The 144179-nt window shown below is 46.4% G+C and overlaps 1 protein-coding gene and 1 pseudogene across 3 annotated transcripts; one reads left to right on the top strand and one right to left on the bottom strand.

Moving 5' to 3' along the window:
* Positions 1-35451: 35451 nt before the first annotated feature.
* Positions 35452-139520, bottom strand: LOC147905380 (uncharacterized). 3 transcript variants are annotated; one of them, XM_087370947.1, is made up of 15 exons: positions 138833-139520; positions 138671-138746; positions 128541-128796; positions 127941-128316; positions 106581-106795; positions 106320-106406; positions 106012-106133; positions 105604-105741; positions 104586-105448; positions 103909-103982; positions 103283-103327; positions 103004-103108; positions 69644-69751; positions 37064-37405; positions 35452-36503 (listed from the first exon to the last, which is right to left on the bottom strand). In XM_087370947.1, exons 1-15 carry the CDS (start codon positions 138951-138953, stop codon positions 36246-36248), a joined length of 3186 nt encoding a protein of 1061 aa, XP_087227073.1. In that variant the 5' UTR covers positions 138954-139520; the 3' UTR covers positions 35452-36245. The 3 variants fall into 3 exon arrangements, with proteins under 3 accessions (XP_087227073.1, XP_087226991.1, XP_087226907.1); XM_087370865.1 differs by having other exon boundaries at positions 103271-103327; positions 103909-103976; XM_087370781.1 differs by having other exon boundaries at positions 35453-36503; positions 103271-103327.
* Positions 124196-126957, top strand: LOC147905381 (uncharacterized; annotated as a pseudogene).
* Positions 139521-144179: the final 4659 nt, after the last annotated feature.

Raw genomic sequence — 144179 nt, 5'->3', positions numbered from 1 at the left:
AAATCAGAATATGAGCAAATTCAAGAAAACCAATCCTATGGAGGAAGACGTGGTAACTTTAGATGTAGGGGGAGCCAAAGACGTCATGGTGAATGGTAGAGAGGCTAGGGTCATATGGTTAAAGACTACTATAAAAAGCAAAATGACATCATGACTGGAAAATTGCAGCAAGGCAATTATGCATCCTCTAGTAGATAGAGTGATGACAGAAATGAGCATCTGTTTATGGTGTAGCACATGACCAATTCTGTGACAAGTGCAGAAGAAAGCAATGATGTGTGGTATGTTGACTCAGGTGCGTCAAACCACATGACAAGTCATGCAAAATGGATGCAGGATGTAAGGAAAATGGAAAGACTAGGATTTGTGGAGACTGGTGATGATACTGTATACATGAACCAGAACCCACTTCTTTTGAGCAAGCCATGGGAAAAGAAAAATGGGAGAAAGCCATGGATGAAGAAATGGATTCCTTGGAAGCAATTGCTACATGGGAATTGGAGCCTTTGCCTAAAGACAAGAATGCAATTGGCTACAAGTGGGTTTATAAGGTGAAGCACAATGCAGATGGTTCTATGAACAGATACAAGGCAATATTAGTTGTCAAAGGGTATGCACAGACATATGGCATTGATTATGAAGAAACATTCAGTCCAGTTGCAAGGATGGCAACCGTAAGAGCAATCATTGCTATGCTGCATCAAAGGAATGGTCTTTACATCAAATGGATGTAAAGACTGATTTCTTGCATGGTGATTTGCAAGAAGAGGTCTATATGGACCAGCCACCAAGTCATGTTCATGTTGTTCATCCTGAGTTTGTTTGTAGGTTGAAGAAAGCCTTGTATGGCTTGAAGCACCCAGAGCATGGTCTGATAAGATAGGACAGTATCTTGTCACTATTGGCTTTCAAATTTCCAAGGCAGATTTCTCACTTTATGTGAGAAAAATAGAGAAAGGCATTATGCTACTTGTCATTTATGTTGATGATTTGATCATCATAGGTGATAGTGATGAAGATATCCTTCATGTGAAAATGCTATTGAAGCAGAAGTTTGAGATGAGGGATTTGGGAGAGCTACATTACCTCTTGGGCATTGAGGTGATTAGGTCCACAAGTGGGATATGGCTCTTGTAGAGGCAGTATGGATTAGACATGCTGTCCAAATATGGGATGACAGGCTGTAAGCCTATTTCAACAAGAAAGAGGGAATGTATCGACCAACGTGTCAAACATTCAGTGCAACTACTGCCATAAGTTTCGACACTATGAAAGACATTGTCTCAAGAAGAAATACGACCAAGGAGGTCAATTTAGCAGAGCTAGAGAAAATCATCACGGTGGACATTCATGTCAGAGTCATTTTGCAAATGAACCTGAGAATATGTTCCTTCTAAGTAAGGATATGCAGAAGACTGAAACAGTGTGTACAGGTAGTTATATCATGTGCACTCCTCTCTCTCTTAGTATACAGGTAGTTATATCATGTGCACTCCTCTCTCTCTCCCTCTCTGACTGTATAGGTAGCATGCACTTAGTGTACAAGGTAGCTATATCGTGTGCACTCCTCTCTCACTTTCGCTATCATGGTATTAGAGCCTATGGTGCTCCCACTCCCTTCATGAGTGTCAAGCCCTCCTTCCATGAGGCATCTTCCATTGAGAGAGATTTCCGTCAGAGAGAGTGAAAGCCCTTGCTTCATCAAGGCATAAGCCCCTGCTCCGTTGAGGCACAAGCCCTCTCCTTAATGCATCTTCACAACTTCTTCAGCTCTTTGTGTAGATCTCAATCTCCTCTCCATTTTGGTTTTAAAAACTCAGGAATTTGCTTCTTGGAGCTTGAGTTATAGTCTCTTGAGTGATTCCATTCATTCTTGAGGTCCATTTCAGGTGAGTTGGATTGTTCTTCTCTCAGTGAGAAAACCTTGAGAGACAGAGATAAGGCTTTGAGAGATCTCCGGGAGTTTCTCAGTTCCTAAGAGTTTCTTTCTAGGAGTCAAGAGTGAGTTTGAGGAAAAAGAAATAGCAACCCTTGAAGTTCATCCTCGGAGATTCTACAAGGTCTACAACCAGCAATTAAGCATCGTAGGCTTGCATGCAACACCCATAGCCAACTCCATAGAAGCAACGCATGTAAAAGCCCCATAACAACCCTTCAGAAAGCCGGCTTAGCAAGCCTCCACAACTAGGTGACTCAACATTGCTCCTCTATGACCCCTCAGCTCTCCTACATGGCCAAAGCCATTGTGCTCCAGCAATGCAATACGACCAGTAGCTCCAATCGGCACTCGACCTCGACGGCTACTCGGTTGATTTAGCAATGCACATAAACAATGCCATTCACGGCTGTAGATCTGCCCCAGCATCACGATTCGCCCCTGCTACACTTCCAAAGCATGCAAGGCTTCAACGGCTCCCACAACCTCAAGAAACAAGGCTTCCAGCCAAGCATGCAACTCAGCCATCGACAAATGCCTCCATTGGCAAACAACGCACGGGCCTCAACGACTTCCTCCACCACGACCTCTACATGTAAAGTATAGCTCACAACCCCCAACTTCAATGGCTACGGTGAGAAAATGGCTCCATCTGCCTTCCAATGGCTACAACAACCAGCTCCAAGCCACTAGCTCCAGGCTCTACCTATGCACAAGTCGCCTTCAACGATGACTCTACCCCTCGGCCCAATGACACATGCAATCTACACCTCCCCAACTAACTCAGCAAATGTGCTCCGCCACGCCAATGAAGTCTCCAATGGGAGCCCAACAACATATCCGTGGATGGAAACTTGTTGATTCCGTTGCAATCTTCTCAGATTCCTTAGTCCCAAATAGTGACACGTGGCAATAGATAAGGGTTCACACTAACCCAGGTGCACCATGATAGCTGACCCATCTCAGCAAAGCTGCTAGCTCACTGCCATGTCATCAAGAGGCAGTCCACGTAGGCAAACCACATGTGGCACATCACCAAATTGCTCCCTAATGCCACATCATCATCTCACAAGCCACATAAGCCCTAGTGACATGTTATCAAACACAAGACATTGCCACATCAACAATGCACAACACCTAGCCATGTCATCAGGTGCCATGTCACCTTGTACAATCATCAGTGGCCACCTCAGCATGTCAATGGAACCATCTTCTACCAACTCAACTACCTATACGACAACAATGCCACATCAGCATGTACCTACTAGGCACACCTTCCTCTCCACAGGCGCAGCCCTTCAGCTGCACGTGACACACAGTGCCACCTCACCACAGGCCACATCAATATTTTTGGGCCTTCTTGGGATCAAAATTTGGGTAATCCTTCCAAGAGCCGTATCTTTTGATCACGATGGAATTTTGTAGCGCTCCAAAAAGAAAAATCTCTTGCCAACTCATGCGCTACGCTTGAGCACTCAGATCTACCATCTGACATTTCCACAGGTTAGCATCATTAAATCCGCGTCATTGGAACCACCTCCTAATCCATTGTAGTGCATCGACCACATAAAATGAACAAACTAAAACTCATTTTGCTACGTTTTGTGATTCGACATGTAGTCTAACTTAGCATTGCCATAGAGGAGATCCAACTCCACCAAGCCAAGTAATCCATTGCCGTATTACCCGATTCGTTCGCCTGGCATTAGTCCGATCAGATCTATCATCGGTATACTTATACATTCACACACTAACACCAATTCAATTCTCTTGGCATTTGGCATTTCAGCACCTCAGTGTGACACTTGGCAGAGTGATCTTCCTCTCAGATTTAGGACTATTGCACATTCCACACACACATGCCACCCATGTACAATCACTTTTGTTGACTATTTTTGGTACCGATTCCTACACGCATACACATCAGCCTTGTATAGCCTTTTGGCTATCCCGACATGCAGTTTTCATCATTACGTTACAGGTTTGATCCTTGGCACACATACATTCTCACATGACTTGGTTTTGACCGTTTAGCATAGGCCCCCCAGTGGCAGCTCTTATTTAGTGTTCTCATGGTAGACCCTCTCATGAGTAAGCCTTTTGCACAGAGCACTAGACCGCCTCTAGCATGGAGTTATTCACATCACACAGTTGATGATACACCAGTCATGACTCCGAACGAGATCCATGAGTGGAAAGAGAAGCTTCTTTGACCATTTATTGCCATAGGGTATGTACCGATTTATGACACTGACTCGAGCCTCATTGGCCTTGAGAGATTAGATGCAGATGCTCCACTTGTTAGCATAAATGGATCAACCCACAGTTTTGACTCATGTGCATTTGTCATAAGCCCTCAGCGTGAGGCACGCTTCTCTGTAATCCCTCTACACGAGGCACATTTGACAATAAGCCCTCGGCATGAGCCACACTTCTCGGTAAGCTCTCAACACAAGGCACATTTGGCGGTAACCCCTCAGCATGAGGCACATTCAGCTCTGTAAGCCCTCAACACGAGGCATATTTGATGGTAAGTCCTCAGCACGAGGCATTCCCATCGATGTCAATTCATATTGATTTTTGTGATGCACAGCCATCACTCTCATGCATGGATCCAACTCCTATCTTACCATAGATGCAGATACTCAGCAGGAGTTTAGTGATCATGCAGTGATTTAGCAGGTAAGTACTCAATCCAAGGCACTCACATCTCCAATCGCATGCGGAGATTTATGCCACAGTGCATCCATCTCTTTAGGTGATTCCATTTTAGCATCCATCATTGATGCTTTCACCTTTGACAGAGAGCATACCCTAGACACAGTTCCCTTTAGCACTTCAGATTAGTAAATCAGTCTACAAGACATTCCAACACCGGCTCAATCATGCCGCTTTGCATCCTTGGATCCAGTTATCTTCACCACCTCTTTCGATCAGCAAATCATTCCTCACCACAAGGACACTTATGCATCAATGCGGTCCTACCCTTGTGCAATGGACATCTTCAGATTCAGCCATAGCACAACCTGGGGAGACTCAGTGTTTCATCATGCACTTATGGCTATACTATATAGCCCTTACATGATGCAGATTAGTGGTTGGATCTCGGACTATAGATTGATCCCTACATTAGTATTCAGCACCTCACATGCCTCAGGGACATCTTATGACTTTTTAGTTGTATTTCAAGCTTCTAGCCTGTTACACTATCAGCTTCTTTTCGATGAGCATACAACAGATGCTACATTCCATGCCAATGGATGTTTAGCCATGCACACATTAGACAACCTTCAGCTCATGATAGTTGAGCATACAATTTTGACATGCCACCATACCTTGTCAGCTTTATAGGCCTCTTCTTCAGTAGATGAGTGTACCATATCTGCACCTTCAGCCCTAGATTTCCAACCCTTGGATCACTCTATCCACACCAACGATGCAGTCTTCTTTGACCCTGCATTTTTCAGTTTTGGATGATATCATATGTGCCAAACAAAATCCACGAACAGGTCTTGTACATGCACCCTCTTCTTACCCACAGTGCAATTTAAGAGGGGGTGTTAAAGATAGTGTAAATTGCACTATCCATATAGGGCATAGGGGAAAACCCTAATCGTAACCCTAACCCTAGGGGTTCTCACATGTATATCTTCATGTTTCATGTTCAATACACTTAGTGTATAGGTAGCTATATCATGTGCACTCCTTTCTCTCTCACTTCTGCTATCAGTTATGCCCATACCCAGAGCATCATTGATTCACTTTACTATTTGACTTTCATCGACAACTACAATCGAGATTGTTGGGTCTACGTTTTGAAAGGGAAATTTGCAGTCTTTTCCAGATTTCAAGAATTGAAAGCCATGGTAGAAGACCAAACATGTAGAAAGATAAAAGTCATAAGATCAAACAAAGGAGGTGAATATATGTCTTCAGCATTCATGAACTTTGTAGAAGTAATGGCATTTGAAGAAAATTCACATGTACACTCCTCAACAGAATGCAAGAGCTGAAAGGAAGAAGGATACTTTAGCAGACAGTGCTAGAGCAATGCTCAATGTGAGAAGCATCTTCTGAATCCATATTGGACAGAAGCAATTTCCACTATAAACTAGTTATTTAATTGGCTTTCGACCGAACCAATCTAGGATATGACACCTTATGAAGCATTCACTAGACACAAGCCATGCATTGGGCATCTCTGCATATTTGGTTGCATAGCATATGCCCACATACATGATGATCATCGCATAGAAAATTGGATGCAAAGTCACATAAATGCATCATGGTTGGCTATAATGAAGCAAGCAAAGCATACAAGTTGTATGATCCCATCAACCGAAAGGTCATCATCTCCAGAGATGTAATATTAGAATCGGAATGGAAAACATCAAATTCTTAGGAGATCAACACACTGAATACTCAATCACCTATAGAAAAGGTTGATGAAGAAGAGAAAGAGTGCCAGAGCAACATCAACTCAGACGATCTACTAGGGAAAGTAGACCACCAGCCAGATTGACATATGCTCAAAAAGGAAAACCAATTCAAATTGAAACTACTAATTATGCTCTTACGACTACCATCATGGCATACAGTGCTATAAAGGAGGGCTAGATGCCCTAACCCTAAACCTGAGAGGGGTTTGTATATATTCTTCATTTTAAAACTAAATCTATTGTGCAGTTAGTCATTTGTGGTGTGCTCTCTAGCTATGCCCACTCTCCTCATCTCCACTCTTCTCATCTCCTCTCTTCATATTTTGTCATCACATGCATCCAAGGGGTATTAAAAAATCCTCCAACTGAAATTTCCCTCGAATAAAACTATACCTCTTTACTAATGAACTAACAAATGTTTTCCTAATGTTGCATCAAAACCCCCTCTTGTAATCATAATCTTGTTAAAATTTTCTCTAAATTTAAATTTAAAAACACTCATTTGAATGCACATGGTACACTAAATGTTTTGAGGTAATCCCCTTGACACTAAGAATTGTATCTACCATGGATTGGAGTAGATATGTGACCTAATAAAATTTACCTATTTCCATGCTTAAATGTATGGCTAGGGACTCTAGTGCATTCTAATGTGAACTTTTTTTTGTACAAAGCTTCCATTTCTTCATTCATAGCAATTTGCCATTTTGGCTTGTCAACTGCGTCTTTGAAGTACACTAGCTCTTCTGTAGTGCTATGCCCAATATTTAACACATGATGTTAAGATGGTTTCTCAACACCTTCCCTCAAGATCAACATCATGAAGTAGGCCTTCCCTCAAGATGATGATTCTGGGGAATCGAAGAAGGACTGAGTATTACATTCCATCACACCCCTTTAGGCAATGTCCTTCCTTTGCATCAAACCAAGAGCTTGTCGATGCTTCTCAAAAAGCTCTTTGCCAAGTGGTTTGTTAAAGATTTCTGCAACATTTTCTTTGCTATCACAATGCTGCAGTGTGATGTCACCAAAAGTAACACTCTTTCTTTGATGAAGTGCTCTCTAACATCAATGTGCTATGTTGTCCTGGAGTGATATATTAGAATTTTTTGCCAATGCTTGAGCTGATTAATTATCGTGGTATATTGTTTTTGGCTTTGATTCATCAAATTAATTTGTTTTTTATAATAGTCTTCTGAGCCATATAGGTTCACATGCACTTGTAGTGAAAGCTCTATATTTTGCTTCAATTGAAGACAAAGAAATAGTTGGTTGTTTGTTTGACAACCATGATATAGCACCTTTACCAAGGAAAAATGCATATCCCTATGTTGATCTCTTGGTTTCATGATCTCTGGCATAGTCATTGTCATAGTATCCATGGAGCTTTGGATGAATTCCTTTGCATTCTATTACAATCTATCTTGTACCATTGATGTATCTCAAGACTCTTTTGGCTACATTCTAGTGAGGCTGTTTTGGATTTTCCATAAATTGTGCTAGTGAACTTACTACATAACAAATATCCAGCCATGTGATAGTCATATATATAAGAGATCCGATGAGCTGCCGATAGTACCTGACATTGACAGTAGGCTTTTTTGAATCTTTTATAATTTTCAAACTCTACTCTGTGGGGGTGGTTGCAATTGTGCAATCTGCCATATCATACTTCTTCAGGAGACTATCAACATATTTTAGCTAACTCATGAAGGTGCTATCTGAGTCTCTCTAGAACTCAATACCAAGAAATAGTGCATAAGTCCAAGATCTTTCATGTTGAACTCTACAGATAAGTATTGTTTTAACTTCTTGCTAAAGCTATCATTACTTCTGATCACAATCAGATCATCTACGTACAAAAGTGCAATAGTAATGTCTTCCCCTTAAACCTTATAGTAGAGAGTATGATCATACTTGTAAATTAGCAAAATACTTGTCGATTCAAGTACTTTGTAGTAGAGAGTATGATTTGCTACAAAGTTCAACTTCATGTATCCCAAATTAGCAATATACTTGTCAATTTTGCTTTACCAACTTTTGGGTGCTTGCTTTAAGCTGTAGAGACTTTTCTTGAGATGGCAAACTTGATTCTCTTTCCCTAGCTCAACATAGCCTATTGGTTGTTGCATGTAGACTTCCTCGTCTAGGTAACCATTGAGAAAAGCATTCTTGACATATAGCTGGTACACATTCCATTTGCTGAGTGTCACTAGCTATATCAAGAACCATATGGAATCCATCTTTGCTACTGGAGCATAAGTTTCATCATGGTCTTGACCATATTGCTTTGTATCTTTCAATGCTTCCATCTGGATTGTACTTCACTTTGTAAGCCCATTTGTTTACTATGGCCTTCTTTCCTAGTGGAAGGTTGTATAATTCCCAAGTAGCTTCATGTTGCACTAAGAAGGTATTGCCCTTCAATTCCTTGCATTTGCATCTTTCCACATGATTGCAGAAGACAAATTGTTAATGGGATTTAGGACTCCATGTTTGAACTTAGGTTGAGTGGGTTACATTGTAGAGGTTCAACATTGCGTAGTGATCTTCTCACTCCACTCCGAATATGCATTTGCAATATAATCTCTCTCTCTCTCTCTCTCTCTCTCTCTCTCTCTCTCTCTCTCTCTCTCTCTCTCTCTCTCACCCCTCATCCCACCCATGCCACCTCTCAAACCCCCCACCATGCTTCAGCCCACCTCACCAACCCATAGCCCACCCTTCAGCTATCCTTGAATCTTGCCTAGCTTCCCCTCTTGGTCGTTGCTCCGTCTTGGTCATGGACCTTCTACAAACCCATTTACTAGTCAAGTTAGCTGCTGTGTGCGAGGGCACCATTCTGCTAGGCCTCAAGCCTCGTGAGCTACTTTTCCATTGTACCATGCCTCTATATGCCATTCCATGTATTGCACCTTCCCCTAGGCCCCTGTGAGCTATTGTCTCATGGGTTGCACCTACCCCCATGGCCTTGTGAGCCCTTAGCTCCCATCTAAGACCTGCAAGAAACAAAGTAGTCCAAGAAGATCAAGACCCAATCCAAGAAAAGTGCAAAAAATGTGCCATTGAAAGGGGAAAAGGAAGGAAGGACAACCATCATGCTTGAAGGCCACTCCGGGATGCAACAAACACACAATAATGTGAGAGAACAACTTCTGCACTTGAACACTTTCTGCAAAGAGAGAGCCCACCAAATAGGAACAATGGGGAATCCACAAGACTAGAAAATAAGAGGTGAAAAGAAGTGGAAGTATAGTGTCATCTGGACTAAGATGGAGAAGGTGGAGGACAAAATTATTAAGGCATGCATATTAATAGTCAAAGAGGTATGCAAAATGCAAGATGCTAAGATTGAATGCCTATAGAAGAAGCTAAGAGAAACCAAAAAATATGAGCTCTAAAGCCTACATGCCCAAATGCAGGATGACATGAAGAAATGGAAAGGGGAGATGCAAACAAAATGGGGAAACGATATGGCTCCAATTGTGGATGAGAAAACTAGTTCTCTTGGTTGGATGTATCCACATAGTAGCATTTGCAATGTTTTTAAGGCACCCTCTTGGCATAGCTTGCCAGCGAGCTATGTTAGATGCATTCATTATTTTTTTAGAATGACAAAAAATTTTCCCTCTCTTAGCATAGCTCACTGGCTAGCTATGCTAGGAGAGGGCCTATATTTTAATGAATTTAGAAACTTTCCTCCCCTCCTAGCATAGCTCACTCATGAGCTATGCTGAGAGGGGTAAAAAAATATAGCGGCCTTATTCCATAACTAGCATAAATAGTCATTATGGAGGATGTATTTTAGGCTAGTGAATTGGCACTCCCTCCCTAGCTATTCACTCTAGGTTGGAGGAGGAACGTTTGTAGCCGCTTGCACATGGAAGAGCAAGTATTCATTATAAACATTTGATCTTCTCTAGCATACCCCACCGAAAGTCTAAGTGGAAGGGGTATGGAAACAAGTATCCATTACAAAAAAATTGATCCTCCCTTGCATAGCTCGCTGATGAGCTTTGTTGGAGGACAATGGAAAAATGTATATTTTATAAAAATGTTGACCCCCCTCTGATATAGCTTGCCGGTGAGGTATGTCAGAGGGGATGGAAAAATAAGTCTACTATAGAAATTTTGACCCTCATCGACATAGCTCATGAGCTATGTCTGGTGGGGGCAAAATTTTTTAAGGAGTGGACATTTTTAAATAGTGAAAAATGTTTGGATAAGCTACACACTCAGTTGTGGGGAGGAGTAGTTCAAATTTTTTAATTTGCATTATCTTCATGTGAGCATGTTAATAGGGAGTATAGAAAGAGAGGGAGAGAGGAGGGAAGGGAAAGAGAGAGAATAAGAGAGAGGTTACTAAATTTAGAGGTCTCTTTTGCTATTCTATATGCAGTTTCTCATGCTTTAATCAAACTGGTATTACTAAGAATACTGAAAATATTTTTTTTATTTGGATGGGAGATGCTGAGGAGATGCTTCCAAATTTTGTATCTCTAATTTGATTCAAACATTAAATTAAGAGTTCTATTTGGACTATCTGAGCACTATTAAAAAGTATTTTAGAATGGTGATGACCAGATCATTATATAAGCTCACTATGGAAATGACAACAAAGCAGCAGATAAATTGCATCGTGTTGAGACCAATGATGGAGAGAAGTAGGTGCAGGAGACTAAAGATGAAGATAAAGAGGTATAGCTAGAGAATGTTACAATTGGGGTGAGTACTTCCTTCACTTGATCAATGCATATTGCTATGGCTAAAGGTTCAATAAATGTTTTGAATGTTTTTTTTTTTAATACTCTAACAAAAAATAATTTGTTGTAGCCCAATATTTCAAAAACTACATCATTTGGAGATGATGATGACCAAATTGATGATGATTTATATGATGTATGTTCAAAATAATAAGTCCCAGCTAAAGAAGATGTGAAGGGTAAGAAGGAGAGGAAAAAAAACTATGTGAGGAAGACACTTTTACTGAGATACAACTCACTTTCACGTGGAATTATTAGCACAAACTATGGATCGACTTAGGATAATGAGAAGGACTCCACCTCCCCTTATCCCTTTGTGACACATTTATATTCATGATGGTGTGAGATAGGTCGGCCCAAGATGGGTCTGCATTGAAATCCACATTCACTTCTAATGGCTATTTGGAGGAAAAAGGACCTTTGTATTATCTTTGAAGGGACCTTCTAGGACTAAAATTCCTATCATTGAAGAGAAAAATATATTTTGTATTATCTTTGGCACGACGTGAATACAAAATGTTTCTTTGCTATGATGGCAATCATAGGACTCAAGACTGGATGGAGGCTATCAAGGAGAACTACTGGTTTGATGCATCCAAGCACATTGCAGTGAGGGAGAGCTTTATATTTATTGGTCCTACGGATAAATTACCTTTGATTAGAGTATTGAATAGATTGAATATGTAATGTGGATGGGATATGTTGATTAAGCACATCCAAGTAAGTGATGATATTAGGACTTGATGATTAATAATTTGATCTTTCTTTGTGAAGATTAAATGAGGACTCGGCATTTGTCAAAATGGAGTTGAAAAATGTTTTGTACTCAGTTAGGAAATTGGGTGAAGCTAACGACTCTTTTTTTGCATCCAAATTTACTCTTGAGGAGATGGAGCAGGTAAGTTTGAAGTTTTGTGGTGTGCCTCTTGGTGTTAAGTTAAAGTTCTATGGTGTGATGATGTAATTCTATTGGAAATGCCCACTGGCATGGCGGTTGAGGGTTTTGATGGCTTGCCTAATTGGAATAAGTGGTCCATTGCTATACTTGAGGCAATACTCAGACTCAGTGTGGCCATGTTGGATGACTCAGGATGGTTGCTATTGACTTCCTCTACCACTCATAGATGGGAGACAGCAAGCTACAGATTGGGAGACATGGTTTCCATGTTCATGACCGCATACATTTGCAGGGCATGGATCCTTTTGGAAGGAGACTTGATGGGCGATAGGTGAAGCTTCCTTGTTTTGGATTACTTTTAATTTTTTAATTCTTTTAGAGGGAGTGGATCATGACACATAGAGGTGAGTCATTCTAATTTACATAATCTGACGTCATGCTTGAATTTCCAAATTTTAAGTCTTGTGTTAAGAAATGACAATGAAGTTTACTTTGCAGGTATGCAATTGGTTTGATTTTTAAATTGAATTGTTTGTGTAAAACGTGTAGTGGTGCAAGGTCAACGAGATACTTCTGCATCCACACTTCATACAGTTCTAGAGTTTGGAGAACCAATTGAGGATGTTGACTTCTAGTAAGACATAGAGGATTATTCTTTGGGATATTTTTTAATCTCCAAGAAAGGAGTTACTACAAAATGACAATTACAGTAGCAGTTTCCCTTGTTATGCAATGAACATGGCTAGGCAACACATGGAGGTTCATGGTGGGCAATATGACAAGAAGGCAAAAGAAAAGAAGAGAAGAAATCTTTGCATCTATGTGGATGACATTGCTTCAGAGAGCACTAGTAGCCATATCTATGTTTCCTTTCATTTTATATCTTTGTTGTGGAGACATGCTATTTTTGCAAATTTGTCGCATCTATGTGGATGACATTGCTTTGGAGGAGTAGCCATACTTATGTTACCTTTCATTTTATTTCTTCATTGTAGAGACATGCTATTTTTCATCATGTGGATGCCATTGCTCTAGAGGAGTAGCCATGTCTATGTTTCCTTCCATTTTATGCGGCTATGTTGTAAAGACACAATATTTTGGAATTAGATTTTGGAGTGCATTGCACTCATTTATGGGATTTCATTAATCAATTTTACACTAGCAAGTCATCGCATATATGGACTAGGGTGCCTAAATTTGGGCTTTTGTTTTCTCTTGTACAAATTTTTTAGGTGATCTTTGTGTTATGGTCATTGGGATGCCAATGATTGAATGGCTTTAGAGAAACATACTACTCTTAGCTACTCATTTCAAATGGGTTTTTCACAATTTTGTGAGATGATTGGATTGGAAGTACATATTTGTTTTGAGATTGCATCTTAAGCATAGCTAGCCACTACCTATGTTGTTTATGGTTGTATTTGTTTGAAAATTGGTACACTGCCCATGAATAATAGCTAGATGACAGCTATCCTTATGTACTCTATTTCGTGGCTCAGTTAGTATGCCACCTTAGCTAGCTGAGTTTGGTTTGAGACCCACATATAGGGTTCTTCTAATTCTTTGTACTTGAGTTCTTTTGGCTTTCACAACTAAGAAGAGGAAAACTGTTTTCAGCCTCCACCTTTGTGTGTATTCCCCCATTGTGTATGTGAGAAAGCCGCAAGTGAGACTCCTTCCTTCTCTCCCACTATCTTCACATGGTATCAGAGCCTAAGTCATGGTAAGGAGCTCAAGAAAGCAAACCAATTTCGCGGTGTCCTAGTAAGAGGACCAGTGTTGCTTTCCTTTTTCGACTTTGGGAGCAAATCTCTGTAGGTAGCACAGCCAAAAAGTGCAACAGTGCATTGTCTCAGATTGAGATGCCCTTCGTGGTGTGGCGAGAGGGCAATATATGCTATGGGAAAGGCCAAAGCCCTTGGTGACTTTATTTTTCTGATTTGAGGCCATTTCGGGGCCCGTTTTGGAGGTGGAAGTTCTCCGCAAGCACTAAGAAAAAGGCCCTGTTTTTACAGTGCAACCACTGCTCCGCAGATCGATGAAAAGTTGCTGCAGAAATTGCATCGTATGCATGTACGCAGAGATATTGGGAGTTACAGAATTATCTTTACTGCCTATTGATGTAAAATCGTCACTAGGAAGTGACTGTGTGGTTAAATACCACTTTCGTTAGTTTTGCAGATTTGCCCTTGTGAGGCAGAAGCTGTGCTTTTTGCAGTGACAGAATATTTTGCAATGTTCTGTAATGGCGTCTGATTCTCTTTCATAGATTGTCACTGAAAAGCTTGACAAGAACAACTTCCAAGCATGGAAGTTTAGAATGACGAATTTCCTTATGGGAAAAGGCTATTGGAAGTTCATTACAGGAAATGAAGAAGAACTAGTTCTTCCTAATGTTCCCAATCAACAGGAAATGCAGGCATTTAAAGGATGGCATGAGAGAACAAGAAAAGTTATGTACTAGCTGTCTATCAGTATTTCAGATTCTATGATTGTGCATATTCAGGATGCAAGTACACCAAAGGAGGCATGGGATACTTTGGCAAAAATGTACATCACAAATACTCAAGCCAGGAAAATGTAGCTCAAGCAGGAGTTGCACAATGTGCAGAGAGAAAATATGAGCATCAATGACTACCACATGAAGGTGAAGAAAATTGCAAATGCACTTGCTTCCATTGGGTCGCCAGTGGAAGATGATGATCTAGTTTCTAAGACCTTGAATGGTCTAGGAAAGGATTATGCACAGCTTCGGACATCCATTGCTGTCCGTGAAAAATTTCCTAATTTTGAGGAGTAGTTTGCTCTTCTAATTTCTGAAGAGCAGAGAAATTATGGTGCATCTTCTTCAGAAGGAACTTCAAAAGAAACTGTCTTCTACTCAAATGCTGGAAGAGGTAGAGGCAGAGGTAGAGGAGGCCGATTTGGAGGCCATGGTAGAAATCAGAATATGCAACAAACTCAAGAAAGCCAGTCCTTTTGAGGAGGATGTGGTAACTCTAGAGGCAGGGGGAGCCAAAGAGGTCATGGTGGATGGCAGAGAGGCCAAAATGCAAACAGCAATGTTGAATGCTACTATTGTGGTAAAATGGGTCATATGGCTAAAGACTGCTACAAAAAGCAGAATGACATTATGAATGGAAAACTGCAGCAACACAATTATGCATCCTCTAGTAGACAGGGTGATGACAGAAATTAGCATTTATTTATGGTGGTGCAGCACATGACCAATTCTATGACAAGTGCAGAAGACAGCAATGATGTGTGGTATGTTGACTCAGGTGCATCAAACCACATGATAGATCATGCAGAATGGATGCAAGATGCAAGGAAAATAGAAAGATCGGGATTTGTCGAGACTGGTGATGATACTACACATCCTATTATGTAGATTGGTAAAATTCCTTTATCTATGTAGGATGGGAAAAAGAAATACCTGTCTGATGTATTTCATGTCCCGAACATCACCAAGAACCTGGTTTCTATTGGTCAAATGGTTGAGCAGGGCTTGCAGGTCAGAATTAATCCTCATGGATGCTTTGTTGAGGATATGAAAAATAATAGTCGCTTGACAGCAAAAGGAAAGAAGAAGGGCAGGATGTTCACATTGGATGCGAACATGCCTAAATTGAGTGCAGCAATGTTTGCACATTGGACCAATGTAGTTGCAGATATTGATATCTGGCATAAACGCATTGGTCATGTTAATGTACAGCGACTTAAATCAATGCACGCCCAAAACATTGTTGCATGATTGCCTAAATTCAAGGTTGTAGAAATGCATAAGGTATGTGAAGCCTGTCAATTTGGAAAACGGGCAAGGAAACCTTTTCCTAGACATGTTCAAGAGAGTAAGAAGCCATTGGAATTAATCCACTCTAATGTGTGGACTACTAAAGCTGCATCTATTGGAGGCTATCATTATTTTGTCACTTTTATTGATGACTACAGCAGAAAAGTTTGGGTGTATTTTATGCAAAAGAAAAGTGAAGTGTTTGGGCATTTCAAAGCTTTTAAAGCTATGGTTGAAAAAGAAATAGGCCTGCAAATAAAATGCCTAAGGTCAGATGGAGGGGGAGAGTACCTCTCAAATGAGGTTGCAAGGTTCTCGCAAGAGCATGGCATAAAGCAGCAATATTCATGCATTCATACCCTACAGCAAAATGGAATTGCAGAAAGGAAAAATAGGCATATTGGAGAGGTATCTCGGGCCATGCTAAATGAAAAAGACCTACCAGATTATTATTGGGCTGAAGCAGTTGCTATAGTAGTTTACATAATGAATAGGACTCCCAGTGCAGCAATACATGGCATGACGCTAGAGGAGATGTATACTAGTAGGAAACCTATTTTTTTCTCATTTGAAAATTTTTGGTTGCATTGCCTATGTTCATGTGCCAAATGAGTTGAGGTCTAAGTTGGATCCAAAAGCTGAGAAGTACATCTTTATTGGTTATTCTCTGCAGCAAAAAGGGTATAGATGCTATAACCCTTCTACTCGTAAGTTTACAGTGAGTAGAGATGTTGTTTTTTATGAGATGAGCAACTGGTATAAACCAGTAAATGTGATTGGTAATGTAGATGCACAAAATGGTAATGCTGCACAGAATTCACCACAACAATCACAAAATATTAGTGGACCTGCAGTGTCCTCTAGCAGTGGTTCACATACTTAGCCATGGACAAGCAGATTGAGGTCGGGAGAATCTCCTCAAAGCAACGCAGATAATGGTATGCAGGTATCATGAAAAGGAAAAGAGAAGGTAGATCAGCCCATGTTTGATGTGAATGCAGGTCACTCTTATGTGGATGGTGAATCCAGTGGCTCAGAACAGAGCATTGATGATGAGTTGGGTATTCCTTCTATTGTTACACCTGGAGTAAGGAAGACCAGGGATGTTTTAAGAGCACCTAGAACTGAGCCTATTTTGCACAGGTCTACCAGAGCTAGGTATCCTGTGGATAGGCTGAAATATGATGGATTTACAGCCATTCACTATGCCTATATGGTCAAAGTGATACAGGAACCAGAACCCACCTCTTTTGAGCAAGCCATGGGAAAAGAAAAATGGGAGAAAGCCATGGATGAAGAAATGGATGCCTTGGAAGCAAATGCTACATGGGAATTGGTGCCTTTGCCTAAAGACAAGAATGCAATTGGTTGTAAGTGGGTTCATAAGGTGAAGCACAATGCAAATGGTTCTGTGAACAGATACAAGGCAAGATTAGTTGTCAAGGGGTATGCACAGACATATGGCATTGATTATGAAGAAACATTCAGTCCGCTTGCAAGGATGGCAATCATAAGAGCAGTCATTGCTATGGCTGCATCAAAGGGATGGTCTTTACATCAGATGGATGTAAAGAATGCCTTCTTGCATGGTGATTTGCAAGAAGAGGTCTTTATGGAGCAGCCACCAGGTTATGTTCATGCTGTTCATCCTGAGTTTGTTTGTAGGTTGAAGAAAGCCTTGTATGGCTTGAAGCAAGCACCTAGAGCATGGTCTAACAAGATAGGACAGTATCTTGTCACTATTGGCTTTCAGATTTCCAAGGCAGATTTCTCACTTTATGAGAGAAAAACAGAGAAAGGTATTATGTTGCTTGTCATTTATGTTCATGATTTCATCATCACAGGTGATAGTGGTGAAGATATCCTTCATGTGAAAATGCTATTGAAGCAGAAGTTTGAGATGAAGGATTTGGGAGAGCTGCATTATTTCTTGGGCATTGAGGTGATTAGATCACCAAGTGGGATACGGCTCTTGCAGAGGCAGTATCGATTGGACATGCTGGCCAAATATGGGATGACAGGCTGTAAGCCTATTTCAGTTCCTTTGGAGCAGAATTTGAACTGAGCATAGATGCAAGTGAGCTTCTGGAAGACCCTACTATGTACAGACGCATAGTAGGAAGTTTGATTTATATGACTATTACTAGGCTAGACTTGAGCTATGCTATTGGATTGGTAAGTCAGTTTATGCAGGCTCCAAGGAAACCACATTTGGATGCGGCTAGATGCATACTCAGGTATGTGAATTCCACATTGCAGTATGGACTATTTTATGAGGCTGGGGTTCAGATACAATTGCATGGATACACTGATGCTGATTGGGCTAGTAGTATTTCTGATAAACGATCTACCAGTGGATATGTGTTCTCTTTTGGGAGTGCTACAGTCACTTGGACCAGCAAGAAATAGCCTATAGTTGCCTTGTCGAGCACAGAGGCTAGTACAGGGGTGCAGCAATGGCTGCATGTGAGGTAGCTTGGTTGCATAAGCTACTTTATGATATGCATCAGTCTATAGATGGGCCAGTTATCATTTATTGTGACAACATGAGTAGTATACACTTGGCAAATAACCCAGTCTATCATGCTAGAACAAAGCACATTGAGGTGCATTATCACTATGTGTGGGAGAAGGTTTTACTAGGTCTTATTGATCTAGTTTATGTCAGCATAGAGGATCAGGTAGCTAACATATTCACGAAGGCATTGGGCACAGAGAAGTTGCACAAGTTCAGAGACCTGCTTGGTGTGCAAGAATTGGGATTGAGCTCGAGGGGGAGTGTTGAGATATCAAGCTCCACTCGTGATATGCTAGGGTGACCATTGTGCATTTATGTCACCGACTTGTTAGCTGCAAATGCGGTTGGTACACTGCCCATGAATAATAGCTGGATGATAGCTATCTTTATGTACTCTAGTTCGTGGCTTAGTTAGTATCACCTTAGTTAGCTGAGTTTGGTTTGAGACCCACATATAGGGTTCTTCTATTTCTTTGTACTTGAGTTCTTTTGGCTTTCACAACTAAGAAGAGGAAAATTGTTTTCAGCCTCCACCTTTGTGTGTATTCCCCCATTGTGTATGTGAGAAAGCCGCAAGTGAGACTCCTTCCTTCTCTCCCACTATCTTCACATGGGCATACATAGATCTCGTAATTGCATCACTGCCACTACTTGCACCCCACAAGTCTCAATTTTCTAATTTTAATGTCTAGGAAAGATGAAAGTGGAGACACTTTGAGGCCTTTTTTTAAATAATCTTGGGAGTATTCCATCCAAGCTTTGAATAATAGAAGCTAGCATCTCTAATGCATTGTTGTTTCTAATGGCATCTCTAGTTTCAGTTATTCCTTTGGTTCTGATTATTTCTCTGCTAAATGTTGTGTGCTATGACCATTATCTTGCTCCCCTCTTCATCTGTTAATTACCTTAGCAAATTCAATTTCCATTCATTTCACTCTAATGTTCCCTTCTCACTCTTTTCACTTCTCCTTGTGTTGCCATACCAGTCCCCTCTTTAATCCCTTCCCTTACCTTCTTGCTCTCTTTTCTACCCCTATTCTATTTGATTCTATCATATATAATCCATTTTCTAAGTGTTTAAGTATGGTCATGACTCGATATTCTCTCATCATGACACAATTCTACTATGATAGCTAGCCTCGAACTCCTAGTGTTTTATATATTGGCACTTGTTCTGTACCCAAGCAACCTTAGGCTTGTAAGAGTGAACATCTTCACCAAGCACAGCACCTGGTTTGATTGTAAACCGAGCACTTTTGAGTTAATCAGGTGATGGAGCCGTAGCATCAACATTTTGGCAATCATGCTAAGGAAAGGTCGAGCTAGCAAGAGAGAATATACCATTCTAATCATGTTTATTTCATTCACTCTTGTAAAACAACATCATCAAGATAGAGAGAAGTAAGGAGATTGAATCCTCACATTCTAAGATAGAGGAAAAAAGCAAAGGGAATCCTCACTTCCTATGTATATTTGGTTCATAAGTTAGCTTAGCTTCTCTTGCTTCACAGCATAGAGACGGAATACTAATATCATATGCACAATTGTTTCATGAGTTAGTTTAGCCTTGTCTTGGTTTACATTATCCTTATAGTGTTAATGTTGATTTGCCCATATCCACATGTTCCCATGCTCATCGTATTATCTATGTCTTCTTTTCCTAGAACCCTTCTCATAAGAAGCTTTGTACTTATGAAAGGAAGACTTTAATACCACATGTATTGTATATTATGCTTTTCACATATAGTATCTTTACAAATAATTCTCTCCAAAAAATGCATTGTATATCATGCTTTTCACTTTTAGTTTCTTCACATAATAGAATAGTCATACCCTGTTCTTTCCTTTTCCTTCCTTCTTCTGTGAATCTTGTAGCATATCATATAAATATAATGTAGAGATTATGCCTCATAGAAGTAGTCCAACAACATTTGAGGGACAATGATGTAGAGATTATGCCTCTAACAACATCAAAACTATAAGGATAATAATGCAGAGACTACCTCATTGAAGTACTCTAACAAGGTCAACACTATAAGGACAATAATGTAGAGATTATTCCTCATAAAGATAGTCTAACAACATCAAAACCATAAGGACAATAATGTAGAAATTATGCCTCATAGAGGTAGTCTAACAAAATTTTAGGGAGATAGGAACAATCAACACATTTTGGCAAGAGTTTATAAGTAAAAATGTAATTTTTATGAAGTAAACATCATACTATCAAGATTAGGCACAAACACATTTCACACTCTACACTTAGTAGACTCTAGAGAATAGTTTTCAAGCAAGCATCAATCTGCAAATGTAGCTCATTCCTAGAAAATGGCATTTGTACATCAACAACCATATTGGTACAAGATCATAGAATGTTTTTAAGGAAAAGGGAAAAGAACATTCTTGTATGAATGATGTCCAAATTTGTGCCACTCTTAGAGGAAAAATCTTGTTGTTGATCTAGCAAATATGTGTTCATGCTGAAATAGATCAAGTAAAGACATGCATAACCTTGGAGGCAAAAGTCATGTTGTGAACCTAGCAAGTATGTGTGTGCATTATTCATGATAAAATGGACCATGTAAAGACATGTATACCTCAACTATAGCCCATATTAAAATCTTGATGATTTGCATTATGTACTTCCAATTAAGTTAGTCGATGGACATAAAAAGCATGGATATGGTCTTTTGCAATGGGATATTGGGCTTTTTATCCAGTTTCATAGTGGGTTCACTTGCAAAATGCATGAGGCACTTAAAGCTTCTAGATAAGGATGTTAAAGGAGATATTGATTATGAAGAGGGTCTAGAACAATCTATTTTGGTTGTTTTCTATTAAGGGATGCATATGATATTCATCAAAAGTTGCAAAACAAAAGAAGAGAGAAGAGGAAACAGTAGTGTATCCACAAATGTGAAATATTTTCTTCAGCTCAAAGAAATATTATAAGTACACATGTAGAGGGTTATTCAATGGCCAAAGTTACAAATATACCTACAAGTCTTCAAGGACCCTCTCTACCACAAGCTCATAATGCAACCATGAATGTGAAATGTCCTAGTTGACTAAAAAGGCGATGCTTTAATGCCCTGCCAAGAGTTTTGTTCTTGCAACTTGACAATTGTGTTCCATAAATTAAAACCCATATGCCTTTAAATTTCTCTCCCTTCTCACAGCATGGGGCCTATTTGAGATTGTGCATCTTGGATTCTTAGTGGTTGACCAAATACAAGGATTTTGACAAATGTTTAGTAGGCTTTTAGAAAGGCTTTGATCATATAGTATGTTTTATTTTTGCTAGCTATTGATGGATGCCTTCATTGTTGAGAGTGTACAGTCTTGATGCAATAGATACCAAAATTCTAAGGTTTTAGTAAAGGGTACATATGTGATGGGATAGATGGATTGGTTATTCATAAGAAACCTCTACAATTTTGTTTTTGGTTAGAGATGGCATTCCTATCATGCAATATATGATGAATACCACAATGAAGGCATGGAAACCACAAGAAGGGATATGAATATGGAAGCAACACTTTGATGCTCATCCTATGGTACCAAAAGGATATCGATGTATGTACCACTCCTTGAGTGGACGTAGTGTGATTTTACCTTTGGTGATGATTGGTCCTCTACTTTCATTTATATTAACCACTTCCATCCTGTGATCCCCCATATCAATCCATTATTATCAATATTGCAACTTGCTTAACTACTTCTAAACCACTAATGGCACAATTTATTTGGCACAACCTCCACTATGTAGGGGCCCTTCTATGTTCCTATCCTTCTTAGCCGAGTTCCACTTTCCATAGTTCACCACTTCCACCACATACAACAAGTTGTCTTCTCCCCAATCCTTGATGCCAAAATCATCTTCAATTCCTTGGTCCTCCTCTTCTTGGTCATGCTCCTCATCCTTGATTGCCACATCTATGCTAAGTGGTTTTGTCATTCCTTCTTCTTGCCATTGTTCAGTGAGAGGAAAGAAACTTCAAAGAATCATCATACACTTGAACATATTTTTGTTCTTTCCCTCATCAATGTGGTATCTTGGAGTTATGCCTAAAGCTTCATGGGATCACTATGGCATGAGTGAAAGTAGATTTGTGTAAGCCTATTTTTAGATCCATAGAGTCGTGTTTGTAGTATTTTGATTCTTCAAATTGTAAATTTATAGTGCGTACAAATTTTTGTTTGCATCCTATCCATGTGCTCCCCCCTTCTCTTTCCTTTAGAACTCAGGTGGATACACTTTAATTACTTTAGTAATAGAGCAAGACAGATAATACACTTCAAATTTCAAAGGACTTGTACAAAAAATTCCTCATTGAATCTTAACCAAGCTTGTGTTATGTGTAGCCAGCCTTCTCCTCCATTCTATATGCATGCGGCTCTCCCTACCTCAATCCTCAGCTGAAGTGATGAGACTCGCAACTTTTCAATGGAGATACTCATTGCATGTGAGACTCTCCTATTCTTGAAATATTGAGGTCTACTGACAAGACCATACTCCAAGACCCTCAAGAAGTGGTCGTGGTAGAACTAGATCTTGGTGGGGAACTCTTGGTCTCCCCCCCAATCCCGAGATGCATAAAGCTAGCGGAAGTCCAACTATAGAGAATCGCACCAATGTTGTTGGAGTTGCATGGAGACTAGATGGAAAGAGCAAGATGATGAAAAGGGAGTGAGTTTATTCATGAGAGATATGCTCAATATATAGGGACAAGTTACATCTAGTAGTGACATCATATGTGATCTTGGTAGAGCATCTAGATCCACAAATCTCTCAATCAGGTCCATGATTCTCTCAATCACCCACCACACAACTAGATTCACTCAATCACACCTATTGACACCTAACCAAGCACACCATGTGTTCACACACTCACAACTATAGGCCTTAGGACCCTAGGTATGATCCCATTACATCAACTTGTCCTTCATTCCCACCCACAAATTGATGACCTCAACCCTAGAAGTAGTCCATGGGAAACTTCATGGCTTGCCCACCTCTAGTGGCAACACACATGATCCACAACCTAGTACTCATTCTAGTTGCATCAGCAGCAGTAGACTCATTTGGGCATCTTCATCCCAACATGATCTCACTCTGACTTTGGTCTTTTGGTTTACAATTGGGAGATGGACAATGACTATGCATGGGAATACCCTTAGATCCAGCAAGGTAAAACATAAGACTAACAAACATTTGAGGATGGACTATCCATGGCAGAGAACCATTATTGACCACACACATAAAAATCTAAATTGAAGATGTGTGGAAATATCCCCCTTTGATGGCATATCTTGTCCTTTTCCTCCTCTTCCAAGCTACCATAGTGTGAGCTACATTGTCATTGAAGAGGTTCTTGGTGTAGCTCTTTTTGTAACTCCTTTGCTCTTTGTCCTTCTTCACACTCTTTAATGTATCTTGTCCATATTCTACAATACAAGATCCTTGTAGTCCTTTACCTTCTCCGAGTGTCCAAGCCTTAAAAAAATTTTGTGAATCATATAGACTAAAGAGGGTCTTACCACTTGTCATGCAAGGGCAGTGTCTACTCTTGTACAAGAGGTGGTCATGATTGTATGGCAAAGTGTAGTCAATCAAATACAAGTTCATTTCATACATCATGAAAGATGTTGAAACCATAACTATGGAATCTTGAAAGTACAATAACTTCAATCCTCAATATAAAGGATCAAAAATGCATTCAACCTTCCAATGCTGATAGTCAGATCAGTTTGACTGAGATTCAATCAACACATATAGTCAAACTTAATCAAATATGCTAAAAATGGTCAAGCTTCATACAGTGATCTTGGAGGCCAAAATTGAGATGATGGAGAGCAGATCTTTGAGGGAATTGGGTGCACAATAAAAGGTCTATTGATAGGGAAGACCTAGTGGGCAAAGAAATGCATCAGGTCGCCATAGCCAGAAGCTTCAATTTCAACAGGTTTTTTCGTCAGTAGGACTCAATTAGTGGACATTTGCATTTAAAATTCATCAACACCTGACTAATAAGTTCACCCAGAAGCAACTCAGAGCATTTGAGGAATGATGGCTCTAGCAGGTGCAATTTGTAGAAATGGTGCGTGCCAAAGAAGGAGGCGGCACGGGATGTAGAAGCTCTATTTTCAAAATTCCTCCCAGGTGGAAGTGCGCCCTAACAAGGAGAAATAGAAAGTGGTGGCTTGTAGGTGGAGAACAAGCTTAAGGCATTTCAGGAAGGAAGGTAGAAGAGAAACCTCCATTTGTTGAAGATGAGGAATCTTGAGGAATCTAGGAGAATCTAGGGTTCTAGAGGTAGAGTTCTAAACTAGACTCATGGAGGCTTGTAAGCTGGCTCTGATACCATATGTTGGAGTTGCATAGAGATCAAATGGAGAGAGAAAGATGATGAAAAGGGAGTGAGTTTATTCATGAGAGATATGCCCAATATATAGGCACAAGTTACATCCAGTATTGACATCATATGTGAGCTCAGTAGAGCATCTAGATCCACAAATCTCTCAATCAAGTCCATGATTCTCTCAATCACACACCACACACCTAGATTCACTCAATCACACCCATTGACACCTAACCAAGCACACCATGTGTTCACACACTCACAACCATAGACCTTAGGACCCTAGGTATGATCCCATTACATCAATTTGTCCTTCAATTTTAATCTCACATAATGGACCATAGGAATTAAACCATAGGTCCATATGAGGAAATATTTTAGGCTTTTATAGTTTTTGCAGCTCAACCTTTGAATTTTTATTCATTGGAATAACAAGTAAAGTAGTATTTAGATATAAAACCCCACTATTTAGTTTGTTGAGCTACATTTTACTACTGGTTGAGTGGTACTTATAACCTCCAACAAGGTAAAAAATCCACTCCACTTGAGGAACACCCTCCTAACTACCTTGCTAAAGGTAGATTGCCTTTCTTTAATCTCACTCTTAAAGAACTTCCAAGTAAGCTACTATTTGAAAGACTTGAAATCATTGCATGGTTTGCTGCATGGAAGTTCTACACTTGTTAGGCCAATACAGTAGGATGAAGTTTGAAACTAAGCTTAATGATAGATATTGGTACTTTAATTCTCTATTCACATTTTATATTAGTGTAGAAGAAAGGTGAGGTTCTTGTGGATACCATTAAACTAAGGTAGCACCTAAGAAATTTTTCAAGATCTTTGTTCTTTTAAATCTCTTAATAAGCTTTGTGCGAGAAAGTCATTATTATTCTTAGTAAGAACTTCAATTTCAACTATTTTTTTGGCAACAAGTCCATCATGTAGGAAATATAGATATGAACAAAACTGAACTTCCGTAAAAGTGCACAAAACTACATTAACTTTTACTAAAGTAGGGAAATTAAAAAAACAAAGCCTCAAACTATAGACCATCTAATATATCTTTGATGAAGACAAGATTGCTTTAGAAAATATTTTAAGCTCTAATAATATTTATCATGGGTCTTTTATCACGACAAAATCAATGCCAAACAAATAGTGTCTGCAAACCCTCATCGCCTAATTCACAACAAGAAACCATTGCTGAGAAAATAGTGTCTCCAAACCCTAATTGCCTGATTCACAACAAGCAACTCTTATTCATAAATATTATAGTTGACATTCCAAATTATGCTTTCAAAATCTACTACATGATCGTCCTGGTCCAAGGAAATTGCAACACAAACACCACATACATTAGTTCAAACCAAAAGTGCTAACATGTGTACAATGCTACCATCTGTTGTCATCTTTTGGCATTTACCATCCGATTATTGTTAGATTCTTGTCACAATTGTGTTTTAGGTAAGATCATGAATGCGACTGTTGTTGCCCACTAGATGTAGCTCGTTGAATAGCCTTGGATACTGTTCTTCACTGTGAAGTTTAGGCTACCATGCACAGCTTGTTTGCCACTCAAGTCCATTGAGAAATCTATTGTTGCATAGTCTATGGTCTCTCACATGGAGTTGTATGTCTCTTTGATCATCTCAACCACTTATTTATCTTGTAGTACAAGAAAAACATCAAAATTAATGACTAACTATATCATTCATAAGCCCTACCTAATATGTAAAATCACAAAAAGGGAAGTTGGCTAAAATGTCGAGAAGCAGCTACTATCAAATGAGATGTGAGTCATTCTGGTGAGACCTACAAAGAGGTATCAGCAATAACCATACTGAGCTCTCATTAGTTTTCCCAAGAAATATTCTCTAAAAATAATACCCAAAAATAATATTAGGTTTTTAATTGAACCATCGCTAAGTCCTACCCTAAAGAGCAGGACAAAAAAAAATATTTGTTGCACGTTCTAGAGCTCTCATCTAACTCCTCTAGCCAATCAGCTTACTTCTCAAATCTATATAATATCATAATTTTTGTCTTTTTATTTTGAGAGAAAATAACTTTCTATTAATTCTTGCATAATCAAACTATACAAATTAGCAATCCATGTAGTGTTGAGCATGGGAGAATCAAAAGAGAAAAACTTACAATCAACTAGCTTGCTTTTAGAGAATCCAACACCGTAGCTAAGGAATCTCTCAAACTATGGCCAAGATCTAGGGTGGGGGACTAAACATTGAGCAAATACCTCAATACATGGTGCATAGGGTGCAGATGATGTCTTGCCAAGTGAAAAAAATGGCACTACCGAGGGGACTCGGTGGCCTTCTATCATCAAGCTATAGTAGGCAACCTAAATATTTCCAGTAATGATGATGAACACCATTTCCCAAGCACTGTGCTCTAGGGAAGAAATAGGACATGTCGAGGAGGGGGAACCGCAACCTATGCCTCGATTTGGAAGACATTGTACCCGTGGATATTCTGAGCTAGAGTGACCATGTTAATGGTATCCTTGGATCCTTGGATCTTGTAAGCTTGTATCCTTGGATCTTGTAAGCTAGAGTGACCATGTTAATGTAGAAGGTGTGGCCTCCCTCCATCAACTAGGTTATGCCTTATCTAGGTAAAGTCTGGCACTACATCCTTTGCATCCTAGCCACTATCTAGAGTTTATCTCTAGCATTTAAATTCCTTCCCCTCTCATGTGGGAGGGGGCTCTCACTCATGCCTCTTTCTCAGTGGGAGGGTGACTCTAAGCTCTAAAAGAATTGGTCAGGCCATTGTCCCACTACATGAAAGTAAACATGCATCCAGTGTCCCAACATGACGCCACTCAAATTCCTCTCAGCATCAAGGTCTAGTGTGAATGAGTCCTCCTAAAAGCTAGTGCCACATCCTTGCCCCACCACACAAAAGCAAATATGCATCTATTGTCCCAACATGAGGCCACCCAAACTCCTTGGGCTAGCTTTAATGAGTCCTTCTAAAAGCTGCTAACACATCCTATGTAGAGTCCCCATCGAGGATGATCCCTTCCCAGCGAGGGGGGCTTATGACCAAATCCACTAATGAGACTGCTTCCATTGACCATCTGTGGGACGATCCCTTCCCAATGAGGGGGGCTTCTAAGAAAATCCACTAGTGAGACTACTACCACTGACCACCCATGTGATGAGTATTTTTGAAAAGGCCTCGCTAAAGCAAGAGCTTCCAAAGGCTCTAAACTGGGAGTGAGTCCACAAACTAGTGGCTTGCCCAAAAGGCTCTGTTGTTTTGCATCTCTGCATCAATAATGCCAAGTCCTCCCTCTACCTAGGAAGAATCACCATCTACCAACAAGTAGCTCGCGGGCTCTAGTGTTCCTTGTGCCATCTAATCCTACCCATAAGAAATGGTGCACCAAGCGCCTAAGATGTCTCATGCATCCTCTTTGAAACACCAACACGAATATATGTACCAAGCCATGGCCAAGACAACCTAGTTGGCCACAAGGACCCATCCCACTAGGGAGAGTTTGTTTCATAATTTTTCCATTTGTAAGAAACAGCACATATTTATGGGCACTTGAACTCTTATACAACTTCCATTTCTTAACTAGCAAATAGTTTAAGAAATGTGTGTGGCCCAATCATCAAGGTTATCCTTACTTTTTCCCCCTCAATTTTTCCATCTACTATCATCAAGTCATGAGGATCAAAAGTGGGATGCCACATTGTCGATGATAGGCCACACATATGGGTGTTATCGTCTTCATAAACCTCTACTTTTGTGTATTTTTCACTACTTTTAAGTGGCAATACTTGCAACATGTGCTTGTTTTTGTATTTGATGCAAGAGCCACAATGGATGGTGGGCCTTATGTAGTAAGGGGGAAGTTTAAGAAGACCATGCTCTAATACCAATTCAGCAAACACAATGAAGTCTTATCTCTTTTTCACCACCCAACCCATTTTCTTCAAGATCCCTCCTATGCCTTTATGCATGTACCTAGCTTGAAGTTTCTTCCATCTTCCTCAAAAATTTGACTTCTGTCTAGGACCCTGCCTCCAATCCCAATGTTTATGCATTGTTCAATCTTATGGCACCATGTGTCATACAGATTAGCCTTCTCATGGGCCTACCTATTCACCCTTTCATTAGTGCCTAGACATAGGGGTACTCTTAGGTCTTCGATCTTATTTGTACAAGCACTCTCAAGCCCTCTTGGTTTCCACCTTGTACTATGGTTTTGGTGCCATAGCTAACATAACACAATGGAACCCTCTTTTAGGGTTGTACATCTTTGTAGCAATGGGGTAATTATCCAGGGCAAGTTAGTTCTAGATCCTTGTGAAAAAATGGGATGCCGCATGTGTCAACTTTGTAGAAACTAAGCCGTACACCTATGAAGGGCTAGACTGAGACAATCAAGTTGTGCCTATGTCGAGTGGCCCATGCCAAAACAAGTGCTACGGCACTACAGAGGGGTGCGAGGGCACTAGAGAGGGTGGGTGGGAGGGAGCAAGACGTTTTGTGGCAGCAAGGGGGAGGACTACATGTGAAGGAGGAGTACTAGAGGGGATGAGGAAATGGGATGTACACATATGGTAGGTGAACACTGATGAAGTAAACATGTGCATAGCACCATCATGTGATCATATATGCATAGCACTAACCCAATAGAGTGCTATACAGGAAAGGTTTAGATCCCCTAACCCTAACCCTAAATGGGTTTGTATATATTCTATTTTTTCAACTAAATCTAGTGTACAGTTAGTCATTTGTGGTGTGCTCTCTAGCTGTGCCCTCTCTCCTCATCTCCACTCTTCTCCTACAACGGCAGGTAATCACTTATGACGAGGAAAGGCAAAGGGTAGGTGATCACCAACAAAGGGAAAAGGTGGACCCCCCCTTTCTTCCTAGCCCTCCTACTACTCTCATCCACATGGATCCTCCTCATTTGCCCCTAGATCCTCCCTCCATTTCTTCCCCACTCCCAACCATTCCTTCTCCACCCCACCCCTAACCATTCCTTCTCCACCTCCTACCTCCCCTCTCTTCTCCACCCATCCACCTTTCCCTTGCCCCTGGTTGCTCCCTTCATGCATCCTCCCTCTCATATGACCTAGCCCTAGGAAGCCATCTATGAATCTAGGGCCTTGTCTCAAGCGGGTCTGCCAGAAGGTCAAAGAAGATCTCTCCCTCAGGTATCTGGAAACGTGTCTCTATCTATTTCCCCTAGGAAGGGAGAGATGGTGGAGGTTATGTACTTGTCAATTGTTCATGGTGGGCATGATGTCTACCATTCTTTGTAGCCCTCTTGCTTGGCTTCTTCCTATCCACCCTAATCAAGGTCCCTCGGAAGGCTCCACTTAGGGGGTCTAGGACTTTTGTTGTTGTCTAATTGGTCCTTTGTTTCTCTCCACTTGAGTCTCACATCACACTGGTCCAAGCCAGCCTGTGGGTCGGGAACCCAGCCTACACCCCGAGGGAAATCCCTTGCCAAGTGTCCTATCTGCCTGCAATGTAAGCATTGACTAGGGAGGCCAAAAATCTCAACTCTTTGCCAAATCTCTCCCTCATCTAGTATCTCAAGGAATATCTCCTCCAATAAGGCCTCTAAGCACTCTACAATCACATTGAGTTGCAAAACCCCATCATTTATGAGAACCAGATTGTTGTGGTAGGTGGGGACTCAAGCACTGCTCCACCAATGGAGGACAAGATGGACCGATATCATTCACGAGCCCTGCTCAAGCAATGGACTCAAGCATTGCTCCACCAATGGAGGACAAGATGTACCAATATCATTCAAGAGCCCTGAGAAACAAAGTGTCAATGGTAATCATGGCACGTGGTGTGTTGTCTCCATGTCGTCAATCTTGAACCTATGACAGCACGGTATGGACACTAGGTGCGGGCCAAGAAAAATGGGACTTTGCTCCACCAAGGCTTGAGTGGTGATGGGGAAGCTCAACTTGAGAAGAAAACTCTTATCCCCCCAATAGATGTTGAGGTCTTGGATGTGGTCACTCTCTAATGCCAAGAAAACCTAGCTCCTTGTAGGCATGAAGCCAACAATTTGGCCCACCAGTGCTCTATCCTAGAAGGGCTGGAGGATCTAAAATCTGATTACTATAAAATTGATACAAAAGATGGCACTGCCTCCTAGCCGTGCGCTCCTATGTGAGAAGCTTCGATGACGTGCTAGAAACAGTAGAGGACGGAGGCTGGATGCTAAGGAATAAGGGTTCCTGTAGCTAGTGATGAATATGGGCTTCACGGGCTTGCTCTTATATAGCCATCAGTTGTAGTCGGTTAGCCTCAATTGGGAGACCGACCCAGTCGACCCAAAATGACCGACTGGAGGTCGGGCCACCAACCACATGATACAATCATGGTGCAGAATAGAGCAACTAACCTACGGTCTCCATTCGGCCCACCATATTCGGCCCACCATCTGGGATCATTTGGGGCTCCAAACGGGCCTCGCAACCTGAGAGTGGGGGCTGCCCTAGGAAATGCTCCCCCACACTTGCATGTAGCCTAGTTGGCAGTGTGCCAACTCTATCTAAAGCCGTCCAGCCATCAGGCCACACATGGCCCCCATCTGGTGTCCAAACCAGGACCTACTAGATAACTGAGCTACTCAAATGCCTTCTCCTCATATAGGGGGCTTACAAGTAGAGCTAGCTGGTTCCCACATAGTTACACGAGAGTGGAGCATTGATATCTAACACCCCCCCTAAATGTCCACCTACAAGTGAACTTACCTTTTGGCCCAATGCCAAGTCGATGAAGATGCCTCTCCAGCAAGTCTCTTCCAAGAGCCTTCGTGAAGATGTCCACAGCATTCTCTGTAGTCAAACAATACACCACGTCAACCTCTCCATCCATGATGAGCTTGCATACAAAGCGATATTGAATCTCAATGTGTTTTGTGCGAGCGTGGAACACAAGGTTCTTTGCAATTTCCATGCAACTCTGATTGTCACATGATAACTGCGTAGGCTTGTTCTGCACTGCATCCATGTCCCCTAAAATCCTCCTCAACCACACTACCTCACAAGAAGCAAAACATGCTGATTTATACTCAGCCTCAGGAGAAGAAAGAGCAATTGTAGGTTGCTTCTTACTGGACATAGCTCCAGATCCAAGTGAGAAACAGTAATCTATCACTGATCTCCTGCTGTCCACGTCTCCTGCCCAATCTGAGTCACAGAATCCAGTCAAGATGTTGCCCTTGGTATAGGTGATGCCATAATCAAGTGTGCCTTTGATGTATTTCAACACTTGCATCCCTGCCCTCCAATGGTTCTCCCGGGGCTTATTGGAAAACCTGCTTAGTACACTAGTCGAAAAAGTGATGTCTGGCCACGTGTTACAAGTAAATCAAACTACCCACAAGCCTTCTGTACTTTGCCTCGTCCACCAGTGGTGATGAATCCTCGTTTGAGAGCTTCACGTCAACCTCCATAGGGATGCCAACTGTCTTGCACTCAGCCATGCCAAATGCCTTCAGTATCTCTCCATCATACTTTAGCTGTGAGATGAAGATCTATTTTGGCTCTTGCCAAACTTCAATCCCCAAATAGAAATGCATCAGTCCGAGGTCTGTCATTTCAATCTTTTCCTATTGTTTGTACTTGGGGAAAGAGTAGTCCAAACGGCTATGGGAGGGAAGGAGTTGCCATGAGATCCGCTCTAGACAAACCAAAAGAATGGTCACCACCAAGATGGCGGTCCCTACTAGAATCAAAACAAAAGAGTTGCTTCTTGAAGGAAGGAAGTGTTGACAAGGGGGGATGGAAGAAGGAGAAAACCGGTGGAAAATGGAAAAATGACGGCAAGGGGGATTTGCAAAGTGTAGCCTCCCCATGAAACAGGCTCGAGAACTACAACCTCAGTTCCTATGAGCCTGGCAGCAAGCAAGGGGTTATGGAAAAACCTATAGCCAACAACATACAAAGCAACATTAGGAGCAATAGAAAGCACGTCAATAAGCAGGGGGAGGGGATAAAACCCCTGTGAGCTACAACACCAACAGCCTCAACAAAGGCACGACAAAATAGGACATTGTTGTTCCATGAAAAGCAGTAGATGGAAAATGTGGAGGTGCACACAAGCACACGACAAGTGGAGGGGAGCAAAGCACCAAGGGTAGGAAGAGGGGAAGGAAGGGGGGTTTAGGAGGCATAGAGGGATCTAACAAGAGGGAGAGCAGCAAGAAGATCTAATGAGTAAATGGAGAAATTCCTTATATATCAAAATACTTACCAAACTAACTACTAAAGAAGTAGTCTTTATCTAAATAAAGGAGTTGCTTTATCTAAATAAAGTAGTCTTTATCAAAATACTTAACAAACTAACTAATAAAGGAGTAATCTTTATCTACATAACTAATAAAGGAGTAGTCTTTATCTAAATAAAGGTAGAATAATAGAACAAGATGGATTTCAAAACTTAGATGAACCTTGAATGATCTAATACCAAATGATGGATATACAGAATCTTCTATAGGCAACAAACAAAGCAAGGACTACCATAATAGGATCACACACAGTAAGAAAAGACTCAATATATCCATTAACTCTCACACACAAGAAGATGGCCCTATATAGGACTAAGGGGCATTTTGATTTAGTAAAAAGCATGGATTTCTCTAATAATCTCTTGCTCTATAACTCATCTTTTTTCACTTCAGCTTCTCATCATCCTTTAAATACTATAATCTTCTTTGTCACTTTTTTTCTTTGTGTCTTTAGTCTCGTACTTTTCATTTGACCACTATCATTACCATAATTCCTCCCTCTAACTTTAGTAGTTTCATTCCTTACTACAATTTCACTCAAATCTCTCTTTCATGTAATTAATCCTATGAAAATTTTACTCCAATACTAGCAATTTTCTCAAACAAAACGAATTGGGAAATCAGATTGACGGCAAAGCAAGAGACACGATAGACTTGCCAATGAGTGGAGCCACAGATCAAACTTGGGGATCTTCCCTCCATGCTCACTAGATCGACAGAGGCATGGCCGACGGGGGTGACACTGGCACATGAATGACATACTACCATGGCTGGGAGACTACAACAAACCACACACACAGACCGTCTCCAATGCTCTATCATAGTTTTAATGACATCTCGCAGCATCATACACCACAGAGTTCTCTCTTAGGTTCAACCCTTTGCCAGCTTCTTGATGGTCATTACATTAATGCCATGCCACAGCTTCCATCCTCTCCATGGGCTCTCTTTTTATGTATTGGTGTTTCTATGATAACGGGGCAAAGTTGTATCCATACTAGGTGATGATGCCGAATTGGAGGCTCCACTCTTTCAGCCCATTTTATCAAGTTTTTTAGTCTCACAAACCCAGCAAAGACTTTTAATGAGCTTTCTTTATCATCATAACATAGTCTTCCTAACCACAATAAACTTAATATTGATTGTTTAAGTTCATTTGAAATTTCAAGGCAATCGTGCGCATTCCTTCCTAATAGTGATGCAAAAGTTCATTTTTGTGAAAGTAAACCCCATTGGAAAAGCTGTGTTTTATTTTATTTTCCTCATAGTAGTGCAAAAAGGGGACTCAGTGTATTGTTGTTCTCACATGTTAGGTCAACAAATGAGACTGTATCTCAAGTCTATGGATCACAATCCTAACATTTCAATTGGGCAGAGGAGCTTTGAGCATTGTAAACCATGGTACGTCAGGAAACTCAAAGACAAGAATGTTTATTATTGTAAAACACAGAGTTTGACATGACCCGGCAAGCTATGAATGACTTGAGATATTATTAATAGCACCCAACACCTCTTTATAATTAAAGAATAGTGCAAAAGTTTCCGAGCAATATTCACGATACATGTGGCCTAGCTACAAAGGCATGCTTAGCTCAACTACGATTCTAACCTCCAATGAGAAGTAACACATGATTTTATAACAAGATATCACGAAACTACATAACATGACTACAAGAGTATCAATTTTTTTGAACCAACCAAGATAGGCAGGTTTAATGTAGAAGAGCTCGCTGTTGCACACACATTTTGCTTCATGTATCCGGCTCCTATTTACAAATATTGAACCCTTTTTTTTAAACTCTGTAGCTTAATTTATTTCAAGCTCCTTCATTGCTTCCTTTCATTTCAAACTGCACCATAGCAAAGTCACAAGAAATCTAGAACCGGGTTTCGAGGCTTCAAATAGAAACATTTCAGAATCTTACATGATTTTTGCCTAGAAATGCACATCATTGATTTATGTAAAATATAGAATATAACAACACATATAATTTAAAACACTAAAGTCGAATACACATGTGAGGACTCCAACATGCAATCCAAATATTTTATTGTCCGCATGGGATCACGTCTAGTGTCTACAAATAGTCTTCCCACAATGTTTGCAAGGTTGAAACTTGCCCATTTGAGTTTTTATGGCATAGGCTCCTCTCTCTGATTGCTTTTTGCACTCCTTGGGAGCTGCCATGTGCCCTCCCTAAAGCAGATGTACTAGAGGATTTCCTGTTGTCCCATGGACCTTTTGGTCTCCAGTGGACGTTAATAGATTTTCTTTCTCTCTCTAGCCAAACATGTTACATGTATATAAAATATGAAAAATGTAATGTTGACAGGGAAATCATCAATCTTGAAATAACAAGTTTGAAGTCACAAAGTACAAACGACAAGTAGCTTGTGAGTCATTCACGACTCATGAATAAAGCATGATGACAAGTCATATAAATGAAACAAACTATAGTTTACAATGTACAATGTACACTCCAGCTAACCGATCTGTCGCAAGCATTCGCTCCTCAGCCTATAGTTTACAATGTACAATGTACACTCCAGCTAACCGATCTGTCGCAAGCATTCGCTCCTTGCCAGAAGCCCTAATTTCGACCCAAAACCCTAATTTTAAGCTCCCCAAATGAAGCTCCGCAAATTTTATGCACGAAAACTCCAAATTTAAAACGTGAAACATCCAAATTGTGTGTGAGAGAACACCGAAAGAGGAAACACCTTATTGAGTGCAACTCTGATATTGCAAATAATATACATGTGACATGTGTGCTCACAGCACAACTCACCTGTGAACTATCAACTCAAAACTGATTTATCTCACTGCCTTTTGATAAATATGGGCTATCCAATGCTGTAAATGATAGCTTTTCTAGGATCCTTTAAAAAAACAAAGTCAAAATTCCCTCTGAGGCAGGGTTGGATACCATCGTCCTTGTGTCTTGCTTGTCCTTACCAATTCTGTTCAGACCATAGTCCTATGGCAAGGAACAATTGAAGAGATCCTCATCAAGGGGAGGAGTCAGGACTCAGTGAAAAACTGACCTGGTGATATTATTGGAATCTGTGCGGCTGCTTTCTGCCAATGAATGCTGGTATGGTACATACACGATGTGATATAGATGCTTTTATTGGTCGAAGAGCAGACTATTGCCGATGACCACTCTTGAAAAGATAAGTCATGTAAACAGAACACCTGTTGATGGTATAATTTTGTTGTAAAGCCGAGTAGATTATTCACAAGCATGGTTTAAAATGTTTTGGGAGGTCTTGTGGACTGCACTGTTGCCCATAGTTCAGGTTAAGCTTCCAAGCAGTTTCTTGCACCTGAATTGCAGTGGTCGCAAATGGATGGAGAATACAAGCAAGTAGTTCTGCACCATTTACCATCCTGGGCCCTGGACAGTCGAAACAGGAATGCTCACAGATATACACTTGGCCAGCCTCAACTGCAGGAATGGACCAAAAGCCATGAAGTCTAGCCAGCAATTCAACCTGAATCAAAACAAACACCATAAGTTTCCACACAAGTTTTTCCTTTTGTGAGAATGTATACTGCTCAGCTATATCAAAGCTTCATATACACGAAACACCAGTGTACTTTAAGCCAACAGTAACAAGTTTGTGGATGCATTGAATTTGAACTACTACATGCATATCGCTTATGTTGTTTTAACTTCAACAATCCTCCATTCTCTTAAGCATGCCCTCCAGAATTCAAAGCAAAATGATTCCATAATTTATTCAGAAAGTTGGTATTTTGTAATGTGTACTTGCCCTGATGACAAAGAGAAGACTGTTCTAATATTCATAGTCAACCAACCTACTGTACTGCTCTGCTTCTGAAGAGTCCACTATAGGCAAGCTGTGAAGCATTTCTTTGATAGCCCTTGCTGCTTCCTTCTTATTGGAAAATTAAAATTTTTATTTTTCAACTATCTTGTATAGACCAATTGCTCGAATACATGATTCGGGAGCTTAAAAATATCATCAGGTAAGTATTAAGAGACAAATTGCCCTTGACACAAACTTTAACAGAAGAAAAAAACCATCACCTCAGATAACGTTTGTTTTATGCTGAATTTGCATGGACTCAGAACCAGAACCTCCGGAGCATAAGAAATAATGCGCTGCCAATGTAACATCTCCACCCCACACCCTGGCTTCTGCAAACCATCAAATCCTCCAGCCAGACTCTCAACTTCAGATATCCAGTGCCCACCTAAGAAAAGAGGATTTAGACCTTGGAGAAGCAGAATGCGCGGACGTCTCTGAAGTGCCACAGAAGCTGCAACTCTCCGCAGCCGTGTTCGCAGGTGGTCTACGAGTGTGCATGCTTCTAGATAAAGACCTACTGCATCGCCCAACTCCAAAATTGAATCAAATACCTCTGACACCTGAAACCAAAAGCAAAGACATTGCAAGAAATACAATTTTCCCCTCAGTATAAATTGATGAAATGTTTACTTATCACTTCTGGTGCTACTATGACAAAACAGATACAAAGGCAAAATAGAAATGAGAGAGATGAAACTAAATAAAATTCTCAGTAAATGTCAAGTTGAAAGCCATCAAAATTACAGGACAAAAAAAAATTAAAAACCGCACTAAAAAACTGCTTTTCTAGGAAATATGTTTATCCTTATATGCCTACCATAAGGGATACAACATGTTAATAATTCTGAATCATTCTCCTGCAATTTAAGCATACTTTGATGTGGCTCACATTCTTTTCACAGCGCAACCATGGTTGCATGGCAGGTTGACAAGCTAATCTGAAGCCTAACTCATGAATGGCCATCCGTGGTATGGGATATGGTGTCTACTGAGCAAGAGTCAACCCATGGGCCGGACGTCTATGTGCTTGAGGGTAAGCTCTATCTGCTTCTTAGCATGTGATCTCAGTCTTTGGAGCTACAATTGGGGTTGAACCCAAGGTGAAGGGTCATTGTAAACGAAGCATGCCACCCTGAAAAAATATGAGGCATCCGATATGCCTCAAGACGATAGGATAAACTGATGACGAAAACCCGACCGCGGAAGATCTAATACTTTTTCTGGATGATAGCACATGGTGGTCTTCCTGTTGGCCCTTGGTTGGAGCAGAGGCGGGTGGATGGTAGCTGCCATAGATGCATGATTGGGATTTGGAGACGATCCCCCACTGCCTTTGGAGCTGCCCAGTAGCACAGAGGATATGGCAAGGAGCGCTTCGGATCGTGGCGAGGCTTCAGGGCACGCAGAGGGACTTCACGTGGGGCATGACTGCTTGGTTGTCAGAGGGTGGCCATGCCTTTCCCATTGACGTGGTCTCTCCAGCATATAGGATTCAAGGCCTGTGCATTCACAGCATTGAGTTTCATGGGGCGACCCCTCCCACTAGTCATCAACCTCTTCCTTCAGCGGAGGACAGCGTGTGGGACACAGTAGCCAGCATCACGACATGGAACATATGGGTTGCTCGCTGCAGTTGGGTTATGGGCCAACACCATGTTCCACCGTCGGCCACCTTGGTAGCCATCTGGCAGGACATCATCTTCACGCTTCATGCGATTTGGGAGCGAGGCTCTCCGGGTTCTTGAGCTACCATCGCACAGCATGAACGTTTCTGCAAGGCTTGGCCTGCAGGTGTTTTCTACGACTTCACCCCGAGAGGGATCAGATGGTTGTATAGTCCGCCACCCTAGTTGTTAGCCCCTCCTACATAGATTCCTTAGGCAGTGAGCTGGGATATCTGGCAGCGGGAGTGTCTTTCTGACAGCCAGCATTTACTTTTTGTTGATTTTCACAGTTAGCATCTTTATGGTATTTGCCAACTTGTATGGTCGTTTTTTTTTCAAGCATTAATAGAAGTTCTTTTCTCTGGAAAAAAAAAACTGATGACAAAACCTATTATGGTCAGAGGTGCTTCCCAAAGAGAAGATGAGCCTGCAATGGTGCACAAGCTAGTTATGCATGTACCTTGGGTCACTGATTTCTTAAGTATTTTCTCTTGAGGATTCTCTCCTCATGATGGTCCAATGAATGAACAAAAATGAAAATAGAAGAGGGACTACTGAGGGTTGAGCAGAGGCTAGGGATAGTTGAGAGCGAGTTAGTATGAATCAAATATGTTTAGGCTCAGTGGAGACGTTTGAAAAGAGACTTGTGTCTCAGCTCTCTTCGTGATCGCTTTGGCAGTGAAGAGGTTTATCATTCCTCATATCTGGTCAACTAAAACATCAAAGCAAGCATGGGACGCCTTAGAGACCATGTTCCAGGCCAAAAATGAGGCTAGGGTCTCTCATTTAAAGAGAGCATTGATGACATTAAGATGCAGGAAGGGGATTCAATGTCGGAACACATTAAGAAGATCAGGGATCTTCATGAGCAGTTGCTCAATATGATTCCAGATAATCAATTCATTTCCACCACTTTAAACTCTTTACCGAAGTCATACTCACCTTTTCACACAACACTCAAATCATATATGAGGGGTACCCACTCACATTCCAAGAACTAAATGGGATGTTTTTTTGCAGGAAGAGAAGACAAAAAAATATGGCAGCTGGCTCGCGTCGAGTGGATCAGCCCTTAAAGGCAAGGGGGAACTTTATGCAAGCCATTATCAGTCCAGGACAGATTCAGCTCAGCCATCAAGTAATATTTCAAACAAGGCACACATGCCCAAGAAGAAGGGAAAACACCACTACTGCAAGAAGCCAGGGCACTTCAACACTGAATGCAGGAAAATAATTGCAAAGAAGAAGGGAGAGTCTGACACTTTGGTACTGAAACCGGCCTTCAATAAATTAAAGGGCAATAGAACTAACAAATAGCCAGCCAACACTGTTATATCAACAATTCAGCAAAAGTATAACTAGCAGATTGGGAGCTAGAGTGCCCTTGCACCAAAGACAAAGACTCAGATTGGCCCCAAACCTTGGCTCCCCTTTCGGTATTTCTTTAGAAATCCAAGCTACATAAAGGATACATTCTTTCTTACATATGGGGCATTCCACATCCCATTAGGCATCCACATACCCTGTATAGCCTTTACTGTTCACCGCTCTCACCACTCCTGGCAGTAGGTCTCTATCCCTAATCCAAGAAAGCTTGCACACAGCCCGGAACTGTCACTAGCAACCCCGCTTGGCCACACAGTTCCCCATAGCTGTCATAGTGCCCAAATTAACCACCTATCTGCTCCAAGCAGAAAAAGAAAGCATACAAGAGCTTTCTCCACTGTCCAAGACTACCACAACCTATAGTCTCTCACCCTATTGGTGGCATACATCCTGAGACATCAATCTATTTTCCATAAGAGAACTTGCATCTTTGCACAACAAACACTGGCAGTCACACTTGTTCTTGTTAGAAACATGGTGTGAGAAGAGAGAGATTTTAGAGAGTGAAGAAGTGATACTCAAATGAAGATATAATGAGGCTTTCATTCATTCATCAAGTATGACAAGACAAGTGAAGTACTATATAGGCTACACACTCACGCACTAGTACCTAGTGCATATGGGATAAGTCCCATAATGACACGTGGAACTCACACATGAACTAGTACTAGATCACCTAGTACTACACACCAACACATCACCCAACACACTCTTTGGCTATGATATCTCCAACACCCCCCTTCAGAGCAAAGAGTGTGAGACCTAACACGCAAACAGTAGACCGATCCCTCCTCCACCGCAACACTGCAAAGAGCAAGTCCGACTATCAAACACCTCCCGTGTGATAGCAACTTCTCAGTCAGCTTGTGACCGGCAAAAGCAAACCATCACTCATCACCCCCCTTAACTCTGAACTGGGTGATCAATACCATGAAACCAAAGTAAAAGACAACACATTCATTTGTATGGGACAACCCAGGGCAGAGTACCTCTTATTGACTTCAAATACATTCAGTTTAGAGGGACAACTCAAGGCTGAGAACCTTTACTAGGGACCTGGAACGCCCATCCCTGGTCAAAAGGATCCTCATCCTCAAGAGAGAGGCCATGAACCTCTGCTATAGCTACATGTATCTCCTTCAGGGACTCTTCAGGTTCAACTTGTTCTTTAGCCACAAGATTGGCGTGATGCTTCTCTTGTTCCTATTCCTTCTTCTTGAAGCAATGGGCTTCAATGTGTCCTTTCCTCTTGCAAAACCTACAAATAATGTTCTTGTTGGTCTTCCATTTGCTTGTGGAAGCAAATGTGATCACCAAGAGAGGCAAGAGCAGCTTCCTTATTGTGAAGGTTCTTCTCAATGAGGAGTGCCACCATATCATCAAATGTAGTCGTGGCACGGCGAAGGACTTTAGCAATGTGCTCAAAGCGAGAAATTCCATGCATACTCTTCATAAGGACAACCATCTTATCTTCATCATTAGGTGGGCTCTTCAAACTTTAAAGTTATTGAGCAAGAGATTGAAACCGAGTGAGATGATCACTCAACTCATCGCTCTCTTCCATTTTCAATGTTGGGGTAAAGGCACATTGCCACCCCTTTATTAAAGATATGACACCTATGATTGTCTTAAGACACAGTCATAGGGTGAAAAACCTAATCCTAATAAAACCTATGAGTTTGTGGTGTGGCTCATCACTTCACACCCGCATCTTTTGAGTCACATCTCTCTCACTCTCTCCCTGTTGTACTTCTCCCTCATTCTTTCCCTCTCAACTGGTATCAGAGCCTTCATCTCTCTCTCCCCACTCTTGCCTACCTCTCCCTCTACCCCTCCTTATCCCCTCGGGACTCGTGCCCTCAGCAGCGTGCAGGCAGCGTGGGCGGAGCTGGGCATTGCACAGGCAGCGCGGGCCTCGAACAGGGTAGCGCGGGCGGCAGCGCGAGGGGCAGCGCGGGACAGCGCGCGTGCGGGCAGAACAAGGCGGCGCGGAGCAGCGCCAGCAGCTGCAACAGCAGCAGCTAGCTGCTGCTAGCTACTACCCGCTACCAAGCGGGCGCAGCCAGTGCGCAGCACCGGTGCGCACCCAAGCAGCCTCAGGGCCTCGAACAGGGCGGCGCACAGGCGCGCGCGCGCAGGGAGCTCGTGTACGGACGTACGGACACCGTACAGGCGTCCGTACTGTACGGACGCCGCCGTACGAACTGCGTCAAGGAGCTGCGTCAGGGAAGTGCATTTTTGAAAATTTTTTTTGGATCTGTACCCTGCACAGGTACAGTGGTACCTTGCACAAGTACACAAATACAGAAAGTACAGCAGTTTTTCTTTGGGGAAAGAAGAAAAAGAGAGAGGACTAGTACCACAGTGTGTGGTGGTTGCACAGTTATCTTGTTTCGGGAAGGTAATGCCTTGATTTTGCAGAGGGCTTTTATGCTTTTGCTGAGTGCAAATCTCAGCTTTTGGGTGACTTTTTCAAAGGGCTTTTGCCTGGAAGCTTATGCAGTGTATGCCTTGAGGCAGTGTGGAGCCACGGAGCCCACATTGGTCTTGTTTCCGCAGTGTATTCAGTGACATTTCTGCAGGTCACATTTTGTGTACGACACCTTGGAAAATCTCAGTTGAGCCACGCTTGGCCAGGGCGCATCGAGTTTACTCGGTCCCTAACTGTCCATCGTTGACAGTGCTCAAAAGATTTTCTCTTCAGTGTTTGTACGTTGGGATCTGTGTTGTTATTGTGTACACAGGGCTGTTTATGCATTGCATTGTCAGGTGAAAGTGCCAGGAGAGCGCTATATTTTGTATGCTACCTCAGTGTTGAGGTGTTTTTCACTTGGTACAGGTGTCAAATCAAGGGGCTTTTGCCCAGATTTTGCTTGAGAGTACTTGGGTTACTGTTTGAGACCTTCAGATGCCTTTTATCCCCTTGGCAGAAGGGTGATTGCTTGGGATTTGTCCCATTTTCTGTTGCAGGTTTGTGACAGGCTGAAGTGTCTGGAGCCTCTTTTCAGTGAACAAAACAGTGTATGACAAGTGGTTTATGCATATAAAATCAGTGCAATACCTCATCTGCGGTGGGAGAAGTGATCAGGACAGCAGTGTTTTGTGCTTCGTCAGCTGATGATGCACTGTTAAAGCACTTGTGGAACAGCTGCAGCATTCTGAAATTACTGTTTTATGCCTATTTGAGCACGGTACAGTGTGTCAGAAGGTACAGTAACTGGAGGGAAATTTTTCTGTTTTGCTGCAGATTTTTTTTTGACAGTAAAAACAGCACTATTGTGAGTGCTCCTGGCTCTTGATAGAGCAGGTTTTTTCTTGAGAAATCAGAATTTTATTCAGTCTTTTTTGACTTACAGGGAGTCACGTACTTTCCTTATCTGATATGGCATCAAGGGGAAGTGAATCTTCAATTCTGAACATAAAGAAATTGGAAGGGGCACACAATTATGCATTATGGGCAGAACAGTGTTTGAATGTACTTCTGCTTAAGAAGATTTCTAAGCCCATAAGGGTGAAGGGTGTCAAGCCATTTGGGATGTCAGATGATGAGTGGGAGGAGCTAGATTTGTCCGCGAGGGCTGCTATCATGCTTACTCTCAGTGATTCTCTTGTGTTCAATGTTCACGCTGAAAAGACCTCTTATGGCCTATGGCAGAGGCTAGCAGAATCGTATGCCCAAAAGAGTTGAGCCAGTAAGGTTTATTGGTTGAAGAAGCTGGTTGATCTTCGCATGAAGAAAGGTACAGCTATGACCTCACACTTGAGTGAGTTCAATGCCATCTTTACACAGCTGATTGCACAGGGGTTGAACCTTGATGAGGAGTTCAAGGCTACTTTCTTGTTGTGTACTCTCCCTGAGAGTTGGGACACTTTCAAGACCACCCTGTCTAATTCAAATGTCACTCTTATATATGCTGATGTAGAGAGCTCTCTCCTTATGGAGGAGATGAGCAGGAAGAATAATGCGGGCAGCAAGTCTTCAAATGCTTTGCAGGTACAGGAAAGAGGCAGGACTCAGCAGAAGGGGAGATCTGCTAGTAAGTCCAAATCCCGCAGTCAGTCCCGTGGCAAAAAGGATATTGAATGCTTTTATTATGGCAAGAAGGGACATGTGAAGTCTAAGTGCTTCAAGTTTATACGGGATCAGAAAGCCAAGAAGGCTGAGGCAAAGGATGCAGGCAGTGGAAGCAAAGGCAAAGGCAAGGCCAAGGTAGATAGATGACTTGGATGCAGTGAATGTTGCAGCAGAGACAGTGACAGTGACAGACATGATGTTTTATGCTCTTCTGCTGTAATTGCACATACTTTGGTTATTGATGGTCATGACATGCACACCTGGCTCTTGGATTCAGGTGCTTCTTTTCATGTTACTCCTCATAGGGAGTGGTTTACTTCCTACACAGGTACTCATGGAGTTGTTCACCTTGGGAACAACAATGCATGTCAGATTGCAGGGATTGGCAGTATACAGATAGTATTCCCTGATGGACGCATATTTATGCTTGATGGTGTTCGCCATGTGCCGCAAATCAAGAAAAATCTGATTAGCACAGCCTTGTTGGATGACAGTGGTTACCACACCACATTTCGGGATTCCAAATGGGTGATTACTGATGGCCAGGTTGTAGTGGCTGAGGGTTATAAGAGTGATACCTTGTACCCTCTTTATGTTTCCAGTGTAGGTAATCATGTTGTTGCCATAACCGAGCTGCCAAAGGTTTCATTGTGGCATAGCCGGTTGGGACACATGTCCGTTAAAGGAATGCAAGAACTGTCACGTTTAGGTTATCTGCCGTCTCTTTCATTTTCAGATTTGCCTACTTGTGATCATTGCATATTTCGCAAGCATTCTATGACTCCTCATAAGAGGAGAACTCCCCAAAATAGAGCACCGCTTGATCTAGTGCACACTGATTTGTGTGAGATGCCACAGCTATCACTAGGGGGTGCAAAGTATTTCATTACTATTATTGATGATGCCACACGCAAAGTGTGGGTCTATTTCTTGAAGCATAAGAGCGATGCCTTAGATGCTTTCAAGAAGTTTGTCGCTCAGGTTGAGAATCGAACAGGTCGCAAGCTGAAATGCCTCAGATCCGATAATGGGGGTGAGTATGTGTCACATGCTTTTGTACAGTTTTGCGAAGCTAAGGGCATTAAACAGGAACTCACAGCCCCTCATAATGCATCTCAAAATGGTGTGAGTGAGCGGATGAATCGAACTATTTAGGAGAAGGTTCGATGTATGTTGTCTTATGCTGCATTGCCCCATGGCTTTTGGGCAGAAGCCGTGCAAACAGCAGTTCACATAATTAACACGTCGCCGAACAAGGCTTTGGAGTTGAAAGTGCCAGAGGAGGTGTGGTCTGGCAAGCCACCTTCATATAAGCACTTACGTGTGTTTGGCTGCGAGTGCTTTGCTCATACACGCAAAGAACTGCGCACCAAACTGGAGCCAAAGTCTTCCAAATGCATCTTTATGGGTTATGGTGACGAAGGTGAAATGGGGTACAGGTTATGGGATCCCATTAAACGGAAGATTATACGCAGCAATGATGCCATCTTTAAAGAGGATAGTGTACACAAAGAACCCGTGCAACCTGTGGAATACAGGAGGGTTATTTATGATGATGTCGGACAGCAAAGAATGCCCATTTATGTGCAGCAGCCTGTTCAAGAGGGTATATAGGCTGAAAATCAGCCAGATAATTTTGCCAATGATGCACCACTGAATATGCCAGCAAATGGGGCTGTAGAACAGCCAGATATGGTGGTACAGCCACCCGTCATGCATGACGAACAGGCTAGACAGCAGCCTAATCCGGAACATTTTGTTAGGAGGAGCACCCGTGTACAACGGCCTCCTGACAGGTTTGTTCCAGGAGCCAATAATGTGGCTGATTTTATTATGCTGACAGATTGTGGTGAGCCTTCCAGCTTCAAGGAAGCTATGGGAAGAACAGAGAAAAGGAAGTGGGAGAAAGCCATGCAGTCAGAAATGGACTCCTTACTTCAAAATGATACATGGGACTTGGTGCAGCTACCTGCAAGCAGAAAGGTTTTGCCATGCAAGTGGGTTTACAAAGTCAAAGTGGATTCAAATGCTTTACCGAGGTATAAAGCCAGATTGGTTGCCAAGGGATTTAAGCAGGAGAAGGGCATTGACTTTGATGAGATTTTTTCCCCTGTAGTCAAGATGACTACTTTGAGAGCAGTGTTAGCTCTTGTTGCTCATGAGGACATGGATTTATGTCAGATGGATGTGAAAACTGCTTTTCTTCACGGAGATCTCCATGATGAGATCTATATGAGTCAGCCAGAGGGATATGCTGTTAAAGGGAAAGAGCAGCTTGTGTGTAAGCTCAAGAGAAGCTTGTATGGACTCAAGCAGGCACCAAGAGAATGGTACAAGAAGTTTGATGCCTTCATGCAGTCCCAAGGGTATCATAGGTGTGAGACCGATCATTGCTTGTACACCAAACGGGCAAAGGATGGCAGTTTGATGCTACTCATTCTATATGTGGATGACATGCTAATTGCCAGTAAATCTCAGCATGAGATTAGTGCTTTGAAGAAACAACTGCATAAGTCTTTTGACATGAAAGACTTGGGTGATGCAAACCATATTCTTGGCATGCGGATTACTCGTGACAGGTCCAAGGGACTTTTGTTTCTGTCACAGGAGTAGTACATTGACAAAATACTGCAGAGGTTTAAAATGGAGGGGGGGAAGTCTATTAGTACCCCGTTGCCTCCACATTTAAAACTCAACAGTAAGGACAGCCCCAGATCAAATGATGATAAGGCTGAAATGGCCAAGGTTCCGTATGCATCTGCAGTTGGTTCTTTGATGTATGCCATGGTTGCCACTCGTCCGGATATTGCTTTTGCGGTGGGAGTCATCAGTAGGTATATGGCAAATCCAGGCAAGCGGCACTGGGAAGCAGTGAAAGGTGTCTTGAGGTATCTCAAAGGTACCAAAGACTTGTGCATATGCTATGGTAGGCAAGATGCATTGGTGCATGGTTTTACAGATTCAGACTATGCAGGGAATGCAGATAACCGGAAGTCTACTACCGGTTATATTTTCACATTTGCAGGAGGTGCTATATCATGGGTGTCTCGGTTGCAGAAATGCGTTGCACTGTCAACTACTGAAGCTGAATATGTTGCAGCCACTGAGGCTTGCAAGGAAGCAATATGGCTTACTCGGCTGGTGGGAGATTTGGGCATTACAGGAGATATGCCAGTTTTGCATTGTGATAGTCAGAGTGCTATCATGTTGGCAAAGAATCCGGTCTTTCATCAAAAGACCAAGCACATAGATGTGAAATACCATTTCATCAGGGAGGTACTGGAAGACAAGCGACTTGAGCTTGTGAAGGTGCATACTGATGATAATCCTGCAGATTTGCTCACTAAGAGCTTACCTACAGAGCGGTTTGCACATTGCCGCCACATCATGGGATTAGGATGAGACCATTCTTATTTTATGGTCTTGTATACAGTAACTGTATATTGCTGTAATTTTTATTCTTTTCTCCCCTTTAGGCACATTGGCCTTTAGGTGGGAGGTTGTTGGGGTAAAGGCACATTGCCACCCCTTTATTAAAGATATGACACCTATGACTGTCTTAAGACAGTCATAGGGTGAAAAACCTAATCCTAATAAAACCTATGAGTTTGTGGTGTGGCTCATCACTTCACACCCGCATCTTTTGTGTCACATCTCTCTCTCACTCTCTCCCTGTTGTACTTCTCCCTCATTCTTTCCCTCTCATTCAAATCATAAAACTTGAGCTTCAGAAAGACTTTAGAGTTGGTGATTTTATTACCAAACAAGGTCTCGAGGCGATTCCAAATCTGCTTAGCTATCGACTTGAAATCCACATGATGGATGAGAGTGTCGGCTAAGCAAAGACCAATGAGGGCAATGGCCTTAGCTTTCTGTTGTTTCCAAATCCTTTGGGTCATCCTCAACAACACCCCAAACTCCTTCACGCATAAGGAGTAGTTGCACTTTGGTTTGCAATGTGGGAAAACCCTACCCCTTAAACTTCTCCACGAGCAAGTAGAAGACAATGAAGTCATGATGGCAAAGACTTGCGTGAAGGCGGGCAGCAAGCTAAGATGAAGAAGCAGCAGAAGCAGCAAAGAAATGGGCTGGTCATGGCTTCAAAAGAGAAGAGCAATCTCCTTGTGTGCAAAAGAACAGATGCATGCCTAGTGATGCTCCAAATGTGAATCCAAATCTGAGAGCATCAAAGATACACCTCGAAATGTCGAACTGAGTGCTGCAACAGGTCCAAACCCCTCAAAACGGCTCACAAGAGCACTTCGAACTGCAAAAACAGGTTGCCTATGTGAAAGGTGGTTAATGTAGAGATGCTGGAAGCCCAAAAACTGCTCCAAAATGCCTTCAAAGGCCTCGAAGTACTGCAAATAATGCTGTCAAGTGGCCGAGTACACAGCAACAGCAATAAAAGGCTGTTCTTGGCATTGAAAACCTCCAAGATTGCTCTGTTGAAGGTGGCTATGCGACAACAGCCCAAAAACCCTAAATTCGATGATGGAGAGCTCCACAACAACCTTGGAAACCACACCTTGCTGACCAGCAAGCAATAAAGGCCGTGAAGCAGCACCCAAAGCTCCAAAAGGTCTCGTATGAAGGCAGCAATGGAGGCGGGCTGTGGACAGGCAGAAATGGAAGCATATGGCTGAGGGAAGAAGGCAGCTAGAGGTGGAAATGAGGCAGCTGCAAGGAGGAGGAAGCTGAACGGAATAAGGGTTAGTAATTAGGGTTAGGGCTAGGGTGATGTGGCAGCTATGGAAGGTCGCTCTGATACCATGTTAGAAACATGGTGTGAGTGAGAGAAAGAGAGAGGCTAGAGAGTGAAGTAGTGATACTCAAATAAAGACATAATGAAGGCTTTCAGTTCTGTCTCTCTCTAGAGTCCAGTCATACCTTCCAATCTCAAGCATGGATTCCCGACCCCTGTCTATTCAGCCCACGAGGCTGTACCAATCATGTGCCCTCTGCCTAGAAACCACTGCCTATATATACACTCTCTCTTGGGGAAACCATTGGATAATCACTATTGAAATTGTCCTCATCAAGCATAGCAAAAGAGCATCCATTTCAGTTCCAAAAGGATTACACTCAGCCTAGGACAGTTTCTAGCAGCCAAGACTTGGTCACACAATCCACCTCAAGTGCCCACTTGTATACCCACCTGCTCACTGCAGTGAGAAAAGTCATATCTAATCAGCCAGCATCGTCCCCACGTGACAAGAGCTCCAATGGGATCAGCTAGCCCTTCTCTATCAATTCGCAGTTAAAGGCAAAGTCCCTATATGACCATCCAGCTCACCCAGAGCAGCTCATGATCATTTGACAAAAACATTGACGAAGCCTTGGAAACAGCTCGTGAGCATTTGATGGAAACAATCCGTACATCTCAGCATAGTCTGTACAAGCCCTGCTCACAGCCCCGTACTCTGCCCGTAAAAAGACCTCCAGGAGCCCATACTCAAGTCTCAGCCATACGATTGCAGTTCGTACACAATCGTACCAACCGTCCGTATACACACCTACACATGCACATGATCGTCCGTACATCCGTACTGCATCCCCATGAACACCCTACACGGACCAATCGCAGCCTTTCAGCAGCCCATACTAAGGCCGTATATGCACATATGCAATCCGTACAACAGCGTATGAGCCTCCGTACACAAGTGTATAGCCAAGCCCTACACAGTCCATACACAGCCAATTGACCAGCCTGTGTCCACGCCCGCGTGATGACCAGCAGCTCGCCCAATAGCTCCCAGGCGGAAATCCCCTTCCAGCCCCTAGCTCACGTTGCCCTCCGTACGAGCGTCGGCCAACCAGATCCTTCCAAAGTCTTTCTTGCCAAATTGACCCAAGGCATGGGGACATGCCACGTGGCATCCCCACCTCCACGTGGCATCCCCACCTCATTTGCCCCCATTGCCCCTTCTAGTGGGCGAATTTTAAAGGCCAACGAATGACCTACTTAAAGTTCTAAGGTTCTTTGCCCCTCTCTTGAGGGCGAAAACCAAAATTCACCCCGAGAGAGAATTTCCTGGGGGAAACTTTGCTTACCCACATCCCAAAGCCCTGCCCACTCAGTTTTCCAAGGTCCAGCTCCACGCACGTACAAAACTCATGCCCTCCTAACATACCTCTCTTTATGCATGATGGCAAGTGTCCTCGACTGCATCTGGATGTTACTAGGAAATACAATAACTAAAATACATGTGAATATACCACCATTAAAGCATGTATTACAAACTCACATAGCCTTAGCATATATGATCGTTCAAAGCCTAGGGCGGCAATCCATATACACTGCAAAAACCTCTTTTTTTTTTGCGCAAAAAGTAGTGCTAGTTATATTACTTGAAAGCGAGAGTACAAGAAGGCCTGAAGGCCAGCAGGCTGTAATCACAAAACGGATTCAGCCTGAGAAGTCAAAATGCTAAATACAAGCCTCCTAGGGCATAATCATCGAAGAGTGGACAAACAACCACGTTGGAGGAGGACCTGGTTGACCACAAGGGCCCTGCCTGCAAAGGAAAGCCGAGCCGTGCTCCAGAAAGCAAGCTTCCGTCGTATGGAGGCTAGGACCGGCAAGAACTGCTGAGCCGGTGTGATGTCCAGGCCTACCTGGAATCCCAGGTAACGTGTCGTCTGTCCTCTAGGGATCCAGCGAAAATACCCCACTGTGAGCTGGCTCCCGGATCTGTAAGAAAACCAACTGACTTATGCCAGTTGATTTTCGCCCCAGCTGCAAGGCAAAAAATCTCTAGGGATAGTCTCACTCGCTCCAGTGACTCGACATCATCCTGCACATATAGGACTGTGTCGTCTGCATACTCGGAGTCCAACAGCTCGGCATCCTCTCGAATAGGGAGACACATCCCGCGAAGACCAGTGGTACGAGATCGAAGGAAGTGTGTCATGGCCTCCGCAAAAAATAGGAAGAGGTAAGGCGCTAATGGACAGCCCTGACGCACCGAGCGCTCAAGTGTGAATCTCTCCCCCATCCTGTCGCTAATGATAACCCAAATGGAGGCCGATCTGTAAGGGCTAGCAATACCTCTGATCCACTCCTCCGGGAAACCGAACCGAGCGAGTGTACCTTCCAAGAAGGACCAGTCTACCCTGTCGTATGCCTTCTCAAAGTCGAGAAGGAGTATGGCAAGGTGCTGGCCACTGTGTTGGGTCCATTCCGTCGCCTCTGAGAGAGTGAAGATGTTGTCCAAGATGCTGCGATCTTGGACAAAACCAGTCTGGGTGTCATGAATCAAGTCGTGTAGCAGGGGGCGGATGCGACTGCTGATCATCTTGGCGAGGATTTTGTAGGCGGTCGGGAGGAGGGTGATTGGGCGCCACTGTCTGATCTCCTGGCGGTCCCCCCCTTTGGGGATGAGGCAAATCAAGCCTGTCGCAAGGCTCTCTGGCATCTGCCCACTGGAGAAGATGTGCTGGAAGGCTGCGAGCAAGGGTCGGTGGATCTGCTCCCAAAAGGTGGTGAAGAAAGCTCTAGAGAGGCCATCCTCACCTGGGCATTTCTGCCCATCAATAGCACTCACCGCATCCTGCATCTCCGCAACAGTGAAAGGTGCGAGAAGGGTGTCGCTCGTGCTGGGCTGCACGAGTCTCGGTGTAGATCTCCACCTCCTCCCTACAAATGCGGCCACGAGGATCTGGGGGCTCCTGCTGGAATAATGATCTGTAGAAGTCTGTCGCCAAGTCCCGGACCTCATCTGGTCTGTCCTGACACTACCATCCTGCGTCCTAAGAGAACGGAGCTGCTCCCCTGCTGACCTCTGTCCATGAGTCCTGAAGAACTCTCTGCACATCCTGTGGTCTTTCCTAGCCCAGAAGGACTTGGAAGCATGAAATAAAAACTCTGAGCGACGCTGGGTAATCTCCTCTAGCATGGCTCGAGCCCGAACCTCCGGCTGTCTGAGCTCCTCAGAGCCTGGAGAAGACTGCTACATCCTCTGAATCGAGGCGAGATCACGTCTGAGACCCCTCTCCCGTGCCCAACACCGCTGTCTGACCTGAATCGCCTCCTACTGGCAAATGTGACTAGACTCAGCAAGCGCCTGAGCTACCTGTGCTGCCATATCCCTGGTGGGGTCCCACTCCTGCTCCCAAAGGTCCACTATCCTGCTGTGAACCGCTGCTCTAGTGTAGATGGAATCTGGGATCCGGCATGAACGTGGAGGTGAGGACTGAGAGGCCGAGTCCAGGACTAGGATGACTGGGGCATGGTCTGAAAGTGTCGTCCCTAGAACCACTCCTGACTCTCCTCCTCTGCCAAGCGCCCAATCACTAACATAGAAACGGTCCAGCCGCTCCAGGAGTCTGCCTCCCTCCCTCCTGTAGCCCCAAGAGAAGTCCAGACTCCCAAGCCATCTGCGAAAGGACGGCTCCCTCCAGCTGTCCCGACCTCCCACTGCAAAGAGGAGTCCCAATCTGCCTGCTCTGCCTGAGCTATACCGAGGAACGCTGAGCCCCTTCCCTGCTGATCCTCTAAGGTCTCAAGGTTGTTGAAGTCCCCTCCTACAATCCAAGAGTCCATCTCTGGCAACAGGTCTGTCAAGGATCTCCAAAAAACGGATCTACGTCTGAGATCAGTCGGTGCGTAGATATTGAGGATACCGCTGCGGGATCCCTCAATATGCAGGCCCACCCAAAGCGCACGTCCTGGGATCAAAGTGCCAAAACCAAACACATGCTGAACTAGAGAAGCATCGATGGAGATGCAGACACCCCCGCTTCTCCCCTGCTCGCCAATCGAAGGTTCCCAGTAGGTGTGGGAGCGTCCTGTGAGGACCTTCCCACAAATACTAGTCTGTGACGCCGAAAGCTTGTATTCTTGTAGTAGGAGCACATCTACCTTTCCCACCAAAGCTGGCTGGAGCTCCTGTCTGAGCACCATCTTCCTGGGGCCACGGGTGCCTGATGAGTGGAACCCGTTAACATTTCAAGAGATAATGCGTAAACTCATGAGGAGGGAAGGTGGGCTACAAACAGCTGTCTGCTTGCGGTCGAAGTCGAAGTGGTCGGAGGATGTCATGTGTGGAGACGAAGGCGCTTCTATGAAGGTTTCGAAGGAGAGGTCGGATCATCGGACCCATCCTCTAAAACCTTCAGCAGAGGGGGAAGGCCCTTCGTTTCGTGGTGATAAGCTCTCTCTAACCAGCTCGACGCCTCTGCCAAGGAAATGCCGTAGAAGCCCGCAACCTCTGAAGTCCTCCAGCGGCGAAGCTCTTCCGCGTAGGCCCACTCCAGCGGTGGCCTAATAATGACCAAGAGTCGAAAACGTTTGGCGCTATGGCGCCAACGCAGACGAACATCACCCTCCTGCCACTGCTACTGAAGAAGCTCCGCTGCTCTGCTACCACTCCAGTCCTGCACCTGCTCCTAGGTCTAGTCACGTATCGTCTCCCAAACATTTTCATTTGTCCATTGCTCACTCCCTTCACTGGAGATAGTGAAGGAATAGCTAGGACCATCGTGCGGAGCCAGAATGGACACCTTACCCTCCGCCCCCTTGCGGAGGAAGAAGATGCTGATGTCTAGGCATGCGGGAAAGGAGCCAATACCCGCTGCATCCAAGTAGTCCCAAGGACCTGCTCGATAGAACTCCAATAGAAGAGCTCTAGGAGCAGCCCTTGGGCTTGGGGACGAAGATGAGGAGTCTGAACCGGAGGGAGGGGTGCTGGCCACCTGTGGGGAAGGGCCTATCCCCGCCGTCGGGCCCGGAGGGATGGACGAGGGTGAGGTGTGTGCTAGCTTCGGGGCTGCAGGTGGTGCAGGTGGAGGAGGGGGGATTCCTTCTGTATCATGCTCGAGGAAGAGAGTGGCGCGGAAACCACTGGTGCAAGGGGGGAACCTGGAGGGGGTGGGGGTCGGAGAATCGAGGAGGAGGGGGGAGGGGAGGGAGGGCGGGATGAGGGCTGAGGGGGAGGCTGGCTGACCTTCTCCTTTCCTTTCTCCTTCCCCTTACCGGGCTGCTGATGAGTAGGGATCATCTGAGGAGGCTCTTGCTGTGGCTGGGAAGGTTTTTTGGGGCCTGCTTTGTTGCCCTTCCGTTTTCGTTTGACTTCCGTCCAGCCTTCCCCTTCGGGAGGGGATGTTGCTGACTGGAGCGGAGTATCCTGAGCTGCCTGACTGGGGGTCTTCTGAGGTTCCGTACCCGTGAAGCGAGGACATGAGCGAGCCTGGTGCCCGAAGCCGTGGCATCTCAGACATTGGTTTGGGCGACCAGTGACCAGAATGCGCTGCGTCACCACACCTGTATCTGTCTCTATCTCGAACTCCGAGGGGATGCTCTGTGGATCAAGGACTGCCACTTTGACATGTGGCACCCCTTGGACTGCCGCCGCATCAATGTAGGTGTCCTGCATAGGCCAACCAAAGTGCGCCCCCAGGTCCTTGATGATCGGGCAAAGCTCGGTTATGAGACCTGGGAAGATAAGGGTAACTGGGTGTCGAGGAATACGAAAGCGGGCGTCGAAGTCTGCTACACTGAAGCCCCTGTACCAAGGGACCATGAGAATGATCTTCCCACCCACAGAAGTAGGGGATCGTCTGACCATGTCGCTCGCAGCCTGTGCTGAGGAGAGCTTAAGCCAGAAAATGCCACGTCCCATGAGTGCAACCTCCTCAATGTGACTATCCTCGAGGTAAAGGGTGGACTGCAACCAGTCCCTGATGTCTGCTCGTGAAGGGGAGTAGCCAATGACCCTCCCATAAACTGATGTCTGGGAGAAGTCCGTGGCAGCCTGCTTCACCAAGGAGACCTGGTGCTCTGTCAATGTGACGCGATAGGCTGATGGAGGGGGGGGGTCCGTCTGGGCCACCGGTTCCGGGCACGTAGCCGCCATATCGCTTGACTAACTGCGAACTCCCAAGGTGGGGAACGAAAAGGAAAAGGAAGGGGGGAGGAATGGGAAGCGAAGCGAAAAAAAAAAAAAAGCGCGATCGGGTGAGGTGAGGTGAGGTGAGGTGAGGCGAGGCGAGGGTAGGGTGAGGTGAGTGGAGTGGAGATCGGGTGAGGTGAGTGGAGAGGGGGTGAGGTGAGCGGAGAGGGTGGGGACGTGGAGCGGAGCGGGTGAGGCAGGTGGGTTAGGTGAGCGGAGCGGTGGTGAGGTGAGCGAGCGGGCGGGTGGCGAGGCACGAGGAGCGGAGCGGGATAAGGCGGGGAGGGGTGGGTGAGCGGAGCGGAGTGGCAAGGAGTGAGGCAGGGGGGGTGAAGGAGCATGGCGAGGAGAGGGGGGGAGCGACGAGCGGAGGAGCGATGAGGAGAGGGGGAGGGGGACCGTGGCGGAGAGGAGGAGGAGCGTGGCAGAGAGGGGGGGGCTGGCTGCGCGGCAGCAGCTAGCGGAGGGAGAGGGAGGGGCCGCGCAGAAAGCGAGGGGGGGTAGACGGGGCACGACGGGGAGGGAGGGAGCTCGCTGGGCACTCACTTGAACCGGATACAATCTTTGTTGAAGCACTGCAAAAACCTCATAGTGACTAGTACACTAATCATAGAAGTCCAAAGGCCAATGTACTATCAGAAGGCAGTACCTGTCACGGGGACATGATGGCAAAGTGATTAAACTAACCGCCACTGAATTTGGCCTAGGGGTGCTAGGCTAGGAGCATTAATTAATGTCCAAAGGGTACCTATAATTGAATGTGCAACAAGAATGCTTCACGACATTCTTCATGACAAAATGCTTCCTTTTCATTGTCTAAGGCCATATTCTTGATCGCCTATCTCCTGGCGCCTGTCTGGTGCTATGCGCACTGAATTATGAGGTTGCTGTGAGCTGGAATCCTCACTTTGGTGGACGAATTCATGGCGGATTTCTTGCTGATTGCTGGACGACTTCTTTTGTGACTTTTCCGGTCAGTCAAGGACAGCTCCCTCCTACCAGAGTCTGCTATCTACTGGTCAACCATCTTTTGAGGCTGTTTCGAGCTGAAACAGGCTCCATTTGCTGGCCGAACTCTTGTCTTCTTCTTCTACTTTGTGCAACTGCTACTCTTGCTGAGTTTTGGATGGTTGGATGCCCTACCATTGGCCCGGAAGAGGATTGGGGAACTGGTTGTGATACTCTCTTCCTGGGGAAGCAGTGGCAAGCCTTGGACTCAATGATGGCTTTGATTTGTGTGGATGCATTGCTTGGTATGATGTTGGGTTATTCCGCTTGTGATATGCTTGGCTACTGAAGGGAACCAAGAGGATAGCACTAGGAGTTGGTCACTTACACAGCCACGGGTTGGCATTGTAGTGGGTTGCACCTGCGGGTGAGTTCAGGCAAGGAGTCCCTTGTAATTGAACTAACCAGTGAATAAATAAATACCGCAAGGGGCACCAAGTGTTGGGGCCAACAGGTGTCACTGTGTATGCTTATTGAGTAGGGGCATTCTAGCCTCCCTTGTTTTTGTGATTCACTAATGCTATGCTGAGGAATTGTATGATCTGAGTATTGTGTTTGGGCAATGGCAATGGAACATGGTGATTGTATTTTAATGTTGTGAGAAATTAGAGTAATATTTACTGCCCTTTGACAGTGAAAGGCCAGTTATAGTACCTCAGGTGAAACACACAATGTCACAAAGCAACTTCTACATATCAAAGAGATGGAGGTACTGAGAGGGAAAGAGAGAGGGAGAAGTACAATGGGGAGAGAGTGACAGAGAGGGGTGACACAAAAGATGTGGGTGTGAAGTGATGAGCCACACCACAAACTCATAGGTTTTATTAGGATTAGGTTTTTCACCCTATGACTGTCTTAAGACAGTCATAGGTGTCATATCTTTAATAAAGGGGTGGCAATGTGCCTTTACCCCAACAACCTCCCACCTAAAGGCCAATGTGCCTAAAGGGGAGAAAAGAATAAAAATTACAGCAATATACAGTTACTGTATACAAGACCATAAAATAAGAATGGTCTCATCCTAATCCCATGATGTGGCGGCAATGTGCAAACCGCTCTGTAGGCAAGCTCTTAGTGAGCAAATCTGCAGGATTATCATCAGTATGCACCTTCACAAGCTCAAGTCGCTTGTCTTCCAGTACCTCCCTGATGAAATGGTATTTCACATCTATGTGCTTGGTCTTTTGATGAAAGACCGGATTCTATGCCAACATGATAGCACTCTGACTATCACAATGCAAAACTGGCATATCTCCTGTAATGCCCAAATCTCCCTCCAGCCGAGTAAGCCATATTGCTTCCTTGCAAGCCTCAGTGGCTGCAACATATTCAGCTTCAGTGGTTGACAGTGCAACGCATTTCTGCAACCGAGACACCCATGATATAGCACCTCCTGCAAATGTGAAAATATAACCGGTAGTAGACTTCCGGTTATCTGCATTCCCTGCATAGTTTGAATCTGTAAAACCATGCACCAATGTATCCTGCCTACCATAGCATATGCACAAGTCTTTGGTACCCTTGAGATACCTCAAGACACCTTTCACTGCTTCCCAGTGCCGCTTGCCTGGATTTGCCATATACCTGCTGATGACTCCCACCGCAAAAACAATATCAGGACGAGTGGCAACCATGGCATACATCAAAGAACCAACTGCAGATGCATACGGAACCTTGGCCATTTCAGCCTTATCATCATCTGATCTGGGGCTGTCCTTACTGCTGAGTTTTAAATGTGGAGGCAACGGGGTACTAATAGACTTCCCCCCCTCCATTTTAAACCTCTGCAGTACTTTGTCAATGAACTCCTTCTGTGACAGAAACAAAAGTCCCTTGGACCTGTCACGAGTAATCCGCATGCCAAGAATATGGTTTGCATCACCCAAGTCTTTCATGTCAAAAGACTTATGCAGTTGTTTCTTTAAAGCACTAATCTCATGCTGAGATTTACTGGCAATCAGCATGTCATCCACATATAGAATGAGTAGCATCAAACTGCCATCCTTTGCCCGTTTGGTGTACAAGCAATGATCGGTCTCACACCTATGATACCCTTGGGACTGCATGAAGGCATCAAACTTCTTGTACCATTCTCTTGGCACCTGCTTGAGTCCATACAAGCTCCTCTTGAGCTTACACACAAGCTGCTCTTTCCCTTTAACAGCATATCCCTTTGGCTGACTCGTATAGATCTCATCATGGAGATCTCCGTGAAGAAAAGCAGTCTTCACATCCATCCGACATAAATCCATGTCCTCATGAGCAACAAGAGCTAACACTGCTCTCAAAGTAGTCATCTTGACTACAGGGGAAAAGATCTCATCAAAGTCAATGCCCTTCTCCTAGTTAAATCCCTTGGCAACCAATCTGACCTTATACCTCGGTAAAGCATTTGAATCCACTTTGACTTTGTAAACCCACTTGCATGGCAAAACCTTTCTGCCTGCAGGTAGCTGCACCAAGTCCCATGTATCATTTTGAAGTAGGGAGTCCATTTCAGATTGCATGGCTTTCTCCCACTTCCTTTTCTCTGTTCTTCCCATAGCTTCCTTGAAGCTGGAAGGCTCACCACAATCTGTCAGCATGATAAAATCAGCCACATTATTGGCTCCTGGAACAAACCTGTCAGGAGGCCGTTGTACACGGGTGCTCCTCCTAACAAAATGTTCCGGATTAGGCTGCTGTCTAGCCTGTTCGTCATGCATGACGGGTGGCTGTACCACCATATTTGGCTGTTCTACAGCCCCATTTGCTGGCATATCCAGTGGTGCATCATTGGCAAAATTATCTGGCTGATTTTCAGCCTGTATACCCTCTTGAACAGGGTTATCTGCAGCAGCCTGCTGCTGCATATAAATGGGCATTCTTTGCTGTCCGACATCATAAATAACCCTCCTGTATTCCACAAGTTGCACGGGTTCTTTGTGTACACTATCCTCTTTAAAGATGACATCATTGCTGCGTATAATCTTCCGTTTAACGGGATCCCATAACCTGTACCCCATTTCACCTTCGTCACCATAACCCATAAAGATGCATTTGGAAGACTTTGGCTCCAGTTTGGTGCGCAGTTCTTTGCGTATATGAGCAAAGCACTCGCAGCCAAACACACGTAAGTGCTTATATGAAGGTGGCTTGCCAGACCACACCTCCTCTGGCACTTTCAACTCCAAAGCCTTGTTCGGCGACCTGTTAATTATGTGAACTGCTGTTTGCACGGCTTCTGCCCAAAAGCCATGGGGCAATGCAGCATAAGACAACATACATCGAACCTTCTCCTGAATAGTTCGATTCATCCGCTCACTCACACCATTTTGAGATGCATTATGAGGGGCTGTGAGTTCCTGTTTAATGCCCTTAGCTTCGCAAAACTGTACAAAAGCATGTGACACATACTCACCCCCATTATCGGATCTGAGGCATTTCAGCCTGCGACCTGTCCGATTCTCAACCTGAGCGACAAACTTCTTGAAAGCATCTAAGGCATCGCTCTTATGCTTCAAGAAATAGACCCACACTTTGCGTGTGGCATCATCAATAAAAGTAATGAAATACTTTGCACCCCCTAGTGATAGCTGTGGCATCTCACACAAATCAGTGTGCACTAGATCAAGCGGTGCTCTATTCTGGGGAGTTCTCCTCTTATGAGGAGTCATAGAATGCTTTCCGAAAATGCAATGATCACAAGTAGGCAAATCTGAAAATGAAAGAGACGGCAGATAACCCAAACGTGACAGTTCTTGCATTCCTTTAACGAACATGTGTCCCAACCGGCTATGCCACAATGAAACCTTCGGCAGCTCGGTTATGGCAACAACATGATTACCTACACTGGAAACATAAAGAGGGTACAAGGTATCACTCTTATAACCCTCAGCCACTACAACCTGGCCATCAGTAATCACCCATTTGGAATCCCCAAATGTGGTGTGGTAACCACTGTCATCCAACAAGCCAGTGCTAATCAGATTTTTCTTGATTTGCGGCACATGGCGAACACCATCAAGCATAAATATGCGTCCATCAGAGAATACTATCTGTATACTGCCAATCCCTACAATCTGACATGCATAGTTGTTCCCAAGGTGAACAACTCCATGAGTACCTGTGTAGGAAGTAAACCACTCCCTATGAGGAGTAACATGAAAAGAAGCACCTGAATCCAAGAGCCAGGTGTGCATGTCATGGCCATCAACAACCAATGTATGTGCAATAACAGCAGAAGAGCATAAAACATCATGTCTGTCACTGTCACTGTCCTCTGCTGCAACATTCACTGCATCCAAGTCATCTACCTTGGCCTTGCCTTTTCCTTTGCTTCCACTGCCTGCATCTTTTGCCTCAGCCTTCTTGGCTTTCTGATCCCGTATAAACTTGAAGCACTTAGACTTCACATGTCCCTTCTTGCCACAATAAAAGCATTCAATATCCTTTTTGCCACGGGACTGACTGCGGGATTTGGACTTACTAGCAGATCTCCCCTTCTGCTGAGTCCTGCCTCTTTCTTGTACCTGCAAAGCATTTGAAGACTTGCTGCCCGCATTATTCTTCCTGCTCATCTCCTCCATAAGGAGAGAGCTCTCTACATCAGCATATATAAGAGTGACATTTGAATTGGACAGGGTGGTCTTGAAAGTGTCCCAACTCTCAGGGAGGGTACACAACAAGAAAGTAGCCTTGAACTCCTCATCAAGGTTCAACCCCTGTGCAATCAGCTGTGTAAAGATGGCATTGAACTCACTCAAGTGTGAGGTCATAGCTGTACCTTCCTTCATGCGAAGATCAACCAGCTTCTTCAACCAATAAACCTTACTGGCTGAGCTCTGTAGCTCCCTCAAACAAAGATTGCCCATCTTGAGAGGACTATTGTCCCATATCCCAATCCTCGTCACTGTGTGACATACTTGCTGAATTCTCTTTGCTGCAATTGAATAAAGCAAGCAATACTTGCACCAAAGACAACCATAGGCTCACCTCCTTAAAGAAGATGGTGATGTCCCGGCAACGGAACCATGAAACCAGTCTTCAATAAATTAAAGGGCAGTAGAACTAACAAATAACCAGCCAACACCGTTATATCGACAATTCAGCAAAAGTATAGCTAGCAGATTGGGAGCTAGAGTGCCCCTGCACCAAGACAAACACACAAGTTGGCCCCAAACCTTGGCCAATCTGTAACTTTGTCTTGGTGTAGGGACACTCTAGCTCCCCCCAATCTGCTGCCAACGACATAGATGTTGCCGTCAATGCCCTGCCGTGAATATTCGATCCAAATGCATTGACGGCAGGCAAGCGATGGATCAAAATGACCTTGTCGGCATTCCGAGTGATGTTGGAAGACCCGATAGCACACGACTATGTCTTGCATTTCAGCAGCTCCGTAGGCCCTCAAGGAGAACATTTGCTATGGAAGACCACGAGGTGTTGTACAACTTCACCGAGATAATGGGCTAAAGAATGATCTCGCCCAAACGCGCTGCGAACACTGCCCTGTCGTGATGAGAACTCATCGACCTCAAATGCCTCCTGCAACAATTCAACAAACATTAAAAGACCAACAAAACAAGTTATACCAAAAGACCATCAAAACACAAAACATTGTTCGAACTTACCAATGCAGCGTCGCCAGCTTCTATCCTTCCTCTCTTGCAATGTTAATAGATCCATGTGATGTATACTGTTCCATCTAAGAGGTGGAAGCTTTCTCCTATTATGTCTTGGAAGTGGAAGCTTCTACATCTGAGGACTACACATCATATATTGACATGTCTGGATCCCTCAATGTAACCAGCGCCGTCAACAGAAAGTCTTCCATTGTCTGGTCTTCTGAACCTAAAAAACCCACAATCTTTGACATCGTTTTTCATAGAAGTTGATGCAAGTGGCTTCTTTGTAGGAACAGCTCCCCTCCAAGAGGGGAGGCCCGTAGCCTTTGAAAGCAAGAAGCTTTCTCCCTCTCAACGAAATTGGCCAACTCATGAATTAGAGTTGTGTACGATGTTATCCATGCTTTGAAAACATGGAGGCACTATTTGTATGGTTCAGAGTTTTATGTAGATGTAGATCATGATGCTCTAAAACATTTCTATAACAACCTGACTTAAGAGGCCGCCAAGCTAGGTGGGCAAAACTAAGGCAGGAGTTTCACATGACAATTCGTTACCGAAGAGGGAAGGAAAATAAAGGTGTTGATGCATTATTTCGCATTGTGCATAATATGAGTTTCACGGTTTAGAGAGTGCTCTAATGACAGAGATTAGAGAAACTTCAGAAAGTGGATAAGTTCATCCTGAGCCTTTGGTCTAAGGCTTATGTGCTTAAACCCCGGGAAAAGTATGACCTGGCATCCAGAAAAGGCCAAACCTATGCAAGCTATACCATAGCATACGGTACGCTAAAATGAAATGGCAAGGTAGTAGTACCTAATCAAAATTATCTTAGGCAGAGGGTCGTTCAACAATGCCATGATAGCCCGTCTGCGAGACATTCATGTGTCGAAAAGACATATGATCCCATGAAGCGAGATTTCATTTGGCCAAAAATAAAAAAACAAGCTTGCTGCCTGAAGGACTTCAGGCTGTTCACCTATCATGAGGGGGACGGCTGGAGGATACTGGTACCTAGAGAGCTCGTGTTCAGAGGCGGGTTCGTGACTAAAGGTGGAGGTGCCATCAGGTGCTACTAACTATGGCACCTGTGTATCAGACTGGTGTGCGAAAGCGGAACCGAACATGGCGGAGTAGGAGCCATTAGTTGAAAAGCCAATATAAGACTATGACGACACCAGACTATTCTAGAGGGCTACGATGCGGGAGCTACTGGAGCATCTTCATCGACGGATTTGGATCTGGCCAATGTGGGTCGGTGATAGGGGGTGTTGGAATAGGATTGGTCACCTCCCCACCTGTGAGCCCTCATATGAGGATTCATCGGGGGGGATGAGCCACAGGATAGGTATAGGCGTGGGGCTGCCACATGGGCAGCACATGGGCTGTCATGCGGGCTCAGAGATCTAGAGGTGCCCGGCATATAGTAGAAGAACCAGGGCAGTAAGGTACGGGAATCACGGATAAAGAGTCTACCGCAGCGTTAGAAGATGAAATCCCACCAGAGGGTATCCCGCAGCGGAAGACTGATAGATAGCCCAGAAATGACACATGAAAGTGTTTCACTATGGAACCAAGCTTCATCAACATGTGTGTACAAGCCAGCAAATGGACAGTGCTCAGAGGCAAATATAGAAGCAACACTTGTATATTTCTGTTCGTCCAAAAGCTGGACAAGATATAATACCAAATTCCTCAACCCCCAATTGACCTCTTGGATGTAGAACCCAATGGTGTTGCTCTGCTGTTCCTTTCTGCTCCCTAAAGTGCTGCTCTGGTGGATATCAAGTGGGGCCCCAAGGCCCCCTTTATATAGGGCTGAAATCCCCTTACACCAGCCGATTAGGTAGGGGGGTTTGCGTCGGCAACCCAACTTGGTAGTATAAAATTTCCCCCTTCCTAGGGGCACATTCTTTGAGGGTTGGCTGGCCCTGCCTGGACACATGGCAGGCCTGCCCATACCCTGCACAGATCAGTCTTCTCCAATCGTGTTCCTTTCTGCTCCCTAAAGTGCTGCTCTGGTGGATATCAAGTGGGGCCCCAAGGCCCCCTTTATATAGGGCTGAAATCCCCTTACACCAGCCGATTAGGTAGGGGGGTTTGCGTCGGCAACCCAACTTGGTAGTATAAAATTTCCCCCTTCCTAGGGGCACATTCTTTGAGGGTTGGCTGGCCCTGCCTGGACACATGGCAGGCCTGCCCATACCCTGCACAGATCAGTCTTCTCCAATCGTGGACAGCCACGTGGCATAGTCGCCCCAGATCTGCCCTCCATGGTGGCTCCCAACTGCTAGGCACTCTTTCTTTTGTGCTGCCCACATGGCCACCTGTTTGCTGTCCTTGTGACAGGCCCATATCTTCTTTGTTTTCCTCTATGGTTCACCCCCGATGCACTCCTCATTTGGGGGCTCACAGATGGGGAGGTGACCAGCCCTATTTCAACATATAGCACCGACCAGCTGGACTTACGGAGAAGACGGACGCGAGGACCCAAGCCAAAGATACGATAGACTCACCAACGGACTGAGGCACAAATCGTATTAGGGGACCTTCCCTCCATGGTTACTAGACTGGAGACACGACCCATAGGGGTGACAGTGGCGCTTGTTCGCCGCAAGGCCATAGCCTGGAGAGCATAGTGGGCCACACATGCTGACAACCGCCAACGCTAAATCACAGGTTTACGCCACCACAACAGCCTCGAACAGTGACACCCCCTTCTCAAGATTGATACTTCGCCCTCAAAGAGCTTTTCTTTTTATGTATTGGCGCCATTCTGATCATGACTATGGACTTTTATTTTTGTACTCATCATGGGTGTTGAAGCCCGCTTAGCGGCTCCACCCCTTAAATCACTCTATCAAGTGTCTTTTAGTCTCATAGACCCTTTGGTCTCCCAAAGACTTTTAATAAACTTTATTTCTTTTCTCTGCTACGGTTTGAGACAAGATGAGCAGAGGGTATCGCATGCGAGAGACGGATTTACACTTTATGTGATATGCAGAGTGAGACGGAGGATCGCCATGCTTTCAAATGCCCGTTATACTATGAGGTCCATGGATGGCACCAATGTCTTTTCAATACTGGTTTCGGCCCAGTTAGACATTCTTGTCGATATTTAGATCAGCGGTGGGTGCCTACTTTCCTTCTTGGTGCCTAGAGACACAAATCAGCTCATACTAGTAGAGAGGAGAGCATGTCACCCATTTGTGATTCTCCTACGAAATAAAGAGAGAACTTTATTAGATTGACTTCACTCAAAGGAAGTCGACTTTGGCTAAATAGAATAAGTTTTATTTACTTTGTTTTGCATAGGTAAAAGAGAACCGTGGGGATGCCCACAAAGGACTGGGATTAGGCCGAGAACGAGAATACATTCATTTTGCTAACCTCTAATGGGTCAAAGTATTGGATATTGTTTGTGCAAGGTCAGGACTTCGAAAAGTGCTTATATCCCCTACTTTTTTAGGGGAAAAACACAAGACAAGTGGCATCTCATGGAATGAAGGGCCCCGTTGAGCCGAAAGCATAAAAGTGCCTCCCCTTTATGGATAACGCACTTTCTCTAAATCCCCCACTTTTTTAGGGGAAAAGTTCTAGACAAGTGAAGGGCCCACTTGAGTTGAAAGTATAAAAGCGCCTCCCCTTAATGGATAACACAATTGCTTTAGAGAAAGCCTAGCTTTCTAGAGAAAATATTCTAGGCAAGAAAAGCAGGCCCAGCTTTTGGAAAGCACAAGCTTCTAGTTGGCTGGCCTAGTCTATTAAGGGCCTCTAGGCTCGCAGTTGTATTTGTTCCCTTTGTGAGCCAGTTGTACAAAGTAATTCTATTGCAATAAAGTCCTGCAATTTGTTTTCAGCCACCTATTCCAAAGGATTTGAGTTGCGAATTAACTAGAGGGGCTGTGGTTTGCTTATTGGAAGCTGCATTTGAGGTTCAGTTACGGTCTCAGCACATGAGGGACCAGCCAGCACGATCATGGATTTTTTTTGTTGATCCGAGCCAGGGACAGCAGGGGTTCAGACGCAAGAGAGATCTACAGGACACAACTCACCAGATCCGACCCCGAGTGGACAGTCACATGAGGGCCACAAACATATCCTCTCTCTTCGAGTGGGGAGACAGGCCACTAAGGGCCACATCACGGAGACTACAGAGGAGGGATGGACCCAGACAGGCCGAGCAATAGCAGCATTAAATCACAAATTTTCTCTCTCAATGCCAGCCCTCGCCAGATCTGGAGCCACTGTCAAACGAGCTCCTCTTGTCTCTCCTCAGTCGTCCTCCAACAGACAGCATACACAGGTCCAGCCACTCAAGGAAAGTTGACCGATTGATAGACAACCGAAGGATTCTCCTTGGTGTTTGCGCCCCCTTTGTGGGTTTCCCTTGCAGCGTTAGCACGATACACTACTTTTATTTCTCGTTACAGGCACCAGCCTTGGGTAGGGGTACCCATTTTAGTGGCCCCACCCTTAGGCTTCATTGTATTAGTTTCTTTTCAGCCTCATAGACCCTTTGGTCTTTCGTAGAGGTTAATAAACTCTAGCCCCCATCCTAGCAACGTTGTTCAATGAAGCTGTCTGCCACGGATTCCCCAGAGCCTGGACCCTGAACACTATCACACCCATCCACAAAGCAGGAGATCCCATGGATCCAGGGAATTACAAGACCATCATGATTGGACATGTTATGTCCAAGATCTATGCATCAGTGTTAGATGGTGAGGTCAGCACTCGCGCAGAGATACGAGGCCTCAGGGCATCTGGACAGGCCGGTTTCACGACGGATCACTCGACTTACGATCACATTTTCACACTTCGAGGAATCATTGAGGAGGCCAGACACAGGAGACAGAGGATATACTGTTGCTTTGTGGATTTCCGCAAGGCATTCGACACTGTTCCTCGGGCCCGCCTTGTCAAATGCTTGCAAGAGTTAAGTTACGACTCGGAGGTTATATGGGTGGTAGTAGCTCTCTATGAGAGGGTGACGGGCCGGGTCAGGATTGGTACCAGCTGGACCATAGAGATCACGAGCACTATAGGGGTCAAACAAGGATGTCCCTTGTCACCGACTCTATTTTGCCTCTACATCGACGAGCTCGAGACCACCATCAGGACACTTGGAGGTGCAAGCTGCTCTCTTGCGGAGGCTGTCATCCAGATTCTCTTATACACAGACGATGTAGTACTACTATCCTCCTTTGCTTCTGGTCTTCAGCGACACCTGGATGGACTTCAGATCTTCTGTGATACCCACGACTTGAAGGTCAACCATGGGAAAACCAAGATCATGACCTTCAACACCTCCCGACCCGCTATGCACCGAGAGCAGTTCCTCTTCGCCAACGACCCTGTTGAGATAGTCGACTCTTATACATACCTGGGCGTTAAATTCTCAGGCCCAATCTTCACGATGCGCCCGGCCATGCAGGCCAGGATCAGCCGAGGCTATGCCGCTCTTGCCAAACTGGAGCGACAGTGTTACCACTCTCACTTTTAGGACCCGCGGACCAAGTCTCTTCTTTTTGATTCCTTGGTCCGCCCAGCAGGTATGTACGACAGCCCATGGTGGGGGGTCGACCTTTCAAACACAGAGTGGGCACGCGTTGAGCGCCTACAGATACTAATGTTTGCTCGGATGATCTGCAGCAAACCATCGGTACCTCATCAGATCATCTTAGCAGAATTCGGCGCCTCACCAGTACAGCTTGATGCGGCCTTCTAGGCTATCACTTATCTACACAGGGTCAGGGACTTCAGCTCCTCTTCCGACGGTCGCTTCCGCCTACCCTGGCTAGCCCTATCCTCCTCTATGGCCTTATCCGCTGATGGGGACCAGCGATGTTGGTATAGACGCCTTTCCTGTTGGTTCACCCGACTGGGCCTCGACATGGACCGGTTGCCTCCTTTTCAGTATAACCTCGGCGCTCCACCATCCCCTTTCTCCCCCACTGACCAGGAGGTCAAGCAGATCATCCGAGAGGACCTGCTCCAGCTTCACACCTGGAGGACTTGGTTTCTTCATCCCGAGCTTCCTGTGAAGCTCGATTGCTATCGCCGACACTGCCTCCAAATCTCACATGAGGGTTTCATCACGCCCCCGGGCTATACACAGATTCATCTACCGCATGCGCTCCGGATTTCACTCGGCCAGTTTAGGGTTTCGTCACACCGATTACAGATCGAGAGTGGACGCACAGAGGGTATCCCACGAGAGGACCGCATTTGCCCACTTTGCGACCTGCAGGAGATCGAGTCGGAGGAGCACTTTGCTTACCACTGCCTATTCCGCGACAGATTCGGCCCCCTCACACGCATGCTGCAGTTTCCGGACCAGCGGTGCCTAGCCGCTTTCTTACATGAGATCACCCGCCACCGAGATGCGTCCCTCTAGGCACGACAGCATGCGCAGCCCACACAGCATGAGGACACTCAGCGACCCATCACTGATTTCTTCCAGTCACAGGATACCTCTCCTCAGTCTAGCCGACGACGCGGACGTGAGCGAGAGCCAGAGCCACGACAGCTACGCCAGCGGACAGACTCACACATCCGGGTCCATGACATCCCTTCTATGCTCTCAGCACGCCCTACCGAGGTCACCGTCGCTCTCGTTCTTCAACATAGGGCCTCCCGCCGCCCCCGACAACCGAGCTCGACTAGGCAGTGTGACGTCAAAGGCCAATCATCCATCGCAGGGTTTTTCGACCTCCCATTTGACGGGCCCTCTATGATTGGCCTCTGACGATCACCACAGGCATATATATATATTTGTATCTCCCCCCTTCTGCTCCATTTTTTTGTGCCATTTTTTTGTATCATCTGGAGATAGATACACATTTTTTGCACCACGACTAGACACACCGTCCATAACTTTTTTGAAGAAACGGTTGGCCGGACCATTTTGAGACCGCCACCGTTATGCTCATTGTACTAGTTATCTTTAGTCTCATAGACCTTCACGGTCTCCCGAAGACTTTAATAAAATTTCTTTCTTTCTTTCTTTCTCACACACTTTTTTTGGTGAAACCACTGAATTTATAAAGAATAGCCTGGAAAATAGACTATTCTGAAAAATCAAAAGCAGTGGGAAAACACCTCTGAAGAAGACACATCTAAGTCATTCTCATGACAAGCATCATACAGAGATTGCCGTAATGATGCTCTAAAAAACTCATACAGTTGAAGCAATGGATTGCCTAAGAAGACCTGATTCCTCTGCTTCCAAATAGTCCAAAACGCCCAAAATCTGACCCAATGAAGAAAGAGAGAATATTGGGCCTGTGCCGGAGTCAATCTGCCAAATAACCAGAAAAACTTCCCAAATCGATGACCTGGGAATCTCAAGCAAAGACAGTGGGAAATGCCTTTGGTTTTGTCCTCTCTCTCTCTCTCTCACACACACACACAAACACACATACACAGAGACACCCCACAGCGTGAAGTACATCAAGTTGAGTAGGTTATCCTTCAGGCCACATGGTTAAGGCCCAAGGCGTGTGTTCTCTCCAAGGTCTTTTAGCCTAGTCTATTGTTAATCTTATTGTTAATCTGCATGCAACATCAGTTAAGTACATTGAAAAAAGAATTGATCCATACTTGGTCATCATACAGCTGATTGACATTGCATATGTGTCCAAAAGTTCCCATTCTACTTTCCGCCTGAATGAGCCTCAGTAGTCCAACAAGCAGCCCATTAAAAAGCGTACTGCTCACAGGCTTTGACTATTCTTCTCAGAACAGTCAACTTCTAACTAGGACTTCAAGCTTAAAATTGTTCTGAAAAGTGGGAGGGGTGCACTACAGATTCAGACACACACGAGTCATTATTTGAGGACATGGAACAAAGGTGACCTCATTGACCATGGCACACAATGTGGGCTTGAGCTATTATTTTTTTGAACAGCAGCTTACGCAAAGGCATTTCCCTCTAAGCTCTTCACAAAATGGCAGGATCTTTTCATGGAAAAGGAAAATATATAGAAGTATTAAGACTGTCTGTGATTAGGCTCAAAATACATCCTGCAACCTGGAACTCCAATTAAGAAATTCAACAAGAGAGCAGAAAGAAAAACTATCGGTGGAGGCAAGAAGGCAATTGAACACAGAGCCCTGAAATTTGCACTGCACTAAATCGTTTTCATAAGAAATCAGTACTTACTGTGCGTGGACTAAAGACTTGAACCCTTATGTTCTTTCCTGAATGAAGTCCTGCTTGTGATAACGCTGTCATCAAAGTACCATTATCATGGCCTTCTTCATTGCTGCCCTGAAGCCAAGGGAACTTTGCTCAATAATAGCACATAAAACAAACTGACTGTTACAAAACTAAGAAATTTATCAGAAATTATCAATGCTAACAAAAAACTGAATTGACTTAGCAATATTGTATTACAAAGTCTACATAAGTTGCTGAGAATATATATTATATTCATTGCTTCAAGGTGCAATATAACATCCGCTAGCCGTTTGACTCAATTAACCTCTCCATTTCCTTTGTTTCATAGTCGTTTGACTCCATTAAGCTCTCCATTTACTTTACATGTCAGGATTGTATCACTTTAGGTCTTGAGCACCAGTTGATGCAAAAAAGGCTCAAATCTTTCCACATCCAAATCCATAGACCCAGACCTTTGTGCTGCAGTATGGTTCACAAGATATGATCTAAAGACATTCTTGTTTTTCAACTCTGTGGTCCACAATTAATAAAAAACTATTCCTTGAAACTTGTTAAGCTGAACCTAAGGAATTTTCATTTTAAAGAATGAAGTATAAAATGATAGGTCATGACCATAGAGCTTTGTGAGTGACAGGGCTATCTTCTTAAAATGAAATCATCCATGTCGATCAGTCACTTCAACTTGACACTATCACCAGCTAATCATTGTGATCGAGCTTCCAACTGCTATACCTGGAGGGAAGCAGCATCACGAGTGGCTACATGGTCCTGCTCCACGCTCCCTCACCCCACTCTCCCAAACTTCCTATTGTAAAACCTTGCTCTTCAGTTAGGTGGCAGGGCCCATAACCACAGCAAGCCTCTTGCTTTGCAACTGCTACTGCTGAGGACAAGGAGGGGCTTACCTTCCTTGATTTTCATATAAATTGTGAATCATCCTATTATGAGAAATTCCATTGACATCATCACTGGGTACATATCACTGCATAATCGCAAGCCTACGTATACTTTTATTTTTCTAAAACAATACCAGGGGATCTTGGTATAAGATTTGGGTGTTTCCTTTCATGCTTTATCTCATGCAAGATTTTCTGTTTCAAAAAAACAAAGGGAAATTGTTATACCCCAACCAACTAACGTTAGTTTGTACCTAGCTAGGTCAACATGAAAGGTCCAGGATAGGTTTCGTATAGACTGAAGTTCATAGACACAAAGATATGAACAGAGTTCAATTGGCACCTAAGTTAGGGTTCATTTTTCAATCATGCTAAATATACCCAAGGACTGAATTATGTCCCTCACAAGTACGATGATGATCATTGAGCCTAAATGAGACTCTGTGAGCCCTGAAGAAGAACATCTCAGGTACCTCAGATGCAGCATGCTGTCCTACAAATAGATAAATCATGACCCTTTTTGGTACCCATATGGAGCCTTTGTGTTTGACCATACGACCATACGGCTGCTGGAGTGGTGTTCCTTTCGTCCCAGATGTGCCCATGTAGCATCTTTCTCTCATGCTCACATGACAGCTCCTATGAACCCCCAATCCTATGCAGGCTTCATGTCCTTGTGCTTTCCTCAATCAAGGGCTTACAAGTGGAACAATTGGCGATCTACCCCAACAGTTTGTGTGTTATTGAGCTTGGAATATCGAGGTTGGTTTTGGTGTCACCCTTGGTTGCAAACACTCCTCATTGAGTGACCCTTCGACTTTTCAAAATGGTCTAGGCTTCCTCCCCAAATGTCCGCTTGTTCATTGGCCCTTGTCCTATGCACAGGTAAGGTAGAGTGTTTGGGCCTCAATTACTGCTTTACTCTCTGCATTCTTAAGGATGAAGCTAAGGTTGGCCTTTGTGGGATTGGCTTGCAGAGTTTGTCAACGGACTTGATGTTACGCTCTAGCCGAGGTAGCATGACCTCGAAAGAATCAGTCGACATTTCCCTTAAAGGATCTATCTTTGTAATATATTTGTTTGCGCTTCATGTAAATGATCGGGAGGGAATAAATGTCAAGGTCCTGGGTGAGGGTTGATAGCACCAGACTAGGTGGATCTAAGGCTAAGGGCCTAATGCAAAGAATGTGCCTAGGGGCAAAGGATTTAATGCATCCCAAGAGAGGGGTGAAATGTTGCATTAGGAAGGCCCTATATGGATGACATGTGGCATCTAGATCCATCTAGGGAGATGGGGCTTGTTGAGGCTAGAGAGAGAAGAGAAGTTGGATTTTCACGTAGCTTTTTTTATCGGAATTCTCTGTCTGCTCGTTAGCTTCAGCAAGGTTGGCTGGGAGGATATCCATGGTGCTGCTCCTGTGATCTGCAGTAGGAATAGTTAGTGTGTTACATTTGGTATCAGAGCCTAAGGCTACGAATTGGAGGGGACTGCACGACGACGACGGACGATTTTGAGAGGTGGTCATCCCGCACTGTCACCACGAAGCTAGACGAACGGGATGAGTAGGGCAGCGTGAGCTCGAGTTGCAGGCCTGGACCGCCCTAGTGACTGACAACGCGAGGTTGATTCCCTGACGGGATCGACGCTGATTGACGACGAACTGTAGCGTGGAGCGTAGGTGCTGAGGGGTGGCTGTTGGCTGCCCGTAACGACAGACAGCAGGTGTGAAACTCAGGTTGGATGGACGTATAGCTGTTGGCGCTCTCGTAACTACGACGGAAAGGGGGCTGTTGGCGCTCCCGTAACTACAACGGAAGGGGGGGCATAATAGGAACTCGGGAATTAGGGAGACCCTCGACGTTGATAGTCTGTGACTGACGCAGATCAACGGAAAGCCCAAGGGAAGGTGCTATGAGCGTGGGGCATTCGGCTACTGCTGACCTGCGATAGATGGACGTACGGTGGTGATTCGTGAACGTGGAGGCCTATAACGCGGAGCGTGATCGTCGAGTTCTGAGGCGGACGACAGGTTAGGAGCGCAGAGGCGACGCAGAATAGCGTGGAGCACTAGTCGACGGACAGCTGTCCACGTACTCCGAATTTGGACAACAAGCACGTAAGCTGTGACTGCAGACTTCTGTTGGCGGGATCTGCATGGAACCAAGCAGGCTGTGACAAAACCGTTGATGACCAGGGAGCTCTCTTTGAACTCCATCAGTTTCGTGTTTTTTTTTTCTTCTCGATTTAGTCGGTTGATGATCTACTTTCATAGACAGTGTAAGAAATCCTAGATTTACTATATTTAGAACTGTGCTAAGGAACAGAAAAGAGACTGAGATAGCAGAGAGCAAGGAATAATTATATTGCTTGAATGTCTGTAGGGTGGATGTGATTGTCATCCCTACAATTTGGCCTCTCTTATATAGAGAGTGAAGAGTCACACATGAAAAGGTGTGTACTCCAAAGGATATGTGCATGAAGAGGTGTGTACCCCTTGTGAAGGGTGTGACCCTTGATGAGAGGGTACATTACAATAGGAATGTCTCTTCATTAGAATGTCTCTTGTGAAAGGTTATGCCTCATTAGGAAGTGTCCCGTCGAAAGGGCAAGTGTCCCGTCGAAAGGGCATACCCTTCCACAAGTGTCCATTCATTAAACCATCCATAAGTCTAGAAATAGAGAAAGGAATACGTCACAGATCGTGACATCCCCTCCCACTCAAAAGAAGACCCTGGTGGAGATAATGAACTGATGTAGAAAATATCATGGTAGATTCTGAAAATACTGCTGTAAAAGATCAGGGTACTGCTGTAAGTCTTCATCAGACTGCCAAGTAGCGTCGGAGTCGTCCAGATCTCGCCAAAGAACAAGGAATTCCGTGATAAGTCGATGTCGAGTCTCTCGCTGTCGATGGTCCAGAATACGCTCAGGAATAAGGAGAACATAATCGTCTTCAATTTCTGGGACATAATCACCTGCAGGAGGAACTGCTTCATCGCCTGGAATGTACGTCTTTAGCCAAGAAATATGAAATGTTGGATGGATTTTACCCCATGATGGTGGTAATTCCAATTTGTAACTTAAAGGTGAATTTTTCTTGATGATCCGGAAAGGTCCATAGTATCTTGGTCGCAACTTAGGAAACACAGACTTAACCGTCTTATAGCGATGAGGGGCTACAAATAATAGCACCATGTCACCAGTGTTAAATTCCAGGTGACGTCTATGTTTGTTGGCAGACCGTTGATACCGCTCTTGCGCTTGAAAGCATATGATCCCTGACTTGCAGTAGAATGTCTTGCATTTCTTGAACCAGTTGATCAGCTAGGGCCACTCGATGTTGAAGTACAAAATTTGTTGGTACAATCGGAGTGTGTCCATAAGCTGCTTGGAATGGAGTCATGCTGATGGCGCTATGGAAAGAGTTATTATAAGCAAACTCAAGGAGTGGTAGATACTCTTCCCAGGCTGCGAGGCGTGACTGAACATAATGTCGAAGCATTTCTTCCAGAACTTGGTTGCCTCTTTCAGTCTGGCCATCTGATTCTGGGTGGTAAGCTGAACTGAACAGTAGAGTAGTACCCAAAGATTCGAACAGTGAAATCCAGAAGTGACTGGTAAACTTAGGATCTCGGTCGGATATGATATTCTTGGGTAATCCATGGTGTCGGAAGATGTGTTGTATCAAGAGTTTGGCTATGTTCGGGGCCTGTGCACTGCTTTTGCAAGCAACAAAGTGTGCCATTTTGGACAAGCGATCAACAATTACCATAATCTGAGTGTTACCTCGGGAAGATCGTGGTAGTGTTGTAATGAAATCCATGGAAATACTTTCCCACCTTTCAGTTGGAACTGGAAGAGGCTGAAGAAGTCCTGTTGGAAGTCGTCGACTTGCTTTCATTTGTTGACAAGATAAGCAAGATGTAACCATTTTGATGACATCTCTTTTCATCTGAGGCCAGTAGTATGTTGCATTGAGTAACCGATAAGTCTTATTGATGCCTGGATGGGCAGCATAAGAAACTACATGATGCTCTTTTAACAAAAGACGTCGAACATCCTTGTCATGTGGTACACAGACGCGATCTTGATAATACAGAAGGTCGTCTGTATAAGCATAGGATGAGAAAATCTTCTGTTCGGAAGTCGAAGGTTGATCTTTTGAAAGAACCTGTACTGCTGTGCCGAAGTCTTTATCATTGAAATACTTTCCTTTGAATGAATTCGGAACATCCACAGATAATGTAGAGATTACCATGGCTGATGCTAGAGGTAACCTGCTGAGAGCATCTGCAACTACATTGCGTAGTCCTGGAATGTACTCAATGGTCATGTGAAAGTTGGCCAAAAACTCAACCCAGCGTGCTTGTCGAGCGTTCATGACTGGCTGAGTAAAGATGTACTTTAAAGAGTGATGGTCTGTTTTGACCACAGAGTCGGCACCCATGAGATAATGTTTCCAAGAGCGATAAGCATGTACAACAGCAAGAAACTCCTTATCATAGACTGGATATCGGGTTTGGATATCAGAATGTGTATGGCTGTCAAAAGCAATAACTCTGCCTTCTTGCATCAAGACTGCTCCTGTAGCGATGTCGGAAGCGTCGGTCATGACCTCAAATGGAAGGTTGGGGTCAGCAATAGCCATAACTGGTGTGGTAGTGAGTGCTTGCTTGAGTTGTTGGAAACTATACTCTGTTTCGGGAAGCCACTGAAAAATTGATGTGCTTTTCAATAATTCGGACATAGGAGCTGCGATTTCGGAAAACTGATAGACCTTTGTATGGTAAAAGTTTGCCAATCCGAGAAAAGAGCGGACATCATGAACATTCTTAGGAGTAGGCCAGTTTCAGATTACCTCGACCTTCTTGGGATCCACAGAGATACCTTGAGCTGAAATAACATGTCCCAAATATTCCAATTGGGTCTTGAAGAACTCACTCTTCTCAATGTTGATGTAGAGAGAATTTGCACGGAGAACTTCAAAAACTTGGTGAAGATGTTGTTTGTGCTCAAGTAGGGATCTGCTGAAAACGAGGATGTCATCGAGGTAAACGATGACGAACTTATCGAGGAAAGGCCTGAAGATGTCGTTCATTAATGTCATGAATGTGGCCGGGGCATTGTTTAACCCAAAAGGCATGACCAAACATTCATAGTGTCCATACTTTGTTCGAAAAGCTGTCTTGTACTCATCGCCTTCTCGTATACGGATTTGATGATAACCTGAACGAAGATCAATCTTGGAGAAGTGTGTTGCATGTAGAAGTTGATCGAAGAGGTCATCAATGCGAGGCAATGGATACTTGTTTTTTATAGTGAGCTTGTTGAGGGCTCGATAGTCGATGCAAAGGCGCATTGACTTGTTCTTTTTTTCCACAAGTAGTACAGGAGATCCGAAAGGGCTGCGACTGGGCCGAATGTGACCTTTGTCGAGTAGCTCGGTGACCTGTCTTTGGATTTCTTCATTTTGAGTGTAAGAAACCCGATAAGGAGGTTTCGATGGTGGATTATTGCCGGGAATAAGTTCGATTGGGTGATCCACTGGTCGTCGAGGTGGTAACTGCTTTGGCAATTCCTGAGGAAAAAGATCCATGTAAGGCTGGAAAAAAGGTTGGTTGAGGTACTCAAGAGGATCCTTTGTTGGTGTCTCCTCTATTGCCGTAACCAACAGAAGTGAAGTCTTTGCTTGGCGTTTACGAACCCACTTCTTTACTTGTAGGGCAGAGGCAACTGTGGTTGAAGGAGAGTCCCTAGAACCAGTTAGCTCAATAAGTTTTCCCTGGTGGACAAACTGGATAGTATGGCTGCGAAAACTGATTGATGGATCATAGTCGTAGAGCCACTGTTGTCCGAGTATGACATCGTACCGAGAAAGAGGCATAATGTCGAAGTTCAACTTGTCCGTATAATGTTGGATGCGAAAAGACAAGTTTTTGATCCTGGTATTGCACAAGAAAGTCGTTCCATTTGCGAGTTCAATCTGATAGTCCATGAGACTAGGACTGGTGGTCAACCGAAGTTTATCGACCACAGAACTGGCTAGGAAATTATGAGAACAGCCACTGTCGATGAGGATGGTGACCGTTGTTCCACGAATCGATCCTTGAACACAAAGTACTTGAGTGGCCAGGGAAGGTTCGGGGTTGCTGGCAAGGCTCAGGTGGATGGTATTCGCCATTCGAACAGCTTTGCCTTTCTTGTCTTGTGCTGAGGTAGCATCTTCTTTTGGGGAAGTGCTAGGTTCCATATTAGAATTTTGCTTTGGTCACTTGGGACAATCGAACCATCTATGGTCGCCTGTACACATGGTACAAAGTCCTTTTGTGCTGGAGCTGTTCTTCTTGTCAGTGGCCGCACCTTTATGTTGGGGATGTCGGTAATGACTTTGTGAAGAAGAAGAAGCGCGATCCTTGGAGGAGTGCTTTTGTTGGAATCCAGCAAATGATTTCTGGGGCTTCTGGGGATCTTGAGACTGTCGCTGACCTTGATTACCGAAGTTTTTTCGAAACCTGCTGTTATCTTGAGGGCGAACACCTTTGGCCATAGGAGAGTTCTGTGTGCGATTAGCACTCTGCTTCCCTGTGTTTAGGAAATCTGTAATGCGCTCTGCGTAAGCAATAGCGCCATCTGTGGTGGTGATGTTTGCTTTAAGAACATCAATGCGTAACGAGGGATTTAGACCTGAGATGAAAGCATGAAGGCGATCATCCTCAGTTAAACCATCAATCTCCAGCACCAATGTGGTGAACTGAGAGATGTAGGAAGACAGGGAACCCGTTTGCTCCAACTGTCGAAGTTTTGATCGTGCTTGGAAGTCCGCATTGGCAGGTACAAACTGCTTACGGAGCACGTGTTCAAAACGTTCCCAAGTTAACACACTTTTTCCGTCCTTTAAGCGTCTTTGCCACCATAGAAATGCTGTATCCTTCAGGAGGGAGGCTGCCAAGGCGATCTTTTTGCCTTCCGTGAGGTCAACAGTGTCAAAATACATGCGCATTTTAGCGAGCCATTGGTCAACTGTTCGGCGATTACGTTGACCAGTGTAGGCTTCCGGAAGTTTGACGTCAAGTCGTTTAGTTTTGGAAGCTTGAAGTAATCGGTAGAGAGTACGCAGTTCAGTGTTTTCTACCTCTGGTGGGAAAGAGTCCGCATCGTCGTCTGGTTGCGTCACGTCGTCCTCTGTATGTGCTGGACTTCGAGAATCTTGGAGTTGTTGAACTTTTTGAACCAGGTCGGAGATGCTGTCCTGAAGCTGAGATATTTAAAGTTGCAATAGAGATTCACTTTGGATGTTGCCTTCAGGGGTCTTTTTGGGACTTGATTCTTTAATCTCGGGAGAGGCTTCACGCGAGCGGTGCGACATGTCGAAAATCCCTGTGAGAAAGGCGCGAACTTGCGCTCTAGTTTGTACCATCCCTGAAAGAGGATTCGGGCTGCTCCCTGAGGTTGCTCATATTGGAGGGGGCAGGCGAGGCAGGATGGAACCACCCGTGGAAATCTGGTAAGGGAGGTCCTGTCGGAGGTAACACTGGAGATTCTGAAAAAGGTGTTACTGCTCGTGATAAGACAGGGGTAGGTAGCAGAGTCCACGGATCTGAAAAAGGGTAAGGAGCTGCTGTCGGAAGAGAAGGATATCCAGGAGAGGGAGTGCCTTCACGATGTAAATACTGACTTGGAGAAGGTACACCCTGTAGAGGAGGATATCGGGGAGCTGAAGGAGGTGGAGAGTACCCTGGGGATGCCGAAGGTGAAGGGTAAAACTCTCTCCAAAAATGAACAGCAAACTCCTGAGGAATATCGTGTTCCGGATATCTTCGTGTCTCGTGGAACACAACCTGTACTATGCTGAGGAAATAATGTAACTGAGGTGCCTCACGCAGAAGGTAGAGGATGTGATCCAAGTCACTCGGAGGGCACGTGACACAGAAGACCCAAGATGCAAAGGCTCCAAAATGGGCTGGCTGTGCAATTTGAACACGATATTGTGTAGTACCAGGTGCCTGAGGTGTCCTTGAATGGCCGGGTGAATTACCAGGGGTGTCCATGCTTTAATGTGGATTCTTTCATTTGCTGTAATTTGTTAAAGAGAATCCGTAAAAAGCAGATTGGAAAGACTCCACCTTGCAATACTTTAGTCTGCCAAGTTATTGCGTAGAAGAAGGCTGCAAATCGTTGTCCGGAGGTCCATGTTGCAGTGTTTTGCGAGGAGTGCTCGAGGCTTGTCTGGTCCGGGCTGTCAACGGGCTGTCTTCATCGCGCGAAATGTGGCAACTCGTGCTGAATTGGCAGGGTGAAAATGGCGAAACAAGGAGAGGGCAGCAGACTATCAGGAAAAGTGGTATCCAGGGCTGCAAATAGGGAGTGGACTGTCAGCGAAAATGGCAAGGCAAGGGCTGGCAGGAATCAGGAACTGGCAGCGCAAATGACGAAGCAGGGCCTGGCAGCGCAGGCTGATAAAGATCTGCGCTGACCGTACGGCTTGTACGGTGCAGGCTGGCTGACCGTACAGCTGTACGGTACAGGCTGTACGGCCTGTACGGCTGGCTGGCGAAAAGACGTACAGAATGTACGGAATTCCTGCGCAGGAAAGTACAGAAGAGGCGCAGGGCTGTACGGCTGGCTGCGCAAGTGGGTACCGAAGGATGGCGCAAGGCTGTATGGCTGCTGCGCAGGCTGTACGGCTGGCTGCGCAGAAGGGTACGGAAGAGATGGCGCAGGAGGGTACGGAAGTCCGTACAGTTTTTGTCTTGCGTTGAAAGAGAAGGTGCGACTTTTCGCTAAGGCTGCCAAAAGGGTTAGTTGCCCCAAAAATTTAAATGGGGGTTTAGTTTAACCCTAGGGTAGTTAGGGTAAACCTAGGGGTAGGGGATGGGTTTAATTTTTGTCCCTTTTTACCCCTCTAGGTACCCTTTTGTAGGTACTTGGGGCCTAGGAGGTGTGCCTATTCGAAGGGGTGTGACCCTTGGAATAGGTGCACCTGTTCATGAGGGGATGTGTCCTTTTTGTTAAAAAGGGTGTGACCCTGCATGAATAGGTATGTCCCTTTGCCCACGATGGGGTATGTCCCAAGAGTGAGGAGTCGAGACTCGTCACCAAAAGGTGTGTCCCATGGTGGAAAAGGTGTGTCCCTTGGTTTCGGGACAGCCCAAGCACCTGAAAGGACACAATTTTGGTCATGTCCATTCACATCAACTTGTGATGTGAGGGAGATGGAGAGGCCAGGATGACTTTAGGCCGGGTAGGCGTTTAAAAATTTTACGCTCATCCTCTCCATCTCTTCCATGCACAATGTGCACGGATGTCCTTCTAGCGGCAAAAATGTATCAGATCAGCGCTAGAAGGTGGGGGGCATTTCCTACAGGCAGGAGCGAATTTTGCTCTGATACCACTGTAAGAAATCCTAGATTTACTATATTTAGAACTGTGCTAAGGAACAGAAAAGAGACTGAGATAGCAGAGAGCAAGGAATAATTATATTGCTTGAATGTCTGTAGGGTGGATGTGATTGTCATCCCTACAATTTGGCCTCTCTTATATAGAGAGTGAAGAGTCACACATGAAAAGGTGTGTACTCCAAAGGGTATGTGCATGAAGAGGTGTGTACCCCTTGTGAAGGGTGTGACCCTTGATGAGAGGGTACATTACAATAGGAATGTCTCTTCATTAGAATGTCTCTTGTAAAAGGTTATGCCTCATTAGGAAGTGTCCCGTCGAAAGGGCATACCCTTCCACAAGTGTCCATTCATTAAACCATCCATAAGTCTAGAAATAGAGAAAGGAATACGTCACAGATCGTGACAGACAGGATCTCGTGAGTGATCAGCCTGCATGAGGCTTTGATGCTGTAGCAGAGACAGATTATGCTTGAGGTTATGCCTATGTGCTACAGTCTGAGTTTGTTTGCAGGAGCTTCCCTAGGATAGGGAAAAAGCGCAGTTTGAGATATATGCCTATGTTAAATGCCTGGTCAGTGTGCATGTGGGATTGCAGGTATTCCCTAGTATAGGGAATTGTGTCTAGTATAGGGAATTGTGTCGGAGTGTCAGTACACTGAATTGTGTCAGCTTGTAAATACAGTTTTCTAGCGGTGTTTTTTTTTTCTTTTTAATAAATAAAGAAACCAAAACAGAACAAAACACTCATTGAACTGAATGGAAGCAGAAGAAGGAGCTTCCAGGAGGGACCCTGGTGAATCAGAAGTCCGGCCGACCCAGCAGGTGTCTTCTCAGCCGAGTGGTCAAGCCAAGCAGGCAAAACCAGCTGAGACTCCTAAATCAAGTACCACCATTGGAGTGAAAAGGAAAGTAACCCCAATGGCAGCCTGGGCTTGGTCTAAATCTCCCTTAAACCCAGAACAAAGAAAAAAAGTGAGGAGAGAAGGCTTATGTTTTGGTTGCCTTCAGCCTCGTCAGTGGAAGGATTGTTCACGTAACAAAGATCGTCGGATGGCTGAGATGGTGGTCTTAGAATGCAACGTGGAGATGGAGGGAAGTCCCAGAGCGGAAGAGATGCAGATTCAGCTAGCGGGATCTTCTAAGAGGTTAGTACCTTGTTTGTTATGTGTGTCTGTTGCTAAGCTAGTGACGAGTGCACCTGATAACATCCTATCTAAGCCCGCAGCAACGGGGTATACAGCCTTTAATGACACGGAGTTAATTAAAATGAAAGAGCAAGTGGCCAATCATGATGTCATTGTGTTGTTTGACTCGACATCAACTCACAATGTGATTAACTCCAAGCTCGTGAAGAGGCTGAAATTAAAAACGAGTCCATCTGACTATGCGTACACAGTCAGGATGGCAGATGGAAGTTCAACTGAAGTATGGGACCAAAGGGTTACCCAGTTGGAGCTTCGTATTCAGGACTATGCTGAGAAGCTTGATTTTGAAATGACCAAGCTTGCTTATGCAGACATAGCCCTGGGTATGGCGTGGCATTCTAGGAAGAATCCAGCCATTAATTGAAAAAAGCACGTATATCAATTCAAGATGAATGATGTGCTTTATGTCTTGCGAGGTGAAAAAGATATACCTCAGGGACCGTTGGTTTCCATGATGGAAATCCGAAAAGCTCAAGAAGGGTTTTTATTCCTTTGCACAGCATCGATAGAGCCGGTTGATGATTCTTCGGCTAGCATTGATGTTACGCAAAGTGGTGAGATGGCCAAGCTGGCTAATCTTATAACAGAGGAGTTCTCTGAATGTTTTAGGGATGAACTACCTTATGGGTTACCTCCAGAGCGGAATGTTCAGCATAAGATTGAACTGATTATGGGAGCAGAACCTGTAAATAGACCTCCCTATAGAATGAGTTTTACTGAAGAGGCGGAGGTGCGTAGACAACTGGAAGAATACCTCAAGTTGGGGCAGATTCAACCAAGTTTCTCACCTTTTGCTTCGCCAGTGATATTAAAGAAGAAAAAGGATGATACGTTTCGCCTCTGTATAGATTATAGAGCATTGAATAATATCACTGTTAAGCACAGGTATCCGATGGCTCGGATTGATGATTTGCTAGATGCATTACATGGAGCCGTGATTTTCAGCAAGATAGATCTTAAGTGTAGCTACCATCAGATCCGGATTAGAGCCGAGGATGGGTGGCTGATGTGTTGTCTCGCATTATGCACAACCTGAGTTTCACGGTATTAGAGAGTGCTCTAATGACCGAGATCAGAGAAACTCAAAAGGTGGACGAGTTTGTCCAGAGCTTATGGCCTAAGGCTCATGTGTTAAAACCCAGGGAAAATGAAAAGGATGACCTGGCATCCAAAAAAGGCCAAACATATGCAAGATATACCATAAGGGATGGTATGCTAGAAAGAAATGGCAAGGTTGTAGTACCTAGTCAGAATGATCTCAGGCAGAGAGTCATTCGACAGTGCCATGATAGCCCGTGTGCGGGACATCCAGGAGTCGAGAAGACATATGATCTCGTGAAGCGAGATTTTTTTTTGCCAAAGATGAAAAAGCATATGACACGGTGTTTCTCGTGTCAGGTAAGCAAGGCCGAGCGGGTAAAGCCACCCGGACTTTTACAGCCCTTGGAAATACCACTAAGTAAGTGGGAGAGCATTTCCATGGACTTTATTGTAGGGCTGCCTACGACACAGGGAGGGTATGATTCTATCCTTGTGGTGGTTGATCGTCTAACCAAGATGGCTCACTTCATTCCGACTAGGGAGTTTGTTAGTGCCCCGCAAGTGGCGGATTTGTTTATTAGACATATATTTCGTCTGCATGGATTACCTAGATCCATAGTGTCAGGCAGAGATGTCAGATTTACCGGTCATTTTTGGACAGCGGTATTTGAGACACTAAGGACTGAGTTGAGAATGAGTAGTGGGGATCATTCTGAGACGGATGGTCAAACGGAGAGAGTCAACCAGACTTTAGAGGATATGCTGAGGGCATATGTGTCATTGAGGGAACATACATGGGACAAGTGGTTGCCATTGTTGGAGTTTGCCTACAATGATAGAAAACATTCCTCTATAGGGTTCAGTCCATTTGAGCTGAACTACGGTTATAGACCAGCCAATCCAACTATAGTTGGGGTACCTCAGATAGTGCCTAGTGCCGCGAACTTTGTAGTTCAAATGCGGGAGATGCTAGCACTTGCGAGAGCTAATATCCGCCAGGCTATGGATAGAGCCAAGGTGTATGCGGATGAAAACCGGTCTATAAGAGTATTTAAGGAAGGAGAAAAAGTCTTTCTCAGAGTTCCTTCGCACTCGAAGTCGTTGACTTCAGGAGAGTGTGCTAAGTTATCACCTCGATACTGTGGGCCGTGGCTAATTCTAAAGAGAATAGGCAAGGTAGCCTATAAATTAGAATTGCCACAGGGCTGTAAGGTGCACCCAGTTTTTCATGTTTCGCGCTTAAAGAAATTTTTGCATACAGGTGACTCACTAATCGAAGGTGTGGTTTTGTTTCAGGAGATAGAGGATAATGCGAGGCGCAAACCAACAAGAATCCTAGACCGAGAAACAATGCAAATACGAAATCGGAAGATACCCACGGTGTTGGTTGCATGGCATGGTCAGCCTCTATCCGAAGCTACCTGGGAATCCGTATATCAGTTGCAGAGAGTGTTCCCAGACTTTATCATCGAGGACGCTGATGTCTGAAGAGGGAAGGAATGTTACACTCTAGCCGAGGTAGCATGACCTCGGAAGAATCAGTCGACATTTCCCTTAAAGGATCTATCTTTGTAATATATTTGTTTGCGCTTCATGTAAATGATCGGGAGGGAATTAATGTCAAGGTCCTGGGTGAGGGAGGGAATTAATGTCAAGGTCCTCGGTGAGGGTTGATAGCACCAGACTAGGTGGATCTAAGGCTAAGGGCCTAATGCAAAGAATGTGCCTAGGGGCAAAGGATTTAATGCATCCCAAGAGAGGGGTGAAATGTTGCGTTAGGAAGGCCCTATATGGATGACATGTGGCATCTAGATCCATCTAGGGAGATGGGGCTTGTTGAGGCTAGAGAGAAGAGAAGTTGGATTTTCACGTAGTTTTTTTTATCGGAATTCTCTGTCTGCTCGTTAGCTTCAGCAAGGTTGGCTGGGAGGATATCCATGGTGCTGCTCCCGTGATCTACAGTAGGAATAGTTAGTGTGTTACACTTGACTTCTTGGTTGCCATACATACTTTGCTATTCTGAAAAATGCAAAACACCTTGCTTGATAGAGAATCTATTAAAGTACAGTTTTTTGGTGGCCAAAGGGATGGTTCAAGGCTTTCACAAAAAAGTGTGGAGTCGTAGCTTCAAGTCTCGCAGCACCAACTATAGTGATAGCAATTGTGCACACGTTGTGGGGCTTGGGCTAGACTGAGCATTTATTCTAGGTCATGAGCCGTCTACGCTCTTAGAGGTGTGACATGGTGGTCACCGAAGAAATTCCAAAGGTACTCGCAATTGCACGGGAAAGCGGGCTCCTTAATTGCTCCACCAATTTGGGGAGTTTCCCTTATGCTTTTGAGATGCTCAGAGGTCTAATGTTCTTCTAGATATTCCACAAGACTTCTGTGTATTCTATTTTGATTTTGCCACCTGGGACCTGGTTACGCATTACATAAGTTGAGACTAAGAAGATTTTACTCCATCGAATCCAACCACAAATTAGGTCATCAGCGCCATTGGTCCACTCTTACAAATTCCAATAAATTGTGGGTTGATTTGAGTAGGGGTGTGTCCAGTATCCAACTCCCACTGGTTGAGGTCAAGGTGGGCAATATTTTCACCTTACACAACGTTGAGCTTATTCTTTCTAATTAAATATGACTCCAAGGTCTCCAAAGGATGATAAGGATGAGAACCGGGATGAGCCCAGCAACAAATCTCTCGATCTTCAATACTTCGGGTGGAGCTTCAAGATGCAAAGAAGTCCTCCATTCCTGCCACAACTCAGCAAAGCGGTTAGGTAGTAGTCCACTTCCTGATTAGGTGCTTGCTAGTGGTTACACAACTCCTACCAAATATGATTGGGCTCCCTTTTACATGCACATTGTACCAAAAAGAAGCTCTTACCTCCTGGTATTCAACATCCCGCTTTTGTGTTTGCAACACATCGAACAAAATTCTGAAACCATATCCTCACTTCACCTCACAGAAAATAGCGTAGGATTTGCAATAGAAATCATGGTATGTTTGCCTTTCAGTAGGACTGTGAACTCCACGTCTTCAATGAATTGAGAACAATCCTCATTAAGTAAACCATGAAACTTAGGAAAACCTTGAGCCATCACCCTCTTGCAAAAACAGCTATATACGCAACGTGAGTACTTCCTATCACTAATAGTTCAAAATTGGGGTCCTATAAATCTGCCTATCAACGTGGATTGTACGGTCTATTGCAAGCGTGGCAGCGTGGAGAAGATGCTCTTCTGCTGGTATGCATTAGCTCGAGAATGAGCTTGGTTTTGTGGCTTCGGGCTGGTTAAGAGTTCACACATGACTTTCAGAGATGGCTCTTAACAGTGAGCTGCTTTGGAGAGCCACTACAGGCAGGGAGATGCACAGTTGTTGCTGTCAGAGAGAGATGCAGGGTCTCAAGGTTGTAGGCTGGTTTTAAATGCTATCAATTATTCCTTTGGTCACGTCAGTGGTCCAGTGGGCATCTAAGATTGGCAAGAGAGTTGTGTGATCCCGTTTGGATTGCTAGTAACAACTCTAGGCTTCATGCTAGTACTGGGAACTGATCTGTGTTAGAATTATTATTATATTCTAGGTAGTGGCCAATGTATTGTAATAAGTAGGTTAGGGGCACTTTTCCCTATTCCTCATGATGGGATGTGTGTCTCTCTCATCCTGAGTCTGAGAGGAAAACCGTGAGAGGTATACATTGATTTGGGCCAAGCTTTGATAATCACTACATAGATGGGAAAGATGGAAGCCTAGTGTGGGCATTCATGAAAGTTCATCTTGTGCTTGAAATCAAATCATTGCCTGGGCAGGGAGTGTGGCAATGAATTTTGTAAGTGAAGAAGTTTTTCCCCCTAACCACAATCCAATCCCTAACTACAATTAGTGTATAGGATAGGGTTTTTTCACTTAGACAAAACCCCTCACTCTCATTTTGTACTAGCTCATTCTATTCAGTTATTCAGTACACTTACGTTTTCTCTCACTCTTGCTCATTGCTCATCTTTGTCTCACATTTGGTATCAGAGCAGGTTGTCCCTACGAGTGCTCCTACTACCCAACTGCCCGTCCTCCTGCTCCAGCTCACCATTCCGTTCTAACCTCCATTCCGTACAATCCCGTACGACTGTAGGGATTCTATACCAGCTGCACGTGCCATTCCATACAGTCCCGTCATCGTCCCTACAAACATACGGACTCCATATCTCAGAGCACCGCCGTCCGTACTGCTGTTAGGTCCGTACGCCTGCAGCGCTGCCTTCCATACAGCATTTTGTACTGAAACAGCCATACAAGTCTCCGTACCTGCTTCCGTACATGCGTTCCGTACATTGGCTGTCAGAGCGCCGTATTGCACCACGTGTGAACTGCCGTATAGTCATCGGCACATTTTCTACTTCCGTCGTCCGTACAGTTTCCGTCATCTGCACCATACAGGTGTACGAAAGATAAGACGACAAACAAATGAGCTCAGTATGGCTCAATTATGACCTTAGAGTACGTCAATAAATAGTCCAAGCTGTTAGGAACCCGTGGGTGCGATCAGAATTTGAAATTTTAGGATTTTTGGGAGTGACACGTGGCAGACTGCCACATGGAATCTGAGCTGGCAGGTCAGTCCACCTGTCCCACACATGTGGCAGCATGCATGGCAAGTGGCAGGGCATGCAGGCCAAGTGTCTGGCCCCAAATCTGGTAGATTTGGGGCAGGTTGTGGGCTGTCCTCTTTGGGACTGCAGCCCACCAAAAATCTGGGACAAGTGTCCACCTTCCACTCTAAGCCTGGGGGGGGGGGCTGAGCCTATAAAAGAAGGCCTCTCCCCTTCATTCCCTACATGAAAAATTTGTCACTTTTCTTCTCTCTCCTTTTGGTTGATGCAGCAGAACCTCTCCAGCTCCTTGGGTGCGGCCAGCTTCTCCCCAGGCCATTCTCTCACCTCAGCAACACATTCTCTCTCTACAACAGCACATTCTCTCTCTACAGTTCCAGCCCTTCCTCTTCAGAAATCTGCCCTCTCTTAGCTCTTCTGGAACAGCAGCAGCATCCTCTCTCCTTCTCCTAGCCTGGAGCAGCCACAGCCCCTTTCTCTCTCCTACTGCAATCTTTCTCTCAAAATTTCTCTCTCTACTGTTCCAGCCCATTCCCCTTGCGGAAATCTACCTTTCTATGCACCTCTGGAACAGCAGCAGCTCCTCTCTTACATCCCCTCCCTTGGGATCAGCATTGGCACTCTCTCTCTACAGCTATCACTCCATAAAGGCTTTCTCTCTCTAGCCTACACGCTGTTTTTCTAAGCTGTTCTCATTCCAGCCCCATTTCCACACTCTCCTCACCCAAGGTACCTTCAGAGGCATCAAGGACTTCATCTACAAAAGAGTCAAATCACGAAGGGAGCCTGTATTGTCAAGTTTATCTCATTTACAGCACTATTTCATGTTGTTTCTACTATCTTTCTAGAAACTAGTGCTTGCCTCTAATGTTGGATGTAAGTGGTGATTGTTGCAGGCTTCTTCCTTGTGGATTGGGCAAGCCAAGAGTTGAAACCTGAGCTTAGAGTCCTCCTTTTTGTTGTCTACCTTGCACATATGCTCTTGAGTCTTGTATCTAGGTCCTAGGTTTTCACTGAGTTCATCAGTTTGGAAGGTGCATTGCACCTTGGTCTTGTATCTCCATTTTCAAGAATAAAGTGAGCCTGGATAGGGGGGGAGGGCCGTCTTGGCCCCTCAATCATATTGCAATTTCCAATGATGTCACTTTGTGTTTAAGCTGTATAAGTCTTAATTCCAGCTTAATTGCAAACTCTTAAGTTCAAGTATATGTGTTTGGCAACTCGCAATCATTTCATTCAAACGCCTCTGCAAAATCCGTTGTCTAAATTGATAGAAAGCACCGAGTAGTTTACAAGATTCAAAGATGATTACCACCACTCTGAATTCCCTTCCCGAGTCCTATCTTGGTTTCAACAACTCGTTGAATTTGTCATTGAGGGGGGGCAGCAATCCTCTCTCTTTTCACGAGTTGGTAGGACTTCTGTTACAGGTAGAGCAGACAAGAAGAAATATGGCAACACGGGCTGGCGAGCATGCCATGCTTTCTAAGTTTAAGCCCAAAGGAAAAGGGCAGCAAAAGCAACATGCCAATCAGCCCGCACATCAGCATAAAGATGATTCAGGACAGCCCTCTTATAAGGCTAAAGGTGATGCCGATAAGTCGAAAAAGAAGGGCATTTTTCATTACTGTAAGAAGCCAAGTCATGACATTGGTGAATGCAAGAAGCGCATAGCTAAAGAAAAGAAAAGGGATTCAGGTATGGCTGTGTCAGATGCATCAGCTCCTAATGCACATGATGGAGGGGATGTTACAGCCAACTTTGTGGAAGAGCACTATGACTTTTTGTCTTGCATTTCAGATTTTTCAGTGTTCAGATACTACAGCCACTATTGAGGATGACCCATATGTTTTCTTGACTTGCAGTTATGACCCTTCAAAGGATGCATGCTCTCTCAGTGTCAATGAGACATTGAACACTTGGTATTTTGATAGTGGTGCTTCTAAGCACATCACTTCTAAGAAGAGCCTTTTTGCATCTCTGCATCCACCACCTACTAAAAAGAAGGTGATAGGTGCAAATAATTCTTCTTATTCAATGTGCGGAGTGGAGGACATCATCCTCACAGCCACGGATGGCACAGATTTCAGAATTACAGAAGTTCTTTATGTGCCAGGTATAAAGAAGAATTTGCTTTCAGTGCCCTCTCTTAATAGAGGAGGATTTCAGGTTATATTCGATGATGCTAAGTGAGCAGTCCGAGACAAAGAGAATGACTATGATGTTGTGGGCATCTGTATCAGGATCTTTTTCAGCTTAACATATATGAGAAAAGATCCGATCTTGCACTTTCAGTGAGCACTTCCACTGCTGCGATGCAGAATGCGGAGTTATGGCATGCCACGTATGGGCACATAAGCTATGACAGCTTAATGACACTTCAAAAGCATGCTATGGTTCATGCATTGCCTCCTTTGGAGTCACCTCCTCCTCATCCATGTGAGGGATGCATCCTTGGCAAGATGCATAGATTTCCTTTTAAGAAGGATGGTGCAGTAAGAGCTACTCGAAAATTACAGCTCATACACAATGGTGTCTACGGTCCCATGAGGACACCTGCTTTTGGTGGTTATCTCTATTATGTTGTATTCATAGATGACTTCACCAATTATACTTGGGTCTATGGTCTTAAGGCAAAATTAGAAGCGTTTATGCATTTCAAACACTTCGTCGCTATGGTTGAGAATGAGACAGGACTCAAGGTGCAGACACTACGCACATATAGAGGGGGGGAGTATATGTCTCATGAGTTTGAGGCATTTTTGAAGGAGAAAGGCATCACGCATTAGCTTACAGTGAGGCTTACACCTCAACAAAATGGCAAAGCTGAGCACAAGAATCGCACTCTTATGAAGATGGATAGATGAATGCTCACTAGTAAGAAGTTGCCTCACACGTTTTGGCTCGAAGGCCTCATGTGTGCAAATTATGTTTTGAATCGGGCCCCCACAAAGGCTTTGAAGACAATCACTCCCTATGAGGCATGGCATGGGAGAAAGCCTTCACTGGATCACTTCAGAGTTTTTGGTTATGTTGCATATTTTGCCGAAAAAACAGTGCTAATTATATTACTTCGAGAACAAGATACAAAAGGTCAGCTTGTAGCTGACGGGCTGCGTTCACAAATCGGACACAGTCCTAAAAGGTAACAGAATAAATCATACTCTCACGGAGGGATAAGACGAGTGTGAATGAACAGCCATCGGGGTGGTGAGTAGTGCCACCGAAGGCCCTGCGAAGTCTGCTCGAAGAATAGGCCCTGTGTGTCCCAAGCCCGGAGGAAGTGTCTCCGCTTCTCCTGACCGGCCCGGGAATCTCCCTGAATCTGGTCCCACTGGCCTCTGAGGGTATGAATAATCTCACTCCAAATCTCCGTCATGATCTGGGCAGTCGATAAGGAGGTGCCACCGAGGATCTGCGCGCAGCGCGAGGTCCAGATGTGCCACCCTGCAATGCTGCTAATAATCTCCCAGACTAGCTGCCTCTCCCGAACTCCTGTATCAGCCTCTGCTAGGCGCTGCGGGATACCCTCGAGCGGCCCCCACGTCCCCTGTGTGATAAGGAAAGTGGGGTCCTGCTGGCATGCCTCGAATAAGTGATGAAGACCAGGTGCGGTGCTGCACCAACAGAACGCGCCCCAAGTGATCAATCCTAGCTCTGGTGTTGCGCGAGTAAGAATCCCGAAAGTCCACCTCCACACTTCCTGGGCGCGAGTGCAGCTCCACAGGCAGTGTTTTGGTGACTCCTCATCCTCATGGCAAATCTGGCAGCATCCGTCCTGGCCTATCTGCCGCAACCAGCTCCCCACTGGAAGACCTTTGTGGGCAAGAAGCCACAGGAAGTATGAGATCTTTCGCGGCCGCCAGCTCTCCCACAAGGCCTTCCAGAATGCCTGCAAAAAGAACCTGGAAATACCCTGTGCATACCAGCTGGGCCGCTGGGTGGGGGGGCGGCTCTGCATCCTCCCAAGAACTCGCCTGCCCAGAGTCGTGCTGTAGGCGAAGAAGGAGGTCGGCCCCTGTCCTGTCACAATCTCTGGCCACCACCACTCTCCTGGGTCCCAATCAAGCTCTGACAAGGCCCGCCCCTCCCAGAGCCAGAGACGCCAAAGGTGCATCCAGTCCTGCTCGATGCTAGGATCGGTACGCCAGACCTTCCCCAAAAGGCCTACGACCCGAACCCTCTGCCATGGGAGTAGGTGGTCGATGAGCGCATCCTCTCTCCTGAGTCGTCCATCCCCAAAAACCGCGAAGAAGGAGATAGAGGAGTCATCCATACGTCCTGCGATCACCAGTGGGATGCCACGGGGGGTGAACTGTCCCAGCCAGCGGGCGTCACCAGGCATGAGGACCTGAGGCTCAGGTGGAACCAACCAATCAGCTGGGATGGCGCCGTCGATCTCCGTGCGTCTCGCTTGGGCTCCACGTGCACCTCCAGCTGCGTCTGCAAGATCAACCGTCTCCAGATGTCTGTACGTATCCCTCCAAACTCGAAGGGACCGGGCTGGCCCCCTCATCCAGCCATCCCACCTGATATGTGATCTCTCCCCCAACTGAAGGCCCTCGGCATCTCTGACCTGACCGTTCCAGATAAGCGGCTGGCGATCGATCTCCTCCTGACAGCTAGGAGGGGACTGAATGAGACTGAGGCGGAGCCGCCTCCAAACCATGAGGAGGCTACGAACGAGTGGGGAACAGGGCTGAGTGAGCGGGGCGGAAGTGAAGATCCACCTGAGGGACGGTAGCCACTCTCCACCTCGGCGCGGGACACAAGAACCGACTCCCTGCTGAAGTAACATCTTCCACGTCTGCCCCCCCGGGGTCAAACCGCGGATGACAAGCTTGCCTAACAAGGCCTGACTCTGAAGCTCTGGATCGATGACCCCCAGGCCACCCTCAGCCTGCGGAAGAATGACTGTCTGCCAAGCAACCCTGGCTCTGGTATCTCTGAGACCATCCTCCCCGGACCAAAGGAAGTTCCGAACAAGCCTCCTGAGCTGTGCCACGCTGGATCTCGAGAAACACCAGTAGGAAGCCACATACCAAGCCGTGGCTAGGAGGACCTGGTTAACTACCAGGGCACGACCTGCAAGGGAAAGCTTAGCAGTGCTCCAGAAAGCCAGCTTCCGTCGGATGGAGTCTAGCACCGGGAGAAACTGCTGAGCTGGCGTGATGTCTAGGCCAACCTGAAAACCAAGGTATCTAGCTGTCTGTCCCCGTGGGATCCATCTGAAACCCAAAAACCTCCCCCACTGAGAACACGCCCCGGGGTCTGTGAGAAAACCAACTGATTTGTTCCAGTTGATTTTCGCACCAGCGGCCGAGCAGAAGACCTCCAGGGCCATCCGCACCCTCTCTAGCATCCTCTCATCGTCCTGGACATACAGGGCTGTATCATCTGCGTACTCCGAGTCTAAAAGCTCCGTCCAAAAGCTCCGTGTCCTCCCGGAGTGGAAGGCGAACACCCCTGATCCCTGTAGACCTCGCCCGAAGGTAGTAAGTCATAGCCTCGGCGAAGAAGAGAAACAGGTAAGGAGCAAGGGGGCAGCCCTAACGCACTGATCTCTCCAAGCTAAAGCGCTCACCCATCCTGCCTCCAATGATGACCCTGCTAGAAGCTGTCCTGTACAAAGCTGAGATACCCTGAATCCAACCTGCAGGGAAACCTAGCCGCTCCAGAGTCCCCTCCAAAAAGGACCAGTCCACTCGATCGTAGGCCTTCTCAAAGTCGAGAAGTAGAATGGCAAGGTGTGATCCGCTGTGCTGAGCCCACTCCGCCGCCTCTGAAAAGGTGAAGACATTATCCAGGATACTACGATCCTGGACAAATCCTGTCTGAGTGTCATGGATGAGGTCTGGGAGTAGAGGCCGAACTCTGGCGCTGATCATCTTGGCGAGGGATTTTGTAGGCAGTGGTAAGGAGAGTGATCGGGCGCCACTGACGGATCTCCTGTCTATCTCCTCCCTTCAAGATGAGGCAAATCAGTCCCGAGGAAAAGCTCTCTGGCATCTGACCGCTGCTGAAAATCCTCTGCAGAGCTGCAAGGAGGGGCTGATGGATCTGGTCCCAGAAGGAGGTGAAGAATGCCCGGGATAGCCCATCCTCACCTGGGCAATTCTGTCCGTCGATGGCCATCAAGGCCTCCAACATCTCATCCATGGTGAACGGTGCCAACAACGTCGCCTGCATGCTAGGCTGGACCAGGGATGGAGTGTGCCTCCACACCTCCTCACGGGCATGTCGAGTACGAGGGGGGCAAGCGGCTCCTGCTGGAAGAGGGTCCTGTAGAAGTCAGTGGCCAACCCCAAGACCTCCCCCGGATCCGTAATGATGTGACCATCCGCTGTCCTGAGACTCTGAAGCTGATCACCTGCAGCTCTCTGGCCATGCGTCCTGAAGAACTCCCTGCACATCCGGTCACCCTTCCGGGCCCAGAAGGAGAGAGAGGCGTGATAGGAAAACTCTGAGCGACGCTGGAGTGTCTCCTCCAGAAGGGCTCTGGCTCGAAGGGCCTGGATCCGAAGCTCCTCCAAGCCCGGGGAAGCCTGCTGGAGTCGCTGAATGGAGGCGAGGTCCCTCCGAAGAGCTCTCTCTCTGCCCCACCAATCCTGTCGAACCTGTAGGGTTGCGAGCTGGCAGATCTGGCTGGACTCCTGCAAAGCCTGCACCACCGAGCCAACCAGATCCACGCACTCGCCCCAGTCTCTGTCCCAAAGACTGCAAATACTGCTGCGCACATCCTCCCTCGAGAAAATGGAGTCAGGAATCCGGCATGAGCGGGGGAGAAGGGACTGAGCTGCCGAATCTAATGATAAGAACACACGCGCATGGTCGGACAGTGTCGTCCCTGGAACTATACCCGCCTGACCGCCTCTGCCGATGGCCCAATCACTAACATAAAATCTATCCAGCCTCTCCAGGAGTCTACCTCCTTCCCTGCGGAAGCCCCACGAAAAGTCCAAGCTCCCGTGCCAGCGTCGCAAGGACGGGTCTCGCCAACTGTCCCTTCCTCCTGTCGCAAAGATAAAAGAGTCCCAAGCTGACTGCTCTGCCTGAGACATACCTGTAAACTCCGGTCCTCTGCCCTGCTGGTCCTCCAAGGTCTCCAGATTGTTGAAGTCACCTCCAACAATCCAAGAATCCATGTCTGGGAGAATCCCTGTAAGTGTCCTCCAGAAGGTGGCTCTACAACGGAGATCTGTGGGAGCATAAATGTTGAGGACTCCAACTCTGGATCCCTCCAGTTCCAGGCCTACCCAAAGGGCACGGCCTGGTATCAGCGTGCCATGACCGAAAACTCCCTGGGCTAGCTGCTCGCCCACGGAGGTACAAACACCACCACTCCTCCCCAGTGCGCCGATCGAGGGCTCCCAATAAGTGTGAGAACGTCCAGGGAGAATCTTCCCGCATCTGCAGGAGTGAGCCGCACAAAGCTTGTGCTCCTGGAGTAGAAGTACATCCAAACGACCTATCACTGCTGGCTGAAGTTCCTGTCTCAAAATGAGCTTCCTAGGACCGCGGGTTCCAGAAGAGTGAAACCCGTTCACATTCCAGGAAACGAGGTGTAGGCTCATGGTGAGGGCTGGGAGGCTGCGAACAGCTGTCTGCTCGCGGTCGAAGTCGAAGAAGAAGCTGACATCTCGGAGTGGAGGCGCTGACGCTTATGGGAAGGTTTGGAGGGGGAGGCGGGGTCATCCTGCCCGTCCTTCAACACCTTCAGCAAAGGCGAGAGGCCTTTGGTACCATGAACGAAAGCTTTCTCGAGCCAACTCCAGATCTCTGAGGTGGTCATGCCGTAGAAAGCGCGGAGTTTCTGAGGGGTCCAGGCTTGAGGATCACAATCAGTCTGAAGCGTTTGGCGGCGCAACGCCACCGCAGGCGCACGTCACCCTCGGACCACTGAGTCTCGAGAAGCTGCCCACCGGACGGGCCTATCCAGGAGCAAACCTAAGCATGTGTCTGCTCCCTGAGAGCCTCCCAGACCGAGTCGTCTGTCCAGGTCTCGGTGCCGTCGCTAAGGAACGTGAAAGCAAAGCTAGGGCCATCCCTGGGGGCCAAGGCGGCTATCTTCCCATCCGCCCCTTTGCGGAGCAAGAAGATACTGATGTCGAGGCAAGTAGGGAAAGTCCCGAGGTCGGCCACATCCAAGTAGTCCCAGGGGCCAGATCTGTAAAAGTCGCGAGGGAGCTCTCTCTCCTGAAGCTGAGGCCCGTCGGAGTCTGCTACTGAGGGGCTAGCGGACAGAGAAGCCTGCTCCGGTGAAGGTGCAGACTCAGGGTGTCCTGCCAGCGGAGGGGGAGGGGGAGGAGGCTGGGGAATAGGCAACACAGACTCCTCAGGGGCGACTAGTGGAGGAGGAGGAGGGGGAGCGGGGGCTGCCCTCGGCTGAGGAACCGTCGGTGCAACTAGCTCTGCGGGAGAGCTGAAAGAGGCGGGGGGGGGGGGAGGGATGGGGATGCATCTGGAACTGGGGCTGAGAAGGAGGGGGAGAAGACTGAGGAGGACGAGGAGGGAGCTGAAGCTGCGGGTCGGGAGAAATGGGGTGCAGATGGGGGATGGCCTGGGGCTGAATGGGAAGAGGCTGGGGAGAGGAGGAGAGGGGGACCTGAGTCTGTGGAGGGCGGGCTACCGTCGAAGAAGATGCTCTCCCAGATCCCTGGGGAGGCTGCCTGTCAGGTCTCTGAGGTGCAGCTGTAGGTTGGGTAACCTCAGCCTCTTTGCCTTTATCAGAAATCTTCTTGTTCTTTCCGCTTTTCCTTCTAACCTCAGTCCAGCCGCCAGCTAACTCTGGTCCAGGCTCCGGCCGGCTGCCTCTGCTTCTCCTGGCGTGGCTGCCCGGAGGGGGGGGAGGGGGCGGAGAGGGGGGGCGGGGGGAGTCGAGAAGAGCTGGCTAAGCGTGGACAAACAGCCGCCAGGTGCCCGAAGCCGTGACACCTCAAACACTGCCCTGGCTGTCCGGTGACTACCATGCTCTGGGTGATGCTGCCGGCATCTGTCACGAAATCCGATCACTGTCGGGAGAGTCGCAGGATCCGCCACAGCCACACGGACTCGGGGGGCTCCTGCCGTAGTCACCGCATCAGCGAAGGTATCGTGCATAACCCAGCCAAAGTGGGAGCCCAGGTCCCTGACAATCGGCCGTAGCTCAGCAGCAAGACCTGGAAAAACTAGCGTCACTGGATGACGAGGTATACGGAACCGAGCATCAAAATCCGCTGCGCTAAATCCGCGGTACCACGGGACTATCATGACAATCTTTCCATCCACAGTCGTGGGGGAGCCAGCAATCAGGTTGCTCGCCGCTTTCGCATTGGAGAGTTTGAGCCAGAAGATGCCCCTTCCCATAAGGGCCGCCTCCTCAATATGGCCGTCCTCTAGCATGAGGGTGGACTGGAGCCAGTCCCTGATGGCTGATCTGGAGGGGGAATGTCCAATGACTCTGCCATAAACAGAGGTAAGGGCAAAGTCATTGGCAACCTCCTGAACCCGAGATGATTGTTGCTCTGTCAGAATGACGCGGTAGGCATCTGGAGAGGGAGGGTCCGTCTAGGCCTCCGGTTCCGGGCAAGGGGCCGCCATACCGCCAAGACAAACTGCGAGGCTTCCGATGAGGAAAAGGCTGCCACCCAAAAAAGGGGGGGGGGGGGGGGGGGTAGATGCGGGAGGGTGGAGCCTGGGTGTGGCGGGAAGGATGGAGGGCGGGGGGCGGAGGAAGCGGGATGGGGGGGGCAAGAAGCGGAGATGGCGCGGGGTGGAGGAGTGGGGGCGGGGATCGGGGGCGGTGGAGAGGAGGCGGGAACGGAAGCGGGGGCGGGGGAGAGGCGGAGTGGGGCGAGAGGCGGACGGGGGGCGGAGGGAAGGGTAAAAAAAAAGTGGAGCGAAGGGGCGGGGGGGCAGGGGGCGGAGAGCGGGAAGGGGAGACGGGGGTGAAATGGAGGGGGGGCGGTGAGGCGAAAGGGGGCGAGGGCGGGGGGCGAGGGGTGGGTGGGCGGAGCGGGAGGCGGGGGGGTGTGAGTGGAGCGGAAGCGGGGAGGGGTGGAGCGGAGGGGCAAGGGGGAGAGACGGAGCTGGGGGGGGGTGAGCGTGGCGAGGGGGGCGGAGCGAGGCGGGGAGGGTGAGGCGGGGTGAGGGGGTGTGAGTGGAGCGGAAGCGGGGAGGGGTGGAGCGGAGGGGCAAGGGGGAGAGACGGAGCGGGGGGGGGGGGGGGTGAGCGTGGCGAGGGTGAGCGGAGGTGCAAGGGGGGGTGAGGCGGAGGTGAGCGGGGATGGCGAGGGAGGGCGCAGCGGCAGCGGGTGGGGGGGAGGTGAAGCCGAGGCGAGGAGGAGAAGGGCTAGGGGAGGTAGAGGTACGGAGGGGGAGGGGGAAGCTCGCAAGAGCTTACGGGTTCTGGTTATGTTGCATATGCCCACGTGCCTATGGAGTTTCAGCATAAGTTGTCAGATAAGGCACTTAAATGCATTTTTGTTGAGTATAGTGCACAAAGCAAAGGCTATCGTATCTACAATCCTGCTTCTCACAAGATTTTTGTAAGTAGAGATGTTATATTTTCAGACAATTCAGCACATACAAATGCTGAATTTACTATTCCAACTTCTTCAGATGATGTTTTTGAGGGGATGCTTCCTATAGCATTCGGTTCCCCAGCTGAGGCTCATGCTGAAAATCAGAGTTTACAGCAACCTCCTCTGGATCCACATGCCCCAATTCAGCCACATGCTGCTTTTGTACCTCCACAATGTGTGGATGAAGTTGTCAGGCAAGAGATTCAACAGATACACGCAGCCAAAACAGTTCCGAATTGGTTGCTACAGACTCTGTGAGAGAGTAGGCACCTTTGCTTGGCAGGACTCGTAGTGCAGCAAGGCACATAGGGGGGGCTCTTTCTATTGAGACAACTTATGCAGATACTCTTCTTGATGAAGAAGAACCCGACTCTTTTGAAGAAGCCAAGGATAATGTGCATTGGATGCATGCCATGCACAATTAATTGCAATCCATTGAGAAAAATCAGACTTGGGATGTTGTGGATTTGCCACGAGGGAAGCATGCCATCGATACCAAATGGGTTTTCAAAGTAAAAAGGAAGCCAAATGGGCCCATTGATAAGTACAAGGCAAGGCTGGTTGCCAAAGGCTATGCACAGAAGAAGGGCATAGATTATGAGGAGACATTTGCTCCTACATCCCGGATAACCAGCATCAGGTCAATTATTGCCATGGCTGCAAATTTTGTTTGGAATGTCCATCAGTTGGACATAAAAACAGCTTTCCTTAACGGGGACTTGCAGGAAGAGGTTTATGTCAAACAACCTCTTGGATTTGAACTTTCTGGCAATGCAGTTCAAGTTTGCAAGCTGAAAAAAGCTTTATAAGGGCTGAAACAAGCCCCACGTGCATGGTATGTCAAGATTGATGCATTCCTGGCAAGTAAGGGGTTACATAATAGTCTCACGAAAAGCACCCTCTACATCAAGAAGGATGGGGGGGGGAATATTTTGGTCATCATTCTTTATGTAGATGACATGCTGCTCACAGGGTCAAATGAGGAAATAATTGCACATTTCAAAGCTGAGTTGAAAGCTGAATTTGACATGACAGATTTAGGCATGTTAAATTTTTATTTGGGAATCCAGTTTATACAAGACAAGAGTAGCATCGTTATGTCTCAATCCAAGTATGTGCAAAAGCTCTTGGATAGGTTCAACATGCATGATTGTAAGCCTGTAGCCACTCCCATGGAGCTGGGGCTGAAGCTTACTATGTATGATGCAGGTGAATCAGTGGATGTCACACTTTACAGCCAGGCTGTTGGATGCATCATCTATTTGTGCAATACTAGGCCCGATATTCAGTATGCAATATCTCAGGTGAGCATATATATGCACAGCCCAAAGACTACACATTGGCAGGCTGTAAAACGCATCTTCCGTTATTTGCAAGGCACAAAGTCTTATGGCTTGATGTTTCCCAGGGGGGGTGACTTGCAAATGCATGCTTACAGTGATTCAGATTGGGTTGGAGACTATGATACCACGCAGTCCACTAGTGGTAATTGTTTCTTTTTGGGACAAGCTTGCATTTCTTGGCTGAGCAAGAAGCAATCTAGAGTGGCTACTTCCTCATGTGAAGCTGAGTACAAGGCAGCTTTCGCAACGACAGTTGAATGTGTTTGGCTGCGTTGTTTGTTCGCTGATCTTCGTCTCTTATTAGAGGGTCCTTCTCCAATTCTCACTGATTGCAAAGTGCTATTGCAATGGCAAAGAATCTTGTGTTTCATGCTCGCACGAAGCACGTTGAGGTTCACTATCATTATGTCAGAGAGAAGTTGCATGCAGGGGAGATCAGTATGATCTATGTGTCAACACATGACAATGTTGCAGACATCTTCACCAAAGCACTTCCACATGAGAAGTTTGAGGCATTTCACAGTGCCCTAAACTTATCTCCTTTTGGTGATTAATCACGACCTTGTACACCACATTGGCACAGCAGGGGGATGTTAGAATTATTATTGTATTCTAGGCAGTGGCCAATGTATTGTAATAAGTAGGTTAGGGGCACTTTTCCCTCATTGAGGTTTTTTCCCCTAACCACAGTGCAATCCCTAACTACGGTTAGTAGATAGGATAGGATTTTGTCACTTAGACAAAACCCCTCACTCTCATTTTGTACTAGCTCATTCTATTCAGTTATTCAGTACACTTACGTTTGCTCTCACGCTTACTCATTGCTTATCTTTGTCTCACAACTAGACGCCTATTAGAATGTATGGTGTAAGCAAAGCCCAGCAGGGTTGTTGCCAATGATGCCTACTGAGAGTTGGGATGTGCATTGAATGCAAGTGTGGTTGAATCCACTATGTATCTTATTTACAAGGTTCTCAATTAATAAAGAAACACCGAAAGGGACGCCAAGGTTTGAGGACAGTTTGTGTCTGTAACTCCTCAATTGTTAAGACCTTCGAAAGATCAGTGTTCTTTCCACATGGGGGAGGCTCTAGCGTTGTTGATTACATCATGGGATCCCCTACCTTCACATCTTGCATCACTGATTTTACTGTAGCACCTCTTCCTCAAGCTGATCATACCTACTTATTCTTTAGTATTTCCACTTCCCGTCGCACAGCACCTTCCACCCCACTGAATCCTTACTCCACCTATCATGACATACGCTTCACCTATTTACTCAAGCCGTCTGTACATACTTCTCGCTTATATTGACTTCATACCCCTATTAGAGGACTGCGATGCCTTGATCACCCGCTCACTACACGAGGCTGCCCTTCACGCTTTCCCTCACACCACTCGCTCCACCCGCCCACCACCACCCAGGACCGTACCTTGTAATAGTTGGTACGATGATGAGTGCAAGGCTTGACACCGTCAGCTTAGATTCGAAACCAAAAACAATCTTTCGAGCGAACCAGAGACACTACGCGAGTATCGTCAACTGGTACGTAGAAAGAACTAGATTTCATTCGCCGGAACAAGAAGAAACTACTGAACATTTTGTTTAGTAACAACTCTAAGGACTTTTGGCAAAGATTTCTAGAGGGACGGTCCCCCTCACCACTCACTGACACTCAGCTCTGGTATAACTATGCACACACACTATATGACATCCCAAATCAGCCAGTCCCTCACCTCTCACATATGCCACACCCCACATCCTGCATTGAGTTCATTGCAGATGGGATTAACCTCCTAGCCGTGATCTTAGCAAAGCTCTTTAATGAAGCTGTTTGTTTGGGGTTTCCACGCACCTCGACCGTTAACACACTCTCACCCATCCACAAGATAGGGGATCCCATGACCCCGAAGAATTACAAGACCATTATGATTGGACATGTCATGTCCAAGATTTATTTATCAATGCTTGATTCCGATGTCAATCGATTTGCACAGTGTCCAAGACTTAGAGCAACAAAATAGGCTGGATTCCAGCGGGATCATGGAACCATGGATCACATTCTCACGCTCAGGTTTATCATCGAGGAGGCGAGGGCACGAAAACAGAGGGTTTACTGTTGCTTTGTGATTTCTGCAAAGCATTTGATACGGTCACAAGAGCCCGCCTCCTCCGACGTCTACACGATTTGGGTTATGACCACGAGATAATTTGGGTTGTCATGGCAGGTAATCCGTGAGGATCTCTTACAGCTACATACATTCCGGACCTAGTTGGGACCGAGCGAACTCCTAGTGAAGCTCAGCTTCTACAGAGGTCACTGCTTGCATATCACAGAGGGTTTCATTGACCCACCAAGATACACGCAGATCCACTTACCCCAATCACTGAGGATCTCTATTGGGCAGTTTCGAGTCTCTTCACATAGACTTCGTATCGAGAGCGGCAGAGCAGAGGACCTACCCAGGGAGAGGCGCATATGCACATTATGTGACATCCACGAGGTTGAGACGGAGGAGCACTTCATCTTCAGGGGCCCTGTTTACTATGGATCCGAGGGCGTTTCTACTACCTCTTCAGAGATAGCTCTGGGGTTTTGTCCCGATTCCTCTCCTATCCATACCAGAGATGTTTGGCGTGCTTCATTCATGAGGTAGTTAGGCACTGCGAGAGGATACTTCAATCACGGAGACAGGAGCAGAGTTCTTCCTTGGCAGATTCCTCTCAGAGCTCTTTCACGGAGTTCTTCCTACCAGATCACATGGGCCCCCACGAGATGAGGCCTCGACATGATCATGACCCAGAGCCAGTGACCCGACAGCTCAGACAGAGGGTTGACGCGCAAATTACACTTGGCGATATCCCCTCTCTGTTCAAAGTCGGAGCTCAGCCGAAGGGGTTACTGTGGCTCTTGTTAGGCGCAGAGCTATGACCAGGAGACGTCACAGGGCTGCACCTGTGAGCAGCCGACAACACTCTATCGCCGATTTCATGCCTCCATTGCCCCATCCACCTTGATGTCCTGATGTTGATGATGATGATAATGATGAGATTGATATGTAGTCGACCACTGACATGACTATGTTGTACTTAGTACTATCATTTTGCATTTTTGCATTTTGCATTGGTGTGGATGCTCATTTAGTAGCTCCACCCTCACAGCTCGTTTTGTACCAAGTTTTTCACAGTCTCATAGACCCATCGGTCTTCCAAAGACTTAAAGAAACTTTCCTTCTTTCTTTCTCTCTCTCACACAAAGCACAAGGGCCCAATACAATCGTCCAGCTGGACCCCCCCGAAGGTCTTTATTCATATAATGAAAACTGAGTACAAATTACAAATCAGCTCATGGGCTGCTTAATACAAAAACATATGTCAGTCCAACAGTGGGTGTGGACCATAGTATAAACATATGCTCTCACACATACAAATCCACACACCCACACATACTTGAGCATCCATTTATACAAAGTCTTCGTATTGAGTTTCTGTCGGCACTCAGGAGGTGAAGGGCAGACTCAGCCATGATGAAGGCTAGCACTAAAGGAGAAGGCTAATCAAAAGGTAGTCCAAATCTCTTCATTCAAGATATAATTGCTTGTGAAGACTAAACAATTTCATTTTAGTCTCTCCCACACGAGCATCTAAATCTAGCTAATAGAGCAACGCACCACTTCAGATCAAAAGAATTATCGCAAAACCAGCAGGCCGCACCGCAACATGGACGAAAACTTCACAAGGTGAAATTTGCATGTTCGCTAAAATGACAGAAGCATATACCTAGATGAGTCCAGGAACATGCCCAAACTCATCCTCTAAAAACACAATGTACCTTGTTTACAAATTTTGGACCAAAAATACAAAAGTCAATTTTTGAAACTTTTGGTCTTTTTCTGTTCTGTTTCAAAACGTTTTGAAGCATTTCACATGTTTTACGTGACTATGATACATATGTGTGTGCCTGCCTCCATACACTAGAGGAAGTACAGAGAGACACAAGTGTGCATACAAACTCTATGCATAGCAGGGACAAGCTGCTACAGCATCCCAGCCCATTTCATTGGCACCAAACACAAGGTGAAAAACAAGCAGCATAAGCATATGCTCTATGACAGGCATGCATTTACATAACCCTGCTTGCAAACAGCTTCAATATGAAGGAGCTGAGTTCCATGAAAGGGTAGCCAGTATGAATACAATTTACATGCTCTGACATTAAAGAGGCCTCCAAAAGATTACGTGCTCTGAAGTCAATGAGGCCCTGAAGTGGTGCAATGTTACCTCAGTCACTATGAGGTCAGGTTTGACTTTGCCAAGCCACGAAACATCTAATTTCAACTTGCAACCCTTCCAGGTGAGACATCCAAGATTAGGTTTCCAGTCCCCCTGCAAAGATTTCAAGAGTACCAAATCGTAATTTTAAGCCAAGCATGGTAGCAAGCCAAAGATGAATTATAAAACTTTTGCTGGTTGCAAAATTATGAGCCAAATTTGCCAAGTCTTTGTGCAGACAGCAAAAAAGCATTTAAATTCCAGTTCAGGCCTTACTGCATGTTCAACCTTTTTATTGGACATAGCTGCAGCGTCAAGCCTACTTCGTCCAACCTAAATGTGAAACAAAATGAAAGGAAATCAAACATCAGTTTTGCAGAAACGATTGGATGCATACAATCATCTGATTAAGAATGGGTTGTAGGAAGGGGATGTGATTTAAAAATGAGAGCCCAAATTACAAGCACGAAGCGCAATCTTTTGCAACAATGAAAATTGATAGAATTGAATACAACCTATATGTGAAAAAGATCAGATCTTCATCAAACATTTAAGCATAGTCAAATAGACCGTGCCAGATTTTGCTGGTTTTCAATAAGCTGGGATGAAGGCAGTTGATTGAAACGGGTACCATCATTACAGACAGAGAAGAAAACCAAGAAAACAGTTGAAAAATGAAAAGGCAAAGATATTGAACATAAACGGTTTATCTCAAAGCAATTCTACTCATTCTGCATGACAGGCTAAGCACTTTTTATGGTACTCTGTAATGACAGAGACTTGAAGAGAATTCACAGTTCGTTTCATGCGAGAATTCTCTGTTTGCTTGTACATCGAGAATTAAGCTCCACAAATGTTCCATTCTCAATTTGAACATAAACTGACATTTCAATAAAAGACAAGATGTGACTTACAATATGACGTCCTCGCTGAACGCCAGAAGGTCTGTCACAGGAGTCAGTAATAGCAATTAAGCGGCTCCCTGCACCTGTTCACTATTCACAATTGAGATAACGCATACTTCCAAGACAATATCCTTCTCTGTAAACAACAGCACAAGTCACTGCCCTCTTTTTGAAGTATATAGCATTCTCTTATACAACTAAATCTAAGCTTCTTTCAAACTTAATACTGATCCTAAGCTAAAGACACCACTAAGCATTCTCTGAATGAGCATCAGTAAAGACTCTCTAAAATTTTAAAGTTTTTTTGGTTGTCTTTCAAGAGAATAAGATCATCTGAAAGTAGATCTATACAGCAGAAAAGGCTTACATGTTGCCATTACAACTACTGTTCCTCATTGCTGTTCTCAGAGTTGTGACTATTTTCATGCCTACAATATGGCATTAAAATCCTATGTCCTTGCTTCGTTTCTGTTTTCAAATAAGGTCCTTTTCATAATGTCATTAGTAACCAGCTAGCAGCAATGTATCTTTTGCTTTATTACTTGTTTTTAGTCTCAATTGCAGTTTTGTTACACAGCAACTCAGGATTGGAGAATTGCGAAAAAATCTCTTGTTCTTTTAAACTATTGAAATGAGTGCAAAACTGAACAATCCATAAGCCTATCATAATCTAAGAAGCAGCTTACCAAGTTCAATGAGAATTTCTGTCGTGGATGGAAGCAGGGACACTATTTTCTTTGGAAATGTTTCTCTCTGCCCAGACCGCGGAGATCTGAATGACACAGATATATTCTGAGGAACTTGATTCAGTGCTGTAATCCCATTGCACTCCCACCTATTTAGTTTACTTACTGTAGACAAAAGTTGTTCTGCTTGATGCCCTGATGACTGATTAGCCCTATCATAATGCTTATCCCTGGTAGAGCTCATGCAATTTACATCCCTGAAATCAGCACTGTTAGACTTCACTCTACTTCGCTTTGATTCACTCTTCTGAATCAAAGAGTTTCCATCATGCAAATTATCCACGACAGTATTACTATGACAGTGGAAATTGTTCAAGCCTCTAGAACGACTCTCTGATCTTGTGGCTCCATCCCAGATTTCTGATTCAGACCTTGAGAACTTACAATAGGCCTCAATGCCAGTTGTTCTCCTTAATTGATGTAAATCAAAAGACTCTGTACGCCGCAGAGTATCTTCCTCCCGAAAAGAGACACCAGACCTCCAGTGTGTGTCAACCTGATTTTCATCAAATCCCCCCACTGGTGAATGTTGAGCTTTTTCCAAGGTTTTCCAGTCGTCTCCTTGCTTGAAAGGTAAGGTGAGACGAGTACTGCCCATTCTATTGATAGTCTGATATGGAAGATCCTTCATATTGAAAGCCATGCCTATGCTGGAATATGGCACAATTTCTCCACACTCACCCAAGGCAGCAGCAACAGCTTCAGCAGCTGCAGCACCTGCCGCAGCAGCAGCTGCAGGGCCTGCTCCAGCCACAGCTGATGCTGAAGCCGCAGCAACAGCTGCTGCTTTTGTCCGATCCATCCTGCATCCACCAATGTATCCATTTGCTTATTCCAACTGAGAAAAGATAAAAACAAGCACTTTCTCTCTCAAGCATAGATCATTATTACCATGCAGCATCGGCAAGTAATCATGTCCCATAAGTTCCAGAAGTGCTAGCTTAAAGAGGCAACCAACCTACAACGCTCCACCAAAGCATATGCCACGCTTGGATTGCTACCAAAGTGAAGATGCACCAAACTGCTCATAGCATTCCCTTGCATGTATCCCTCCCATTCCATATGTGCTCTGCCTTGATCAGTATTTATAATGAACCTGACCACGTATACAGAAAATTCAGCCTGCTGAATGCCCTAAGGTATTGTACAAAACATTGAAAGCCAAGATGACTCTCTCTTAACCAACAGCATGGTCCACTGTTTATATAATGATATGCTCAACTTTCCTGACAATAATCAGAGAGTACATGCAAGGCTAGAAGGACACTCTGCAGGATTAGTAAATAATTGACCATCATGATGTCTTAATGCTGTTTGCAAAATAATAAAATACAATCCGGCTGTGCAATTCTTGGTATTACATTACCCTTTGCAGCATGTGTCAATAGAAGTTCCATCTGGGAAGAAAATCTCACTAGAAGAGTACATAAAGCCTCGAATCTCTCCTATTTCAGCTGGGAAAATCACGCAATTATCTCGAGGCGTCACCTGTTTCCATTGTCATAAGGAAAATGAGATCACAAGACGAGAAAAAATATGGAAAATGCACAGAAGCATGAGATCAACAGATGCAATGCCAAACAGAAACCATATAGCACATAATAACTTTCGCAGTATTAGGATAAATGAAGATCTAAAATAATTTAGACGCCAGCACCTCAAAACAACCAATACCTTCACATAACCAGTTCTTATTGATTCTCCAAATCGAGTCCAAAATGGGAAGACCCCTGACATTGGAAATGACTGCATATCTTGACCCTGTTTACAGACAGAAGATAGGATTGCTTCATTGCTCAAAGAATTCCCCACACAGCTGCAATACAAGTCAATCGACGGACAACGTTAATGGAGAAAAGATCCTAATTCCATTTGGTCGGTATTTTATGTAAGCATGCATAACAAAGAAAAGAGGTATATAGCCCATCAAAGCACCTCAACTCCTTGTGATAGGTACATCAGACCACCTGATTCACCATACACGATACCTCCAGCATCGGCAAATGCACGGACAGCATACAAAAGCTGCTTGTTGGCTGATAGGCGGTCCAGATAAAGGCCAAGGTAGCCACCTCCAAAGAAAATAGCATCAAGACTAGAGGGTAGGGAATCCTTCAGCGGTGAAAAGTAAACGAGCTCTGCACCAGCATCTGTCAGGAAATGATACAACTTCGTATTAGATACATTGTATCAGGCCACACCATTTGTCAAAAAAAAGTAATCTATCAAATGTCTGCATGAGACAGGAAGAGACTCTGACATCTCGAGCATAAAAATACAGTTCTTTTATCATAAAATCACGTAGGCAACAGGCTGTGAGCTCATTCACACCTAATATGTTGCTTTGTAGGATAAAATCCTAATGGTTATAATGGCATGCAGGACCGTGTGTACTTTACCGTCCATATCTCACTAGGCCCTAATCATATTTTTCTTACGTATTCAGTTAAGCACCTCAACCACATATGCTCTATGAACTGGTGAGGTCTCCTAGATTTTAGGTGCCAAATCATTAGGGTTAGTTCCAGGGTTTCATACTTATGTTGTACTTTCACACTTTTGCGTGTGTTGTTGAATCTATTGCTTTGAGCTTCCTCCCACTCCTTGCTTTCATATTTGGTATCAGAGCACACCTTCCACTTGCAACTATGAATCTTCAAAGCTTGAGGCAGTCTTGCATGAAGGGTGTGAGAGAGGCATGCATTAAGAGGGAGGAAGCTGGAAAGAAAGCTCTCCGGCAATGAGACTGGTCAAATAACCAGGGTAACCTGCCACAGCAGAGAAGAACAAGCCAACAAACAGTTTCGTAGACTTGCAGCACCAAGGCATGAGCAGGCAGGATGACACAGCAAGGAAGGCCCGCACATAGCGGCGGCGGCAAGGAAGGCCGCAATTGCCTAAGGAAGCAACTGCAGGCCAGAACCCAACTGGGAAAACCAGAAGTGGGGACCGAGCTTGAAAACGCGACTGCATGCAACAGAAAGTGCTGCTTTGCAACTGCCGGCAGAGCAGATGGCCGAACAGGAAGAAATCGTCACAACAGGCAGTTGGAAGTGTTCTGTTGTGGAAAATCATGCCCAAGAGGTTGGATTTTGGAGCATCCCAGGGAAGGACTTCTTAGGAAAATTTCCCATAGGCTATAACGGGTGTCATAACGGGGTAGCATGTTCAATGCTCGGACTGAAGCACGAGAGGGAAGGTAGCCTTTTCTTCAACTTTTTGGTGTTTTTGGGTTTTCCTTGTGCGACACGCAGATCCAAGCAACCCACGTAGCAAAGCCTTGGTGCCTAGTTTGGGAGGAAAAATCATCATCTTATTGCATCTGCCAGATGCATGCTCAAGGATATAAATGTGCCAAATGTATTTTGGGCAGAAGCACCTAAAGAGCAAGATGTCCTTTTTTAAGAGAATGAATCGTTTCCGAACAAACAGTATGCCACAATCTTCTAAAGCAGTGGACAGCTCATCCAAGTCCGATGATGATGCCAATAATGATGGTACATAAACGCTGCAACCAGTTGTAAATCAGCAGCAAAAATCATACATCTTATCTTTCTTTGAACTTCAAGCTAAATCCATTGACCCGTTCGATAGGCATCTGCTAGCCAAGCTCCCTCAGATCATAAGATCCATTTGCATAAGCTTTTAAGATAACAAATGGGCCTTCCCATCTGACTAAAAACTTCTTGTCTAAATGATGGTCCAGTCTACTATCATATTTCAGAACTAGATCTCCTTCTGTTATCCATTCTCGCTTTCATAGCCCTTTGAGACACTTCATTGGCCATAAGCGCCTCTCGCCTTTGCTCATGCAACCTTTCAATTGGCAAAACTGCTTCTGTCCCATACACCAAGTGAAATGGAGAGTACCTTGTAGCCACCTTATATGTAATACAATAGGCCCACAAAGCAGCCACTTTTCCCATTCAGATCTGGTCCTCTAGATCATCTTAGCAATAACTTCACACAGTGTTCCATTAGTCTATTCTGCAAGACCGTTGCACAAAGGGTAGTAGGCAGACGAAATCCTGTGCTTCACTGATGGACATGCTGCTCCATACAGCCCTAAAGGGACTGGCCCGCCCTACCCATAGGCCAACTCAACAGACCCCCACACTGCCCTCCATAGTGCGCAGCAGAGGACCCACAACCCTAGGCGCCTCCAAGAGCTTCCACGCAGCACATAGGCAGACCTAGGGAGCCTGTCCCCTGCCTGGAAACAATGCACCTGCAAATGGTGGCAAGCCATCATCATGTCTGAGATTGGTTGATGCAATGGCTCGCGTAAACTTTCTGTGTCTCGTTAGAGCTCCTGCGAGCTTCCCCTCCCCCCCTCGCCGTTAGCCCCTACCTCCCCCCTCGCTCCCCCCCCCCCCCTCGCCGCGACCACCTCCACCCCTCCCGTCCGCCCTCGACCCCCGTCCCCTCTCCTCCCCCCCCGCCGGCACCCCGCTACCCCTCGCCTCACCTCCGCTCCAGCCGCCCCTCGCTCCATCCCGCCCCCTCGCTCCATCCCGCCCCCTCGCTCCATCCCGCCCCCTTGCCTCCGCTCCATCCCGCCCTCTCGCTCCAACCCGCCCCTCGCCCCCTCGCTCCAACCCGCCCCCTCGCTCCAACCCGCCCCCTCGCTCCAACCCGCCCCTCGCTCCAACCCGCCCCTCGTCCCTCGCCCCCTCGCTCCAACCCGCCCCCTCGCTCCATCCCGCCCCCTTACCTCCGCTCCATCCCGCCCCCTCGCTCCAACCCGCCCCTCGCCCCCGCTCCAACCCCCCCTCGCCGCCGCTCCAACCGCCCCCTCCGCTCCATCCCGCCTCGCCTCGCCTCGTCCTTTTTTTTTTTTTTTTTTTAAGCCCGCCTCGCCCTCGCCCCGCCTCCGCTCCATTCCGCCCCTCGCTGCTCCCTCGCCATCCACCCCGCTCCAACCCGCCCCCTCGCTGCTCCTTCACCCCCTCGCTTCACCCGCCTCCGCCTCATTCCGCTCCCCTCGCCCCCCCGCTTCACCCCTCCACCCCCGCCATTCCAACTTCACCCCCCCCCCGCCCTCTCGCCCCCTTCCGTACTCCCCGCATCCCGCAGCCTTCGCCCCGCCCTCCGCTTCGACCCCTCCGACCCTTCATTTCGCCTCGCCCGCCTCACCTCCAGGCTCCACCGCCGCTTCATCCCCTTCTTGGGTGGCAGCCTGTTTTTCTTCATCGGAAGCTTGCAGTTAGTCTTGGCGGTATGGCGGCCCCCAGCCCGGATCCGGAGGCCCAGTCGGACCCTCCCTCTCCAGATGCCTACCGCGTTATCCTGACAGAGCAACAATCATCCCGTGTTCAGGCGGTAGCCAGTGACTTTGCTCGTACCTCTGTTTACGGTAGAGTCATTGGACACTCCCCCTCCAGGTCTACCATCAGGGACTGGCTCCAGTCCACTCTCTTGCTAGAGGATGGCCACATTGAGGAGGTGGCCCTTATGGGAAGGGGCATCTTCTGGCTCAAACTCTCCAGTGAGAAAGCTGCGAGCAATCTGATTGCCAGTTCCCCCACATCGGTGGATGGGAAGATCATCATGATAGTCCCGTGGTACCGTGGTTTCAGCGCAGCGGATTTCGATACTCGGTTCCGTATACCTCGCCACCCAGTGACACTAGTTTTTCCAGGGCTTGCTACTGAGCTGCGGCCGATTGTCAGGGACTTGGGCTCCCATTTTGGCTGGGTTATGCACGACACCTTTGCCGACGCGGTGACCACGGCAGGAGCTCCCCGAGTCCGTGTGGCTGTGGCGGATCCTGCGACTCTCCCTGCAGTGATCGAGATCGTGACAGGTGCCGGCAGTATCACCCAGAGCATGATAGTCACCGGACAGCCAGGTCAGTGCCTGCGGTGCCATGGCTTTGGGCACTTGGCGGCTGCTTGTCCACGCTTTGCCAGCTCGTCTCGACCCTCCCCGCCCCCGCCCCCTCCGCCCCCACCTCCCCCCCCCGGACAGCCACGTCAGGAGGAGCCGAGGCAGTCGGAGCCTGGGCCAGAGGTAGTGGGCGGTTGGACCGAGGTTCGAAGGAAAAGAGGAAAGAATAAGAAGATTTCGGATAAAGGCAAGGAGGCAGAGGTCACCCTTCCTGCAGCAGTACTCCAGAGACCTGACAGGCAGATGCCCCAGGGACCTGGGAGAGCTTCTTCTTTGACGGCAGCCCGCCCTCCACAGCCTCAGATCCTCCTCTCTCCCACCCCCCCGCCTTCTCCCCAGTTTCCCCCCCCCCCTTCGCCCGCCCCGCAGTTTCAGCCCCCGCCTCCTTTCCCTCAGTCCCCTCCCCCTCCCCCTCCCCCTCAGCCCCAGTTCCAGATGCATCCCCATCCCCCTCCCCCCCCTGCTCCCCTCGCCCCTCCTACAGAGTTAGCTGCACCGTCGCCTTCCCAGCCGAGTGCAGCCTCCGTTCCACCTCCTCCACCTTCTCCGCCAGTCGCCTCCGTGGAGCCCGAGTCGCCTATCCCGCAGCCTCCTCCCCCTCCCCCCCCGCTTGTAAGACACCCGGAGTCTGTACCACCAGTGGAGCAGGTTTCCCTTCCCGCTAGCCCCTCAGTGGCAGACTCAGCTGGGTCTCAGCTCCAGGAGAGAGAGCTCCCTCGAGACTTTTACAGATCTGGCCCCTGGGACTACCTGGATGTGGCCGACCTTGGGACCTTCCCGGCTTGTCTCGACATTAGTATCTTCATGCTCCGCAAAGGGGCGGATGGGAAGCTTGCTGCCTTGGCTCCCAGGGATGGCCCTAGCTTCGCCTTCACGTTCCTCAGCGATGGCACCGAGACCTGGACAGACGACTCGGTGTGGGAGGCTCTCAGAGAGCAGACACACGCCCAGATTTGCTCCTGGATAGGCCCGTCCGGTGGGCAGCTCCTCGAGACTCAGTGGTCCGAGGGCGATGTGCGCTTGCGGTGGCGTTGCGCTGCCAAACGTTTCCGATTGATCGTGATCCTCAGACCCCCCCTGGCATGGCCTCTTCCCCAGGATGTCAGAGCTTGGTCCCAACAGAAACTCCGAACCTTCTACGGGATGACCACTTCAGAGATCTCGAGCTGGCTCGAGAAAGCATTTGCTCATGGCACTAGAGGCCTCTCGCCATTGCTGAAGGTGTTGAAGAACGGGCAGGACGACCCCGTCTCCCCCTCCAAACCTTCTCACAAGCGGCAGCGCCTCCACTCCGATATGTCTGATTCTTCTTCGACTTCGACTGCGAGCAGACAGCTGTTCGCAGCCCCCCATCCCTCTCCATGAGCCTACACCTCGTATCCTGGAATGTGAACGGGTTTCACTCTTCGAGCACCCGTGGTCCCAGGAAGCTCATTTTGCGTCAGGAACTTCAGCCTGCAGTGATTGGTCGATTGGATGTACTGCTGCTCCAGGAGCACAAGCTTTCTGCGGCTCATGCCCGCAGCTGCGGGAAGGTTCTCCCTGGACGCTCCTACACTTATTGGGAGCCTTCGATCGGCGCACAGGGGAGGAGCGGGGGGGTCTATACCTCCGTGTGCGAGCAGTTAGCTCAGATAGTTTTCGGTCACGGCACGTTGATCCCAGGCCGAGCCCTTTGGGTAGGCCTGAATTTGGAGGGATCCAAGATAGGAATCCTCAACATTTATGCTCCCACAGACCTCCGTTGCAGAGCCACCTTCTGGAGGACACTTACAGGGATTCTTCCAGACATGGATTCCTGGATTGTTGGAGGAGACTTCAACAACCTGGAGACCTTGGAGGACCAGCAGGGTAGAGATCCGGAGTTCACAGGTATGGCTCAGACAGAGCAGTCAGCTTGGGACTCTTTCATCTTCGCGACAGGAGGGAGGGACAGTTGGAGAGACCCGTCCTTCCGGCGTTGGCACGGGAGCCTGGACTTCTCTTGGGGCTTCCGCAGGGAAGGAGGCAGACTCCTGGAGCGGCTTGATAGGTTTTATGTCAGTGATTGGGCCATCAGCAGAGGTGGCCAGGCGGGCATTGTTCCAGGGACGACACTCTCCGACCATGCGCCTGTGCTCCTTTCATTAGATTCGGCAGCCCAGACTCTCCCCCCCCGATCATGCAGGATTCCCGATTCCATCTTCTCGAGGGTGGACGTCCGTAGCAGCATTTGCAGTCTTTGGGACAGAGACTGGGGGGAGGGCGTGGATCTGGTAGACTCGGTCGCGCAGGCTCTGCAGGAGTCCAGCCAGATCTGCCAGCTCGCAGCCCTACAGGTTCGACAGGATTGGTGGGGCAGAGAGAGAGCTCTTCGGAGGGACCTCGCCTCCATTCAGCGACTTCAGCAGTCTTCCCCGAGCTCGGAGGAGCTTCGGATCCAGGCCCTTCGAGCCAGAGCCCTCTTGGAGGAGACCCTCCAGCGTCGCTCCGAGTTCTCCTATCACGCCTCTCTCTCCTTCTGGGCCCGGAAGGGTGACCGGATGTGCAGGGAGTTCTTCAGGACACACGGCCAGAGAGCTGCAGGGGATCAGCTACGGAGTCTCAGGACAGCGGATGGTCACATTGTTACGGACCCGGGGGAGGTCCTGGGGTTGGCCACTGACTTCTACAGGACCCTCTTCCAGCAGGAGCCACTTGCCCCTCGTGCTAGTCGTGACCGTGAGGAGGTGTGGAGGCACATTCCATCCCTTGTCCAGCCTAGCATGCAGGCGACGTTGTTGGCGCCGTTCACCTCGGATGAGATGTTGGAGGCCTTGATGGCCATTGATGGGCAGAAATGCCCAGGTGAGGATGGGCTATCCCGAGCTTTCTTCACCTCCTTCTGGGACCAGATCCATCAGCCCCTCCTTGCAGCTCTGCAGGGGATTTTCAGCAGCGGTCAGATGCCAGAGAGCCTTTCCTCGGGACTGATTTGCCTCATCCCGAAGGGAGGAGATAGACAGGAGATCCGCCAGTGGCGTCCGATCACTCTCCTTACCACTGCCTACAAAATCCTCGCCAAGATGATCAGTGCCAGAGTTCGACCTCTACTTCCAGACCTCGTCCATGACACTCAGACAGGCTTTGTCCAGGATCGCAGTATCCTGGATAATGTCTTCACCTTTTCAGAGGCGGCGGAGTGGGCTCAGTACAGCGGATCACACCTTGCCATTTTACTTCTCGACTTCGAGAAGGCCTACGATCGCGTGGATTGGTCCTTTTTGGAGGGGACTCTGGAGCGGCTAGGTTTCCCGGCAGGCTGGATTCAGGGTATCTCAGCTTTGTACAGGACAGCGTCCAGCAGAGTCATCATTGGAGGCAGGATGGGTGAGCGATTCAGCTTGGAGAGATCAGTACGTCAGGGCTGTCCCCTGGCTCCTTATCTGTTTCTCTTCTTCGCCGAGGCCATGACTTACTACCTTCGGGCGAGGTCCACAGGGCTCAGGGGTGTTCGCCTTCCACTCCGGGAGGACACGGCGCTTCTGGACTCAGAGTACGCAGATGATACAGCCCTTTATGTCCAGGACGATGAGAGGATGCTAGAGAGGGTGCGGATGGCCCTGGAGGTTTTCTGCTCGGCCGCTGGTGCGAAAATCAACTGGAACAAATCAGTTGGTTTTCTCACAGACCCGGGGGCGTGTTCTCAGTGGGGGCGATTTCTGGGCTTCAGATGGATTCCACGTGGACAGACAGCTAGATACCTTGGCTTCCAGGTTGGCCTAGACATTACGCCAGCTCAGCAGTTTCTCCCGGTGCTAGATTCCATCCGACGGAAGCTGGCTTTCTGGAGCACTGCTAAGCTTTCCCTTGCAGGTCGTGCTTTGGTAGTTAACCAGGTCCTTCTAGCCACGGCTTGGTATGTGGCTTCCTGTTGGTGCTTCTCGAGATCCAGCGTGGCACAGCTCAGGAGGTTGGTTCGGAACTTTCTTTGGTCTGGGGAGGATGGGCATAGAGATACCAGAGCCAGGGTTGCTTGGCAGACAGTCATTCTTCCGCAGGCTGAGGGTGGTCTGGGGGTCATTGATCCAGAGCTTCAGAGTCAGGCCTTGTTAGGCAAGCTTATCATCCGCGGTTTGACCCCAGGGGGGCAGACGTGGAAGATGTTACTTCAGCAGGGAGTCGGCTCTTGTGTCCCACGCCGAGGTGGAGAGTGGCTACCGTCCTTCAGGTGGATCTTCACTTCCGCCCCGCTCACTCAGCCCCGCTCCCCACTCGTTCGTAGCCTCCTCATGGTTTGGAGGCGGCTCCGTCTCAGTCTCATTCAGTCCCAGCCCAGCTGTCAGGAGGAGATCGATCGCCAGCCGCTCGTCTGGAATGGGCAGGTCAGAGACGCCGAGGGCCTTCAGTTGGGGGAGAGATCACATATCAGGTGGGACGGCTGGATGAGGGGGCCAGCCCGGTCCCTTCGAGTTTGGAGGGATACGTACAGACATCTGGAGATGGCCGATCTTGCAGACGCAGCTGGAGGTGCACGCGGAGTCCAGGCGAGACGCACGGAGATCGACGGTGCGATCCCAGCCGCTTGGTTGGCTCCACCTGAGCCTCAGGTCCTCATGCCTGGAGACACCCACTGGCTGGGACAGTTCACCCCCCGTGGCATCCCACTGGTGGTCGCAGGACGTTTGGATGACTCCTCTATCGCCTTCTTCGCGGTTTCAGGGGATGGACGACTCAGGAGAGAGGATGCGCTCATCGACCCCCTACTCCCGTGGCAGAGGGTTAGGGTCGTAGGCCTTCTGGGGAAGGTCTGGCATACCGACCCTAGTATCGAGCAGGACCAGTTGCAGCTTTGGCGTCTTTGGCTTTGGGAGGGGCGGGCCTTGTCAGAACTTGAGTGGGACCCAGGAGAGTGGTGGTGGCCAGAGATTGTGACAGGACAGGGGCCGACTTCCTTCTTCACTTACAGCACGACTCTGGGCAGGCGAGTTCTCGGGAGGATGCAGAGCCGCCCCCCCACCCAGCGTCCTAGCTGGTACGCACAGGGTATTTCCAGGTTCTTTTTGCAGGCATTCTGGAAGGCCTTGTGGGAGAGCTGGCGGCCGCGGAAGATCTCATACTTCCTGTGGCTCCTTACCCACAAAGGTCTTCCAGTGGGGAGCTGGTTGAGGCAGATAGGCCAGGACGGTTGCTGTCAGATTTGCCATGCGGATGAGGAGTCACCAAAACACTGCCTGTGGAGCTGCACGCGCGCCCAGGAAGTGTGGAGGTGGCTTTCGGGCTTCTTGCTCATGCAGCACCAGAGCTAGGAGTGATCACTTGGGGCGCGTTCTGTTGGTGCAGCACCGCACCTGGTCTTCATCACTTGTTCGAGGCATGCCAGCAGGACCCCACTTTCCTTATCACACAGGGGACGTGGGGGCCGCTCGAGGGTATCCCACAGCACCTAGCAGAGGCTGATACAGGAGTTCGGGAGAGGCAGCCAGTCTGGGAGATTATCAGCAGCATTACAGGATGGCACATCTGGACCTCGCGCTGCGCGCAGATCCTCGGTGGCACCTCCTTATCGACTGCCCAGATCATGGCGGAGATTTGGAGTGAGATTATTCATACCCTCAGAGGCCAGTGGGACCAGATTCAGGGAGACTCCCGGGCCGGTCAGGAGAAGCGGAGACGCTTCCTCCAGGCTTGGGACACACAGAGCCTCTTCTTCGAGCAGACTACGCAGGGCCTTCGGTGGCACTACTCACCACCCCGATGGCTGTTCATTCACACTCAGCATATCCCTCCGTGAGAGTATGATCTATTATGCTACCTTTTGGGCTGCGTCCGGTTTGTGAACGCAACCCGTCAGCTATAAGCTGACCTCTTGTATCTTGTTCTCGAAGTAATATAATTAGCACTGTTTTTTCAAAAAAAAAAAAAAGGGGGGGAGAAATGTCACGGGGGCATGAAGTTATGAACTGCGATTAACTTTGGCTTAGGGACTAGCCCAAGGGAAGCGACACTTCCCAAAAGTCCCTAGGTGCACACACTAGGCCTACTTGCTAGGGGCAAGACAAGGTTTAGAGGGGTCTTAAAGTTAGGCCCAAGGAAACCAATGTTTCATTGGTTAGAAGGGGTTAGGATTTTAATGTGAGGGGCAAACCAATGTTTCATTGGTTTGCAAGGGTTAGAGCATTAATGAGGGGGCCATGTGGCAGCCCCTCATGCACACCTACCCTCTTCCTCTCCTTTCAAGGAAAAAAGCCAGATTTTGGACATTGGTTTTCTCTCTCTTCTTTCACGCATCCCAAGGTGAAGGGGGCACGCCGGACAAAGTCCCAGGAAGCCTTGACTCCTTGCATTTTTGGCCTGCACGCATCTCGAGGCAGTCCGTACGGCTGTATAGACTGCAAGAACTGCATTTAAGGTGTCCGTACCTGCTGTACAGTGCTTTCAACGCTGCTGTACGGATTGCTAGCCTGCTGTACGAACAGAACTTTTGATTGGCACGTGAGCCAAGGTGGCTGAATTGCATTAATTGATGGCTGTACGGAAGAGGTACGCACCCCAAGGCTGATTGTATGGAGCATTCATATACCTAGATGAATCCAGGAACATTCCCAAACTCATCCCCTAAAAACACAACATAGTGCAGTTTCAATCTCACGATAGTCACTCATAAGATTGAAAACCATAAACTCCATCACGCATAGCAGGGACTAGCTACTATGACATCCCCACTGATGTCATCAGCGCCCAACAGTGGGTGTAGACCATAGTATAAAAGTATGCTCTCACACATACAAATCCACACACCCACACATACTTGAGCATCCATTTATACAAAGTTTTCGTACTGCGTTTTTGTCGGCACTCCGGAGGTGAAGGGCAAACTCAGCCATGAGAAAGGCTAGCACTAAAGGAGAAGGCTAATCAAAAAGTAGTCCAAATCTCTTCATTCAAGCTACAACAACTTGTGAAGTCTAAACGAATTCATTTTCGTCTATCCCAAACGAGCATCTAAATCTAAATCTAGCTGATAGGGCAACACACCATTTAAGATAGAAAGAATTATCGCAATACCAACAGGCCACAACTTGGACGAAAACTTCACAAGGTGAAATTTGCATGTCCGCTAATACGGCAGAAGCATATACCTAGATGAATCCAGGAACATTCCCAAACTCATCCTCTAAAAACACAACATAGTGCAGTTTCAATCTCACGATAGTCACTCATAAGATTGAAAACCATAAACTCCATCACGCATAGCAGGGACTAGCTACTATGACATCCCCTTAATCTAAATTGGGTAAGGCTCACACAAGAAACAAAAAAGATAGAAGGACACAGGGGGACTACCGAGGGCACAGTATGGAGCATTCATCGCTGCTGTATGGAACGGGCCTGCTGTACGGATCAGCTAGCACGCATCCCAAGGTGTGGTTATTGCTGTACGGACTGTTTTCACACAGCCCAAGGCTGTTTTGGCTGTTTGTACGGCCCATTTAGACTGCCCAACGCTCTTTGCTAGCTGCTCACCTTCTCTCTTCTGCCCGTGATCCTCCTGCTCTTTCTCTCCCTCTGATTCCAGCCCGTTATCTCTCTCTTCCTTCCCTTCTCCTAGCTGCCTGTTCCTCCTGCTGGCCTCAACACTGGATGTGTTGCTTCTGGAGGTGTTTCAGAGCTAGATCGAAGACAGTTGAAGCTGGTTTGAGTTCTCTTGTCGCTATCCCTTTCATGTGATTGCATTTGGTGGTTTTTGGAAGCTTGTTGTTGCTCCATTTGTTGTTTGGAGCTTCCTCTGGACCTTACAAGCTTAAGCAGACAATCAGTTACAAAGGGTGTGCCTAGGAGAGTGCTAGAGGGGCAGTGTATTGCATTTGGAATCCTTGAGGCTGCTTGAGCATATCGGGAAGTGTCTGGATGCCTTGTCAGTAACACTTGGTTACAGTCTTTGTGAAATGCTTGGATACCTTTACAATTGGTCATGGACAAATGATGAATGCCTTAGCTTTGCCTTGGCACTTGGGTACTAAGTGTGTGCACTAGGATGGAATGCAGGTTATAGCCAAGGTTTGGCTTGGACACTGGAATAGCCCGTGGGGCAGAGCACAAGGGTGAGCCCTTGTTGTATGTCCCAATTTCATTCCTAAAGAAATAAATAAATACTAGAAGGGGCGCCAAGTGTTTGGGGCCAGTGTGGTGTCTTGTACTTGGTTTCATTGAGCAAGGTCACACTAGCCTCCATCCAGTTATTTCTCAAGTTGTTTCTAAGTGGTATTGTTTAAAGTTAAGTGGTTGGAAATGATGCAATGTCGCTGTGAATAACGAATATGCAATGCAAGTTATGGTCTACTGCCCTTTAGGAAACTAAAGGCCGGTTACAAAAATGTCAAATGTAAAAATTTCTAAAGTAAGGGTCACCCCAAGTCTGAAAATAGAAGAAATGTCGGTGAGTGTGATCTGTGTCTGTCCTCTGTCAAGTGCGCCGCATCTCAATCTCACCATCTCTGCCTCTCCTACTATCTGTAGTTGGGGGGCAACCTGCGCTGCTTGGAAGAATTCTGTGATCATACTCTGGGACGGGCCAAGCAAGGCCCCCTCCCCTGTCTCCGCGATCTGATGAGACGCTCTCCATATCGGACCACCTTGTGGATGAAAGCTGCCGCGCATCTCTGATCTGGGAGCGAGAGGAGTCTGGAGAGACCCTCGAATCCGTCTCTGAAAAGGCAGTGGTATCATCCACGAATCTCATCGTAGACTGGGCAACGGAAGATAAAGTGCTCCTCTGACTCCACCTCATAGCGCTCACATAATGTGCAGATACGACTCTCTTTGGGTATTCCTCTCTGCTCGTCCGCTCTCGATACGGAGTCGGTGCGATGACACAAAATTATCCAATGGCAATCCTGAGTGAATGCGGTAGGTGGATCTGGGTGTACCCTCGTGGGACCCTCCTTGGACATGTGTAGACAGTGGTCCCGATAGAATTGAGCTCACAGGAAGCTCTGTCTGTGCTATCCAGGTCCTAAATGTGTGTAGCAGTAGGAGATCCTCCAGGATGATAGAGTTGAACTCGTTGCACCAAAATGGGACAAACGGAGCATCAATGTTGTACTGGAAGGGTGGCAACATGTCTATATGGAAGCCCAATCTCTCGAACCATCCGCATGTGTGCGCGTACCAATGTCATAGAAGACACTAATGCCAACCAAGGTAGCCTGCATCGCCCAGTGGTGCAAGAGCCGTAAGCACGCACACGGTAGAGGTAAGTGACAGTCTAGAATGCCGCATCCAACTTTAGTGGGGATGCCCCGAACTCAGCCTGAATGATCTGATGAGAAACAGATGGCTTGCTGCCTATCATCCATGATAGCAAGAGAACCTGTAATCTCCCCACTCAAGTCCACTCTGTGTCGGAAAGGTCTAGTCCCAAACAAGTGCTACCATACATGTCCACAGGTCTCGGACCAAGGAGTCGAAAAGGAGAACCTTGGTCTGCAGGTCATGAAAATGCGAGTGGAAGCACTGTCTCTGTAGTCGGGCCAAGAAGGCGTAAACTCTACTCAAGCAGGCATGCATCGCCGATCTCATCGTGAAGATAGGTTCAGAGAACAAAACTCCCAGGTAGGTGTATGATGAAACTGGTGCCCCGTCAAACGTAAACTGCTCTCTGTGTGCAACTGCTCTGGGTGTTGAAGATCATAACCTTGGTTTCACCCAGGTTGACCTCCAAGTCATGGGACTCGCAAAAAGCCAATAGTGCATCTAGATGTCTCTCGAGCCCCTCAGCGGACGAGGATAAGAGTACCACATCATTGGCATACAAAAGAATCTCGAGCAAGTAGCCAGCGAGAGAACAACGAGCTCCTCCTAGGGTCCTCATAAAAGACTCAAGCTCGTCTATGTAGAGGCCAAACAAGGTCGGTGAGAGTGGACAACCCTGTTTGATCCCAATGGTGCTCATGATCTACTCTCTCCACCCACCCCTTGCCCGAACTCTGCAGAAAACCCTCTCATAGAGTGCCATAACAACCCAAACTATCTCCGGCCCATAGCCCAGCTCCTGTAACCACTTGATGAGACGAGCTCGAGGTACTGTGTCGAAGGCTTTGCAGAAGTCCACAAAGCAGCAATAGACCCTCTGTCTCCATGCCCTGGCCTCCTCTATGACACCCCTAAGTGTCAGTATATGGTCCATGGTCCCATGGTCACATCGAATGTCTGCCCGTCCATCTACTTTGAGTCCTTGCATCTCCGCATAGCGAAACTGACCTCCATATCTAGTATTGAAGCATATATCTTGGACAGGGTTGCCTACGTTTGACATAAGCACGACACCTACCACGACATACACTTTGATCACAGCCTCTCACCGGCCTACTTTGGACGCCTAAACAGACTCCTAACCTACATCGATCACATACCACTCATAGAGGACCGTGCTGCCCTGATTAGTCGTACGCTCCACGAGGCTGCCCTCCAAATCTTTCCCATCACACGGTCCACTAGACCACCACCTCTTGGTTCTGTACCCTGCAACAATTGGTACGATGCGGAGTGCAAGGCTTATCGCCAACAACTCCGACTTGAAACCAGATGTCACCTCCCGAACACACCAGACATGGTACGCAAGTACCGACGTCTCGTACGTCAGAAGAAGCAGGCTTTTCTTCGTCAAAACGGGAGGAGCTGTTGCACATCTTATACAGCAACAACTCTAAGGATTTTTGGTGGAGATTCCTTGAGCGTAGGTCCCCATCACCCCTCACCGACACGAGAGTCTAGCACATGTATGCACACCATCTATATGATGTCCCATACCAGCCCACTCTAGACCTCATACACACACCTCGTCCCACCACTTGCACGTTGTTCACCAGAGGGGGAGTCAAGGACGCGACATTGAAACTACACAATGGCCGAGCTAAGGATCACGAGGGGCTATGCACTGAGTTTATCGCATATGAGATCGACACGTTAGCCCCGATCCTAGCAAAGCTATTCAATGATGTTGTTTGCCTTGGCTTCCCCCGCACTTGGACACTCAACACCATCACCCCCATCCACAAGGTAGGGGATCCCATGGACCCGAGTAACTACAGGACTATCATGATTGGACATGTGATGTCCAAGGTCTATGTAGCTGTATTGGATGCATCAGTCAACCTGTTCGCAGAGATGAGAGGGCTCAGAGCAGAGGGTCAGGCCGGTTTCAGGCGAGACCATGGGACTATGGATCACATACTCACACTCGGAGTGTCATTGAGGAGGCCAGATCACGGAAGGAGAGGGTATACTGTTGCTTTGTGGATTTCCGCAAAGCCTTTGACACAGTACCTCGAGCTCGTCTTATCACACGCCTACAGACACTGGGATTTGATCAGGAGATCATCTGGGCAGTCATGGCACTGTATGAGAGTCTCAGGCCGAGTTCGTACAGGCCCAGGTTGGACAGATGAGATCCTGAGTACCATAGGGGTCAAACAGGGTTGTCCATTATCACCGACCCTGTTTGGCCCTACATCGATGAGCTTGAGACTTTCATGGGGACGTTCCGAGAGACCGGTTGCTCACTTGCCGGGATCATCCACACCCGAGGGGCTCCAGCGACACCTGGATGCACTGTAGGCTTTTTGTTTATCCCATGATTTGGAGGTCAATCTTGGCAAGACCAAGGTCATGATCTTTAACACCTCTCGAGCAAACATGCAACGGAAGCAGTTTACTTTTACTTTGGGTGGGTCACCAGTTGAGATCATATCCTCATACACTTACTTGGGCGTCATCTTCTCCGGCCTGATCTTCACGATGAGACCAGCGATACAGGCCAGACTGAGCAGGGGATACGCCTCACTGGCTCGGCTAGAGAGATAGTGCTTTCACTCCCACTTCCAGGACCCTTGGACCAAGGCTCTTCTCTTCGACTCCTTGGTCTGACCAACCGGTATGTATGGCAGTCCATTTTGGGGGCCTGACATGTCAGAGATAAAGTGGGCACGGGTGGAGCGCTTGCAGATCCTCATGCTCTCACGGATGATCCGGGGGAAACCGTCTGTACCACATCACATCATTCAGGCCGAGTTTGGTGCTTCTCCACTCCAGCTAGATGCAGCCTTTCAAACCATCACATATCTACACCGGGTTAGATCATATGGGGACTGCAAATCAGGGAGACAGAGGTTGCCATGGTTGGCTCTCGATTCCTCCATGAGGTTGGCAGCAGAGAGAGACGAGCGATGCTGGTATGCACGGACTCACAGATAGTTTGTGAGACTAGGGTTCCACATCGATAGGATACCTCCTTTTCAGTACAGTTTAGATGCCCCTCCGGTACTCCCACCCACCATCCCGATTGGGCCACATACCAACCAGGTCATTCGAGAGGATCTCCTGCAGCTACACACCTTTAGGACCTGGTTGGAGCCGAGGGGGCTTCCAGTGAAGCTGAGTTTCTACAGAGATTACTGTCTTCGCATTTCGGAGGAGGGATTCATCACACCACCGGGGTACACTGAGCTTCATATGCCTCACTCACTACGGATCTCCATCGGACAATTTCGGGTATCATCACACCGCCTCCGCATAGAGAGCAACAGAGCAAAGGGGATTCCTAGGGAGCATCGCTTATGCATATTGTGCGACTGTCAAGAGGTGGAATCGGAGGAGCATTTTATTTTCAGGTGCCCAGTGTACTACGAGATCCGAGGTCGCTACCACTGCCTCTTCAGAGACGGCTCCGGGCTCCTTTTCAAATTCCTCGCCTACCCAGACCAAAGATGCCTCGCAGCCTTCATTCACGAGGGAGTCCGACATAGAGAGTACTTACTCAGGCAACGGGGCTTCACCACATCATCAGACACCTCTCAGAGCAGGATCACAGAGTTCTTCCCATCGAGTGACATTGATCGTCCAGTCTCTAGCCGCCGACGTGACAGAGACCCCAACCTAACGATCGTAGCACGACACACAAGACATCGAGGGGACACACAGATCACTTTGGGAGACCTCCCGTCATTGTTTAGACCCGAGATACGTCCCACGAGAGTCACGGTGGCTCTGGTCTTGCATCGAGCCTCGTCCAGGAGACCGAGATGCATGGCACCCCTTGACAGGCACCAGCGTCCCATCACCGGCTATGCACCAACCAGGGGGACATGACGTACGGAGGATTCCACTCCGCTCCAGTCCTTTTCTTTTCATTGTTACATCCAGATGTATTTGATTATGTATGATCAGACTTAGGATTCAGCACGGGTGATGATGCTCGTTTCAGTAGCTCCACCCTCACTGTGATTTGTATCAAGGTTTCTTTCAATCTCATAGACCCATCGGTCTTCCAAAGACTAATAAAATTTCTTTCTTTTCTTTATTTCTTTCTTTCTCCCTCTCCATGAAGCTCCCCCTCCATCTCCATCTCCCTCTCCCTCTCCATCAAGCTTCTCTCCATCTCCCTTGTGCCTCTCCATCTGTCTCTCTCTCCCTCTCCATCAAGCTCCTCTCCATCTCCCTTGGGCCTCTCCATCAAGCTCCCTCTCCATCTCCATCTTCCTCCCTCTCCATCAAGCTTCTCTCCATCTCCATCTCTCTCCTTCTCCATCTCCATCTCCATCTCTCTCCCTTTCTCCAAGCATCAAGATTCAAGCCTCTTCGTCCTTCTCCCTCCTCATCTCTCTCTCTCTCTCTCTCTCTCTCTCTCTCTCTCTCTCCCAGCAATGCCTCCAACTATTCATGAGGCCTTTTCCTTGCATTGTGCTTACTTTAAGAGAGTGAAAGAGAAGTCCAATGTTTGCAAGTGGAGTTGCAAGTATTGCCGCAAGGCCCAAACTAGTAGTGTGACCCACCTTCTTATCCATTTGTGTAAGTTGGGTGGGCAATGCGGACCATGCACGGGGATTCCCAATGACATTTTTCAAAATTGTTGTCAAAAGTACTTACTCGTGAAGCAAAGGAAGAAGGCCTCTATGGCACGAGAGGAGATGGTGTGCCCGGATGAATCCTCATCCGAATCGGAGGATGAGGCCTCTCAATCCGTCTCTGTTGCCTCCGTTGGGGCTACTATGTCCTCCAATACGACATCAAAAAGAACGAAGACAAGTGATGCACCAAGAAGGAGGCAAGCTACTCTTGCCCAAGCCACGGGTAGCCTCTCCGGTCCATTGTCATTCTTGAAGGAGCGGCAAAGACAAGCTGAAATAGAGATTGCCCGCACCATCATTGAGTGCAATCTCTCTTTCCATGTGCTTCGATGTGACCGGTGGCCAAGAATGGTGAAAGCCATAGCCTCGGTTGGTGGTCCATGTGAAGGGTGGGATGGAGTTAGCTACAACGACATGCGTACCAAGAAGCTAGATGAAGAGAGGGAGAGAATCAACAAGTCTCTCAAGCCCGTGTGTGCCGGGTGGGCTAAGTATGGATGCTCCATTCTCTCCGACGGATGGTGTGATAGAAAGAGAGGCATCATCAACATTCTAGTCTCTTGCCCTCTTGGCACATACTTCTTGCGGGCTATGGATGCGGGAGAGAAGGGAAGAAAAACCACCGCCTCCTTTATCTATCGTCACATTCGGGATGCTATACTTGAGGTAAGTTGAGACTCGAGAGTCATGTAGCAGCTAGCTTCTTTATATTTTTTTATCTCCATAAGCAAATCTGCTTCTTCTTCTTGAATCTTACAAGCTGAAACTTGTCATGTACGTCGGTCCCCCAAATGTGGTGCAAATCGTAACGGACAATGCCTCCAATTGTAGGTCCATGGGTCGCATGCTTGAAGGGGAGTTTCCCTCAATAGTGTGGACTCCATGTGCTAGTCATTGCCTTGACCTTCTCATGGAGGACATTGGTAAATTGCCATGGGTGAAAACCATTGTGAGTGACGCTTGCTCCATTGTGAGCTTCATCAACTCCAAAAACAAGCTTCTTGCCATCTTTCGTATCTACTCTGACTTGGAGCTCAAGAAGCCATCAAAGACACGATTTGCTGCTATGTGGCTACTTCTTGAGCGGCTCTATGATGTTCAAAACAAGCTCCAAAAGACGGTCATGTCCGATGAATATAAAGAATGGCTTGAAGGAGAGTCGAATGCAACCCAACAAGATGCCAAAGACATTCAACGGCTTTGCTTAAGAGAGTCTTTTTGGCAAGGGATGACGGCCATTGTCATTGCCATTACACCCTTGTACAAGGTATTACGCATGTCGGACATGGAGGGGCTACTTTGGGGCTTCTCCGTCACTTCATGAAAAAAGCCATTGCAGAGATTAGCACCTCCACCGTTCTAGATACGGATATTAGTCCGTCATGGTAGCTTATAAACCTACAATCCTAATATCGAATCTTGTTTCTTTGATTTTGAATGTTAATTAATAATCTCTTGAGTCTAGACTCTAACTTATCGCTGCCCTCATGCATCCCGCTTTCAAGGCCCCCTCTCTCTTTATGGACTTGGAGTTGGCCTCTAATAGAGATGCATATCTTTCTAAAGCCTTGCATGAGGACAAGCATGGCGCATTTCTTCAAGAAACTTATTAACTACAATGACCAAAGGGGAATCGCATTTGCTTCCACTGTGTGTTGGAAGAGAGACTCCTTGGTCAAACCTCTTTTTTGGTGGGAGTCTTTTGGGTACCAATTGCCCCATCTACAAAAAGTAGCTATGAGGGTTCTTGCACAGGTAATTAGATATCTAAAGCTAGAACAGATTACACTATACTCTAATATTTCAATTCATACCTCTAGGCTCTTCAATCTTGAAATCGTTTACTTCACATTAATGTTTGAATCTTGATGTACATTAGGATTGCTCCTCTGGTGCGTGTGAGAGGAATTGGTCTACCTACTCTCTCATTCACACAAAGATATAGAACAAGCTTAGCACAAAACAATTGGAGCGGCTTATTTATTGTCACTCTAACTTACATATGTTGCGCAATATGCATGAGATGCCTATGGCTAGACAGGTAGACTTTTCAACTTCCTATATTGTAAACTCATATTTGCTCTCCATACTAGGAAGTTCTAACTACAGTCCACATGTCAAATTTTCAGGTAAATGTGGATGAGTGCAAGCTATCGTCAGATAAGCTTAAAAGTGTTACCAGAGAGCGCGATCTAGAGCAGGACCACATTTGCAGGGACCTCCACTTGGAGCTGGAGGAGATAGATCGACGAGTGTCACGCACTCGCATTGGGAGAAGGGTCACCATTCCAGTTGGTGGCACTCGTGGTAGCAGAGCATCCACACCCCGTATCAGGACATCTGTGCCATCGACTCCCCAAACCTAAGTGAGGCGCGGCTCCGGGAGCATATCAACCACATCCGTTGCTGAGGACACCCCAGTGGCTAGAGAGCCGGAGTATGATGAGGAGGGCAATGTTCTTAGTGAGGGTGACTATGGTGAGGGGTCTCATGGATCCTCATCATCCTCTAGTGAGAGTGATCATAGTCTTGGATTTGACAGTGATGGGAGTACCTAGAGGCTAGGACCTAGGGCCTAGGTCCTAGGCTCTTTCCTGTAGTAGTAAAGCTTTTTGATTCCATCTATATTAGACCTTGGTCCCCCTTTTTGTACTCACTACTTTATGTCACGAATCATGATATATCTTCGGTCCTTTTAAGTCTTGCAAATTGCACCTATGCAACATGTAGATTCTAGAATGTTTGTGTTTCAACTTTCAAGAATCAAGTCATGGACATGTTTGTGTTTTAACTTACTCTAAAACTCTAAAATATCCCTCTTTTTTTTTGTATCGAACGTACCATCGGACGTACACCTAAGATTTTTTAGTTCGTTTAGTACCGCACTACTATCAAACAGCACGCATCAAACGTGATCGTACGTGTCAACCATGATCTTGGACATGGCATGCCTGATCATAATGGTCCTATAGTTACCTGGGTCCGTGGGATCCCCTGCCTTGTGAATAGGTATGATAGTGTTGAGGGTCCAAGTGCGTGGGAAACCGAAACAAACTACTTCATTAAATAGCTTTGCAAGGATAGGGGCTACGATATCAATCCCATATGCAACAAACTCGGTGCATTAACCCTCATGATCCTTTGCTCGGCCATTGTAAGCCTGAGTCGGCCTGTTGTTTGTGGTGCTGGTATGCTTCTCGCTCTTCTCTGAACTGTTGTCCAGCACCTTGCTGGATGTTGCTTGCTCTTCTCTGAGCTCTTGCTTTGTGGATAAATAAGAGTCTGATTCTCCTTCTCTATTTCCTGCATTACTGTTCTACCTGTGAATTCGCAGTGGGAATTTGAATTCATCTGCTGTGTAGGGTTACTTGTTGAGAAGGGCCTCAACTCTAACATCTAATATGTGGCAAACGATTCAAAAATAAAAACCCAGCCATTCAATGGCAATACCACTGCTTGGAAGGCAGTGCTAATAAAGTTGAAAATAGTTCTCAAAAATCTGAAAAAAGCATGTCCACGAGAGATGCAGGAGAAATATTACCTTGAAGTAAAAATAAGTTTTCATGATAGTGAAAACAAAAGGCTTCATCACGTGCTATTCCAATACGCACATGCTTGGGATAGAACTGCTTGGGAGAAGGGCTATGATAGAGACATTCATTGCTCAATGCCTCGACACTGTTTTCTGCATCACATTCTGCAGCCTCTTCCAAGACAGCATCCAAATCAAGATGAAGCTCCATGAGATCAGCCAATTGTTGTATGTAGATATTACTTCCATCTCCATTCATGGGCCCATGATTCTCTTCCGAATGCTGTATGTCTCCCACCTTTGGCAGTCCCCCAAAAATCTGAAGCTTTGCATCTGCCAAAGATAATGCTTCAGTAAGGCATGCTGTGTGAGATGGCCCACTGACCTGCAATACATCTCAAAAAAAGTATATTCATAATGGTTATGCATAGAACAAATGAGGTCTCACATTTACATAAGAGGTCAAATTCCTCATGGTTGGACAGTCTTCTTGCTTAAACAAACTTATCTACAAAAGAAAATCTAATCCCCATCGTTCACACCCGAGTGACTTAAGCTTTTTGCAAAAGAAAATTCCAATCAGCAGAGAGGAGGGTGTCGACCTCTTACTTTGTTAAGTATGACACCAGCAAACTTGACTTGGGGGTCAAACGTCGTGTATCCTCGCAACATAGCAGCAGCACTCCGTGCAAGAGCCCAGCAGTCAAGTACAAGAAGTACAGGAGCACTTAGAAGCTTTGCCATCTCAGCTGTGCTTCCATGTTCAGACTTTCCATCATAGCCATCATACAACCCCATCATCCCTTCAACTATGGCAAGATCAGCACTTGGAATAGATCGCTGGAAGCAAGTCAGGTTTGCATCTCTGCCAGAAAAGAAGACCTTATAGAAACCTTTTCATTTTAGCTTTTTACCGCACAAAGTTTCCAGCCTTTCTAGTGGAATGGAATGCTTGAAGAGCCAACTGAGCTCCCACTTTTTCTACAAGAAGAATAAATATTTGCCTTCTAGTTATAACAACAGGTTGGGATACAAATCATAGACAATCCTTGATTCGGGTCTATATCTAGATGAATCTGAAAACAAGCGCAGAGCTCATCATGTAAAAGAAAAAAAGACTTTAATTTAGCTATCTAAGATCCAAAGGTCTGAAAGGATATGGCAAACTGCAGACTTAATGGAATGCTTGTTTACACCCCAAATTTTAAAAAAAAAACCAAGAGAAACATCACAGAGATACTTTCTTGCGACCAACCTTGGACATGCCTCATAAAATCTAAGCGATGGAAAAAGCCCTATCATGATACATAATACATACAGATGTTAACTGCCGGTGCAAGTTCAGCAAGGTCAGAATTTGCTTTTCTCAATGGAGACTTGGAGGAGGAAGTCTATGTGGAGCACCCACAGGCTTTCAGACCAAGAAGGTGCTCTATGGCATGCTACCAACACGACGATGACTACTACGCGTAAATTGGTCTTTCTCAAAGTTCGCTGGATGCAAAAATTTACCTCCATTTAGCGAGGGACAAGAGAATGATAGTGATTCTCTACGTGGATGATCTTATCCTCACTAGGGATCTCAACAAAAAGATAAGGTAAAAACTCTATTGCATATGAAGAGTTTGACATGATTGACCTTGGTATTTTGCATTATTCTTGGGGATTAAGATATGGCAAAAGGAAGAAAATGTTTTCGTCTCTCAAGGTGAATACTGCCAAGAAATTCTGAAGTGGTTCCAGATGGAGGAAAGCAAAGAAGCTGCGACACGTATGGAAGTTGAGAATAAACTCAGCAAAGAAGACATACTTGAGCTGGTAAGTATCGAAAACTCATGGAGTATACTTTACCTCACCAGCACTCCTCTTGACGTTGCATTCTCAGTGACACTACTGTACCAATTCTCATCAAAGGCCCCAGAGAATAATTGGCAAGCTTGCTTGTGTGTGTTGTGTCACGATCTGTGACGTATTCCTTTCTCTATTTCTAGACTTATGGATGGTTTGATAAATGGACACTTGTGGAAGGGTATGCCCTTTCGACGGGACACCTCCTATGAGGCACAATCCTATGCCCTTTCGACGGGACACTTCCTATGAGGCACAACCCTTCACAAGAGACATTCTATTGAAGAGACATTCCTATTGTAATGTACCCTCTCATCAAGGGTCACACCGTTCACAAGGGGTACACACCTCTTCATGCACATACACTTTGGAGTACACACCTTTTCATGTGTGACTCTTCACTCTCTATATAAGAGAGGCCCAATTGTATGGATGACACACTACAGATACACTACAGACACTCAAGCAAACAATTATTCCTTGTTCTCTGCTATTTCAGTCTCCTTTCTATTCCTTAGCACATTTCTAAATATAGTAAATCTAGGATTTTTTACAGTGGTATCAGAGCAAATTTCGCTCCTGCCTGTAGGAAATGCCTCCCACCTTCTAGCGCCTATCTGATACATCTTTTTCCGCTAGAAGGACATCCGTACACATTGTGCATGGAAGAGATGGAGAGGATGAGCGTAAAAATTTTTAGCGCCAACCCTGCCTAAAGTCATCAATGGCCTCTCCATCTCCCACACATCACGAGTTGATGTGAATGGACACGACAAAAATCGTGTCTTTTCATGTGCTTGGGCTGTCCCAAAATCAAGGGACGCACCTTTTCCACCATCGGACACACCTTTTGATGAAGAGTCTTGACTCCTCACCCAAGGGACACACCCCATCGTGGCAAAAAGGTCACACCTATTCATGTGGGGACACCCCTTTTAAAAACAGGGACACACCCCTTCATGAAAAGGTGCACCTATTCCAAGGGTCACACCCCTTCGAATAGGCACACCTTTTGACACCAAGCACTTATAAAAAGGGTACCTAGAGGGGTTAAAAAGGAAAACCCAGCCCCAAATCTTAGGTCTACCCTACATACCCAAGGGTTAAATAAACCCACCCTTTAATTTTTTGGGCAACCACCCAACCTAAGGCAGCACAAACGAAATGACAAAAGGGATGATCCAATTTCCACGCCCGTACAGTTTTTTCGTCAAACAGGTTGACCCCCTTGCGCAGCCCCTGCCCTCGCCATTTCGCTGCCCTGCCCCCTCGCCATATGCAGCCCCTGCCCTCGCCAGTTTTTCGGCCCTGTTGCCCTGCCAGCCTGCAGTGCCAGATCAGCGCCAGTCCCTGCAAAGCCTGCAGCCTGGTTTCGCCAGCCTCCATCGTGATCCAGCCTGCAGCCTTTGACGCCTTTTATCGCAATCCAGCCTGCAGCCTGTTTCGCCATTGACAGCCTGCCCTTCCCCCCCCTTTGTTTCGCCAGTCTTTATTGTGATCCAGCATTGGACATCTGCAACCTGTTTCGTCATAGACAGCCTGCCCCCCCCTTTGTTGCGCTACATTATCTGCCAGATCAGCAGCAGTTCAGCCCTCCTCTCGTGATGAAGATAGCCTGTTAAAAGCGCCCTGTTTCCGTTTTCCAATCCGGACCAGCCAGGCCCCGATCTGCTCCTCGCAACCATAGTTACCAGCCGAAACGGAAACGGAAGAAACGGAAGAAACGGAGTTTCCGGGCTCCGCCGAAACGGAAACGGAAGAAACGGCAATATGATACAATTTATGTATAAAAATTTATTTTTTATACATAATATAATTATCAATAGAGTGCAAATCATACATAATACAAATTACAATTATCTATACTTGAAGGCTGAAGCTTCAGGCTTCAGCCTTCAAGCATCAATGCATCATTCATGGTTCATGCCTCTATGATTCTAAATTCTTGAATGATGCTTCAATAATCTGAAATCAACATGTATCATGAGTCATGACTAACAAGTTTGGCATTACAAGAATCTGAAATTTAGAAGTTTGAAGTACTTAAAGTTTAAACTTAGCACACAAGTTGAAACTTGAAACTTGAAACTTGAAACTTGAAAGTATTCAATGTCCAGACTCCATAGACGATCATGATTCATGGTCCACAAATTTCATGATCATGATTCATGACTCATGACTCATGAGTCATGCAAGACTCAAAATAAAAGCACTCATGGATGATATAAAAAAACAGCAGGACTACTGATCATCTGCATCATCCATGGCCTCCTCGTCATCGTCATCCTCTGCGTCCTCAGATAAGTTCGAGGCATCTGTGTCACTGTCTGAAGAAGAATCATCAACATCAGGATCAGGACCATCGGGTGCAACTGAAGTACTAGCACCATCTCCAGATGGTTGAGTGTATGATCGTGTGTGGTGTGCTGGTGCTGACAGCTCCTCATACAACATGGTGTATATGTCCAGCTCCTCCCGTGGGATATCTGGTATGACCTCCATCTTCTCCACGTCCACCTTGTCTACATTTACTTGGCGAGGTTCGGGGCAGCCGGCGGTGAACTCAAGGAGACGGAGGTTGCAATGACAAAACACCAACCGCTCCAATTGAGCCGTGCTCAATCTGTTCCTCTTCTTTGTGTGAAAGAGGGCCCAAGTGCTCCAGTTCCTCTCACAAGGACCGGAACTGCAGTCCTCTGAGAGAACACGTATAGCAAGGCGTTTCTGCCATAAGCCAATTAAGCCGAGATAAGTATCAGGAACTTGATAACTTTAAACATATTTGTAGTAGATAAAACTTCAAATTACTTAACGACTAAGCTCCAACTAGTGGCGTTGGAACTTGTCTCTTAGACTCTTACCAAAGTAGGAGTACAGTTGCCATATTTCTCCCACCAGGAGACAGGTTGCAACTGTGTCTCTCGGAGCCTAGCTGTAGGTCGACCAAAGGAGAGGCTATGATTGCGGAACAATAGAAGTTCATCCTCCAGTCTTCGTTGCATCTCCAAGTCACCACCCGTCCAATTTTGTAGATACTGTTGCATCCCCTCCTCCAACTCGTCATTCTCATATTGCTCTTGACTGCGCCAGAGCGGATGCAATACATGTGCCACCGCATGGATTGGGCGGTGGAACCAATTCCACCGCTTATTCCATATAGCACGGATGGACTCAACCCTAAATCATGCCACAAGAAATTAGAATGCATTATGCATGCAAAATTCATAGACTATAGATAATAGTAGTAAGTACATACATAATATATATCTGAAAATTCCAGGCTTCATGATAACAAATTGCCATTTAGTAACTGCAATAATTATACATATTACAAAAGTAAAAAGTCTTACTTATCAGGCGATAGGAAAGTGTTTCTGTTGAGGGCCTCTCCAATCTTGTCCATAAACTCGTACAAGAGCCCTAATGTGCTTCCCTCCATGTCTGTGATGCGAAGCACCGTGTAAATAGGATTAATCGATTTGATTAATGCCTCTGCCTCATTCCACCAAGACTCATCCATGATCATGCGAAAAAATTTGATAGACTTTGCTTGGCCTCTATCATCCCAATCTCCCCACTCCCGAGACACAACCGTGCGCAACAAGCCCTGGCGCACTCGCACAAGCCTCTCCACCACTATGAACATGTAAGCAAACCTTGTGGTTGGAGGTTTCAATAGCTCAAGGTCACTGTAAGCCCGATAGATGCTGAGGACTTTGGGTCTCTTCGTGACAAACTTCACGATACTGCGGGCTGTGGAGAAGATGGCATCAATCCAAGGTATCTTCCCTAGGTCCTCGATCAAAAGATCAAGGCAATGTGAGGCACAGGGTGTCCACACAATCTTAGGGAACTCATCTTCTAACATGGCACCCATTGACACACAATTGCTGCCATTATCTGTCACCACCTGCACCACATACTCAACACCTATCTCCATAATGGCTGCCCGTAAATGCTCCCAAATATACAGCCCTGTAATCACTGTACCTGCAGTGGAAGCATCTATGGCTCTCAAGAACATGGTTCCCTTGCAAGAAGATACTAAAATATTGTACACATTCCTCTTGCGTGCATCTGACCATCCATCGCATAAGAGTGTGCATCCATATTTTTTCCAAGTCTCTTTCAAGGGCTTCATTTGGTCTTCCACACATTCCCTCTCTCTTCTTAGCTCTCTTGTCCGCAAGGCCTCATATGTAGGCCCTTCCCATTCATACCCAATGCGGCTTACGGCTCTCATGGCCTTCCTCCATCGTGTAGTCTTCGCCACATGAAAGGGTATTGCACATTGTATGAAGAGCTTTGTGAGCTCACTAGTGGCCTCCTTCACTGCTTGCTTTTGCAAGCGTGCTTGAATGCTAGACCTTTGCAGTGATCCTCTTTTCCCCGCACTAGCATCCACACTAATTGATCCATGTGGCAAGGGTGTTCTTGTGGCACTAGGACCTGCGCTCGATGTAGTTGATGCCCCTCTACTTCTCTTTGCAGAACCCAATGTGCTGGCATCATCCAATGGCTCAGTGTCAGCAGCCTCTTCTTCATCTTGCAGCCCTTGTCCTCCACTTTTTGCAGCCAAGGCTGCCATACGCGCACGCTTCCATTCTGCTAGGCCACCTTTCACTGCAGTAGGCACGAACTCACAAGGTCCTACATCCTTGCAGGGAACACCTGCTAGATGGTCTTTCACCCGTGTGACAGACCCCGTCTTGCTTACGCCGCAATAGTTGCATCTCCACTTCTTGGAGCCACCGCCTCCTTTATAACTATCCAGGAGGGAGACATGGACCCAATAAGCATCTCTCGGCATTGAGGAGGATGGAGAGGTGAGAAGGAGGATGGAGAGGTCACAAGTGACTCGTGAGAAAGGATGGGAGGTAGATTGTAGAAGGAGGATGGAGAGATAGAGGTAAAAGAGGATGGAGAGGATGGAGAGGTAGAAGTGAAGGAGAATGGAGAGGAGGAGGATGGAGAGGTAGAAGGTAAGATTAAAGAGAGGATGGAGAGAAGAAGGATGGAGGGATGGAGTCAGGAGAGCAGGCTGCCAAGGATGGAGAAGATGGAGCAAAGGATGAAGAGGATGGAGAGAGCTCAGAGACGGATGGAGGTGAGGGCAGGTCCAAGAGCAAAGGATGGGAATCGGGATGGAGAGAGCTTGAAGGATGCTGGAAGGAGGCTGGATTCTGGAAGGAGGCGGCGAAAAACGGAGCAGGCCGCGGCGAAATCCGAAAGAAAAGAGAGAAAACCCGTTTTTAGGGTTTCTGAAAAAAACAGCAAAAACGAAACGCCGCTTCTTGACGAAACGGCGTTTCCGTTTCGCCGTTTCCGTTTCCTGTCACGAAACGTACGTTTCGTGCAACTATGCTCGCAACCCACTGCAACATGGACCTCCGGACAGAAATCTGCAGGCCTTTACCAGATTTCCACGGGTGGTTCCATTCTGCCTCGCTTGCCCCCTCCAACATGAGCAACCTCAGGGAGCAGCCCGAATCCTCTTCCAGGAATGGTACAAACTAGAGCGCAGGTTCGTGCTTTTCTCACGGGGACCTCAGATATGTCGCAACACTCGCGTGCAGCCTCTCCAGAGATCAAAGACTCAAGTCCAAAAAAGACCCCTGAAGTCAACGTACAAGGCGAAGCACTACTGCAACTTCAAATTTCCCAGCTTCAGAACAGCATCTCCGACTTGGTCCAAAAAGTCCAACAACTTCAAGATTCTCGCAATACCACCCATACAGAGGATGGCGTGACGCAACCAGACGACTATGTGGATTCATTCCCACCTGAGGTAGAAAACACTGAACTACGTGCCCTCTACCGTTTACTTCAAGCTTCCAAAACTAAAAGACTTAACATCAAACTTCCGGAAGCCTACACTGGTCAACGCAATCGCCCAACAGTTGACCAATGGCTCTATGACTATGATCCATCAATCAGTTTTCGCAGCCATACTATCCAGTTTGTCCACCAAGGAAAACTTATTGAGCTAGCTGGTTCTAGGGACTCTCCTTCAACCCCAGTTGCCTCTGCCCTACAAGTAAAGAAGTGGGTTCGTAAACGTCAAGTAAAGACTTCACTTCTATTGGTTACGGCAGTAGAGGAGACACCAACAAAGGATCCTCCTGAATACCTCAACCAACCTTTTTTCCAGCCCTACCTGGATATTTTTCCACAGGAATTGCCAAAGCAGTTACCACCTCGATGACCAGTGGATCACCCGATCGAACTTATTCCCGGCAGTAATCCACCGTCGAAACCTCCTTATCGGGTTTCTTACACTCAAAATGAAGAAATCCAAAGACAGGTGACCGAACTACTCGACAAAAGTCACATTCGGCCCAGTCGCAGCCCTTTCGGATCTCCTGCACTACTTGTGGAAAAAAAGAATAAGTCAATGCGCCTCTGCATCGACTACCGAGCCCTCAACAAGCTCAATATCAAAAACAAGTATCCATTGCCTCGCATCGATGACCTCTTCGATCAACTTCTACACGCAACACAATTCTCAAAGATTGATCTTCGTTCAGGTTATCATCAAATTCGCATACGAGAAGGCGATGAGTACAAGACAGCTTTTCGAACAAAGTATGGACACTATGAATGTTTGGTCATGCCTTTTGGGTTAAACAATGCCCCGGCCACATTCATGACACTCATGAACGACATCTTCAGGCCTTTCCTCGATAAGTTTGTCATCGTTTACCTCGATGACATCCTCATTTTCAGCAGATCCCTACATGAGCACAAACAACATCTTCACCAAGTTTTTGAAGTTCTCCGCGCAAATTCTCTCTACATCAACACTGAGAAGAGTGAGTTCTTCAAGACCCAACTCGAATATTTGGGACATGTTATTTCCGCTCAAGGCATCTCTGTGGATCCCAAGAAGGTCGAGGTAATCCAAAACTAGCCTACTCCTAAGAATGTTCATGATGTCCGCTCTTTTCTCAGATTGGCAAACTTCTACCATTATCCAGTCCTCAAATAGAGGTGACTGCCAGCAAATTAGAGTTGCAGATTGCAACAAGTTGGAGCAGCACATCCGGAGCAGATTTGCTGCAGATGCAGGCACTTGAAGACATGCAAGACTAACCTGTTCAATCAGCAAAACTGACAGTTAGGGTGATCTATTCTGGTCGACTGCATCTAGTCGGCTGGTTGACTAAACCTGGTCGGCCAGGTTTGGGCTGGAATGCCTATAAAAGGAGGCTCTTGACTCAGTTTATGCATCCCACTGAAGCCCTCTTCACCAACACACAGGGAAGCATATACAGGCAGCAGCAGCCTTCCTCTTCCCTCAGTCATCTGTCAGCCACACCTAGCTATGTTTTACTAGCACCTGCTGGACGTTTTGTGCTCATCCTTGGTAAATGAATAGAGTGCGTATTTTGTGAAGTTCATTCTGCAATTTCGCCTCCTGCATATCTGTTACTATAGTTTCATTTACAGCATACTATTCAGTGTGTTTTTGAAAGAGTTCGCATTCATTTTCTGCTGCGCCAGGTGCTACAGCGAGCACTTGACCTCTGACAATAGGCATTGAGAGAGAAGCTTTCATGAACCCCTGACAAATCCACAGGTCTATGTTATGATTGATCTGGCGGATCAACTTCTGGAATATCTAGAGATTGTTTCTAGATCAGGCCTTGCTAAAAGTCAGATCATTTATAAGATTCTGCCAAATTCATGCTTTGTGTGTGGCAGAAATGGCCACCTTGTAAACAGTAAATACACAGCCCAAGGGTGACGCTCCAAAGAGCACTTCTGGCAGCTAGTTAAAAGGAAGATAGCAAAGAAAGTAACTGCCCCTGGTAGTGAGTCTCATTGATTGAGGGTAAGATGCCTAGGGTTGAGTGTCAATAGGCTACCGAGGAAATGGAAATCATGAAGGACACACAAGTGCAGCACTCAGCCAAATACTTCTCTCCTCCTTCGAATTCGTAAAATAGCTTCCAAGTTTTACTGCAGGTAGAGGAAGACGTGGAGGACAGAGGGGCATGGTGGGTTGATGGTGCATCTGAGGATGCTCACAAAAGGTTGTTGGATGCTGCTGATGTCACAGCATGCCTCAGCTGAGTTCATGGATATTTCTCTGAAAAACTAGATGCCCTTACCTCAGTCGATAAGGAGACCAGTCAGAAGAATGACATCTTTGGTATCCACAAAAGTTATGGTGTCCTGATATGTGTTGCGCTGTAGGTGCTGTTAAGGATAAATTCAACAACTTGGTGCAGTAACTTCCGCATCCAAATGCAATATGGGAAATAAGCAGTCATACAAACAAGATCTCTTGCTGTAAGTACTGTACCAAAGCACAAACTCACAAAGTATGCAGTGGCCTGACACCTATTGTTGTGCCATGGTAGTGTTGACAGCTGTGCTGTCCTTACTGATGCTGCTACCTGTTACATCCCAAGCTACCCACACCTAAGGCAAGATCGGTATAAGGCAGGTGGATAAAGATCATTCAGATTGACGTCTAAGGGAGGTCTAGCGCTGATGTAACACCCCAACACGCTAACCATGGTTTAATCTGGGATTGGCACGGCTTAGGTAGGACTACCCTAGGATTAAACAACTAATGTCACAAATTTGGTAAATTTGAAAGAGATTGCAGAAAGAAGCAGTATGATCAAAGTGTCAACGCAACTCCAACAAAGGAAATTTTCATGTACACATCATAGTCATTATGCAAGTCAGCAAAGTGAAACTTATCGGGAACCTAACAACCAAAGCATGTACATTGTCATGGAAAGTATGGATGAAGAAATGCAGCTAGTTACATAATATGTTGAAACGAACGCAAACCTAAGAAGACCGGTAAAATGGGCGTTGTTCTTGCTTTGCTCACATCGTTAACGAATATAACAAACGATGAACGTGAGTGTTACCTGCTTAGCATCCACGTATCGAGATTTAAAGACTCTCTACCAGTTGCTACCATATGATGCAAAGGGTCCAGAAAGTCTGCAAAGGGATAAAGCTACAGTAAGATCTACTGATGACTTGTCCCAATAAGGCTCACACACGAATGATGAGAAGAGAGCGAAGACCTGGGCCAATTTTGAAAGGCTGCACTCTCAACCCACGACGAGAATAGGCTGCCATCAGCCCGATGGCAATGGTTGATTTCCCGACTCCACTACATGTTCCCGCCACCACAATTGTCTTCATTCTGGGTTCTATATCAGGTACAGATTGCTCCAATTTTCATAACGCAACTCAAATTCCTATGCCTAGGAAACAACGTTGAGCTTCTCGACTTGGAAGACTTGCGCGGCCCGATAAGATAGGCATGGCAAAGTGCAGATGGTCCATAATCACGGAAAGTTACAGCACGAAAGGCTCTCCACCAGTCAGCAGGGAGGCGGACGACGAATCTCTGCACAGTTCCGTGCCGAGGGAGTACAGACGGGCAAAGTTGATGAGGCAATCTGAGCTCTGGTCAGGGAGCGGGTCCCTGGAAAGGGCAATGGGACAAAAGACGATTCAAGCAAAACGCCGAAACGAGGGTGTGGGACCGGGTGGGCAAATGACATTGTGGACGACGCAAGAAGCGGAGAGCTGGGAATCGACGTCTAAGGCTACCGAGCCTGAGAGCTCAGCAGCCATAGCCATGGAGGACAGAAGAAGCTCGAGAAGTGGAGCTTGAGGTTGTTGGCTATGGCGGAAATGGAATGTTTAGTTGGCTTTGGCTGGGTGGACTTTGAGAAGACGACGACAGCAAATGCTCAGCCCGCCATCGACAACCCCGCATGTGATTGCTCCTCTCTCTCTCTCTCTGCCTCTGGCTGATGTGTGTCAACCGGAAGGCCAAACCTTGATCTGTGCCAACCGGAAGGCCAAACCTTGCCTGACCCTTGCAATCGGACTGCACATGCAGGTAAGGGCAAGCATGGGTCTTGTAACCAATGAAAAGCTGCCCCTCATCCCTTCTTGCTCTCAGGTAACATGTGCCCATAAATCCGGCAACAAACTTCAAGCAAGCATGTAGGCAACTCTCTTAACGGAAATGAAAGGGAAGGGCAACCTCTCTCTCTCTCTCTCTCTCTCTCTCTCTGTGCATGCGTGCGTGCATGCGCGTGTGTGTGTGTGTGTGATTGCAAGAAGATTGAGGCTTCCTTCCCACCCCACTCTAGGGATTTTTTCACGCAGAGATGAATCGAATGGAACACATAGATCTTTTAGTCATGTACCAACTCTCTAGCCTAGAGGTGCATAGGGAGTGAGGCATCTAATATGCCATCACATAGAAGCTTCCATATGTAATTCTCATCGTTTCATAGAACCGCCCACATGTGTCAAACAAATGGAGAACCTTTGTTTGTGCAGTTTGTATTAATTTTGCAATGTGTTGTGGAAACGGTGCTCACTAGTCATAAAGTATTGAGTAAAGGACCTCAAGGCTGCACCAATCAAAAGGAGATTTCTACTGACAAACGAGGCCTTATGGGTAAGCACCCAACCAAAATCCCCGAGAATACCTTTTACATGCAACATGATCATTGTCACTTTGTTATCACCACCCTTGGCATGATTGAAGACCAAACTATTACAAAACTCCAACATAGCCAACAAAATCCTCGACCAGATCTACGGCCAACATGCAACTAGCATCGACGGGATTCGGGCATCCTCCCCAAGCAATACCATCTTCAAATTTGAACCTAGGTAGAATTTAGACATAATGCTAGAATCACACACAGCCCTCTCGACTTTATATTAGACTCCGCGAGAAATTGGGCAGTGCCAAAGAAGATGATCCATGGACTCAAGGGACTTGCTACACAGCGGGCACATACGAGAAACAGGGAGATGCTTGGCTAATTTGGCACGAATAGAGAGCCACTGATGAGCCAACACACAACTCTTCCAGATCGTTTTCGATCTTCGTGACCATCGAGCCTGGCCTCTACGAAGGTCCCATCTCTTGTTTAGATCAACCGGCTCCACAGCATCGCCCAGCATCCAGTGGTAAGCCACCCTAGCCTAAAGCTTTCTGAGGCACGTTCTCCCCACCACCCATTGATCCTCTCTCCAATGCGACGAAGGAATCGTGTTGGTCAAGCAGCTCTCTAGTATGTGCTCCAACACAACCGTAGTAGTAAGTCCTTCTTGCCAAGACTCAAGGGAACTCATTCCGCAATACAATTGAGGGAGAGCCATTCAGCTGCCTAAATATTCTAGAGATCTATCCATCTTCTCACCCCTTTTCGAAAGAGTGATCAAGCTCTAGCTACATCATGCAAACCAAACAATTCGTCTTGGAATGCCACACTCCATTAGATTGATTCCAAGAGGCTAGCATCGCATCTGAGACCACTGTGCCGTTTCCAATTGAGCATTTTCACCCATCTTTCCATGCAGTAACCAAACCAGAGGTTAGGTCTGAACCCAAAATTTTGATCAGAAATCCCAACACCAACCTGTCATACCAATCCAGCTCAATCCAGGACCCCACTCCTTGACCCTGACCTTTTTTCAATCATGAATTTCTGCACCTCAACCCAAGGGGAACATCCATCAAAGAGACGAGGCAATCTCTTACAGATGAGGGCCTGATTGTGCAGCCTCACATCAGGGATTCCAAGACCGCCTTGAAGCTTGAAAGACTTCAGAGGCTCCCATGGGATGTGATGAAGCTTTCTCTTACCTCCATATTCTACCCATAGGGAAGTGCTCAAACTCTCCCCAATTGGATTTGGAGAATTTCCAGATAGTGGCTAAGTAGGTCGAGGTGGCAACTAAAACATGTTGAATCACTAGCACTCTTGCATTCCAGCTCAATTGTAAATTATGCCATGCCTTCAATTTGCCCTTGATTTTTTCCATGAACCGGTTGAACCTTTGCTTGACTGTGACTCCTATACCCAACGGGCCCCCGAGGTACCTAACTACTTCCCCCTATGGGATGAAGTTAACCTACAAGGAACTTAGCCACACAAGAGGGCGGGCAGAGTTGGTCCTTAGCACAAAAGTTTTGTCAAGGCTGCATTGGGAACCTGATGCACAATATAATTTTTGCATAACTTCCACGAGATTCTTAACTCTGGACTCCTCTTTTACCGAAAAGGCTACAATATCATCAGTGAAGAGTTGGGTGACTAGTTGCTAACCCAACAGAAGCAACGCACCCTTAATCTTGCCTTATAACACACGGAGTTTGATATGATTTATAAATGGAATTGTGCAAATGGCAAACAAAAGCGAGGCGACCGGACAGCCCTGGTAGATTGATCGTTTGGGGGGATAGGTTTCTACAACACCATCGTGAGCCAAAGGATGGCTAACGTATTGCCAAACAAGGTGGCAACCATTCTAGTGAATCTCAAACCGAACCCCAAGCATTCTAGCACACCAATAATAAAATCCCATCCAACCCTATCATAGGCTTTATCAAGGTCAAAACCAAAGAGTATTACCTTCTGACCTTCATTCATGGCATGATCCAGAGCAAGTGACACATTTAGAATGTTGTTGAAAATGGCATGGCCTTTGACGAAGCTGCTCTGCTTGATCCACGATCTCTACATAGAGTTCCTGAATCCTTATTGCCAACGCTTTCACAATCAACTTGTAGGAGGTATTAAGCATCGTTATGGGATGCCAGTCCCCAACCTTTAGGTGAGTCTATCTTTTTGGGAAGAGCTTCACTAAGCGAGCATTCATGTCTTCATATAGAGAGCCTTTGGTGACGGACGCATGCCATTTGAGAGGAATGGATTCATAGGATTTAAGGCTAGAGCCAGCCTTGATGGCTTTTTGGGCTAGAATCAGGTGACCCCCCTCATTCTTCCTACTCTCCCGTGGCCTATGATCCACCTCCTTAGCTCTGACAACTACTCTGCAAATGGCGGTGTCCCATTTTGCACATGGGTCAAAAAAGGTTGCCATGTGCTCGACCCATAACTCCCCAATCTCTCTACAAAATTTTTGGAATTCTAAAATACTCTTCTTAAAGGTGAAAGGGATATCCAAGGATCTCCCTTCCACCAACGAGGTACCAAATGTCTAGACCACTGGCACATGATCAAATAAACCCGAGTCAACAACAGTTTCACCATGCATGGGGCTTCTTAGCCACCACCCCTCTTCTGAAGTGTAGAATCAATCCAATCTAGCAGCCATGTAGTCTTCACCCTTTCTATGGTTCAACCACGAGTAATCTTTCAAAATCCTAGGATCGGCTCTACATAGTCCACTCATCACCAACTGCTCCCATGCATCCTTTTCTGGACTTAAGATTGATGGAGCTAGGTGAGACAAATCTAGCTTGTTGGTTGTAAAGTTCCAACCCCCCTCGATGATCCAGTGATCATCCACATTGCAATCCTCCAAGTGTTCTCATCAATTGATCCTATCTTGCGAAGAATGGGGTCCATACACTAAAGCAACCCTAAACACAAAACCATCCCTACATCCTTGGGGCTGAGGCTACTCTGCAGCAAGGCTCTTGTGCCACCCTTACCCCGCTATGGAAAATTAGCAAAAACCTCAAAACCAAGCCTACGAAAATCAAACCACCAATTCTCATCCAGGCCGCACTTCAATTCTTGAAGCAGCAGAACTTGAGGTCTCCACTTCTTCACCATTGCGAGACAACCTTCTTGTTTTCCTTTAATTCACAAACCTGTAATATTCCAAGACATTACACAATACCCGAACCCTTGCTACTCTCTGCACCCCAATTATTGAGCAAGGACTTTGTGGGCATCTTTTCTCTTTCCCTTACCCAGTGGACCTAGCAGCCTCTTTAATTCTCTTCATGAATTTTTTGCCCATGGGGTGGTAAGGAGGGCCTCGTTTTCGCAGTACTAATAATTTTGCAATTATCTTCGTGCGGGTCTGGTTAAGATTTTTTGTTGAGGAGGCGTTTCTTATGGTTGGCATTAGGAACATCTTGTTCACCATGTAGGACGATCTGTGGTGTGTGTAGAACTTGAGAGACCACAACTCTGCTGAATCCAACACCAGTAACTCCTTACCATGAATTGCAAGAACTTCATGCAATGGGTCAACACTCTACATTGAAGTTGGCCACCTTTGACTTACCTTTTTTACACGCCACCCTCCATTGTTCACCTGACTGTATGTTGACCCCCGTTGATCCATGATTGCATTTGCTCATGGATGGATGCAACAATAGGATTGTTTGATTAGAAGAGAAGCAGACTAGATTGGTGCACCCTCTTTCATGCTTGAATATGATGGTGGAAGAGACCTTGTCCACTCGCGCGAGGGCCATGTTGGTTGGCCTTACCGAACACTCGTTGACAAAATGACCTCTCTGCTTACAAACGAAGCAAAAATTCGAGAATAGCCCAAATCTAACTTGTTTAGCAAACAAAAGGCCGTCTAGAAATTTAACCTCAATAAAATCCAGAACTGGATGGACAGGAT

This window comes from Dipteris shenzhenensis, chromosome 1 (genome assembly GCF_047967505.1).
Source record: "Dipteris shenzhenensis isolate YYH24624 ecotype China chromosome 1, Dip_SZ_1.0, whole genome shotgun sequence".
Classification (NCBI taxonomy): Eukaryota; Viridiplantae; Streptophyta; class Polypodiopsida; order Gleicheniales; family Dipteridaceae; genus Dipteris; species Dipteris shenzhenensis.
Note: the sequence above shows the minus strand (reverse complement) of the source record. Positions and strands in the feature narration are given on the sequence as shown.

Bases quoted from the DNA above. Each gene is read 5' to 3' on its own strand.
- LOC147905380 (XM_087370781.1), bottom strand. From the start codon at position 138,953: ATGAAGACAATTGTGGTGGCGGGAACATGTAGTGGAGTCGGGAAATCA. The intron at 128,797-138,670 runs GTAACACTCACG...CTTTTCTGGCAG, and splicing joins GATACGTGGATGCTAAGCAG to AGATGCAAACCTGACTTGCT. The intron at 37,406-69,643 runs GTAAGTACTGAT...TTTTGGTTTCAG, and splicing joins AAGTCTTTAGTCCACGCACA to GTGTCAGAGGTATTTGATTC.